The 122,143-nt window shown below is 41.5% G+C and overlaps 1 protein-coding gene across 4 annotated transcripts; it reads left to right on the top strand.

The window, feature by feature from the left end:
• Positions 1–14,132: 14,132 nt before the first annotated feature.
• On the top strand, positions 14,133–113,675 carry LOC126234477 (juvenile hormone esterase-like). 4 transcript variants are annotated; one of them, XM_049943168.1, is made up of 10 exons: positions 14,133–14,294; positions 33,643–33,789; positions 52,042–52,201; positions 54,521–54,706; positions 56,871–57,067; positions 58,058–58,226; positions 85,505–85,677; positions 91,881–92,031; positions 111,268–111,403; positions 113,398–113,675. In XM_049943168.1, exons 1-10 carry the CDS (start codon positions 14,148–14,150, stop codon positions 113,558–113,560), a joined length of 1,629 nt encoding a protein of 542 aa, XP_049799125.1. In that variant the 5' UTR covers positions 14,133–14,147; the 3' UTR covers positions 113,561–113,675. The 4 variants fall into 4 exon arrangements, with proteins under 4 accessions (XP_049799125.1, XP_049799124.1, XP_049799123.1 ...); XM_049943167.1 differs by lacking the exon at positions 14,133–14,294 and adding an exon at positions 18,346–18,502; XM_049943166.1 differs by lacking the exon at positions 14,133–14,294 and adding an exon at positions 22,540–22,699.
• The last annotated feature ends 8,468 nt before the right edge of the window (positions 113,676–122,143 follow it).

Raw genomic sequence — 122,143 nt, 5'->3', positions numbered from 1 at the left:
TGGAGAAGGCGTTGGGACCGTTGGAGGGTAGGAGCGAGGGCGAGGAACGAGGTGTCATCGGCATACTGCACGAGGTGTAATGGTGGGGGGGGGGGGGTTGGGGCATATCTGCCGAGTACAGGAGGTAGAGGTGAGGGGAGAGGACAGAGCCCTAGGGCACACCTGCAGAGGTAGAGGCTCTCTTTATTCATTATCTTATCAGTGAATTCTCCGCATCATTCTGTAGTAAGACACAGCAAACTCTTCGATTCTTTTTCTTTGTGGTTTTCCTTCGCTCCATGATTCACTTTCATATAACGTCGTGCTCCAATGTGCCGTCTCCACACCGTTGCGTCCTCATAGTAAGATCGACGTCTGAGACTAGTAGAATTCTTTTAGAAAATAACGTCCAATTACATAAGCTAGTCTGCTTTCTACGTCCTCCTTGCTTTGCCCGCCATCTGTTGTTTGTTTCAAAGATACTACAATTCCTTCATTTCGCGTAATTCGTAGTCACTAATTTTGATGTGAAGTTTATCGCTTATCCCATTTCAGCTAGTCATCATAGTTTTCATCTTCCTTTGTATCAGTCGCAGTCCAGATTTTGTGCCAGTAGACTGTTAAATGCAGTCAGTATTTCTTGCGTCCTTCCTCACTCGCACTGAGGATTGCAATGTCGTCTGCCAAGTATGTCCTCAATACTCCATCACAGTGAATTTCAACCCCAATTCTGAACCTATCCTTTATCTCCGTTATTGCTTCTTCATTGTACAAATAGAACAGTAGGACAGAAAGAGTGCTTCCCTGCGTTACAACCTTTTTCATCCGACCATATTACTTTTGATTTTACATCCTTCCTGGCTATTATTCATATTGCACCGTGCACACATTTCCCAAAAGCAAGCACCTACCTTTATTAAAAATTCGACAGTCGCCACCATTTCACATTGTCTAACATTTTCTCTAGGTAAACAGATCCTTTGAAAGTATCTCAATTCTTTTTAAAATTTGTTTCAGCTGTCCAGCGGAACGTCCCAACTGCCTCTGGATACCTAAAATCAATCTGGTAGTCGATTATAACAGATTTCAATTTTCTTTTGCAGTTCTTCACATATTATTAAATTCAGAAACATGTGTATGAGCTGTTAGGCTGATGTTCCAATAATTCTATTTTCGGCCCTTGCTATCGTCGGTATTGCGTGGATGATATTTTTCCAAAAGTCGTATGGTATGTCCCCAATTTCGTACGTTCTACACAATAATTGTAACCGTTGTGTGGTTTTCATTTTCCCTAGGGCTTTTAATATGTCTTCCCATCCCTGACTCTAAAATGAACTATTTCTTCTGTCACCTCCGCATACTTACTTCCGCTCGCAGAGGCCTTCAGTGTATTCTTTCTACCTAGATGCGATCTCATTAAAGTTATTCCTGCACTCTTAATGCTGACATCTTTCGTTCACACAAAGATAATTTCTAATGGAAATTAGAGTTTTTTAACAATATGTAGAGGCAATTTCTGTTTTAGAAACTCGATGCAAACGTTCTGTTTTAACACAGGGTTATCATACATAGCGTAACAAACTTAATGACAGTTGGTCATTTAAATGTAATTAAATGTAAATTAAAGAGAGGTTAGTTTAAGGATGAGAAGTTTCAGGACGAGACACAGACAGGTTCTTGCGAAGTTACAGTTTCGGGAACTACGGCGAGAGAAAGTTTGGTATTTCTTCTCATTGTTTGACGTTGGGGCAACGGTGCTTTTCATCGCTTAAATTTCCGCTATACTTGTGAACAAGGCCGGCAGGTTAACAACGCACCTTCCGGAATTTACGTCACAGCCTTTGTTCGCTTGATTGCAAGGAGCCCTGGTGGAGGTGCACAGTATCCAGCGCCCGGGCGACCTCCTAACAACCCCTCCTTTTGTCTCGGCCATAGATCAATGGGCCAACACTTGTACGGCCGTTTTGTTACGGCTTACATATGAAACTAACGGTTTGTGAATCTCCTTCATCACTAGCATAATTGCATCTGATATATTTTCCCCTGGATCAATATTTTCTATTTCTTGGATACTGGGAATTTCTGGTGCACCACTTTTATGATGATTTTTCATTCCATTCTTGACGCGAGTGAAAAATTAGTCGTAGAAAGAGAAAGAAGTACAAATGGTTCCTGAAAAATTAGTAAAATGTAGCATTTACATCCTTCAGATTGGTGGCAACACATCAGTATTAGAAGTTAAAAACGGAAAAGCGTTGCCAGTACTGATGCCCAGCTGAAGCTGCTGCTATTGTGTTACTAAATAAAAACAGTCCATTTTCGTAGGGTAAAGTGACAGTGTGAAAAACATTTTATACAGAAGTTCTTTTCTTTGTAGCTCCTATATTCGGACAATTGTAGGTTTCGTGACCTGAGGTTTAGTTCTTAAAGTATCACGTAAAATAGCAAGTAGCGTTATAAACTATTATACCAAGAGCAAACTGTTATTGAGTAAGGGCGAGGTTGAAAGTGAGTGTCATACTTTTCTCCAAACACGTAACTTTATTTCCAAAACTCCCATTAAACGAAAATAATATTCAACCCTACATTGAATCTAAAAATAATATAAATTCAAACCAGTGAAGTGGATACACCTCATGCATTTCGTGACCAATTACAAAACGCAACTACAATAGTAGATAGTAAGACAAGTTCAAGAAACAAATGTATCACTTCCCGATTATCCACTCATGGAAAAATACTGCTGTGGCATGCATGACATTAAGCTCACTAAGATTAAAAACAAGTTGTAAACACTTGTTGCCGGCCGAAATCGCCTTGCGGTTTTGGCGCTACAGTCTGGAGCCGCGTGACCGCTACAGTCGCAGGTTCGAATCCTCCCTCGGGCATGGATGTGTGTGATGTCCTTAGGTTAGTTAGGTTTAAGTAGTTCTAAGTTCTAGGGGACTGATGACCACAGCAGTTAAGTCCCATAGTGCTCAGAGCCATTTGAACCATTTTAAACACTTGTTGCTTTACATAAACACCCACATTTAAGATCACTGTCAATAAAATTTATAATGACTTGTTCTCAAACTGAACTCCGATATGGCTGCAGGCACCACAATCGCAAATTAAAGGCAACCAACCTCCCCATTGACTAGCCAAACCAACGGTTGTAAGATGACGAGAGGCTTTCTGGATAACGAACAAGGCATCTAACACTTCTGTGCACACAATGAGGAACACCAGGTTTCACAATCCCGGGCAGGCGATCAGATCATTAGCGCACTGAGTGACCCGATGGTAGGCACCGCCATTGAAGATCCTGCCCCAGCAAAAACGAACAGTGGAGCACTCGCTGCGGCGAGGACTCCACTAATGGTCGCTGCAGGCGTCAACTAATGGCGGCAGAGACCTACGTTCAGGAGGCGCCACAGTCGCGCTGCCCACGGGGCTACCAATAGTGGCGACAGAGGCGAGCTCGTGAGTTCAAATGCATCGGAACAATGGCAACTTTCGTGTCGCCACATAAACATTGTCTTCTATCAAGTAATGCTCGTGATAAATAGCGAGTGAGAGCTACGTTGTAGCGTGAATAAGTTAGTTAACACTTCAGTGCGCAGCCGGCCGGAGTGGCCGTGCGGTTCTACGCGCTGCAGTCTGGAGCCGAGCGACCGCTACGGTCGCAGGTTCGAATCCTGCCTCGGGCATGGATGTGTGTGATGTCCTTAGGTTAGTTAGGTTTAATTAGTTCTAAGTTCTAGGCGACTGATGACCTCAGAAGTGAAGTCGCATAGTGCTCAGAGCCATTTGAACCATTTGAACTTCAGTGAGTGCTAAGTTCTTATTTTAAGCGGAAATAATAAATACTTTTACGTTATAGTATACACCCAAAACGCTAACCTGTTGAAGTCATTTTTGCGACTAATAAATTGCGAAATTTGTGTAGCGAAAAGTATACTGAGTAATTTAATTCTATTTTTAAGAGGTTACTCTGTGTTGTAATGCGTGGGAAGTGTGGATGTTGCTGTAGAGTGGTGAGACAGAGAGCGGTATGTGTAGATTGTGGCCTGGAATTCCACTCAGGTGAGTGTAGTCGGGTACTGAATGGGGAACTCAGCAGTGCTGGCCTATGGAAATGTAAGCTCTGCAAAAGAGAAAACAGAATCGTTAAACAGGAATGAAAGTTTTGTGCCCTTCAGGCTGAATTATAATGCGATTGAAAGGGAAAAAAAGATCTTGGGAAGTGGGCAAAGGTAACAAATAATGGACAAAAGGGCAACAGCTCTGCAATTTCATCTAGATTTGAGCTTCCAGAATGTAATAACTCTGACTTACTATTCGAAGTGGAAGGGAAAGACCCTCATCTAGTTGTCGGTCACAGGAAGTGGCAACAGACTTCTAGCAAAGAAAATAAGTGTGGGTCAGTATCAAAAGACAATAGGAAAATAGTCTTACTAGCAGGTAGTATTTACGGATGGTGCAGGGCATATTAGAAACAGGGCACCAGGTTACAAGTAGTGTGAAGGCAGGTGCTAGCCTTACCCAGGTGACAACGACATGGGGATTCTGTGTAAAGATTCTGTGTATTGCATGGAATTATATGAGTCCATCATCACACAAACCATATGTAACATAAATTACAATTCGCTGCCTATACCTTAGTAATATTTCAGCGATTATATAGATACAATCAGAAAAACGCATTATAGAGGGTGCATAATCGGAATTTATCGCAGAATGTGTCGTGTTTTTATGCAGGCACTAGAAATAGGAGGGGGCTGACATCAGCTATTCGTACTTTAGCAGGATGAACACAAACATTATAAATATGTGGTATCATGACAAAACTGCCAGTTCTGCTATACAGGAGAAATGCTAGAGCATAGAGAGACGTATCACGGAAAAATTGGCAGGAAACCCTAGAAACCAATTCGATGAAATATAAGAAATCTCGATTAAATATAAGAAATCTATATTACGTGAAATTGGGCAATGTTAAAACTCATATGGTTGTACAATATAACGTGGAATAGGCTGATGTTATCATGGCTGCAATAAAGGCAGAGCTGCCAGGGATATTGTTACTCCTTGTAGATGAATATTACCTGATGTACTTAGATAAAACGAACGATTTTGCTGAGCCTTTCTAAGAGAACTGAGACGTACATGGAGACCACCAGGAAAACAGCAATGTGATTAAACAGCCACAATACAATCGCGACGCAGTGTTTAACATGATTGAGCAGCAATTATAAAGATATATAATAAATTTATTTGTTAGTCATGAATACAGGATCCAACAACATTATCGGTAACCTCTTTATTAGTTTTTAACGTGTCCTGATGTGGATCTAAGAGAAACTTTTACATCTTCCTTTGCTAAAGAATATTACATTACCAATCATGAAGCCACGTTTTATAACTACAGAATGGATGTTGTGTTCGACCCTCTATAAGACCGTATGAGTATTAAACGCCAATAAGCAGTACTGACAACGTGCACTGCTTTATTCTGTGCCTATCTCTTCCATGTGAAGTACGTTTGTAGTGCGTAATAGTGTTCTGCAGTTCGTATACTGTGGCAATAAGAATAGCCAAAAGCTAAGTTAACCATCCAGACAATCATGACAAAGAATTATATTCTGTCAGTATTTAGTTTTAATTTTTGTCTGTAAATTATGGTGACGTTTTTAATACAGACACCAATGAACATGATATATTATACATAAAACATTACATTAAAGCTGGAGAAATACATATTTCTAAATCTAGGACACTGTTCTCCACAATACCTTCCAATATAGATATTGGCGGATTAGGGTAGATTCTCACGTTGAAAGACCTAAGGTAAAGAAGAAATGTATGAAACAGACATAAACAAAACATTGTTAACGAGCTTCCAACCCTAAGTATAAGTAACTTGTAACGCATGTGAAAAAGAAAGCTGAAGATATAAGAGATCAAATTGAAATACCACTTGCAGCAACGGGGACTTATAAATAGTTATCGGAAAAGGAAGAATCTCTTGCTTATATTTTGTTATTGGAAAAAGAAGAACCTCTTGCACATGTGTAGGGAACGCTTACATATTACTTTAAACACAGTAGATAGATGTAACTGGATACAAGCGGGGTATAAAAATTTCTCCATTTATTGTAAATACTGACGGATAGTGGTATAACCTTTTTATAGACATCCATTCCTATTTGAATCAGCAAAAACAGGGTGGCGGACTGGACGTTGAGTGTCTTGCAACAGAAGAACCATTTATTGTGTTAAAAGTCTTAAAGTGAAATTTTTATATGCATGTGGAGTGGAAGAGCTACCAACACTCATCCAGTAATATGTGGAATGTCTTAGCAGAAGTGCAGTGAAGAAAGGGGTACTATACAGGAAAAAACTGAGTTTAAAAATATACTTGGTTTGTGGATGTGCAATTACTGATTGGAGAAGGTATTAGATGATTTGGATGTACATTGAAATTACAAGTTAAAAATTAAGTTATTGTTTCTAAAGCTGTGTTATGTGTGTAATTGTACATGAAAGAATTAATAAAAGTTTTGTAAATGGATATTTGTTTCTTATTTACTGCCCTGTCAAAAAAAATTCTTTAAAGGTGTACTGTCTACAATGATCCACAGTGTCCTTTCAATGGTTACAGTCCTGAGTTGTGGAACATAAGTTCTTAGAGTCTAGTACAACTCATTACTGACATGCTTGACTGTATCTTTTGGGTGCTCCCACCCCCTCTCCTATATTTTTTCACGACAAGAGGAATCTGAGGAGGAATGTATAGCTGCTGAAGATGTAGCAAGGCTTAGTTGATCATTGCTCTGGAGAACTACTTATCTCCCTTTCCCTATATTCTTACCATTAAAAATCTGTATCTGTCATATCTATCTTAAGTGCCAGATAAAAGAGATTAGGGGTACATTCAGAGTCATATAGATAATCAGTTTTCCTCGATCAGTGTGGAATAGGAAAGAAAGTCCATAACACCACTATACGATGTATCCCATGCACTGCACAGTTGCTTGCGGAATATGTGTTTAGATTTATGCGGATCGCAGATGATGCTGTTTACGATAGGAGGGGCACAATGTTAGTAAGCTGTAGCAATTTACAGGAGGACCTGCGAAGGACTGACGACTGGTGCCTGGCATGGGAGCGTAAATGAATGGAACAAAATGCATATAAAAAACCAAAGAGAACCAATACCGCTCTGTTACGTTACTGAAAACAAATCCTTAGAAACAGTAGTAATCATACAACACCTGGAAATAACCATCCAGGGAGTTGTCAATTGTAATGAGAATATAAAACGACAGCATATGCAATGGCGACAAGAAATCTTTACGAAATGTTATCCATCCGTGGAGGAGGCGGTTTAAAAAGACATGCTTGACTGACTTTTTTAATATTTCTCGTCAGCCTGTGGCTTACCATGTCAGACTAATAAAAGATGTAGGCAAGAATGAATAGCGATGTGTTTTGTCTAGAGTTCGTTCAATCGATGCAAGAAGTATAGCTAACTCCAGCTGTAGGCGGCACAAGAGAGGCGGTATATACCAAAATTCGGAGGGTGTATTTTGTGGGTAGCTGTCTATTTCCTCCAACGCGTGCCTCGTGAAACGAGCATGGCGACAAATAAAATGGTGTGCAAATGCTGTATGTATGATTTTTGGAATGAACAATACAATTGCCTAAGAATAACATAAGCGAACATGGTTCAGAGGAAATCTGTATTGTACGCTCTGTATTGTGATATAATCAGACATTGGGTGCAGTGGGGCTTTGGAATGAACTTGAGTAGGTCCTTATTAAAGAAATTTCTTGTAGGTTCCTGGAGGGTGCTCAGCAGGCTTTTTAGCGATTCTTTTTCTGCCCTATATTCGTAACGAGCAACGGAATAGTTAATGTCTGTACGTGTTCTAATCTCTGTTATATTATTCTCATGGTGCCATCTGATACTTATGATGGTGGCTGTAGAATTAACGCAAAATCTACTTAAAATGCCCATTCCCTAAAATTACCTCCAAGGTTTTGCCTGCACGTATACTGTACACACCACCTCATCCTCCTCTCCACCTCTGTATCCGTCTCTTCCGCCCTCTTTCCGTCCACCTCATTCTCCCACCTCCGTCTACTCCTTCCCATCTGTCTATCTCTTCTCTCTCTCTCTCTCTCTCTCTCTCTCTCTCTCTCTCTCTCTCTCTTACCCTCTCATGTCCTCCACTCCCTCTCTATTTCCTCCACACACTATTTTCCTTCTCCTCCCTCTGACCATATCCTCCTCCTCCTCCTCTCTCTTTTGATCTCTGCCCCCTCCCCTCTTCCTTCTGCACCTCCTGACCAATCCTCTATACTTTTCAGCAGCCTCCTGTATCTCTCACTTCGCTCCTCTTTCGGATCCCTCTTCCACCTTGCCCTCTACTCATCTGAACCTGTCCTCAGCAGTGCTAATCTGCCAACGTAGCCCCTACAATACAGTTTGATAAAGCAGGCTACACGTCATTTGTTTACCCCTGGCATACAAGCTGCAATGCAAAACAGATCAATGGAACAGGCCAATACTATTTCAACTCACCTGTCACGCAGGACATTCTCCATGTGTGGGCCAGGTAAATCATTTCTTGTAATCGACATGTAGGCTGTCCTGCAAACCAGGTTAATTTGGCAGTCAGATGCTATTCCCACACATGTCTGCAATACAGGGCAGCATGTATTCCAATGGCTGCGAAAACCACACTTTTCCCATTCGTCCCTCACATTGTAGCTAGGAGGTTATTAACCACACAGTGCCGATATTCATGACGTCTGCTGTTCATGTGCCAAATTTGGTTGAAACAAATTGAGCGGTTTGGGACGAGACCTTGTATAAACATACACATCTACCACCTGCCTTTCAAAGTAATAAAGGTGAAAGTTGCTTTATATCTCAAAGAAAATAGTTTTAACGGCACATTATTTAAAGTCACGTATACTGGAAAGGGCAGTACCATATAGCATAAAACTAAATGGAAACTGACGAGCAAAGAGCCGGTGCTTTCATTTTTGGTGTACATCTATTGCATCTTCTACATGTTTGGGCAGTAAAATTTAGTCTTTGGCTTGCCATTCCACATGAATGATGTATAGGGTAGTCACACTTTTCCTGTGTATATACGGATGTTGTTTAGGACAGTGATTACTAACTGAAAACGAGGGATATTGCACATTAGGCATGTTGAGAAAAGAATTACGAATGCCATTGATCGAAGCGAGAACGTCCCTGTTTACGTGTAGTGTGTTACTGTGATGTGATCATTACTCATTTAATATTGAGAATGTGAAAGGTAGTCCTGTGGACTAAAAAGCCAACTGATTGCCCCATTGCTACTGGGTGGATCGTGTGTTTGCATGCAGTAGCCTGCCGTGTTCCTGTCATTGGCCTAGCAATCGTCTAGCTGCGGTTACTGCAGAAGGATGAGATTCATGGTGACGGCAGCTAGCCGCAGTGCAGGGTGAATTTAGACCAAATATTGCTGACCATGGAACTAACTCACCCACACCTTTATGGTGATCTATAATAACGATGTCGTTATCGCTCCTGTACCATGCTAGTGGAGGTAGTACATGCGTGGGATATTGGTGCAATTTATTGATGTCTTGTGTATGTGTACATAATTGCCTATACAATAGCTTCTACTTGGATTTCCCACCGTTATTTACAGCTCTATTATAATGTAATAATATTGGACTCCTCTAAGGCAACCTAATATTGATGTATATAGTGCACATTTTTGACCTTGTAGTCATTGTAATATTATTTGAGAAGTATGTTGTTTACACAATTTTGTGTAAAAAATATATATCCTTGACTCTGATATTTCTTTGATATTGTACCAGAGGTATTTGTGCCTTTGACTTTCAAGTGAGGTAATGCCATTTGGCGCCATTTTTAAGCATCATTATAATACTTTGTTGTGACAGGCTGGAAAGAAGGGAAGGGAGATGCTGGACATGTAGCACAATTAAGCTAGCTCCACCATATTGCGATTTTTAAAATTTCCTACTGATTGTTAAATTTCCCACCATTTTCGTTTTTTTTTTAATTTCCTGCCGTTTTATAATCCTGCTTCCGCCCCTTTTTGAGTTTTAAATTTCCTGCCATTTTACGTTTATGGCAAGCGCTCTATTTTGAATTTCCCGCCAATTATTTTGAACTTTGAGCAACCCAACATCTGCGATTTTTAGTTTCTCGCCTAGAGCGATACTTCATGGCTGTGGCGCCAACTAGGTACAGAAACGGGAGCTGTGTGCTAAATATTTGGCATCTATACTACTCACCAAGTTTCAAAATTAATAAGTTTTTTCTAATTTTTCTATAAGTAATCCCAAAGTATGTTCATTCAAAATGAATGTAGGTACAAACAATAAAGCATAAACAGTTACCATGCTGTTAACAAGTAAAACGTGAATATACTATATTAAGTGCAATTGGTTAGTCTTCATATATACAGCTTGAACATCAATAAAACTGACAAACTGCAGGGACGGATTTCTGACTGGAAATGGAGGGGAAAAGGTCCTGTGAACATGTGTCTGGAAATGCATCGTGGCCACAGTAGATGGCGTTGTCTAATGACAGTTCCTGAGACAACGTGTCATGTGCTCCTTGTGTGTTGAAGACTGTGTGATTTACGCAGAGTGCTGTAAGCAGCAGAATGGTCCGGTATTCACGTAGAGAACAAGCTGGGTTGGTGTTTGTGTACAGCCAAGTAGATGGAAACATGATGTGGAAACAGATACCAACCACATCACACAACATTTCAAGCCCTCTTTGGGCCTTTGAGTGATCATCGATCCTTTCAGACAGACGAACGTGCAGGGAGGCATTGGACTGCGTATTTTGATGCAATGTACTGTTTTCTACAATTATCTCCTCACAGCTTGATAATATTCATGCGTCAATGTACCAACAAACGTTTCGTTTGTTACGAAAAAGTAAAAATAACACCACTGAAGACACTGATCCAGACAAAATAATATGTAGATTGGTTGCTTGCTTGTGATGAGTTATAATACGCTACCCAATATTTCAGATTATCGGTCTCATGATAAATACCGAGTGACCAAAAAGTCAGTATAAATTTGAAAACTTATTAAACCACGAAATAATGTAGATAGAAAGGCAAAAATTGACACACATGCTTGGAATGATATGGGGTTTTATTAGAAGCAAAAAACCACCCCATATTGCTAGACGCGTGAAAGATCTCTTGCGCGCGTCGTTTGGTGATGATCGTGTGCTCAGCCGCCACTTTCGTCATGCTTGGCCTCCCAGGTCCCTAGACCCCAGTCCGTGCGATTATTGGCTTTGGGGTTACCTGAAGTCTCAAGTGTATCGTGGTCGACCGACATCTCTAGGGATGCTGAAAGACAACATCCGACGCCAATGCCTCACCATAACTCCGGACAGCTTTACAGTGCTGTTCACAACATTATTCCTCGACTACAGCTACTGTTCAGGAATGATGGAGGACCTATTGAGCATTTCCTGTAAAGAACATCATATTTGCTTTGTCTTACTTTGTTATGCTAATTACTGCTATTCTGATCAGATGAAGCGACATCTGTCGGAATTTTTGAACTTTTGTTCAAAATGGTTCAAATGGTTCAAATGGCTCTGAGCACTATGGGACTTAACAGCTGTGGTCATCAGTCCCCTAGAACTTAGAACTACTTAAACCTAACTAACCTAAGGACACCACACACATCCATGCCCGAGGCAGGATTCGAACCTGCGACCGTAGCAGTCGCGCGGTTCAGGACTGCGCGCCTAGAACCGCGAGACCACCGCGGCCGGCTGAACTTTTTTTTTAATTTTTTATTTAATTTTATTTTTTTTTGTTCTAATAAACCCCCATGTCATTCCAAATTTCTACATTTCTATCTACATTATTCCGTGATTTATTCAGTTTTCAAATTTATACTGACTTTTTGATCACCCAGTACGTGCGTAATGAGGGAACAAATGTGTAAATTACGGGAAACGTGTTCTAACTTTTGCTGTCGAAGTTACGTTTCACTGGTCCCCAACAACCTGCAGGCTCTTCAAAAACGTATACCGATGACGTTATCCGCTTGTCTCGATCACACCTTTTGTAGGGTAAGGGAAGAGAGCTGCTATCAGAGTATAGATGAGTTTATGCCAAAATACAAAGGGAAATCTGCTCTCAGGTAACCTATTGAAGGAGGTATAAAAATTCGAGATCGTTGTGACGCTTTAACTGAATACACGTATAATGTCAATGTTTATGCGGATTAAACAACCAGGTAAACTGACGCCAGAACAAAAGGGAACTGACATATATTGAAACTATAAAATAGTGCATTGATAATGGCTAGGCATTAGCCGAAATCAGGATTTGCCAAATAAAAGCTACAAAAAAAGGACGCCTGATTGCTGCACTTTATAATTTATAAATTTATAAATTTGGTAAAAGGTTACCAGGGAAGACTCACTTGGGAAGGGAGTTTTCTTGACACTGTCAAATACAGTCAGAAAGGAAGAGGTCATACTTTTTATTGACAGCTGTTCCACAAGCGTCAATTTACTGAATATTATCAAATTAGCTTCAGTGAGCACTGCCCTCAGATATCAAAGTTCCGAAGAAATCTGGAAAGAGTGGGCTGCGAATTTATTGTGAACAGACAACAGACATTAGCAGCAAGATGGCAAGATAGTGAACCAGTAGTTGTTCCAAGCATTTGTCGAGAGCCTACATTAGGCAAAGGTAATCCCAAGCAAAATGATGAAACTAAGGCAAAAGTGTTATCCCCAAACCCGATCTGTTTCTATAGTAAGACTATGGGAGCTGTTGATTTTGGTTTGTATGACTCTGATCGATGCTTTAACAACTGGTGGGAGAAAGTACTCTACAAAGTGTCGACGGTGTCTGTTGTTAATGTGTGGGTACTGTTTAGATACGCAAATATTAAACATGAAGCATCGTAAAACATCAGGTAGCAAGTGCTTAAGCCTTACTCTAACGATTCACTTTTGGTGGCCACAGGCATGACAAAGGACATTCGTTAAGTAGCTTTACATTTGAGAACCATTTCACTCATACATTTTAATTCTGTCATAGATCGCTTACATGCTGAATTTTTAATATTATATATATGAATTTCATATAATAGACTAAAACCGTCAATCATACAAGTGACATTTAACCGCAACGATGGGCAAATGGTTTACGCTCTCACTATGGACAACATAAGTGTCGGAAAACGCTCTGAAAACATGCAAGAACCACCTGCGTGCTACCCTTATCATCCAGCAAAGTAAATTCCACTTGTCGAAAGGGTACATATTAATTGCAACGAAACAATATAAATCAGAAAACGAAGCAACTTTACTGAAGCCTAACTGTTAAAAAAAATAGCAAGTTAGTAAGTTAGGGGAACTCATTTCTCAAGACATCCCTACTCCGCAGGGCAGCAGCATTCAGGTGAATGCTTGTCATGATTATCCTCGTGAAAGAATGCAGCGGAGAGCTCACCTGATGGTCTTAAGAATTCCTTTACTTTTCGCATCGTATATTCCTCAGCGATTCTTTTCTGGGGGTACAAGCTCAGCGTCACAACTTAAGTTGACACCAAACTTCCAGTTCAGTCACTGTTACGTATCACGAATAGCATTAAGGACGCCTTTGGCTCTTTTGCATTCGTTCGAACTATCAGCCAGGCCTTAGAACCCTCACGCTCTTAGAGAAATTGATCAGCAACAGAAATTGCAGGGTGTATATCGATAAATAGTAACAGTTTGTTCTATTTTGAACAACTGACAATTGAACGACTTCATCAAATGACAGAAGTGTGCGTCGCTTCAAAACTTTTCGGATAATCTTGAACCATCATATGACCAAGACTCCACAGCTGCTACAAACAGTAGAGGCTGTAGGAGACAGGTGAAGCATCCGGGTCCACTATCTCACACAGCTGAAGATCCGGTTCAGATATTACTTTGATAAGGAGGAAAATGTACCTCTGAGATGTAAGCCGTGTGCAGTGATGCGTCACACGTTTGATATCAGAGTGCTTGGATTGGCTCCTGACACCTTGCTCTGCGCTTATCGTCGCTGGTATTAAAGCAGTGAGACGGCTACCCGTCACTCTGCGAGTCAGTGTGGCTCAACATGGAACGAATGTGCAGCACGGTGACCGTCAGCATCCCCCAGGGTGCGCTCAGAGGCCGCAGGCTCAAGACAGCCTCCGGCAGAACCTACTGCAGCTTCCAGGGTATCCCTTATGCCAAGCCACCAGTCGGGCCGCTCAGGTTCAAGGTCAGTCGAAACACTTCCCATAATCAAAGTTGTGTCTTACAAGGAAACACTGAATTGAGCTTGAGGTTGATATTGGGGTCATTCAAGACAAATGGAAACGCACAGCGCAAAAAGTAGGGAAAAATGTGGCACTGCTGACTGAGAGAACCCAAGCGGTAAGTAAAACAGTCGCACAAAGGCTCAACATCCTTGAGAACTGTGAGGCTCACGTCTGAAGTACGAGCAAGTAGGTGACCATGATAACTGCGTGTGTAGTCAGTAGTCTTGATCGGTAGTCGCACCCAACTTACACACCCGATGGATGGATCACAACAGAGTGCGTTATACTCTCAGTCCCTGAAACATTAATTTAAGATAAGGGCGTAAAATCGCTTTTGAGGAACTTCAGACCACCATGTCTTCCTCCCTAAGCAAATATTCTTCTATTGCGAGGAATACCGCCGAGTAGGGCAACCACAAATATTCAGGTAGCAAAACGATAGTGTGATGAAGGAATTGAAAGTAGCCGTGCTCAACAAACCAACTCAGTCATCTATTACGTCGTTCGAAACTAAAAGGCCGGCCGGAGTGGCCGAGCGGCTCTAGGCGCTTCAGTCTGGAACCGGGTGACCCCTACGGTCGCAGGTTCGAATCCTGCCTCGGGCATGGATGTGTGTGATGTCCTTAGGTTAGTTAGGTTTAAGTCGTTCTAAGTTCTAGGGGACTGATGACCTCAGCTGTTAAGTCCCATAGTGCTCAGAACCATCTGAACCATTTGAAACTAAAAGGCTCTTCCTTTGTTTTCGAAAATAGGTTAACAGTTAGTTACGACATTTATATTTTACGACCGATATTGGTGAGCTTGTTTACGATTAAGTAAACGTATTGATTGGTGGCAGAGCACTGCTAGCTTGAAGGGGGAAACCAGATTGCGCTTTTATTGGCCCGCTAGATGGCGCTGCCATAGGTCAAACGGATATCAACTGCGTTTTTTTAAAATAGGAACCCCCATTTTTATTGCATATTCGTATAGTACGTAGAGAATATAAGAATGTTTTAGTTGGACCACTTTTTTCGCTTTGTGATAGATGGCGCTGTAATAGTCACAAACGTATAAGTACGTGGTATCTCGTAACATTCCGCCAGTGCGGACGGTATTTGCTTCGTGATACATTACCCGTGTTAAAATGGACCGTTTACCAATTGCGGAAAATGTCCATATCGTGTTGATGTATGACTATTGTGATCAAAATTGCCAGCGGGCCTGTGCAATGTATGCTGCTCGGTATCCTGGCCGACAGCATCCACATGTCCGGACCGTTCGTTGGATAGTTACGTTATTTAAGGGAAACGGAGGTGTTCAGCCACATGGGAAACGTGGCTGCTACAAATGATGATGCCCAAGTAGGTGTTTTAGCTGCTGTCGCGGCTAATCCTCGCATCAGTAGCAGACAAATTGCGCGAGCATTGGGAATCTCAAAAACGTCGGTGTTGAGAATGCTACATCAACATCGATTGCACCCGTACCGTATTTCTATGCACCAGGAATTGCAGGAATTGCATGGCTCTGAGCACTATGGGACTTAACAGCTGTGGTCATCAGTCCCCTAGAACTTAGAACTACTTAAACCTAACTAACCTAAGGACACCACACACATCCATGCCCGAGGCAGGATTCGAACCTGCGACCGTAGCAGTCGCGCGGTTCAGGACTGCGCGCCTAGAACCGCGAGACCACCGCGGCCGGCTGAACTTTTTTTTATTTTTTATTTAATTTAATTTTTTTTTTTTGTTCTAATAAAACCCCATGTCATTCCAAATTTCTACATTTCTATCTACATTATTCCGTGATTTATTCAGTTTTCAAATTTATACTGACTTTTTGATCACCCAGTACGTGCGTAATGAGGGAACAAATGTGTAAATTACGGGAAACGTGTTCTAACTTTTGCTGTCGAAGTTATGTTTCACTGGTCCCCAACAACCTGCAGGCTCTTCAAAAACATATACCGATGACGTTATCCGCTTGTCTCGATCACACCTTTTGTAGGGGAAGGGAAGAGAGCTGCTATCAGAGTATAGATGAGTTTATGCCAAACTACAAAGGGAAATCTGCTCTCAGGTAACCTATTGAAGGAGGTATAAAAATTCGAGATCGTTGTGACGCTTTAACTGAATACACGTATAATGTCAATGTTTATGCGGATTGAACAACCAGGTAAACTGACGCCAGAACAAAAGGGAACTGACATATATTGAAACTATAAAATAGTGCATTGATAATGGCTAGGCATTAGCCGAAATCTGGATTTGCCAAATAAAAGCTACAAAAAAAGGACGCCTGATTGCTGCACTTTATAATTTATAAATTTATAAATTTGGTAAAAGGTTACCAGGGAAGACTCACTTGGGAAGGGAGTTTTCTTGACACTGTCAAATACAGTCAGAAAGGAAGAGGTCATACTTTTTATTGACAGCTGTTCCACAAGCGTCAATTTACTGAATATTATCAAATTAGCTTCAGTGATCACTGCCCTCAGATATCAAAGTTCCGAAGAAAACTGGAAAGAGTGGGCTGCGAATTTATTGTGAACAGACAACAGACATTAGCAGCAAGATGGCAAGATAGTGAACCAGTAGTTGTTCCAAGCATTTGTCGAGAGCCTACATTAGGCAAAGGTAATCCCAAGCAAAATGATGAAACTAAGGCAAAAGTGTTATCCCCAAACCCGATCTGTTTCTATAGTAAGACTATGGGAGCTGTTGATTTTGGTTTGTATGACTCTGATCGATACTTTAACAACTGGTGGGAGAAAGTACTCTACAAAGTGTCGACGGTGTCTGTTGTTATGTGTAGGTACTGTTTAGATACGCAAATATTAGACATGAAGCATCGTAAAACATCAGGTAGCAAGTGCTTAAGCCTTACTCTAACGATTCACCTTTGGTGGCCACAGGCATGACAAAGGACATTCGTTAAGTAGCTTTACATTTGAGAACCGTTTCACTCATACATTTCAATTCTGTCATAGATCGCTTACATGCTGAATTTTTAATATTATATATATGAATTTCATATAATAGACTAAAACCGTCAATCATACAAGTGACATTTAACCGCAACGATGGGCAAATGGTTTACGCTCTCACTATGGACAACATAAGTGTCGGAAAACGCTCTGAAAACATGCAAGAACCACCTGCGTACTACCCTTATCATCCAGCAAAGTAAATTCCACTTGTTGAAAGGGTACATATTAATTGCAACGAAACAATATAAATCAGAAAACGAAGCAACTTTACTGAAGCCTAACTGTTAAAAAAAATAGCAAGTTAGTAAGTTAGGGGAACTCATTTCTCAAGACATCCCTACTCCGCAGGGCAGCAGCATTCAGGTGAATGCTTGTCATGATTATCCTCGTGAAAGAATGCAGCGGAGAGCTCACCTGATGGTCTTAAGAATTCCTTTACTTTTCGCATCGTATATTCCTCAGCGATTCTTTTCTGGGGGTACAAGCTCAGCGTCACAACTTAAGTTGACACCAAACTTCCAGTTCAGTCACTGTTACGTATCACGAATAGCATTAAGGACGCCTTTGGCTCTTTTGCATTCGTTCGAACTATCAGCCAGGCCTAAGAACCCTCACGCTCTTAGAGAAATTGATCAGCAACAGAAATTGCAGGGTGTATATCGATAAATAGTAACAGTTTGTTCTATTTTGAACAACTGACAATTGAACGACTTCATCAAATGACAGAAGTGTGCGTCGCTTCAAAACTTTTCGGATAATCTTGAACCATCATATGACCAAGACTCCACAGCTGCTACAAACAGTAGAGGCTGTAGGAGACAGGTGAAGCATCCGGGTCCACTATCTCACACAGCTGAAGATCCGGTTCAGATATTACTTTGATAAGGAGGAAAATGTACCTCTGAGATGTAAGCCGTGTGCAGGGATGCGTCACACGTTTGATATCAGAGTGCTTGGATTGGCTCCTGACACCTTGCTCTGCGCTTATCGTCGCTGGTATTAAAGCAGTGAGACGGCTACCCGTCACTCTGCGAGTCAGTGTGGCTCAACATGGAACGAATGGGCAGCACGGTGACCGTCAGCATCCCCCAGGGTGCGCTCAGAGGCCGCAGGCTCAAGACAGCCTCCGGCAGAACCTACTGCAGCTTCCAGGGTATCCCTTATGCCAAGCCACCAGTCGGGCCGCTCAGGTTCAAGGTCAGTCGAAACACTTCCTATAATCAAAGTTGTGTCTTACAAGGAAACACTGAATTGAGCTTGAGGTTGATATTGGGGTCATTCAAGACAAATGGAAACGCACAGCGCAAAAAGTAGGGAAAAATGTGGCACTGCTGACTGAGAGAACCCAAGCGGTAAGTAAAACAGTCGCACAAAGGCTCAACATCCTTGAGAACTGTGAGGCTCACGTCTGAAGTACGAGCAAGTAGGTGACCATGATAACTGCGTGTGTAGTCAGTAGTCTTGATCGGTAGTCGCACCCAACTTACACACCCGATGGATGGATCACAACAGAGTGCGTTATACTCTCAGTCCCTGAAACATTAATTTAAGATAAGGGCGTAAAATCGCTTTTGAGGAACTTCAGACCACCATGTCTTCCTCCCTAAGCAAATATTCTTCTATTGCGAGGAATACCGCCGAGTAGGGCAACCACAAATATTCAGGTAGCAAAACGATAGTGTGATGAAGGAATTGAAAGTAGCCGTGCTCAACAAACCAACTCAGTCATCTATTACGTCGTTCGAAACTAAAAGGCCGGCCGGAGTGGCCGAGCGGTTCTAGGCGCTTCAGTCTGGAACCGCGTGACCCCTACGGTCGCAGGTTCGAATCCCGCCTCGGGCATGGATGTGTGTGATGTCCTTAGGTTAGTTAGGTTTAAGTCGTTCTAAGTTCTAGGGGACTGATGACCTCAGCTGTTAAGTCCCATAGTGCTCAGAACCATCTGAACCATTTGAAACTAAAAGGCTCTTCCTTTGTTTTCGAAAATAGGTTAACAGTTAGTTACGACATTTATATTTTACGACCGATATTGGTGAGCTTGTTTGCGATTAAGTAAACGTATTGATTGGTGGCAGAGCACTGCTAGCTTGAAGGGGGAAACCAGATTGCGCTTTTATTGGCCCGCTAGATGGCGCTGCCATAGGTCAAACGGATATCAACTGCGTTTTTTTTAAATAGGAACCCCCATTTTTATTGCATATTCGTATAGTACGTAGAGAATATAAGAATGTTTTAGTTGGACCACTTTTTTCGCTTTGTGATAGATGGCGCTGTAATAGTCACAAACGTATAAGTACGTGGTATCTCGTAACATTCCGCCAGTGCGGACGGTATTTGCTTTCGTGATACATTACCCGTGTTAAAATGGACCGTTTACCAATTGCGGAAAATGTCCATATCGTGTTGATGTATGACTATTGTGATCAAAATTGCCAACGGGCCTGTGCAATGTATGCTGCTCGGTATCCTGGCCGACAGCATCCACATGTCCGGACCGTTCGTTGGATAGTTACGTTATTTAAGGGAAACGGAGGTGTTCAGCCACATGGGAAACGTGGCTGCTACAAATGATGATGCCCAAGTAGGTGTTTTAGCTGCTGTCGCGGCTAATCCTCGCATCAGTAGCAGACAAATTGCGCGAGCATTGGGAATCTCAAAAACGTCGGTGTTGAGAATGCTACATCAACATCGATTGCACCCGTACCGTATTTCTATGCACCAGGAATTGCAGGAATTGCATGGCTCTGAGCACTATGGGACTTAACAGCTGTGGTCATCAGTCCCCTAGAACTTAGAACTACTTAAACCTAACTAACCTAAGGACACCACACACATCCATGCCCGAGGCAGGATTCGAACCTGCGACCGTAGCAGTCGCGCGGTTCAGGACTGCGCGCCTAGAACCGCGAGACCACCGCGGCCGGCTGAACTTTTTTTTATTTTTTATTTTTTTTTTGTTCTAATAAAACCCCATGTCATTCCAAATTTCTACCTTTCTATCTACATTATTCCGTGATTTATTCAGTTTTCAAATTTATACTGACTTTTTGATCACCCAGTACGTGCGTAATGAGGGAACAAATGTGTAAATTACGGGAAACGTGTTCTAACTTTTGCTGTCGAAGTTATGTTTCACTGGTCCCCAATAACCTGCAGGCTCTTCAAAAACATATACCGATGACGTTATCCGCTTGTCTCGATCACACCTTTTGTAGGGGAAGGGAAGAGAGCTGCTATCAGAGTATAGATGAGTTTATGCCAAACTACAAAGGGAAATCTGCTCTCAGGTAACCTATTGAAGGAGGTATAAAAATTCGAGATCGTTGTGACGCTTTAACTGAATACACGTATAATGTCAATGTTTATGCGGATTGAACAACCAGGTAAACTGACGCCAGAACAAAAGGGAACTGACATATATTGAAACTATAAAATAGTGCATTGATAATGGCTAGGCATTAGCCGAAATCTGGATTTGCCAAATAAAAGCTACAAAAAAAGGACGCCTGATTGCTGCACTTTATAATTTATAAATTTATAAATTTGGTAAAAGGTTACCAGGGAAGACTCACTTGGGAAGGGAGTTTTCTTGACACTGTCAAATACAGTCAGAAAGGAAGAGGTCATACTTTTTATTGACAGCTGTTCCACAAGCGTCAATTTACTGAATATTATCAAATTAGCTTCAGTGAGCACTGCCCTCAGATATCAAAGTTCCGAAGAAAACTTGAAAAAGTGGGCTGCGAATTTATTGTGAACAGACAACAGACATTAGCAGCAAGATGGCAAGATAGTGAACCAGTAGTTGTTCCAAGCATTTGTCGAGAGCCTACATTAGGCAAAGGTAATCCCAAGCAAAATGATGAAACTAAGGCAAAAGTGTTATCCCCAAACCCGATCTGTTTCTATAGTAAGACTATGGGAGCTGTTGATTTTGGTTTGTATGACTCTGATCGATACTTTAACAACTGGTGGGAGAAAGTACTCTACAAAGTGTCGACGGTGTCTGTTGTTATGTGTAGGTACTGTTTAGATACGCAAATATTAGACATGAAGCATCGTAAAACATCAGGTAGCAAGTGCTTAAGCCTTACTCTAACGATTCACTTTTGGTGGCCACAGGCATGACAAAGGACATTCGTTAAGTAGCTTTACATTTGAGAACCATTTCACTCATACATTTTAATTCTGTCATAGATCGCTTACATGCTGAATTTTTAATATTATATATATGAATTTCATATAATAGACTAAAACCGTCAATCATACAAGTGACATTTAACCGCAACGATGGGCAAATGGTTTACGCTCTCACTATGGACAACATAAGTGTCGGAAAACGCTCTGAAAACATGCAAGAACCACCTGCGTGCTACCCTTATCATCCAGCAAAGTAAATTCCACTTGTTGAAAGGGTACATATTAATTGCAACGAAACAATATAAATCAGAAAACGAAGCAACTTTACTGAAGCCTAACTGTTAAAAAAAATAGCAAGTTAGTAAGTTAGGGGAACTCATTTCTCAAGACATCCCTACTCCGCAGGGCAGCAGCATTCAGGTGAATGCTTGTCATGATTATCCTCGTGAAAGAATGCAGCGGAGAGCTCACCTGATGGTCTTAAGAATTCCTTTACTTTTCGCATCGTATATTCCTCAGCGATTCTTTTCTGGAGGTACAAGCTCAGCGTCACAACTTAAGTTGACACCAAACTTCCAGTTCAGTCACTGTTACGTATCACGAATAGCATTAAGGACGCCTTTGGCTCTTTTGCATTCGTTCGAACTATCAGCCAGGCCTTAGAACCCTCACGCTCTTAGAGAAATTGATCAGCAACAGAAATTGCAGGGTGTATATCGATAAATAGTAACAGTTTGTTCTATTTTGAACAACTGACAATTGAACGACTTCATCAAATGACAGAAGTGTGCGTCGCTTCAAAACTTTTCGGATAATCTTGAACCATCATATGACCAAGACTCCACAGCTGCTACAAACAGTAGAGGCTGTAGGAGACAGGTGAAGCATCCGGGTCCACTATCTCACACAGCTGAAGATCCGGTTCAGATATTACTTTGATAAGGAGGAAAATGTACCTCTGAGATGTAAGCCGTGTGCAGGGATGCGTCACACGTTTGATATCAGAGTGCTTGGATTGGCTCCTGACACCTTGCTCTGCGCTTATCGTCGCTGGTATTAAAGCAGTGAGACGGCTACCCGTCACTCTGCGAGTCAGTGTGGCTCAACATGGAACGAATGGGCAGCGCGGTGACCGTCAGCATCCCCCAGGGTGCGCTCAGAGGCCGCAGGCTCAAGACAGCCTCCGGCAGAACCTACTGCAGCTTCCAGGGTATCCCTTATGCCAAGCCACCAGTCGGGCCGCTCAGGTTCAAGGTCAGTCGAAACACTTCCTATAATCAAAGTTGTGTCTTACAAGGAAACACTGAATTGAGCTTGAGGTTGATATTGGGGTCATTCAAGACAAATGGAAACGCACAGCGCAAAAAGTAGGGAAAAATGTGGCACTGCTGACTGAGAGAACCCAAGCGGTAAGTAAAACAGTCGCACAAAGGCTCAACATCCTTGAGAACTGTGAGGCTCACGTCTGAAGTACGAGCAAGTAGGTGACCATGATAACTGCGTGTGTAGTCAGTAGTCTTGATCGGTAGTCGCACCCAACTTACACACCCGATGGACGGATCACAACAGAGTGCGTTATACTCTCAGTCCCTGAAACATTAATTTAAGATAAGGGCGTAAAATCGCTTTTGAGGAACTTCAGACCACCATGTCTTCCTCCCTAAGCAAATATTCTTCTATTGCGAGGAATACCGCCGAGTAGGGCAACCACAAATATTCAGGTAGCAAAACGATAGTGTGATGAAGGAATTGAAAGTAGCCGTGCTCAACAAACCAACTCAGTCATCTATTACGTCGTTCGAAACTAAAAGGCCGGCCGGAGTGGCCGAGCGGTTCTAGGCGCTTCAGTCTGGAACCGCGTGACCCCTACGGTCGCAGGTTCGAATCCTGCCTCGGGCATGGATGTGTGTGATGTCCTTAGGTTAGTTAGGTTTAAGTCGTTCTAAGTTCTAGGGGACTGATGACCTCAGCTGTTAAGTCCCATAGTGCTCAGAACCATCTGAACCATTTGAAACTAAAAAGCTCTTCCTTTGTTTTCGAAAATAGGTTAACAGTTAGTTACGACACTTATATGTTACGACCGATATTGGTGAGCTTGTTTACGATTAAGTAAACGTATTGATTGGTGGCAGAGCACTGCTAGCTTGAAGGGGGAAACCAGATTGCGCTTTTATTGGCCCGCTAGATGGCGCTGCCATAGGTCAAACGGATATCAACTGCGTTTTTTTAAAATAGGAACCCCCATTTTTATTGCATATTCGTATAGTACGTAGAGAATATAAGAATGTTTTAGTTGGACCACTTTTTTCGCTTTGTGATAGATGGCGCTGTAATAGTCACAAACGTATAAGTACGTGGTATCTCGTAACATTCCGCCAGTGCGGACGGTATTTGCTTCGTGATACATTACCCGTGTTAAAATGGACCGTTTACCAATTGCGGAAAATGTCCATATCGTGTTGATGTATGACTATTGTGATCAAAATTGCCAACGGGCCTGTGCAATGTATGCTGCTCGGTATCCTGGCCGACAGCATCCACATGTCCGGACCGTTCGTTGGATAGTTACGTTATTTAAGGGAAACGGAGGTGTTCAGCCACATGGGAAACGTGGCTGCTACAAATGATGATGCCCAAGTAGGTGTTTTAGCTGCTGTCGCGGCTAATCCTCGCATCAGTAGCAGACAAATTGCGCGAGCATTGGGAATCTCAAAAACGTCGGTGTTGAGAATGCTACATCAACATCGATTGCACCCGTACCGTATTTCTATGCACCAGGAATTGCATGGTGACGACTTTGAACGTCGTGTACAGTTCTGCCACTGGGCACAAGAGAAATTACGGGACGATGACAGATTTTTTGCACGCGTTGCATCTAGCGACGAAGAGTCATTCACCAACAGCGGTAACGTAAACCGGCATAATATTCACTATTGGGCAACGGAAAATCCACGATGGCTGCGACAAGTGGAATATCAGTGACTGTGGCGGGTTAATGTATGGTGCGGCATTATGGGAGAAAGGGTAATTGGCCCCCATTTTATCGATGGCAATCTAAAAGGTGCAATGTATGCTGATTTCCTACGTAATGTTCTACCTATGTTACTACAAGATGTTTCACGGCATGACAGAATGGCGATGTACTTGCAACATGATGGATGTCCGGCATATAGCTCGCGTGCGGTTGAAGCGGTATTGAATAGCATGACAGGTGGATTGGTCGTCGAAGCACCATACCATGGCCCGCACGTTCACCGGATCTGACGTCCCGGGATTTCTTTCTGTGGGGAAAGCTGAAGGATATTTGCTATCGTGATCCGCCGACAACGCCTAACAACATGCGTCAGCGCATTGTCAATGCATGTGCAAACATTACGGAAGGCGAACTACTCGCTGTTGAGAGGAATGTCGTTACGTTTATTGCCAAATGCAACTGGACCAGCTCGTCCGATTCATCAACTGGGGACGACACGATTGAGATGCGTCCGCACGTTAATGGCGAAGTTGGTGGAGCACCATCACGCAGCAGCCACATAACCCTTCGAATCATCAATGGCATTTCTTCCAGCGGGAGAGGCATAGTCAGCCGCTGGAAATGCCGATAGTTCTCTGCCTGTTAGGTGACGTGGAAGAAAGGTAGTCCCAAAATACGGTCATCAATTATCTCGGCCCACAGTTTCCGACCACACCGATGATGATGATGATGCGCTGTCACTATGCCACGGGGGTTCTGCATATTATCCCATAGATGACTGTTATGAATGTTGAAGGTACCACTTTGGTAGAGGTGGCCTGATCTGCGACTTGGATGGATGACACAAATCGCGGAATCGTGGTTTCCTGGTGAACATACCAGTTACAAAACTAATTTTGATATGGGAAGTCTGTCGCTAGTAACTCTGCATATCCTGTAAGTGATAAGGGTAGTAACAATTGTAGTGGAGAACTGTCCACACGGTCGTCTGGATTACGCTGTGTTGGCGGACGAACTTCCTGGTACTGACTTAGCTGCCGCCTTTCACTGTGTTAATCACATTTTTACCAAGTCTGGTGTACGAACATTTCAGATACGTCCTTCATGATTTCCTGCTTTCTGAAACGACCCTGTCTTAGACGAACGGTGAAACACTACTGCAAATATTGAATGCTGTGGTGGTTGGCGTGAATAGGTCTCCTGATACAACCTTGCTGCCAGGCGCCAGTTTCCATTTGCCTTTCCGTAAGTAAACACCGCGTCGGCAAGCACTCGATTCGAATACGGAACCACTGTGTACAACGCGGTATCACATCCACTACAAGGTGAGTCAGCAAGAGAAGTGAACCGGACACAACATTACAAGTTACTATGCGAGGAGAGGGCACTAGGGCGTGACGCATGCAAAAAGTGTCACTCTCTAGAAGGAAACCATGTGTACTGTAACTGTGCCTGCGTGGTACAGCGCGTGTTACACCGCAGATTCTGTAACAAAGTATGATTGAATAATTGACCTATAGCATGGAAACCAGTCGTTTCCGGACATAAGTTCGTTATACCTTTTTTGTTCCGTATCCACTCATCGATCAGTCCCTAGAGTTTGTAAACCGTAAAAAAAAAAAATCGCCCTGTATAAATACGCGCCGCCACATGTCCGACGCCTTACAGGAGCCACCTAGGAAGTTGAGACCGAACTTCACAAATAACACACGGAATGGAGCATTAAATAAGGAATCCAAATTAAGCGTAGAGAAAGAACCGATATCAATAAAGTCTTATAAGGATGCAGATGTGAACCCCTATCAATCGGAAAAATACCGAACTAAACATTAAAATACTGCTACATGAAGTGGCAGTTATAGCTATGGTCACACGCATCTGATAAACCAAATAGGAAGCGCACCAGACGTATCCGTTCAAAGATCCAGAAAGGATATTGTGGAGCCGGCATACATTTTGAACGTAGCAACGGTCCGGCACCTGGCTGCTGGTCCGGTCAGTCGTTGAAGCACGCAACACGCTCCTTCCCTCAGTACGCCTCCCAATTCATCCAAAGGTTTCCAGCCGGCCACAACCGAGGTAATAATGGTTGGCAATACAGGAACTTGCCTGGGTGTCTCATACTGATATTGTTGGTACACTCAGAGCCGGTGACTGTTAACTACCAAAATTATACCTGCCATCAAATGATGGCGCAATACCCGCCCTCGCCGTCAGGTTTCTGCTCGGCCGCCTCACCACGAGCGAACCGTTTCACTTTGCCGGGCATCCGATTTCCGCACTTACCACATCCTCCCATGCCAAAGACGCTCTACTAGAGACTGTGTTTACATATTACCATCAGGAAACAAATACTGATGGGGTAAGAATCAGCAACCAGCAATTTAGGTGGAGGTGATAACGCGGAGAGAGGAGGGGGCAAGAAAACAAGGATAGACAGATTGAGCAAAGCGACTGACTCTGTCCGTGGACAGAGAGGGAAGGACGGTATGGTCACAGATATGAGGTAGGAGGAGATGGACACAGTCAGGGGAATGGGAAAATGGACACAGAAATGGAAGCAGAGGAGATGGACAGAGAGCGGTTCGAGTAGGAAATGGACATAGAAACGAAAGTGGAGGAGATGAACAGAGACAAGGAGAAGGAGGAGACTCAGAGAAGCTGGAGGAGGAGATGGGTAGACTGGGAGGAGCAAATAAACGAGAAGAGAAAGCGGAGATGGACTGAAAAATTGTAGGAGAGAACAGGGGTAGGAGGAGATGGACAGAGTGAAGTGGGAGGTGGAGATAAAGGGAGTGAAAAGGATGTAGAGGGGCAGGAGGAGATAGACGTGGGACGGATGAGACGGACAGACTAGGCAAGGAGCAGATGCACAGAAAGATTGAGGAGGAGCAGATGGGCAGAGAGATTGGGGAGGAGCAGAGGGACAGTGAAGGATGAAGCACGAGGTGGACAGAAAAGGCAGAGAAGGAGATAGACAGATAGGAAGGCGAAAGAATGGACAAATAGAGGGGGCAAGGAGGAGATGGGCTAATAGAATTGCAATGAATAAACACTCAGACAATGCCGGGGACTCAGCCAGTCTATGTGTAAAATGAAGTTCTTAGAGGTTGTGTAGTGAGGTGTCCTTATTCTACTCTCTTTGCGTTTCCCCACTCAGTATAACTATTATATGCTATCCTGTTATCTTTGTTTTTGCCCACTGAATGTAATTACGCATGTAATCTGTAGTAACTCATTTGACTTACAAGGAGACGACAAGGCACTCTCAGAAATTCGAGAGAAAATCGAATTTAAAATTTTGAAGTTTTCAGAGTGCATTTAGTACCTGAGAGTAAGGTCAATTTTGCGACTTACAGTATGGCTCTGTGGTGGACTGATCGTCACCTAAGTGGAACGACTGGATTCGATTTCCCGCCGATGAAAATTTGTAAACATAGTTGAATCGTAAAATGCATAATGACGAAAAATAGCAGTAGCGCTCGAGACTGGTAGTTGCCGGTAAGTATCTGGTTTCGGTCATTACTTCCTTTCGTTCCATTTTTTGTTTTGTTTTGTTGAGTTAACTTTAAGTATAAAATTCGTCAAATATATGGTAATTAACACGTATCTGATTGTCATGAAGCTTCCTGTTGAAAAAGAATCGTTCTTATTTCGTGACATAAAAGTCATTCGGAAACTTCGGTGTCGATCTTCTCTATTACTTTTTAGACAAGGATTTCTGGTCAGGTGAGTGTAGGGTAATATCAACAGGAGCAGAAAACTGTGTAACAGTAGTAGGATTCTTTAGGGATAGGAAGGTGGAGCAGAGGGTGTGTTACTGAGAACAGTTCAGTGACAGGGTCGTTCTTATCAGAATCGACAACACACCAATACCGGCAACGATAGTTCAGGTATACATGCCGAGGTCGCAAGCTGAATATGAAGAGATAGAGAAAGCGTATGAGGATATTCAAAGGGTAATGAAGTATGTAAAGGGGGATGAAAATCTAATAGTCATGGGGGACTGGACTGCAGTTGTAGGGGAACGAGTAGAAGAAAAGGTTACAAGATAATAGGGGTTTAGGGCAAGGAATGAGAGAAGAGAAAGATTAACTGAGTTCTGTAACAAGTTTCAGTTAGTAATAGAGAATACTCTGCTCAAGAATTACAAGAGGAGGAGATATGCTTAGAAAAGGCCAGGTGATACGGGAAGATTTCGGTTAGATTACATCATGGTCAGACAGAGATTCCTAAATCAGATACTGGATTGTAAGGCTCAGATCACAATATAGTAGTGATGAATAGCAGGCTGAAGTTGAAGACATTAGTCAGGAAGAATCAATACGCAAAGAAGTGGGATACGGAAGTACTAAGGAATGACGAGATACGTTTGAAGTTCTCTAAGGCTATAAATACAGCAATAAGGAATAACGCAGTAGGCACTACAGTTGAAGAGGAATGGTCATCTCTAAAAAGGGCCATCACAGAACTAGGGAAGGAAATCGTAGATACAAAGAAGACAACTGCGAAGAAATCAGGGGTAACAGAAGAAATACTTCAATTGATCAATGAAAAGAGGAAGTACAAAAATGTTCCGGGAAACTTAGGAATACAGAAACACAAGTGCTGAGTAATGAAATAAATAGGATGTGCAGGGAGGCTAAGACGACATGGCTGCAGGAAAAATGTGAATATATCGAAAAAGAAATGACTCTCGGAAGGACAAGCTCAGCATGCAGGAAAGTCAAAACAACCTTTGGTGACATTAAAGGCAAGGGTGGTAATATTAAGAGTGCAACGAGAATTCCACTGTTAAATATAGAGGAGAGAGCGGATAGATGAAAAGAATACATTGAAAGCCCCTATGAGGGGGAAGATATATCTGATGTGATGGAAAACGAAACAAGAGTGGATTTAGAAGAGATAGGGGATCCAATGTTAGAATAAGAGCTTTGGAGGAATTAAGGTCAAATAAGGCAGAGGAGATAAATAACATTCCATCAGAATGTTGTAAATCATTGGGGGAAGTGGCAACAACACGATTTTTCACATTGGTGTGTAGAATGTATGAGTCTGGTGACATACCATCCGACTTTCAGAAAAGCATCATCCACACAATTCGGAAGACGGCAAGAGCTGACAAGTGCAAGAATTATCGCGCATCCAAGTTGCTTACAAGATTAATATACAAAAGAATGGAAAAGAAATTTGAGGGTGCGCTATATGACGTTTAATTTGGCTTTAGGAAAGGTAAAGGCACGAGAGAGGCAATTCTGACTTTGCAGTTAATAATGGAAGCAAGACTAAAGAAAACACAATACACGTTCTTAGGATCTGTCGACCAGGAAAGGGCACCGACAATATAATATGGTGCAAGATGTTCGAAATTATGTGAAAAGTAGGGGTAATCTATAAGGAGAGACGGGTCATATACAATATGTACAACAGCCAGGATGGATTAATAAGAGTGAACGACCAACAACGAATGGTCGTATTACAAAGGGTGTAAGACAAGGATATAGTCTTTCGCCCCTACTGTTGAATCTGTACATCGAGGAAGCAATGATGGAAATAAAAGAAAGGTTCAGGATTGGAATTAAAATTCGAGGTGAAAGGGTATCAGGGATACGATTCGCTGATGACGTTACTATCCTGAGTGAAAATGAAGAAGAATTACATGATCTGCTGAACGGAATGGACAGTCTAATGACTACACAGTATGGACTGAGAGTAAATTGAAGGAAGACGAAGGTAATGAGAAGTAGTAGAAATAAGAACAGCGAGAAACTTGACGTCAGGGTTGATGGTCACGAAGTCAATGAAGTTAAGGAATTCTGCTACCTAGGCAGTAAAATAACCATTGACGGACGGAGAAAGGAGGACATCAACAGGAGACTAACTATGGCAAAAATGGCATTCCTCGCCAAGAGAGGTATACTAATATCAAATATCGGCCTGAATTCAAAGAACAAATTTCTGAGAATGTACTTCTGGCTTACAGCATTGTATGGTAGTGAAACATGGACTGTGGGAAAACTGGAACAGAAGAAAATAGAAGCATTTGAGATGTGGTCCTACAGACGAATCTTGAAAATTAGGTAGCCTGATAGGTTCTGCGCAGAATCGGGTGGAAAGAACTATGTGGAAGACACTGATAAGGACTGATAGGACATCTGTTAAGACATGAGGGAATGACTTCCATGGTACTAGAGGGAGCGGTAGAGGACAAAAACTGCAGAAGAAGACAAAGATGGGAATACATCCAGCAAATAACTGAGGACGTAGGTTGCAAGTGTTACTCGGAGATGAAGAGGCTTTCACAGAGAAAATTTCTTGGCGGGCAGCATCAAACCAGTGAGAAGGCTGATGACCAAAAGGAAACAAAGAAAAAAAATAGCGCCAAAAGGTACTGGCCCAGCGACAAGAGGCAGTTGAAGAAAGGGCCTAACACAGAGTAGTGTGTCAATCAGCCAGCAGTTACGATGCCCTATCGTGGTGCTGATTACAACATGGCCCAGAGACCACATTGGATGACAACATAAGGGGAAAAAGCAACGAGTGTAGCTCAGGAGTTTAGTAAGTTCAGAGCCTTGTTTCATATGGATGGGGGAGTGTTCAGAACAGCAGGCTTGCTCCCAAAATGAGAGGAGGTGGTGGACCACCGTGAACTGCAGCGGCAGATGACCACTTCTTTGAGTGCAATTGCTACTACATTTAACAGAACTGTAAGGCATACAATTTCGCACTTCACAGTTGCATGGCGACAGCATGAGGGTGGTCTGATTGTTCGACGACCAGTACGCCTACGTTGTGCTTTGTCGACACCAACATATAGGAGACACTCTTTGCCATGGTGCCAAGACCATAAGATCTGGACCAATGAGGATTTGGGTTGTGTGCTCTTCTCGGATAAGAGCAGATTCATTCTGAGTAGTGGTTTTTGAGATACGCACATATGGAGACAAATAAGAATACCTAATGCACTCAAGAGCACTGCCGAACATGATCGTTTTAGTGGTCCTGTTGTTATCATGTGAGTGCTTGGGCGTACTGACCTCTACATCTTAAAAAATGGCACGCTCGCAAGTCAACGTTCTTATGATACCATACTCCTTCCATAAGTGCGGTTTTTTAGGAGGGGCATTTGTACCTGATTTTATTTTTATGGATGACAAAGCACGATTGCATCAGTGAAGGACGAGGAGCTGACGAGACGACGAGAGGACAGTCACCGAATGGACTGGCCTGTCCATCGTTCCGAGTCGAATCTCATCGAGAACGTGTCGGACACGTTGGAGGGACGTATTTCAGCACGAACACATGCGCTAACTACCATCCATCAGTCGCTAACCACGCTAGTAGAGGAATGGGACGCCGTACGACAACAACTCCTGACCCACCTTGTGGCCAGCGTGGAGTCAGTCAGCAGAGCATGCATTGCTGTCCCTGGTGATCGCATACCCTGCTAAGAACCATGTCCGGCCTATTTCCGTGTCCAAATGACCATGATAAATCGCGGTGATTTCACTGTAATTTTTATTTTTGGATGAAAGTATCATTTCTGTGAGTCTCACTGTGTGTTTCTTTCAGTTGCCGTCCCTACCGGTCTCTGATAGTTCCTTCTATGTAAGGAACAAGTTCCGTAGAGTTATGTTGCTTGGCAATGACTCATTTAGTGAAAGATACTTTCCTCCTTAAATTTTGCACACCAATGTAGTATTGTCGCCGAATAGTTCGGTATTCGCTTCATAAACATTTTCTTTGCGTAGAGAGTGCCCAGGAAGTATCGACTTGAAGAGAAAGCCACTTCCAAAAGTGAAGACTCTTTCGAGTCTCAGAGTCAACAACGTGAATGTAACTGTTCTCCTGTCTCATTTGAGTTGTGCAAAATTTGCATAACAAAACACTGTGACTTGGTAACTTATTGTATTTGCAAGCAATTATAAAAAAACCATGGTAACAGTGATAAATGTTCTCAGTTATTGCAATAGTCGATAGGTATGTGAGCCATATATAGAAACACAGACCGTGAGGGATACCTTAAGGTTTAAGATTGCACTTTACAGAAAATGGATTTATTTTATAAAATTACACTCTGACAAAATTTTTTATTGAAAATAACAGTACACCGCATTAACTTCTAATATAAGACGTTTGTCCATCATTGTGATCACTGCGATAAATATTCACTCGAAAATATGAAATAACTGGCATTGATAAAATTCAATAAACATCAACTCACAAAATAATGGAATTGTACCAAAGAGCAAAGAATAATTTTCTGTGATTTTTTAAAAGTTTCTTATAGAAGTTATTAAAAATGAATGCCACATTAATCTATAATGAATAAACAAATATGCACCTCTAGAGCATATAATACTCGGTTTCCGCGTCAAGTATATTTTCAGATGTCATTTTAGAGGTTTCTTTAAAACTATAGATCAGCTGCGGGTTTCCGCTTGCCTTGTGGATTTTAGGTTAGATGTTCACAATCCGTCGCAAGAGTCCAGTATTAGTCGACCATAATAGCGGGGGCCGTCATCCCTACTCACCTCTTCTTCACAACTGCTATACTGTATCCTGCTTGAATCGCTCGCCACTTTCATCGGAAAGTACTCCGCAGTATTCAGAGAAGAAGTCCAGGTGGGTATACTGGAACTGTATTTCTAAAGATGTGTTACAGTCACGCTTCTCATAACATGGCAACGGAACACCGAAAGGCTGCTTAAAATTTGTTGCTCTTTCATGAAATGCTCGTACTGTGCCTACACGATCGAGACTATCATAAGAAAATTGATTCCTTTTGGTAAATATATTTGCTACAGAGTTAACTATTACCTTATAAACATAGATAAATAATCTTATGCCTATTTAACTGTCGCATCTGTTAATTTCCCCTTTTTTGAAAAGTGACTAGTAACTTAACATTTCTAGATTTAAGAAACATTAATGATTTGATAACGTAAGCTATAAATTTGTAGTACTATTTATTTCAGTAACGATTTTTCGTTTCAAAGTAGTTCCTTATTGATTACATTCACTCCTAGTGCTTTCATTTCTTCTGTTTAGTTAACTTTTTTCGAATTCTTCTACTCATAACTTGCCAAAGTGCGTGCCTGATATGGCTCCTTTTCTGATGGTTATCTCTCATTATCGTACCATAGATCACTATAATGGTGAATTCTCGTCCTTTGCAACTTTTTGATTTCTGTTTACATATTTTATTATTGCTTTCTTTCAGTCACCGGAACCACCAGAACCATGGAGCGGCATACGAAACGCAACAAAGGAAGGCAACATAGCCCCGCAGATAGACTTCCTTATGAGAAGCAAGACGGAATATGAAGGAGACGAAGACTGTCTGTACCTTAACGTTTACACTTCAAAGGTTGGTATTGGTTCAAATGGCTCTGAGCACTATGGGACTTAACTTCTGAGGTCATAGTCCCCTAGAACTCAGAACTACTTAAACCTAACTAATCTAAGGACATCACATCCATCCATGTCCGAGGCAGGATTCGAACCTGCGACCGTAGCGGTCGCGCGGTTCCAGACTGTAGCGCCTAGAACCGCTCAGCCACTCTGGCCGGCCAAAGGTTGGTATTAACTGCAGTAAACAACTCTGCGTGACCACTTTTGGTATGGAGATTTGCTTGCTATGTCCTTATCCGCTTGGTCTATATTTTATCGATTTTACATCTGACTTTATTTATCCTCCTCCTGGCTGACCCTATCCCTCCAGTCTCTTTCTTTCCCTACTACTGTGTATCGCAATTGATTCTGCAGCAGCTTTCACCCACTGTGAACTGTTTCCGAAATTTGTGATTGGAGTAACAATTAATTTAAAATATCTTGTTTCGCAACTTACATTCAATCAATCTCTCCCTATCGTTACGAAGTATTGAAAACATGTAAATCTATCTGTCTCTCTCTTCCTTATGCATCTACTTCATTGTTCCGTAAAGGACGCGATGTTTCTATGACTCGATTTGCATCTTCCCTGTATCCACACATTCCGTATTACTCATCAACAATGTTTAAAGTCGTCGAGACTTTGTTAAGGCTTATTATTCGTTTCTTTCACCGATGTGAGGTTCTGTGAAATCATCGATGAATGACAGCGTCATTAATTCACCAGCAATCGATATGAACATCATTTTCTCAGAAGCTTACTGCAATTCGTTCCTTTGCAAAATAAATTTAGTGCATATTATTTTATTATAGCTAAGTTCACAGAAAGACAGTTCTCAGAATTCCTTTGCTGTAGATGCATTTCGAGTGGAATTCTGTGAGACCCTCAATAATATACACTGTAATGCACCCACTTGTAGCTAATAACTTTAAACGACGTTTCTCTCCACTAATTACAAACCACCGTAGCTTTCCTTTGACATTTAATACTAGGATGACGAAGCAGTCGAACAAATTAATCTGTGTTGAGTATCATGGCTATGATTGTAACTATAAATACAAATAGTATACAAACCTTTTTTTCTCTCTAAAGCATCTTAATACTGTCGCGCTTGACCTAATGATGTTTGAGTCTTGATGATTACAGATGTACAAGTAATTTCAAGAGTGCACCGTTGAAGTATGTTGTGAGTCCATCTGTATGTTAATTCAAAATTGTTGAGGCTTTCGTGGCCACTTGTTGACAAACTGCCTATTGGCTTCTGTCTCGGGTTCTTCGGCCGACGTTCATCTAATGATTTTTCTGACGTTTCGCCAGCACGAGTGGCTGGCATTGTCAAAGCTTCACCCTCCATTGCCGGTGGTGAACTGGAGCCGAGCTCGCGGGCGCAGGCTATATGTACCTGGCGCGCCAACGTCCGAGGGCTTCTCCGCGGTCATTTCCGGTGCGGTTCTCCTCTTGCTACCTGCGACGGTCGTTCGCTGCAGTACGGGAAGCCAGGATCCGTTGACCTTAAGGCTTTCCTCTTTCTTGTTCAAACTGTTCGCGTGTTTTTGTATTTCTACAGCTTCTCTGAACAAGCGCGTGTGATAGTGCTTCTCTACAGCCAGAACTTCCGTGTCGGCGAATTTTATTACATGATCGGTCTCATTCAGTGCGTGCTCTGCCACGGCAGATTTCTCCACCTGCCCCAACCTGCAATGTTTCTGATCAGAAAGCTCTTCCATGCATGTCTCACCACGAGCTATTTCACGTGGAATGACGATTTCTACGAACAGCTGGAAGGCGTCGCCATGGGTAGTCCTCTCGGTCCAGTGGTGGCCAACTTCTTCATGGAACAATTCGAAGCACAGGCACTGGACTCGGCGACTTGCAAACCTAAGGTGTGGTACAGGTACGTCTATGATACTTTCGTGGTGTGGAGCCATGGTGAAGAACAGCTCAGTGACTTCCTAAGACACTTGAACAACCTCCATGCCAACATAACATTTACCATGGAAGTAGAAAAGGACAAGAAACTGCCATTTCTAGATGTTCTGGTCACAAGGGACGGCGAAGATCTGGGACACAGCGTGTATCGAAAACCGACTCACACGGACCGATACCTGCACAAACTGTCAAACCACCACCCGAGCCAGAAAAGAGGCATGATTAGTACGCTCGTAACGAGAGCAGGACGAATATGTGAGCCGGAACACCTCAAACGAGAAATGCAAAACCTGGAAACTGTCCTGAGGAGCAATGGTTACTCCACAAATTATATTAGAAGTGTAACAGAGCCCAAACCTCGGCGAAGTAAGGAAACGGAAAAAGAATTGTCGGGTACGGCCTTTCTGCCATACATTCCCAGAGTGACGGACAGAATCGGCCGTATATTGCGCAAACATGGCGTAAAGACGATTTTCAAACCGACAAGGAAGATCAAAGAGTGTCTTAGATCGGCGAAGGAGAAAAGAGACCCACTTGCAATGTCGGGAATATACCGCATACCATGCACATGCGGAAAAGTTTATGTCGGAATGACTGGACGATCCATTAACACCAGGATCAAAGAGCATAAGCGACATTGCAGGTTGGGGCAGGTGGAGAAATCTGCCGTGGCAGAGCACGCACTGAATGAGACCGATCATGTAATAAAATTCGCCGACACGGAAGTTCTGGCTGTAGAGAAGCACTATCACACGCGCTTGTTCAGAGAAGCTGTAGAAATACAAAAACACGCGAACAGTTTGAACAAGAAAGAGGAAAGCCTTAAGGTCAACGGATCCTGGCTTCCCGTACTGCAGCGAACGACCGTCGCAGGTAGCAAGAGGAGAACCGCACCGGAAATGACCGCAGAGAAGCCCTCGGACGTTGGCGCGCCGCGAGCTCGGCTCCAGTTCACCACCGGCAATGGAGGGTGAAGCTTTGACAATGCCAGCCACTCGTGCTGGCGAAACGTCAGAAAAATCATTAGATGAACGTCGGCCGAAGAACCCGAGACAGAAGCCAATAGGCAGTTTGTATGTTAATTGCCCCACACAACCCTGTCGCAGAAGCAACGAGAAAAACATGCCAAATTTAAAAGAATGCTAAGTCCCCAAGACTGACAGCGTTTTACGCAAGTTCGAAATTCAGCTAGAACTTCACTGTGAGATTCCTTTAGCAGTGTCCACAACGAAACTCTGTCTCGAAAACTGTCAGAAAGTCGATAGAGATTCTGATCGTATGGAAAGTACACCAGCGGCAAGACACAATCCATACCTTCACTCAGAGATAGGTACCACTCAGTGATGCACAGTTGATTTTGGTTCTTATTATTTTATATTTTATTTTTTTATGATTTTGGCTTTTTTAGTTAAGATGCCTATAACGGTTTTCCGTAATTGGCTGGCTCTGAGCACTATGGGACTTAACATATATGGTCATCAGTCCCCTAGAATTTAGAACTACTTAAACCTAAGAACATTACACAACACCCAGTCATCACGAGGCAGAGAAAATCCCTGACCCCGCCGTGAATCGAACCCGGAAACCCGGGCGCGGATTCCATAATTCCTTCGCCAAAGAAGACGAACTAAATATTCAATATTTCTGATGAAAAGGTACTGTCGCCGTGAGTAACTTAGATGTAGATATGGTCACTATAGTGAATCAGTTTAAATCACTCTATAAAGGTAATATTTCCGGTTCAGTTTGTATGACAGTCAGGTTCCTTGCGCAGTATGCTGAGACAATAGCTCCCTATTCGCAATCATATACCACCGGTGAGTCGTCGATAGATCCGCACCTAAAGACTGCAAAGTACCACACCTGACATCAGTACCAAAGAACGGGAATTACAGGCCGGTATCCCTAACGTCGATTGCAGTCGGATTTTCAAACATATTCCAAATATTACGAATTACCTCGAAGAAAACGATTTATTGACAAATAGCCAACACCGATTCAGGAAATATCGTTCTTGTGAAACATAACTAGCTTTTAGCACTCGATCTTCACAGGTAGCCCATGAGTCGACGACAATCCGGCTCCTCAAAGTGAACTATGTTCATTTTGCAGCATCCGTGACTCCTCCATAGCTTCTGATGACGGAGCGAGACAGTGCAGATGTATGCGCTATGGTCGGAAAAGCCAAAGGCCATTTTCCTGCTACCATCGTCATTGCCACTAGATCAAGAGAGACATAAATGCGAGCGAAGCGACTCGCAGAGTGACTCGTGATGCATGTGTATTCTGGACGGTCGCCATGCACCCTTTCCCAAGTGTCTAAAAGACGTAGTTCTTGCAATAACAGGAGTTCGGGACGTGTGGTGTGATTGGAGTTCTGATCTTTCTGGTGAAGCACCCTACTTAGGTCTCCACTAAGGATGCTGTTGTCATAGCGTCGCAGGAAGAGAGGCGTGAAATCCTGGGAATAGCAGCGGAACTGGTGGTGGCTCTTGTCCGTGCCAGAGCGGGCATAGATGTTTACAATCCATATACTTTCTGTGATTATCGCCAAACCTCCGGCCGGCGATAAATACGTCAAGTCGTTAATCTCTATGCCTTCTCGCACCAGTATGGCCTTACTGCTACCGCCATCATCGGCAGGAAAAATGTGCCAAGCATAACCGTAGAAGTCCGGAAGGTGTACAAAAGAACTTCTTGCATAACTGCAATGTCCACATCTGACAAATGTGGCATGTGATGCATCAATTTAAACTTCACTCTTGAACCTTGAACTCAATCTGGAAGACCTGTGGCGGGTCTGCAGGCGTACGGACACTCATTGCAATAAACGTATGTGATGGTTCGATATTTTCTGCAGTGTACATGCCGATGTCTTTCTCCACTTCAACAGAGATTTATTCCAGAATGAGATTGTCACTCTGCAGCGGAGTGTGCGCTCATATGAAACTTACTGGCAGATTAAAATTCTGTGCCGGACCGAGACTCGAACTCGGGACCTTTTCTAAGCCATGTCTCCGCAACATACTTTCTTTCAGGTGTGGTAGTTCTGAAAGGTTCGCAGGAGAGCTTCTGTAAAGTTTGGAAGGTAGGAGACGAGGTACTGGCAGAAGTAAAGCTGTGAGGACGGGGTGTGAGTCGCGCTTGGGTAGCTCAGTTGGTAGAGCACTTGACCGCGAAAGACAAAGGTCCCGAGTTCGAGTCTCGGTCCGGCACACAGTTTCATTCTGCCAGGAAGTTTCAGAAATTTATTAATCAAAGGCCGCCGAGGCGTTGAGCGCCAGCAGAACTTCAGTCGGAGGATCTTCGTCATCATGGTCTGTGGGTGGTTTCAGCTGCTAGCATCCTCGAGAGGGTCGACGTCGGTGTTGGTGCTGGAGTGGCAGGGGAGCGTTGTTACCACAGCGAACATCAGACTGAGCCACTTTTGACAAGGGCGCATCAGTGTCTGGTCCAGTGTCTGGGAATAGGGTGCATATTCCTACGGCTTCTATTATCGTCTAGCTCAAGTGGGACATCATCTGCCCGGGAGTGTGTCGCGCGGTCATCAATCTGTGTCCTCCGTCTCCTCTTGCGCTTCGTCGGCGATCGTTGTTTACATGAGTGCGCTTCCGCGTCAGACGATGGCAAAGCGTCCCGATGGTCTGGCACGAACGCTGCCTTAGGCATTATCATGGTGTCAACGTATATGTCTCCATCGGCATTTCGTCGTCCGTCGACAAAGCTGTGGAGGCAGAAGGGGTCTGTAATGGGCGTGGGAGACTCTTCTTTCCTCTGTAGTGCATACGTTAACTGCAGAGCGTTGCTAGGGACCATCAGAGGCAGCAATGTGGCGACATCGTTCCTGCTCGCTGCCACATATGTCATAGGTAGGGATGTCAACAAAGGTGAGAGATCGAGACTGCAGGTGGAAGTTGTGCTACCCTCTTCTGTGGACATTCGGAGCGCACATCTTTACTGCATCCCGAGCACGTCGTCGGCTGTCCGTAGTAAATGATGACGGCTCTGCATCCTCCAATGTGTAAATAAGACGGTGCGTGTTTATTTAAAGTTATGCGGGCCTGACGCATGTCCTTTACGATGAATTACGTGCTGAACTGAGCCCATTTCACAGCACCATGTTCATGCTGTGGTCCATACAGGCGAAGTGCACACACCATCTCTTCCGCTGGCAGTTCAAAAGCGAGTTCGGAAAATCTATGTCCTGTTTCCAAGCCACCCTCGTTACTATATGAGTGGTAGAAATTGAGCCCGTTATTAGTCTCTAGTATCCTGTCGCAGATTGCGTCGTTGAGTAGCTTGACATACACAACACTGTTGACTATGGAAGAGTGCGTGTCAATCGGTTCGTTACTAGGGAAACTTTGTCTCTGAGAAAACGTTCTACTTCCAGAGCTTTTGATCGAGCAAATGCACTGTAGAAACCGAATTTCAGTGTCGGTTTTCTGTAAGAATTGGTCATTCTGATCAACGACGGCACTAGCACGCGAGAAAATGCCGAAGCAAGTAGACAAACACAGAGCGCGTGCTCCCCGGCAGGGACGTCAGCTCTAACTCTGATGTGACATCATCCCTTCTGCACGATCAGTGCTACGTTGCTCACAACACTAGGTCACTGTACTACTATGAAAATGCGTGTTGTCCAAGTGTAGAGTTTGAGGGATTTTTAAGCAGCGAATGTAACCACGCTATGCCCGAGTAATCTAGCACAATGACTGGCTATTCGTCGACTCTTAATCGATCCCCGCTGTTATAATTTTTTTCATTTTTTTAACACTAGAACGACGTAGGTTCTGACATTCCTAAAACGGTGGAAAGGGGTCATTTTGACCCCACATAAAATATTTTCATATTTGACTTAAACAAGTAAATTTTTTAGTGTTTGTTAATCCATACTTTATTTCAAGTAATCATAACATTTATTTACAGTTATAAATAATAATTACTAATTTATTTTAACAACAATGTATCATACTAATTTTTTGTTGCTACTGCTAACAAGTTTCTTAACTATAGAATTTAATTTATTAACTATTCATAAACCTTCTAGACACATTTAGTATCTTGTTGTTGTTGCGGTCTTCAGTCCTGAGACTGGTTTGATGCAGCTCTCCATGCTACTCTATCCTGTACATGCTTCTTCATCTCCCAGTACTTACTGCAACCTACATCCTTCTGAATCTGCTTAGTGTATTCATCTCTTGGTCTCCCTATACGATTTTTACCTTCCACGCTGCCCTCCAATGCTAAATTTGTCATCCCTTGATTCCTCAGAACATGTCCTACCAACCGGTCCCTTCTTCTTGTCAAGTTGTGCTACAAACTCCTCTTCTTCCTTAGTCTATTCAATACCTCCTCATTAGTTATGTGATCTACCCAACAAATCTTCAGCATTCTTCTGTAGCACCACATTTCGAAATCTTGTATTCTCTTCTTGTCCAAAATATTTATCGTCCATGTTTCACTTCCATACATGGCTACACTCCATACAAATACTCTCAGAAACGACTTCCGGACACTTAAACCTATACTCGATGTTAACAAATTCCTCTTCTTCATAAACGCGTTCCTTGCCATTGCCAATCTACATTTTATATCCTCTCTACTTCGACCATCATCAGTTATTTTGCTTCCCAAATAGCAAAACACCTTTACTACTTTAAGTGTCTCATTTCATAATCTAATTCCCTCAGCATCACCCGACTTCATTCCACTACATTCCATTATCCTCGTTTTGCTTTTGTTGATGTTTATCTTATATCTTCCTTTCAAGACACTGTCCATTCCGTTCAACTGCTCTTCCACGTCCTTTGCTGTCTCTGACAGAATTATAATGTCATCGGCGAACCTCAAAGTTTATCAAGCATCAAAGAATACAGGTTGTTCACAGCTGTCACCGTATCTTCGGTTTCTACTACAGGTACAATGCAAGCCCAGGAGGATGTTCCCGTAGCATGATACCGATCCCACCAGCCTGTGTCCGTGGTGCGCTGCAAATTTCGAGCCGCGGTTCACCTCGATGACGGCGTTTGTGGAGAAGACTATCTACTTAGTGTAGGAGAAATGTGATTCTCCTCAACACCAGACACGTTAAAATTGATCGACTGTCGAATCCCGGTGATCTCATGCCCATTATAATCGTAACTGGCGATGTCTTTGGGTCAACATGTAAACATATAGGGGTGGTCTGCTGCGGAGCTCCACGTTCAACAATGTACGAACGGTGTTCTCTGAAACACTTATGCGTGCACCAGCATTGTGCTCTTTCGGCAGAGATGCCACAGATCAACCTCAAACTTTTTATTTCTTCTCCATGGATACCTACTCCGAATTTTTCTTTTGTTTCCTTTACTGCTTGCTCAATATATAGATTGAATAACAATGGGGAGAGGCTACAACCCTGTCTCACTCCCTTCCCAACCACTGCTTCCCTTTCATGCCCCATGACTCTTATAACTGCCATCTGGTTTCTGTACAATTGTAAATAGCCTTTCGCTCCTTGTATTTTACCCCTGCCACCTTTAGAATTTGAAAGAGAGTGTTCCAGTCAACATTGTCAAAAGCTTTCTCTAAGTCTACAAATGCTAGAAACGTAGGTTTGTCTTTCCTTAATCTTTCTTCTAAGATAAGGCGTAAGGTCAGTATTGCCTTACGTGTTCCAGCATTTCGACGGAATCCAAACTGATCTTCCCCGAGGTCCGCTTCTACCAGTTTTTCCATTCGTCTGTAAAGAATTCGTGTCAGTATTTTTCTGCCGTGACTTATTAAACTGATAATTCCGTCATTTTCACATCTGTCAATACCTGCTTTCTTTGGGATTTGAATTATTACATTATTTTTGAAGTCTGATGGTATTACGCCTGTCTCATACATCTTGCTCACCAGTTGGTAGAGTTTTGTCAGGGCTGGCTCCCCCAAGACTATCAGTGGTTCTAATGGAATGTTGTCTACTCCCTGGGCCTTGTTTCGACTTTAGGTCTTTCAGTGCTCTGTCAAACTCATCAATCGGTATCATATCTCCCATTTCATCTTCATCTGCACCCTCTTCCATTTCCATAATATTGCCCTCAAGAACATCGCCCTTGTATAGATCCTCTATAACTCCTTCCACGTTTCTGCTTTCCCTTCTTTGCTTAGAACTGTGTTTCCATCGGAGCTCTTTAGATTAATGCAAGTGGTTCTCTTTTCTCCAAAAGTCTCTTTAATTTTCCTGTTGGCAATCTGTCTTACCCCTAGTGATATATGCCTCTACATCCTTACATTTGTCCTCTAGCCGTCCCTGCTTAGCCATTTTGCACTTCCTGTCGATCACATTTTTGTGACGTTTGTATTCCTTTTTGCCTGTTGCATTCACTGCATTTTTGCATTTTCTCCTTTCATCAATTAGATTCAATATTTCGTCTGTTAGCCAAGGATTTCTATTAGCCCTCACCTATTTACCTACTTGATCCTCTGCTGCTTTCACTATTTCATCTCTCAAAGTTAGCCATTCTTCTTGTTCTCTATTTCTTTCCCCCATTCTTGTCAGTCGTTCCCTAATGCTCTCCCTGAAACTCTCTACAACCTCTGGTTTTGTCAGTTTATCCAGGTCCTATCTCCTCAAATTCCCACTTTTTTGCAGTTTCTTCAGTTTTAATCTACAGTTTATCACCAATTGATTGTGGTCAGGGTCCACATCTGCCCCTGGAAATGTCTTACAATTTAAAACCTGGTTCCTAAATCTCTGTTTTACCATTATATAATCTATCTGAAACCTGTCAGTATCTCCAGGCTTCTTCCATGTATACAACCTTCTTTTATGATTCTTGAACCAAGTGTTAGCTATGATTAAGGAATGCTCTATGCAAAATTCAACCAGGCGGCTTCCTCTTTTATTCCTTAGCCCCATTCCATATTCACCTACTACGTTTCCTTCTCTTCCTTTTCCTACTATCGAATTACAGTCACCCATGATTCTTAAATTTTCGTCTCCCTTCACAATCTATCTCATCATATATTTCATCAATCTCTTCATCATCTGCGGAGCTAGCTGGCTTATAAACTTGTACTACTGTTGTAGGCGTGGACTTAGTATCTATCTTGTGCGCAATAATGCGTTCACTATGATATTTGTAGTATCTTACCCGCATTACTATTTTTTATTCATTATTAAACTAACTCGTACATTACCGCTATTTAATTTTATATTTATACCCCTGTATTCACCTGACCATAAGTCTTGTTCCTCCTGCCACCGGACTTCACTAATTCCCACTGTATCTAACTTTAACCTATTTCCCTTTTAAAATTTTCTAACCTACCTGGCCGATTAAGGGATCTGACATTACACGCTCCGATCGGTAGAATGCCCGTTTTCTTTCTCCTGATAACGACGTCCTCCGGAGTAGTCCCCGCCCGGATATCCGAATGGGGGACTACTTTACCTCCGGAATATTTTACCCAAGAGGACGCCATCATCATTTAACCATACAGTAAAGCTGCATGCCCTCGGGAAAAATTACGGCTGTTGTTTCCCCTTGCTTTCAGCCGTTCGCAGTACCAGCACAGCAAGGCCTTTCTGGTTAACGTTACAAGGCCAGATCAGTCAATCATCCAGACTGTTGCCCCTGCAACTACTGAAAAGGCTGCTGCCCCTCTTCAGGAACTACACATTTGTCTGGCCTCTCAACAGATACCCCTCCGTTGTGGTTGCACCTACGGTACGGCCATCTGTATCGCTGAGGCACGCAAGCCTCCCCACCAACGGGAAGGTCCATGGTTCATGGGAGGGACATTTAGTATATTTAGTCCATTTTACTCTCAAATGTGATTTACAGACACTTCTGTATTCATTTTCATTCAAGTCGGTTGACGCTTCTAGATGCACTTAGCACATGTGATTTCTGTTGTACGTGCACATTTTCCGCACACGGCTTTGTGGCACTTTACACAGTTTTCGCTGGTCTTGTTGCCTTTGCAGAGGCTGTTTTGGTACATCCTCCGCTTTGTAGGTGATTTCAGTCCCATATCCTCTTCCTCTGCCTTATGTTCTTGCTCTTTCGTTCCCTTGAGTTCCTTTGCCAGTTGAAGTATGAACTTCTTCCTTTCCATTTTCTTGTTCGTTACCACGCTATAGGTGATCCATGCATTTATTGCCGCCATGTCCAGTATGTTCTAGAATACATGCATTGACCATCTTCTACATGCAACCTTCGTAGGATAATAACATATCATTTGATCAACCATGCCGACCCTGGGCTTTCACGGCGGATCTTGTTCATTGTACCAACAAATGTTTTCTTTTCTTTGAGTTTTTTAGCAACTTGAAAAGACGTAAAGAAGTTCTCTGTGGTCACATTTCTTCCTTGATTTACAAATGGCTCCATGAGACGCAGAACGACATACTCTCCAAGTGGTTGTTTCTGTCAATGTTGTCCTCTTTGCCGAGGTATGGGAAAGCATTACGTTTATACTTTGTCGTTCCTCAACAGCCAACCAGAATTTGAGACCAAAATTGTATGGTTTGTTGGAGATGAGTTGAGTAAAGCTGTATCTTGCTTTGTTTGGTAACAGTTGCTCGTCAATGGTTATATTTTCACCAGGCGACGAAGCGCGAATACTATTTTCAAGAACTTTCCCCAAATTTCAAATACAAGAGCGAATTTGTTGGCTGCCAGGCGCTCATCCCGTGTTGTTTTTTCATCAAAATGGATAAATCTGAGGAGCTCCTGAAATCTGTCCCTTTGCATAATGACCTTAATAAAAGTAGGCCCGCTAGAGTGCGACCAGAGATCATCCTGAGACATACATTTTGTGCACAATACACCCCGAACATACATTACGGCTATCAGTTTCTCCAGTTCCTCAAGTGACACAGTCCAGTCATTGTTTCTTAGTACTTTTCGAGCATTTGATTCTGTGTATGTCTTCATCAGAAATAAGACGGAAGGCACTGATGACAGAGCTGTCTACTCGTTGGCAAGCATTAGTAGTGGGGCCTCCTCTCTCCTTGAGAACATTCCCAACTGACCGCCTTCAAGAAGATGAATAATTTCCAATCTCCCGCACGGTTCCATCCCCTGCAATCATCTTTGTAGACGCTAACAACTGTACCTGCTGTGGTGAAAGAGGTGATGACTGACATATATCGGCATCTGAATCCTCTTCCACTAATCGCCCGAAGTTCAGAATGTCTTCATCTTCACTTGTGACAGGTACATAATCATCATATTCATCAGTGAAGTCAGTTCCGATTCAACTTCGGAATTCTGTAAGAGATGTAACACTTCTTCATCTGAAAGTCCACTACTGACCATACATGTTCGAAAACGTGTTTCACGGACAAAGAGTGCCTGAGTGACACAATATAAGCTGTGGCAGACTGCAATGTACGCGTGCCAAGTCGCAACATTGAGCAGCAACTGTTCTGCATTACTGCTCACTGTTGCCATTGTATTGTTGGATAATTTGCATATATTCAAAAGATAAATCCCAGTGGGGTGAAATTGACCCCTTCCGCCGTTCTAGGTATAAAATTCAAATGGTTCAAATGGCTCTGAGCACTATGGGACATAACATCTGAGGTCATCAGTCCCACAGAACTTAGAACTACTTAAACCTAACTAACCTAAGAACATCACACACATCCATGCCCGAGGCAGGATTCGAACCTGCGACCGTAGCGGTCGCACGGTTCCAGACTAAAACGACTGGAATCGCTAGGCCATACCGGCCAACGAAGAAAATTAAAACATTTTGTAAATACTAAATCATATTCAAAAAGACGAGAAAAAATTAGAAAGTCATATAATTTCAGTAATAAAGGAAATGTATTGGATATGACACTGAACGAGAAAAGTATGTCAGGGGAAATTTTGACCCCTTCCGCCATTCTAGTGTTTTTATTTATTTTTATTATTATTTACACGTCAAGTTCCGTAGGACCAAATTGGGGAGCAAATCTCCAAGGTCATGGAACGTGTCACCACATGAAATTACAATACAAAAGTAAACCACAGGCCACTAAAAGTGCTACACTAAGAAGAAATGCAGAAGATAAACGGGTATTCATTGGCCAAACATAATATACTAGAACTGGCACGTGATTACATCTTCACGCAATTTGGGTGCGTAGATCCTGAGAAATCAGTACCCAGAACAACCACCTCTGGCCGTAATAACGGCGTTGATACGCCTGGGCATTGAGTCAAACAGAGCTTGGATGGCGTGTACAGGTACAGCTGCCCATGCAGCTTCAACACGATATCACAGTTCATGAAGAGGAGTGACTGGCGTATTGTGACGAGCCAGTTGCTCGGCCACCATTGACCAGACGTTTTCACTTGGTGAGAGATCTGGAGAATGTGCTGGCCAGGGCAGCAGTGGAACATTTTCTGTACCCAGAAAGGCTCGTACAGAACCTGCAACATGAGGTCGTGCATTATCCTGCTGAAATGTACGGTTTCGCAGGGATCGAATGAAGGGTAGAGCCACAGGTGGTAACACATCTGAAATGTAACGTCCACTGTTCAAAGAGCCGTCAATGCGAGCAAGAGATGACCGAGACGTGTAACCAATACCACCCCATACCATCACGCAGGGTGATAAGCCAGTATGGCGATGACGAATACACGCTTCCAATTTGCGTTCACCGCGATGTCGCAAAAACGGATGCGACCATCGTGATGCTGTAAACAGAACTAGGATTCATCCGAAAAAATGCCTTTTCGTGCACCCAGGTTCGTCGTTGAGTACACCATCGCAGGCGCTCCTGTCTGTGATGCAGCGTCAAGGGTAACCGCAGCCATTGCCTCCGAGCTGATAGTCCATGCTACTGCAAATGCCGTCGAACTGTTCGTGCAGATGGTTGTTGTGTTTCAAACGTCCCCATCTGTTGACTCAGGGATCGAGACGTGGCTGCACGATCCGTTACAGCCATGCGGATAAGATGCCTGTCATCCCGACTGCTAGTGATACGAGGCCGTTGGGATCCAGCACGACGTTCCCTATTACTCTCCTGAAACCACCGATTCCATATTCTGCTAACAGTCATTGGATCTCGACCAACGCGAGCAGCAATGTCGCGATACGATAAACCGCAATAGCGATAGGCTACAATCCGACCATTATCAATGTCGGAAACGTGATGGTACGCATTTCTCCTCCTTACATGAGGCATCACACCAACGTTTCACTAGGCAACGCCGGTCAACTGCTGTCTGTGTATGAGAAATCGGTTGGAAACTTTCCTCTTGTCAGGACGTTGTAAGTGTTGCCACCGGCGCCTACCTTGTGTGAATGTTCAGAAATGCTAATCATTTGCATATCACAGCATCTTCTTCCTGTTGGTTAGATTTCGCGTCTGTAGCACATCATCTTCGTGGTGTATCAATTTAAATCGCCAGTAGTGTAATAACAGATAAAAATAAATGTTCGTGAACCTGAAAAATGTCAGCCCATAAGTTTAAGTAAACGCTATCAGCAGTACAATAAGAATCAGCTTAATTTTTCATGGAACTCCTCGACAGAATAGGAGTGACCCATGAGGAAACTCTTCAGTTTCGATTTGAATGCGCGTGGATTACTGCTAAGATTTTTGAATTCGAGTGGCAGCTTATTGAAAATGGATGCAGCAGTATACTGCACACCCTTTTGTACAAGAGGTAAGGAAGTCCGATCCAAATGGAGGTTTGATTTCTGCAGAGTATTAACCGAGTGAAAGCTGCTTATTCTTGGAAATAAACTAATATTGGTAACAAGAAACGACAATAAGGAATATACATATTGAGAGGCCAATGTCAAAATACCCAGACTCGTGAAGGTCGACAAGAGGTTCGTGAACTCACACCACTTGTTGCCCTTACCGTCAGTTTCTGAGCCAAAAATATCCTTGTAGATTAGGAATAGTTACCCCAAGAAATAATTCCATACGACACAAGCGAATTAAAATAAGCAAAGTAGACTAATTTTCGTGTCGAAGTATCACTCACTTTTGATACAGTTCGAATAGTAAAAATGGTGTATTAAGTCTTTGAACAAGATCCTGAACGTGGGCTTTCCACGACAGCTTACTATCTACTAGAACACCTAGAAATTTGAACTGTTCAGTTTCACTAATCATATGCCCGTTCTGTAAAATTAAGAAGTCAGGTTTTGCTGAAATGTGTGTTAGAAACTGTAAAAACTGAGTCTTACTGTGATTTAACGTTAGATTTTTTCTACAACTGAGGTCATGTACTGAACTATTCGAAACAGAGCCAACGTTGCACACAACATCCTTTACTACCAAGGTAGTGTCATCAGCAAACATAAATATTTTAGAGTTACCTGTAATGCTAGAGGGCATATCATTTATATAAATAAGGAACAGGAGCGGCCCCAATACTGATCCCTGGGGCACCCCCCCACTTGACAGTACCCCACTCAGATCCCACATCACAGCCGTTATCAACATTGTGAATAATGACCTTTTGCTGCCTGTTGCTAAAGTAAGAGGTGGACCAATTGTGAGCTACTCCCTGTATTCCATAATGGTCCAACTTCTGGAGCAGTATTCTGTGATCAACACAATCAAATGCCTTAGTTAAATAAAAAAAAAATACGACAAGCGTTCGAAACTTTTTGTTTAGCCTATCCAGTACCTCACAGAGAAAAGGGAATATAGCATTTTCAGTTGTTAAACGACTTCTCAAGCCGAACTGTACATTTGATAGCATATCGTATGATATAAAATGATCAATTATCCTTACATACACAGCCTTTTCAATAACTTTTGCAAACACTGATGGCATAGAAATAGTTCTAAAACTATCTACATTATCCCTTTCTCCCTTTTTATAAAGCGGCTTTACTACTGAGTAGTTTAACGGCTCAGAAAACTGACCATTCCTAAAATATGGCTAAATACAGGGCTAACATGTGCAGCACAGTACTTTAATATTCTTCTAGACACTCCATCATAACCATGAGAGTCCTTAGTCTTCAGTGATTTAATAATTGACTCAATCTCCCTCTTGTCTGTAGCGTATTTCAGACATCAATCTCGGAAAGGCATTTGCCAAGAAAGTTATATGATTTCCTGTAGAAACTAAATTTTTATTTAATTCACCAGCAATCCTCAGAAAATGACTGTTAAATACTGTACACATATCTGATTTATCAGTAACAGAAATACTTTTACTGCGAACTGACTTTATATCGTCGACCTTGGGCTGCTGACCCGACACTTCCTTTACAACTGACCATATGATTTTAATTTTATCCTGTGAATTAACTATTCTATTTGCATATCACATACTCTTTGCCTTCCTAATAACATTTTTAAGCATCTTAATATACTGTTCGTAATGGGCTACTGTAGCTCGATTGTGACTACTTCTAACATTTTGATATAATTACCGCTTTGTTCTACATTATATCCTTATCCCACTAGTCAACCACCTGGGCTTCCCATTACTGCTAGTACCCCGTTTAGAATGTTCTAATGGAAAGCAACTCTCAAAGAGCATGAGAAATGTTTTATGGAAAGCATTGTATTTATCATCTGTGTTATCGGCACTATAAACTTCCTGCCACTCTTGTACCTTGAAAAGTTTTAAAAAACTCTCTGTTGCTGTTGGATTAACTTTCCTACATAGTTTGTAATTAAATATGACTTTGGTTTGAAGCCTTTTAGTGTTAAAATTTGTGCGTCATGGTCTTAAAGGTCATTCACGCTTTTGCTAACAGAATGGCCATCTGGTAATGAAGAACGAATAAAAATATTGTCTATGGCAGTGCTACTGTTCCTCTGCACCCTAGTTGGAAAAAACACAGTTTTCATCAGATCAGATGAATTTAGATCAGCCAACATCCTTTTCCTTGCACAATGATATCCAAAATTAATACTGAAGTCACCACATATAATTAGTTTCTGGTACTTCCTACAAAGTGAGTGTTAAAGTATTGATTATAAAAATTAAATACATACGTAAAACTAATGACTCAATTTATTTACGATTACTACCGTTGTAGTCAAAAGGGCCCAACCCACCACGTTGTAGCACGTTGATAAAATTTTTCACGAGCTGCCACTGCTTCTTTGTAAGGCGCTCGGCCGATACCCTTCCCCACTCACCTCCACCTCAGCTTGTACTGGGGTCTCTAAATAACCTCGTTGTCAGTGGAACGTTGTAGTCTAAATCTTCCTTCCTTCATGCAGGGAGTGAAAGATAATATTATACTAATTACTGCTCGTGCAGACACATTTCAGAAATCATTTTTTCAACTGGCCCATATTGTAATGGACCCTCAAGATACCCTAATACATGTTACAGTACAGTGCAGATAAACATATAAAAGAATCGGATCAGTGGTATAGCTACAAAACATTGCATTTCTGCTTCCCACAACAGTCCTCCATCTGTGGTTAAGGTGATGGAGAGGTATTCAGGAAAAGCGGCCCTCAAACCATCTTCGTCATTATCTGCCATTTCCCCCAGTGGCCTAGTGAGCTTCGTGCCAATGTTCGTGCCAATATTACGTGGTGTCATTCAAAGGACTGGCTTCATCAACAAGATGACCAGCAATCCCTTTTCGCTGATTACACTAACTCCGCTGTTGCCCCACCAGCCCCTAATGACTTCGATACTAACAAGATGTTAAATTCCCAATTATTTTACGTTAAGTCTTTACAACAAACATAGTACTTTGCGTGAATGGTTTTAAACCTGTGAAGCGATATTTATCAAGTAATATTTTTAGTTCCATTTCTTTCTGATCATGTACATCAGTTCCATACAAGGTGCGAATAATTTGTCGCAGAAATCTATGAAGGTTTCTACGAGGAACTGTTTTAGAAAGTCTTCAGGTTGTCCACTATCTTTTACCTTTTTCTTGTAAAAACGAACCTGTTATTAGAGGTACTTGTAAGGTAATTAGAGAGGATTTGTGATGTTATTCAGTCAATCAGATTTATGAAATTATGGGTAGAAGCTGTATATATACAAATTATCAACAGCAAGCTCGTTTTTGAGGGAGTCACATGACATTGGTCCACACTTTCTCATTACTTTCTATAGTCTGTTGTAATTAGTGATAAAATAATAATGACACGAAATCCTGTGCACCAACAGAAAACTAATTTAGTAAATAAAAATTAATGCCTATTTCAAGCAACACAGAACAGGTTCCACTGTCTATAAGCATAAAGTTTTGAAAGAATGAAGTTATTTAACACGTAAATGCAAACTACCAATGTTCAATTGAAAATGTAATCATATTTTTCTTGCTTATCAAACACTGCTTGTTTTTCAGTAACCATGTCCTTCATTTACGTTTCAGCTTCCAACAGGAGATAATGCACAACTCATCCCCGTTATGGTGTGGATCCATGGAGGAGCATTTTTGTTAGGTTCTGGGAATACAGAGCTGTATGGGCCGGATTATCTCATGGAACATGATGTTCTGTTAGTGACGTTCAACTATCGTCTTGGAGTGCTTGGTACGTTTATGTGTTAGTCATAACACACTTTGTTTTGCTTTTTGGGTTATGTGTGTTTATCAGGAAATGAGTAAATGCGATTTACATTTTACCAGACGCCTTCCGACTTAATTTATTGAATTCTCACCTTTGTCCTCAACGACGTAGAGTTTACTCTTATTACAGCACTTCTAACTTGCATATTGTACCATAGTACCTATAAGCTACAAGTGATTTCCATTTCGGCATTTTGTTGCTCAGCACATATGTTTCATTACTTCCTCTAAGTGTTGCTGTGGTTTTACATTTGCGGTGTTCTTTTTTTTTTTTTTTTTTTTTTTTTTGTGGGAATATTATTCTCCCTAAATCACTGAGAATTCGTGTCGGCACAGTACATGAACTGCTCACGCACCTTTGTACCATGTATTATGTTTGTTTGGTGTAGTGTTGTATTTACGGGATGCCTATGGTAAAGGATTATATTTGTTTGCGAGTGCGCGCGCTTTTGTGTTTGTGTTTGTGTGTGTGTGTGTGTGTGTGTATTTGTGTATGTGTGTGTGTCTGCGAGTATGCGTAGTATGTATTTAATTTTGTTTAGTTAGGTTTTATACTGAGATCTTATTTATGTGCAAGTTATCAATTATTAGTTGCTGGGCTTCTACTATAACTTTTCGTAAATATTTCTCTACCATCAGGATTAGACATTTACTGTACTTCTTTATTCTCATAATTTTGATATCTTCCCCTACGTCTTTGAGAGATCGCTATGTCGTAAACTTCTTGTAAATGTGAAACGATTAATGTTACACTTCCCACATCTGATATGATTTTTGTACCTCGATTTAAAATTCATACAGATAAAGACAATTAAGTTTTCTGTCTTGAGTGTTTAGTTGTTGGCGTCTGCATGCAGAGAATTTGTTTCCTTAGAATTTCTGACGCACTGTATGATTAATTTATGTATGTATTTTATCGTGTACCAAATCGTTTCCTTTCCTGTTTAGTAGTCAATCTGTTTGTATGTGTTGTCTTTATGTGTTGTCTGCTGCTTTGCGTATTTTCCCGTATTGGATCTGTGAAGGTTTTGTTCTCTTTTTAGTTTGGATTTTGTAATTTAGCTGGTCTAATATCTGTGTTCATATATATTGTTAAATGCTGTTTGTTTTATTGTTTGCCGCTCCTTCCCATACTTCTCTCGTTATGTAGAATTATAGTTTATACAAGTTTCTCAGTACAGCTTACTTTTGGTTGTGGGGATAATCAGAATGAATCTTAGTAATTTATCTACATCTGTAGATTCCCTTATTAACTTGAAATAAGTATGAAGGATTTCCTTTCGTTATTGTTAGATCGAGAAAGTATTTCTTTCTTCTTTTCTAATGGTAATTTTATATTTATATTTACGTTGTTGAATTCTGTATGAAATTTTTGCCCTTCTTGTGATCCAACTTGTGCACAAGTCATGTTCCCATATCTGTAACAGTATACGAATTACTCTTTTCTTTGTGTGTTGATTTTTTCAAAGAATTGATTTTGTTAGTGGTTTGTGCAGATATTGGTTAATGTTCCTGATGACAGTGAAACCATTCTGCATTTTGATTTATTCTACCATGTCTCCTGTGTTTTTAACTCCCAAATCCTTGACTGTTCTGACAAGACACATAATATAAAGACATTATACATGCGGAAACGCTGCCCGAAACAAACACAAGAAAACGACGGGAAGATGCATGTAGAGAATGTTTGCTCTAATGAGAATTTTTGGAGGAGTAGACAGAAGAATAGCTCACCAGCAGATCACTTGGCAAAAATGTAAACAAACACCAGCACGTAAAAAAAAAGGAAAAAAATATTACTAGCAATCGAAAATCTAAAAGAAACACATACGGTCTCATGCGCAATTGCCGTTAGGCATATTTGCAAAACACATTATTCTAAGGCGTCATTTGCACACTAGCACGTGACCTCTCAAAATAACATTTCTTGCAAATATGCCTAACGGCATCTGCACATGAGATTGTACGTTTTTCTTGTATTGCTCACTTATATGAGATTTCCGACGCATATTTTACCTGATGATGATTACTCGAAACGCTTCATAAATGAAGTTTTTAGCGATCAAGATTTTCCAAGGAATTACTACATACCAAGTCTGTATAGTCGCATACGTTACAAATGGATGACTACATCAGTCAGATGGAAGACAATCGGCTAGTCATTGACAAGAAAAACAATTGATGGAGAGTCTCATGTTCGACGGTTTTGTAATTCGCATAATATGCTGAGAAGTATCTTCATTACAGAAGGGCTGGAACAATCACATACTTTTCTCTCGCGCAGGATTTCTATCCACGGAAGACGAGTTGGTCCCCGGAAACGCAGGTCTCAAAGACATGGTGATGGCTCTGAAGTGGGTAAAGAGCAACATCGCCAGGTTTGGCGGTGACCCGGGCAACGTCACCATATTTGGCGAGAGCGCGGGTTCCATGTCCTGTCATATACTCTCCATATCTTCTGCGGCCAAAGGTAAGTTTCCTTCAGACGTTGGGTAGTATGTTTACCTGCATACTTTCAGATGCTGCATGTCACGGAAAAGCAACTTTTATCGAACTGCGATGTGAAAAGGTAGCAAGCGTTACGAATAAAATAGATGCTTCTTCAGTAGGTGACCGGTTTCGGGTTAATACCCACCAACCAAAGCTTGCAAACTGAAATGTAAGCATTAAATAATGTCCATACTCTTCTGCCCAGTCCGAAGAGGACATCAGTCGGAGGTTATCATTTATTAAAGAAATGTGTGATATTCATCGCAGAGGCAAAACATAAACTTATTCATCTTGTTGTGCCCTGATTACACGTTCGGTAGCAATTATAATAACCTAGCAAAGAAACATTAAAAGGTAATTAACAAAACAGTGTTGCCAGAAGAAAGTATTACACAAACATATGCCGTAAATAACGTAATATCAACAAAGAACAAAATAATTCAAAATCTCATAGGTCCTTTTTAAGCTTAGCCGTTCGTTTCGATTCTGTGTAAATAATGTACAGGGTGTTTATAAATTAGTTACACGAAAGTAACCTTTAATTGTTAACAGGATAAATAACTTACAAAAAAGGTTTAATACAGCGCTGACTGCAATATATCTTTTTATTCTCGCCTAACACTATTGGTTCCAGATGTTTCAGATAGATGGCATGTGCGAATGAATTACTACAATGTTCGTCATGGTGACGTATAATGGTGCAGAGTGTGCGCAGTGTTATTTATTATTCCATGAAACCAAATCCACTACTACAGTTCAGAGAAAATTCAGGAGTAAATATCGCAAGCCACCATCTCAAACAAAAATTGTTATTAATAGGTAAACTGTGGCTGTGTATCACATAGTACGCCGGGTCAGGGTCGCCCAGCAGTCTCTGACGCAACAAATGATCAAATTCAGTAGTCTTACATTCGTAGCCCCTGTAAATGAACCAGACGTGCCAGCTTAGAACTGAATAAGCATAAGCCTAATGTTATAGCGTGGAGGGTATTACGGAAACGCCTGCCATTCAAACCCTACAAATTGGAATTGTTGCAAGCCTTAAGAGAAAACAACAAAGGAAAACTAGTAGGTTTTTGCGTAGAAATGTTTAACAAAATCCAAGCTGAAGATGATTTTCTTAATAAAACTGTTCAGTGAGGAAACCACCTATGGTAAAGTGAATATTCATTATGTTGGGATATGGGGTGAGCAGATACTACGTCACGTCATTGGACATATACGGTACTCCCCTAAGGTAAGTGTCTTTTTGCGCTGTAAGCTGTAGCAAGATAAACGGTCCTTTGTTTTTTCCGAGTCAATATTAACTGGCGTATGGTACCTGGTTGTGCTTGAACATTATGTGATTCCTCAGTTTCAAAAGGAAAACGTCACAGAATTCATTTTCCATCAATGTGGTGCCACCTCCTTACGATCATGAAGTAATTTATGAATATCCTGTACTATTGCTGAATCCTTTTAACTGTAGACGAAAAAGTGCATCAAAATATCATCTGTATAGCAGGCGAAGGACAGCTATGTAAACCTAAATATCTGCTATTAAGAAATATTTGTTGCTAAAATAGTATGAATGTAATGATCACAATACTGCAACTCCATGTACTACCATACAAATTGCTCCTCTTAGTCAAGAGAAAATGAAATCAAGCGACAGACAAGGTGAAGCTTCACTGAGACACGTAGGCATGAAAACGAAGACAGTTATTTTACGTTGCTGCCGAAATTTGACTATAACAATTTTTTGTTTATAGTTATGCGATCCAGATTTCGGCCTTAGGCCATTTTCAAGTACAAAAACTTATTTTGTATGTCAAAAGATATCATATTGGTACGAAATACAAGACCTTGTCGAAAAACCTTGTTTGGCCTATATGACCACATATACTTTTTCGACAATGACATATTTCATTCCAATCTGATTTCTTTTGACAAGCAGATACGATTTTCTACTTGAAAATAGCCTAAAGTCGAAATCTGTAGCGTATAACAATAAAATATAAATTTCACTGACAGATGGTTGCTACATCATACAAAAAATTTAAAATGACTATGGCTGCAGCCAAATTAAAAAGAAGATAGTTGTGTCTGCTCATGGCAGAATCCTTTCTCTAAACACATTCTTTTGTAAATGCATTCACCTGCAGGTTTATTCCAACGTGTAATTTGTCAAAGTGGAATCCCAATCAAAGGTCTGATGGGTAGTGGTGGTAAAGAACAAGCATTCGGCTTAGCCAGAGCCCTGGGTTTCACCGGGAACACCACGGAGGAACTGGTCGCCTTTTTGATGGAACAACCGGCAAGAAAACTCGTCGAACATGCGCCTGAGGCAGTTACGAAGGAGGTAAAGACTTACAATCCACAAATAAACAGTATAAATATTTAAAGCAAACATACACACTGTATGGCTCCTCAAAGTCGTCATGCGCATTTTTTCTGGTATTTTTCGGCAGCTATTTGCAATTTCGCTTTTGCAATGTGTAGCTGGAGACAGACCAAGCGAATACTGCTCATCATATCTTTCACGTGATGCCAAGTATTTACGGAAAGCGTCGGTTTGTTTTTGTTTAAAAGCGAACTTTGGCTTTTATGACGAAGTTCACTTTGGTTCATAACAAGGACTTTGCGTAGATGAGCGCTAACTGTGCACAAATACTGTAGTTACCGTTATTTATTCTGCTGTCAGTTGCAGTTAGCTGGGAACAAAGACACACAAATTCGGGTTCCCAGTGTGATTTTCCTCCCTGGCATGGAAAATATGAGCATGGAATATACGAGAAAATTCAGGCAGGAAATAAATACCCTGCCGAACTTGACAAGGCAAGACAACCAAAATTATATAGGACGCGAATTGATTGAGGCCTTTCTCCGACATAAACGAAATGGTCTTTAAAGCTGAATTTTACGTGTATCACAAAGACCAGGCCAGAAATTAGTCTACTGGGGTATTCGTGTTATGTAAGTGTATTAATAAGAACAATAAAACTCTAATAATAACAAGAACTCCAGGCGGGACAACACCGTCACGGCCCGCGATAACTGCTTCCGCCTTGCAGTGGTGCTGCTCGGTAGCTGCTGGTGTACTGTCCCGGGTAATACATATTACTAAACTGAATAGTTTGATACTGCTCTATCCAAGGGGCACGTAAAATTCCACTAAAAATCAATTTGTTTGTAACGGGAAATAAACCGACACTTTCGGTTGACATTGAGCGTGGCTTATCTGCCGAAACACCAGAGAAAATGTACCCGACAACTCTTTGGAGGAGCAACCTATATGGAGAAATAACTGATGTCGTACACATGCCGCTAACAATAATTCAGTCTTATTTAGCGACTGGAGATACCGGCAATGGCGCCATTCATACCATCGATCGAGCCTCCTGGGGTGCCAGACAGCGTGCTTACCCAAGACCCTTACGATATACTAAGCAGTGGAAAATTTACTCCAGTGCCGAGGATTGTAGGCGTCACCTCTCGTGAAGGACTGATTTTTACACAAGGTTTGTACTCTCACCAAGACGGTAATTTCGTAAAGTATCTGTAATTATAATACAATAAATTGGTGCAAAAAACGTTTACTCTCTGCAAATCTAATAAATTGAATGTCATTAATGAGGGACAGGAACTCATGCTTCCACTCGCAGGTAAAAAAGAGAGTAGCTGTATAGCAAATATGGTAGAACCATTCTTGGAAATTTGTGTAAATGTATAAATTTATCATGCAGTTTCTCCAGGTAGACTTAATCCTGTAAGTGACACAATGTTCTATCCAGCGTAATAAAGTAAAAACGTGTCAATGTGTATTCTTTGGAAAGACACTCCTGGAAATGGAAAAAAGAACACATTGACACCGGTGTGTCAGACCCACCATACTTGCTCCGGACACTGCGAGAGGGCTGTACAAGCAATGATCACACGCACGGCACAGCGGACACACCAGGAACCGCGGTGTTGGCCGCCGAATGGCGCTAGCTGCGCAGCATTTGTGCACCGCCGCCGTCAGTGTCAGCCAGTTTGCCGTGGCATACGGAGCTTCATCGCAGTCTTTAACACTGGTAGCGTACCGCGACAGCGTGGACGTGAACCGTATGTGCAGTTGACGGACTTTGAGCGAGGGCGTATAGTGGGCATGCGGGAGGCCGGGTGGACGTACCGCCGAATTGCTCAACACGTGGGGCGTGAGGTCTCCACAGTACATCGATGTTGTCGCCAGTGGTCGGCGGAAGGTGCACGTGCCCGTCGACCTGGGACCGGACCGCAGCGACGCACGGATGCACGCCAAGACCGTAGGATCCTACGCAGTGCCGTAGGGGACCGCACCGCCACTTCCCAGCAAATTAGGGACACTGTTGCTCCTGGGGTATCGGCGAGGACCATTCGCAACCGTCTCCATGAAGCTGGGCTACGGTCCCGCACACCGTTAGGCCGTCTTCCGCTCACGCCCCAACATCGTGCAGCCCACCTCCAGTGGTGTCGCGACAGGCGTGAATGGAGGGACGAATGGAGACGTGTCGTCTTCAGCGATGAGAGTCGCTTCTGCCTTGGTGCCAATGATGGTCGTATGCGTGTTTGGCGCCGTGCAGGTGAGCGCCACAATCAGGACTGCATACGACCGAGGCACACAGGGCCAACACCCGGCATCATGGTGTGGGGAGCGATCTCCTACACTGGCCGTACACCACTGGTGATCGTCGAGGGGACACTGAATAGTGCACGGTACATCCAAACCGTCATCGAACCCTTCGTTCTACCATTCCTAGACCGGCAAGGGAACTTGCTGTTCCAACAGGACAATGCACGTCCGCATGTATCCCGTGCCACCCAACGTGCTCTAGAAGGTGTAAGTCAACTACCCTGGCCAGCAAGATCTCCGGATCTGTCCCCCAGTGAGCATGTTTGGGACTGGATGAAGCGTCGTCTCACGCGGTCTGCACGTCCAGGACGAACGCTGGTCCAACTGAGGCGCCAGGTGGAAATGGCATGGCAAGCCGTTCCACAGGACTACATCCAGCATCTCTACGATCGTCTCCATGGGAGAATAGCAGCCTGCATTGCTGCGAAAGGTGGATATACACTGTACTAGTGCCGACATTGTGCATGCTCTGTTGCCTGTGTCTATGTGCCTGTGGTTCTGTCAGTGTGATCATGTGATGTATCTGACCCCAGGAATGTGTCAATAAAGTTTCCCCTTCCTGGGACAATGAATTCACGGTGTTCTTATTTCAATTTCCAGGAGTGTAGGAATCAATAATATTACTCAAATTATTATTTATTTCGAAACCTACCATGAGTTGGTGTGTGGTGTGGTAAATATTCATACCAACGAAGAAGGAGCACAAAACACGTGTTCAAAACGCTTAAAATTTTCAGTTCATTAGGAATGTGTACTTCTATTAGTAAATGTCCTCAGAAGGAAGACGGTTCCCAAAGGCCTAGAGTTCACAATCACTTATAAACCACACATGTAAATTCACATTTGCAGCCACTACAGTACCAGAGACAGTTTCACGACATTTATGAAATCGTCCTTCAAGCACATGCGAACATTCTTCTCTAACTGCTGTATCTGTACTTGAAGATTGACCAACTGGTACACTTGAAACTGTGTTACCCAAACCATTGTCAGTCAGTCAGTCTGTGACAGTCAGTGAGTCATCTTTGAGACTGTAGAAGTAGTAGCCACACTAATTGCATCAGAGTCTCCTCCAAATTGTGAATCATCTCCATGCTCTTCTGTAAACTCTACCCAGCAGTTCACTACACGACTAGCCAGAACTTTATCTGTCATGGAACTGTGAAATTCCATAAAATAATTATTGTAGATCTAAAATAAATATTCCAAGACATCAATAAGCACCTCCACAAAGTATTTCTTCTAGATCTAAATCAGCATTCACAGATATCAATACGGTCCTTCTGAGTATAAACACCAACTACAAATAAGCCAAAATTATATGGTTACTACACTTAAGTCTGTACATAAAATGTTTTCGTGATGTTGCACATTTTCAGAAATCATCCTACATGTGCACTGTCAGCGGAAATAATTATATTATCTCAACAGCCAACATTTTCGAAATAATTTGCCTAACAATATTATCTTCAATGTTCATTCTTCATTACAAGCAGCAATGCATATCATATAATGAATAGAACTGGATGTAACTGGAGTTGATTTCATGACAATCCATTTGTTTACTTGTATGGCGTTGAATGAAAGTATCTCTAAATGTGCTTACAAACGGCTCCATGTAGATATTATACTTTATCCATTTAGTGACCAAATTATTTCCAGAAGTTGTAGACTTTTTATGAAGACTTTATTGTGCTAAGAAACCATACACCAAATCATAGTTTACATCTTGAATGTGAAAGTGTGACTACAGGTATAAGAAAATTAGTGCGAACTATTGTTCGCACCGAACTCTGGAGTAACTTGACATGGTAATTTAAAAAAACTGTATATCCTTTACTTTTAGTGCAAAAAACATATTAAACAATACATTAATATTTGTATTACTTCATATTGTCCTTTGAGTTCACTATGGAACTTCGAGAAGCATGGTGCTACACACAAAGGTACATGACAGTTGCTACACATTAATTTTGTTCTGTTTTCTTTGTTCTTGGTGCTACATTTGCGGCATATTCTGTTTGTTTTACCTTTTGTAGGCAAATGAGTTTAACTTTATCCAGACGAACTTCATCTGGTATTCCAGACACGCCTATTTTTGGTGTCTGAAAATGAACGGGGCTTCTCTTCGCTTACGACTTGAGAAGCCAGAGATGAGCTGCTCTGTCAAGTGTAATCTAAATGTTAGCTGGTCTGCTTCTGTCTTCTGTAGCTTCCACATTATGTAGGAATTGACAACTGCCATATCTACAAGAAAGAGAAACAGTCCGTGCCACCACTTCCATGAACGACGACCTACAGCATACCATTCACACAGCTGATCAAATCTACCCACTCATCCCATTATTTTATTGTACTCTGCCACAGTCCATGGGCAGAATACTCCACTTCTGCTTCCGTCTTTGTTTCTTCTCAAACCAGTTGTAGTGTGTTTGGGATTGTGATAATCTGATAGTATACAAACAGGTTTACTATCCTGTCGCTTCACTGCTGCAACACGAGACCTGACAGCAAATTCGAATTCTCCCCTGCAAAGTCTAGAGTTTTTTTTTTTTTTTTTTTTTTTTTTTTTTTTTTTTTTTTTTTGCAGCATATCAGGCAAATCTTTCCTATTTTAAAGAAAAGTTCCAGTGGCATAAAGTCCATGAGACTGTAACTCTTCCGTTATTCATACTGTTGTAAAATAATTGTCAAATGACATCAGACTTTTGCTGTCAGCCATTACTTTTTGTTAGAGTAAGCGCAATTTCTTCCCTCAAAGTACATTCAGACGTATCATTTGTATCTATCTTTCCAGAGTAGATGTCTAAATTTATGATTAACCCAGTACTAGCATCAGCCAGCCACCACACTTTATTTCCATGCCTCACTGGTTTCATTGGCGTATATTGTTTGAATGTTGACCGTCCTTTGAAGGTCACCATACATTCGCCAACTGCTAAAACAGAGGATGGTTTGTACACTTTACAAAGCCTATTTGATATTGCACTGTCTTGCAGGTCGAATTTTGTGTAACTTGTCATACCCTGGTTCTCCTTTTTTCACATGTGCTGTGTTCATTGCTGTCCAGGTTCTCACCAATTTTTATCGATGTTTTATCATGACTAATGACACAGCCGTTACTCCAAGAATATGATCACTGCTCCAATAATTTCCAAGTTGTGGAAGATGATGAACACCCTTCAAAATAAGCATTCCCAAAACAGCTTTTAGCTCAGTAACAGTAATGTCCTGCAAGTTGGAAGTTACTTTAGTTGTTTTCTTCCCTGATTTCACGACACACCTTTCCTGCCTTGCATATAAGTTCTTCTGATTGCAAATGTGAAGCAACAGATCTTCTGTAAATATTGAGTCGAAATATTTTATTTCATTACCAGGCTTTAAGAAATTTGCAAAATTTTCTGCACTTTTTTCTAATTTCAGTGGAAGATTTTCAAACTAAGAAATATTCTCATTCCATGTTTTATCACTAGAAGATCAAAGCAAATTGAAAACCGATTTAGAAAAGACATCTCAATGGTGCGAAAATTGGCAGTTGACCCTAAATAACGAAAAGTGCGAGGTCGTACACATGAGCGCTAATAGGAGTTCGTTAAACTTCGGTTATACGATAAATCAGTCAAACCTAGTGGCCGCATATTCAACTAAATACCTAGGAAATACTGTTACGAACAAGTTAAATTGCAAAGAATACATAGAAAAGGTTGTAGGGAAGGCTAACCAAAGACTGCGTTTTATTGGCAGTACACTTAGAAAATGTAACACATCTACTAAGGAGACTGCCTACACTACGCTTGTCTGTCCTATTTTAGAATACTGCTGCGCGGTGAGGAATCCTTACCAGACAGAACTGACGGAATAGTCAGTTCAAAGAAGGGCAGCACCTAAATCATACTTGTGATGCTCGAGCTGGAGCTAATGCATCTCGTATTATTTGCAGTGGCACTTATAACTAAATCATACATACAGAAATGCAGATTAAACCCACTAGACTGTACTTTAGGAATTTCAGCTTCCATCGAAAGAAGCGGTAGCCAGCGCCCCTGCGTCCCCCCCACCCCCCTCGGCCACTCAGTCCTATCCAGCAAAAGAAACTCATAGGCTGACCGAAAGTAGTATTCTACTTGTCGCCTGGCCAATGCAGGTTTGGCAGCATAGGTAGCTATATGACCATTGAGTTATTTCCTGATGTGGTTCACAATTGTCCTGCTGAATTTACTCGACATTTTCACTGATCTCCATTAAATATTCTGAATCATGCTTTCTTAAATGATGAGATAGATATAGCAAATTTATCTTTTTGAGTCCACCAAACTGTTCACAACAGAAACTTTAGCTGGTTTTGCCTTTTAAGTAGCGAGTTATCCACGTTTTGCACATTGGGATGGCAAGAGAGTCATGTCTACTACAGTCGTCCACTACCTTCATAATAAAGAGGAAACAATGCGTTATTTCTCGGATCTAATCTCTCATTTTTTTCGTCTTCTGTAAAGAAACTCTAGCAGACAGTTCGACAATCAGGGAAGAAATCTTAAAAAAAAACTACTCTCTCGTTAATTATGTCGTTACCTTATATCTGTACCCATAGGTCTGAAAGTGAATTGCACACATGGTTAAAGCCTGATTCATTCAACTCCATTGACTTAACTGTGCCACTGAGTGATTTGTTAACTGAATGTCATTGTGTATCTGCGCAAATGCTACATTTCCACGTTTCTGTGGTAGTCCAGCACCGCTACTTGAGTATGACTGCGGACAAAATATGTTGCGTATTCGTAACGATTGCGGACAATTTGTTTTATTAAAGAAGACTTCTTTCGTCACTTTATCATGAAGAGTTTTAATGCATTTCTGTTAGCTCAGTGGGTACTAATTTGGGCTTTGTCCTTAATTTACTCAATAAAACAAACAAGAGAAAAATTACTAAGCAGCAAAATAGTCTCCCACATGATGTAAAAGTATCTGAGAGTACTCCGATAGTTTTTCTGCTTCACGTCTGAAGACAACGCGTTAGTAGCAGTTCGTCTTGTAGAGTGTTATGCTATATAACAGACGTAAAGCTATACAGTTCGGAATAACGAAAAGGTGCGGTGAACTCGCGATTTCTGTCACTGTACTATTCCCACAGTTACAGAAGACTGCTGAAGATCAAATGGGTGGTCCACATAACTAATGAGGAGGTACTGAATGAAACTGGCGAGAAAAGAAATTTATTGCACTACCTGACTTGAAGGGATTGGTTAGTAAGACACATTCTGAGACATCAACGGATTACAAATTTGGTATTGGAGGAAGTGTGGGGGTAAAAACTGAAGAGGGAGGCCAACAGATGAATACAGTAAGCAGATTCAGAATGATGTAAGTTTAAAAAGTTATTCAGAGACGAAGAGGCTTGCACAGGAGAGAGCAGCATGGAGAGCTGCATCAAACCAGTCTTCAGACTGAAGATAATATCATCAAGAACAACTATTTCGACCTATCCGCTCTAATGGAGGAATTCTCATTGGACTCTCAATGATACCAACCTTACTTTTACTTTCACAGAAAATTATTTTGGCTTATTTATATGTTGAATCAGTTTATCATTTTATTTTCTTTATCTGTATCAGTCAATCACTTTATTTTCTGTATCTCCACATCTTTCCCGCAGTCATTTCATCTTGGCTGCCTGCCTTTACTGATTTCGTTGTCAAGGGATTTATATTGGTGTGTACCCATCTTTCCCTCAACCTCTTTATATTTCCTTCTTTCATCGATCAACTAAAGTATTTTTCTGTTACCCAAGGTTTCTTTGCAGTTACCTTCCTTGTCTAACATCTGTGATTGCCCTTTTCAGAGATGTCCTCTTCAATTAAACTGCCTGCCGTGGTTTTCCTGATCAAAGTGTCCACCTCCTTAGTAAATTTAAAATGCGTCTCATCATACCTCAGTACTTCCGTATCGCACTTCCCTCCTCACTGATTCTTTGGAAGGACTCTTACACTTCAGTCTGCTCTTCATCATCACTAAATTGTGATATACGTCTATATCTGCACCTGTATATGCGTTACAATCGAATCTCTGACTTAGGATTATTTGTCTGACTATGATGCAATCCAGTTGGACGTTTCCTGTGTCATCGGGTGATTTCCAAATCTACCTTCTCCTCCTGTGATTCTTAAAGAGATTATTCGCTGTTAACTATCAGAATTTATTGAAGAACACAACTGGTCCTTCTCCTATCTCATTTTTATTACCGAGCCCATGTTCTGTAACATTTTCTTCTAGTTCTTTCACTTCCATCGTGATCGAATCTTCCCATGACTATCATATTATTATTTCCGTTTACAGACTGAGCTACCTGTTCAGTATACCCACATACTTTCTTTATCTCTTCATCCCCTGCTTGCGACATTGGCCTGTATATTTGAAATGTCGTTGGCAGCGTTGGTGTACGGTCGAATCTAATAACAACAGTTCTATCACTGAACTGTACTCAGTAGCACGCAATCTGCCCTAGTTCATAACAAAACCTACTCCCGTTGTATCATTCTATATCGTCTAACTAGACATCGTTATCTTCATTCCATCTCATTTCACTGACTCCACTGTACCTAAACTAAGCTTTTGTATTTACCCTATCAGACTTTGAAAATTATTAACTCTGACTCGATCCTTCATTCATATGGTTGAAATGGCTCTGAGCACTATGGGACTTAACATCAGAGGTCGTCAGTCCCCTAGAACTTAGAATTACTTAAACCTAACTAACCTAAGGACATCACACACAGCCATGCCCGAGACAGGATTCGAACCTGCAACCGTAGAAGCAGCGCGGTTCCGGACTGAAGCGCCTAGAACCACTCGGCCACTATGCAGGAAAATAAATCAACAGTGTTACCCAAGAAACACTACAAAAATCGAACTGCGCACTACCCAAAAAACTGAAACACCGAGATTATATGGCAACACTATGAAACACACACCGTTCACTCTCCCATTAAAAATCTGAATTACAAAGAAAATGCTTAGAATCTGAGCAGTGGGAACGGAAATTGAGAAACAAACTAACCAACTTGATATAAAAAGAATCTTACCAGAAAAATTACAGCATAATCAGCAGCAGCCGCACTGTATGAAGAAATAGCGCCAGCTAAAGTAAGCTAAAGTAAAACTAATATTTTGGTAGAAACACTGAGATGACTTTCTCATGCTAAAAAACAGAGTCTTACTTGAAATGAAAATACTAATACGTTCATTATAACTAAAACGTTGTTTTTAAACTCTTGTTTCAGAAGAACACGAAGGTCAAAGGAAATCAAAACCTTTACTTTCTTTACTAGGCAATGCTTTTACGATTATGCAAACTGCAATGACCTAAAGTGAGGTGAGGAGGTGGACTGTTCTGTTGCAGGAATCGCTCAAATTATCAGTACACACCTGCTAAAAATTATTATTGCCTTATAAACATATCCATAATGCAAATCCACTCTGTTCCATAAATTCTGCGTCTGTAACGCTTCCATCAGATTAATAATTCTTAACAATTTTCTTCATAAAAATCCTCCTCCAATTTGCGCTACGCTAAAAGTTCTGCCAGCTACTCCAACACTCGACTACTCGCCACTCTACAACTGAGCCAAGGGTACAGAAGTTCGGAGGTAACTACAGTCGCTGCTACAAGGCGGATATTCCACAGATGTCTCACGCGACTGCTTTGCCGTCGAGAAATGAAATTTCCACTTATTCTGAAACTATCTGAAAACGAATGTCTAGTCTACCTAGTCATGGTGAGGAAAAATTCCCGCATTCGAACTTCGCAGCGCAATTCCTCGCGTGCTGGCAACACAAAAATGTCTGTCATAAAATTTTGCCTTGCGCATATTTATGGCAATAAATGGATGGTTGGTTGGTTGGTTGTTGGGGAAGGAGACCAGACAGCGTGGTCATCGGTCTCATCGGATTAGGGAAGGATGGGGAAGGAAGTCGGCCGTGCCCTTTCAGAGGAACCATCCCGGCATTTGCCTGGAGTGATTTAGGGAAATCACGGAAAACCTAAATCAGGATGGCCGGACGCGGGATTGAGGCAATAAATGGATGTTAAATATTGGCAATCTGTCAACACTGTAATCACATTTACAGTAGCAGTCTCTGTCAGTATCTAGCAGAAGTGCTGTGCCGTAGTACACTGGCAGCGTTTTGTGTTAGCAAGCAGGAGGTCGTGGGTTCGATTCTGGGCCAAGGTTAATTTCTCTTTATTTGCGGAAAGTAGTCTGCGTGGTACGGCATCTGGCGTCTTAATCGTCATGCAGCTATTAAAGTGGGTCTTCTGCTGTATCCTGACATAGGTGGTTACCGTACATGTGATTGCAGTGTTGCAAGATTGCCAATCTGCAACGTCCATTTACTGCCCGAAAATAGCGCAGAAAGAAATTTTGTGACAGACATGTTTGTATTGCTAGTATGTGAGTAATCGCGCTGAGTCCGAGTGCGCAGATTTTTCTTCGACCTATGGATGTCCATCTTTCGGCTTTCTAACCTTTCTAACAATTTTATACTGAAATTCCATCGCCAGACTCGTGGAACCTCGTATTGTCACTGGTTATTTCATCTTTTCCTCACAGCCACCTGCCCCTAGGTAGTTCTGTTCAAAATGTTCAAATGTGTGTGAATTCCTGAGGGACCAAACTGCTGAGGTCAGTAGTTCTGTCCCAGAAAACCTACTTACTGGTAGCACATTTTGTTCCTTGTTCCACATTTTCATCACAACTGTTTCTCCTTTCATGTCACCGGAAGCTGGAATCCAAATGGCACTGCACTCATACACAAGTGAAAATTTCGTCGAAGCTTTTGACTCCAGTTTTTCAGTTACTGTGAAATATTTCCTTCTACATTTTGCTTTTCTGGTTAGAAAAGTTTTCTTTTCCAATTTGAAACTATGTTATAAGCAGAATCTAAAATTTCTTTCTGGATGGTACTTTTCTGTAATTAGTGCTATACTGTCTTAGCGATGGTTCCAATGAAAGCATTCATAACAAAGCATATAATATTAGAATTATTATTATTTACTCATGAAGTTAATAGCTACTGGTGACGCTAAATAAGCTAATCTCTTCCAGCGAATGAGACTTTCACTTTGCAGTTTACTCAAACCAGAAAAATGAAAATAGCTATGACAGCTGCGGAAGAGGAGGGCCATAGAAATAATTGCCCTTGCGTTATATTTATGATACTCGACGCATCTGGATGTTATTTCCAGCTACGCCTTAGACCTAAATCATATTTATGATGCTTCAGTTGTAGTCGATGCATCTGGATATTGTAGTTGCAGTGCTACATGCTTACAGCAATGCAAATTAAATTCAATGGACTATATTTTACTATAGTGAATAAAATAAACAAAAGAGAAATTAAAAAAAAAAACTGTATAATCTCCCACAAGATCTACAAGTGTCTGACGATGCTCGCACAGTTTTTCTACTTCACGTCTATAGACAGTATGTTGGTAGCAATTTGTCTGATTCAGTGTTATATTATATAAAAGACGTAAAGCTCGTAGTTCGGCTTTCCCACTGCTACAGAAGAATGCAGAAGATTAAATGTGTAGATCACATAACAAATGAGGAAGTACTGAATAGAACTGGGGAGTAAAGAAATTTGTTCCATAAGCTGACTAGAAGAATGGAACGGCTGGTGGGACTCATTCTGAGACATCAAGGGATCCCCAGTTTAGTACTGGAGGGAAGTGTCTGGATAAAATCCGTAGAGGGAGAGCCAGAAATGAGTACAGCATGTAGATTCAGAAGGGTGTAAGTTGCAGTAGTTATTTGGAGATGAAGAGGCTTGCACAGGAGAGAGTAGCTTGGAGAGCTGCATCCACAACAACAGCAACTACGTCTGTTCTCACCTCTCCATTCTCTCCTCTGCGTTTAAAGGCGGAATTGTCATTGCACTCTTAAGGTTACCACCCTCACTTTTAATTTCACTGAAGATTATTTGTCTTGTCTGTATGCTGAATCAGTCCTCCTGATTATTATTTCTTTTTGTGTTTCTTAACATCTTTCCTGCAGCCATTTCATCTTGGCCGTGTTAGATGAGCATTTGATTATCACCCATAGAGAGTGGGATGAAGCGTCAAAACGACAGTAGATTTGTTAAATTCTCTACTGTGACCTTCAGCCGTAGCGCATCGGGCACAGTATGGCGGAGGCGTCCGTCTGCCTCTCATGCTAAACAGTAGACGTCTGGCACTGCTGACAGCACAAAGAGCGGGGCGTTACTCGAATGCCACTGCCAGTGACGACTACGGCTGCGAGCGAGATGACAGCGTGGCAGCGCAGCTGACAATACCGCGTTGTGGCCGAGGCATCCATCTAGCGATCCGGCCGCTCTCCACTCCTGTCGCGGCTCTCTCGTGACTCAGGAAAGGTTGCCCTGTCCAGTGGTCAAACAACAGAGCCTGTAGTGAATTCCAGGAGGTCACTCCGGGTGGCAAGTTTTATGGTGTAGTCTGTGACACTGAGTTGAGATTATTTTATTACCGAAATCGGTGACTACTTATGTTCGTTTAGGGCCTAAGGCAGGTGCTCTCAACACTTTCGTGGTGACAAGTGAGGAAAGGCTTGCGTCCTCCCAGTAGCGTATTGCAGCATCTCGCTTTGGCTCTGGCATACGTTATGGCCCAATATGGTAGCCGCATTTACCGCTTGTTTCATTCTCAAGGACGCTAGAGATTAAGGGTGTAAACAGAATCTCTGTATATGAGGCACTGAGGATCAAGCAGCTAAATGTTATGGAAGGAAAGGCAAGCTCAGCTTAGGGAGCTGACGAAGTGCCAGAGGAAAGTTACAGTGTCAGACCTTGCGCTTCCCGACAAACAGCATGCCGGAGTCGTGCCACGCCGAGCCGATGTAACGGCATGGCACAGACACTCCAGCAGTACCAGAACCCCCCCCCCCCCGCCCCCACCGAACATCCCCCCCCCCCCACTCGACCGCAAGCCGCGCAACCAAGTAGGAAACAGTGCCGCGAAGGAATCGCCTAAGATTGGAAGTTCAATTAGTTGCATTAAATGACAATTTTTCAAACACAAACTAAATCATGTTACTCTCCACTAAATTACAATTTGAGTATCCATTAAATTTATGTATTAAACAATTTTCTTCAGTAAAAGCACTAAAAGGGACAAACTAAATTTCACAATTTGCAACACCAATTAAAGAAATTGAAAATAGTTACAATTACTTGCCCTGAGGGCTAGAGAGAAATGTCAAATTGCACGACAAAAATTTGTTTTGCGTGTTCAGGTATGAACGTAAGCCCCGAGACGGATGCAGTCACGTAAACCAAACAAGATCTCACCACAGAATCAGACAGGACAATGACGAGAAGCAAACCAATTTCTCCGCATTAACGGCCTCAATAAGGACTGGCCAGACCACACATCTGAAAAATAAACTAAAACCAATAAATATTAAAACATGAACATACTTTAAATGGATAACCAGAATTAAGCACAAATGAGCAGAAACTCGTATGATACTATCACAGCAGGAGCGAATAATATTACACAACAGCGACGTGGCCCGAAACCTTTAGCTCTGTACAATAACCTTAAACACACTCTGAGTTAACTATAAAGGGCGCTGATCACGACTTGCTAAGGAACTTTTACTAATCATTTGGTTAGATTTAATAGAGAAACGATTAGTGATGGAAAACATTAAGATTATGTTGAAACAAACACGCTCACATTAGTATTAATAAAATGCAAGAGGAAGGCAGAGGCGGTCTGCCCCAAAACAACTCTCGGCGTACTGGACTCGCATTCGGGAGGACGACAGTTCAATCCCGCGTCCGGCCATCCTGATTTAGGTTTTCCGTGATTTCCCTAAGTCGCTCCAGGCAAATGCCGGGATGGTTCCTTTCAAAGGGCACGGCCGACTTCCTTCCCTAATCCGATGAGACCGATGACCTCGCTGTCTGGTCTCCTTCCCCAAAACAACCCAACCCAACTCTCGGCGTCAACCAAATTCACGAGGAAACTGTAGACTCTCGCAGGACGTGCAAGGCGTCCAAGTTAAAGCAGCGTAAACGGCCATGAATGCGGTGGGCTCATCCACTTAGCCCATGAATGGAATGCACCAGAAAAATGCCTTTCCAAATAGAGAACTTTCAAGGTTCCCCACAGATCAATCTTCCACCGTCATGGTTCCCACGTATAAGGTAACACACTATTTCAAAACGTGCTTGCATCATGTCGTACGGCTGGCTCTTCCTCTCCCTCTCCTCAGAGAGACCGCTCTTGTCCTCGATTCAATGATCACAGAAAAATTCGCAACGGCGCGCATTCGCACCGCGCCACCTCGCGGCGCACCATGGCCGATGACCGTGAAGTCAGGCCAGAACGCTACGAAGCAGATATGGATACGAGCCAGCATGGCCCAGGTTTCCTCACTCAAACCAGAAGACCCCTCATCCTATTTTCTAAGCTAGTAGAGGGGGGTGGGGGGGAGATCATACTTGACCTGGCTAACGTCGATCCTGGAGGTCCTACCGGTAGCGGGGTTACGAACAAACAGGTTAACTGGACTCATTACCCTCTGTCCTGTAAATCAAGGTGCGAGTTTCTTTCCCTACTTTCGCTTGAAAGGGTTGCCTCTCTCAATTGTAACACCTCCTCTGTCGTCGATGAGCTAACTACATTTTCCTTCTGGCCCTATTCCAGTTCGTCTAATGATATCTGGAGTGATATTGTCTGGCAAAACATGCTTAATTTTCAATAAATTTGCTAAAGGAAAATTAAGAGGACAGGCAAAAAGAAGGCCAATGGACACAGCCGAGGAAGCCTCATCCTGAGATGAATTTAAATCAAAATTAATCCAAGGAAGAGAGCTGTCCCAATTCGTCTGAGACTTGGCGGGGTAAATAATAAGGGCGGTCTTCAGTTTCCTTTTCACCCTTTCGGCGAAGGAGAATTGCAGGGGGTGGTGACGATATAATTAATGGTCTTGCCAAAACAGAGGCGCTTAAACTCCCTAGACATGAAGGCGGGGGCGTTATCACTGACCAGAGCTTTAGGTGACCCGAACAGCGGGAAGGTCCTAGGCAGATGGTGAATGATAACGGAAGCGAGAACTACCCTACTAGGGACAAGCCAGACGAATCGGGAGAAGGCGTCAACGACAACCAGAATGTCAAGATTCCCATCATTAGTACAGGGAAGAGGACCCGACTAACCGACGAACGGTTTGTCCGTAGGATGCTGCTCCCGCTCGATTGCAAAAGCCCATTGTGTAAGTTATGATTCAGGTTACCCATGTTTCACAACTCCATCTGGCCAACTAACCGACGGATATCCTTACACAGTGACGGCCACGTCACACGCCGCTGCACCATAGCAACCGTTGCTGCACATGCTTAGACACATGCTAGTGGTCGCCCGACATAGTCGGTCTCGTTTTTTTATGCACAGATACACACTCATTTTACAGCAATAGGTGTCGCTATTTCTACTCGCTCCGTGACATTGGCGGAATTGCATCGTAATACTGAGGTTCTTGTTGGTAGTCAGCCTACCCCAAAATAAATGTGTGTGTTTCAGTCCCAATTCTCTCACTGGGATAAAAGTCTTAATGAAATGACCTCCCAGAAAAGAATCATGAAAGTAATGGAACACCGAAGGAACGAGTTCTATGGGGAAGCACCACCCATCTACTAGGCCTTCTAGGCCTCGCCAAAACCCAACCCGAGGCTTGGTTATATATCTATAGACCGAACTTTCTGTGCTCGAGATAGAATCTAAACTTCTAGAGGGTGAACAGGACTCCAAGGCGTCACACTCATAGACAGATTATTCGAGTTCGGCAGCTGATCAGCTGATAACCTCCTGGAAGCGCCTGTTCATCGGTTACTTGGGCCCCCTTCTCTGTACCAATGAGGGGAATCGTTACATACTGGTTGTGGTTGACGCCTTCTCCCGATTCGTCTGGCTTGTCCCTAGTGGGGTAGTTGTCGCTTCCGTTGCCGTTCACCATACAGTCCCTCTGCAAGACTGCAGCCGTGACACCAGCGTTAAAAGCGTCGACAAAACCGGGAGTGACTAGCACAAGAGTATTACTCATGGCAAAGCCTCGAAAGCAGCTGTTGGCTCTGCCCCTCGACGGAGGTCTCCCCTTTTTTGCAGAGGCTGTAAAAATGAGCTGCAATATGGGAAAAGGTGGGAATAAACGTCGTGCAAAAAATGGCCATGCCGATGGACCTGACCACCCCCTTTTTATTCCTTGGGATAAGAAATTTCCTTAAGTCGGACCTACGTTCTTGGTCGATCCTAATTCCATCACTCGACCCAGCTGCCCCAAGAAGGAACCTGCTGCCTAGCCAAGGTAATTTTTGACGGCTTAACTGTCAATCCGGCCCCTCGAAGCCTGAATAATACCTGTTCAAGGTGCCACAACTGTTCATCAAAGTAATAGCTATACACTACAACATCGTACAGGTAGTTATAGACACAACTTAATTTTAGATTGCCCAGGACATGATCTAAAAGTCAGGAGAGCACGACAGCACCGGTAGACAAACCTAAAGGCGCTCGATTCAACTCGCAGAGGATCCAACCTGTTCAAAATGCAGTAAAATGCTTGGGATTTTCAGTCAAAGGTGTCTGATAACGGGCTTGATTATGGTCAAACATGTAAAATAACGAACCTTGGAAAACCAACTGAAACAATTGTGGAGGTGAGGGAGCGTCACAGATTCCAGAATGGCCTTTTGCTTAAGTGCTCTATAATCGATCACGAATCGGCAATGCTTGCTTGCTGGTTGGGCACTAAAAAGATCAGAGAAGCGTAGGGTGCAATTGACGGTCTGATGAGCCTATCCCGAAGCATGCCACTAATCTTCTGCCGCAGTATTCTCATCTTCGGAGGAGACATACAGGAATATCATCAACCATACGCATTTTGTATTTGATTAGGTCCGTTACCTCAGTTTGTTAGTAAGAACATTAGGGAATTGCTTTAAAATGGCCAACAACCGCTTGGGGTCATTTCCACGAAGACGAGCAATCTTGGTAAGCCGTATTTCAAGAGAATTAATGTTGTTAGTGGTCCGGCAAGAGTAGAAGGCTCTCTTCTCTGAAGGGCAAAACTAATATCGAGCACCAAGGCTATTAGCTGAATAAAGTCGCAACCAAGAAGCAGGGTAACAAAGAAGTTTTTAACCGCAATTAGCTTAATAGACCAGGAAAAATCTAAAATAGAAAATCTCCTTCGCACCTCCCCCACCAGAGACACCACCTGCTCATTCGCATCCCGACATCACCGCAAAGAATGTCGCAAGGGAAGAATCTTCCACAAATTCCTAAATTCCAAATATCAACTGCAATCCAGCAACGAAACAGAGCTTCCCGAATCCAAAATGCCGCTGATAGGTTCCTGGTTAGATCGGGAAGTTCAGTACCTAAGAGAAATGTTTCTACCAGCCACAATAAGTGCGCAGTGTGCGGGGACCCTGCCCGAAAATTGCTTATTCCGCCTTCGGTGGCGTCAGCTGTAAGTCCTTGGGCCACGCATACTCGTACAATCGCGCGCCAGGTGTACACGAGGGCCACACCGAAAAGAACCGTGACGGATTGGAGAGTTGGAAGGTAACTCGCGTGGATTGTCAGTTCGGAGATGACCAAGGGTTTGGACCACTTTCCTTGGTCACGATATTCATCGGCGGATCCAATGAGTTGGAGTCCAACTCATTCAACTCGATAAAGGTAGTACGTTAGTAGGTTTTTGAGTGAAAACAACACGTGAGCGATCTTCCGGCCTCATTCCCCCCAAGCTGATACATGGTCGTGAATTAAACAATGACCCGAAAACAGAATAAATTTGCTTTGCTTCACGTCTATATTCACAAATTTTTATGTCATCAGACTACCGGTTTTGGTCTATAATGACCGTCTTCAGATCAGTTTCATACACAAATGTCCTAATATATTGGAGCCATAGTGGCATCGTCAAATAGTAAACACAAAATAAGCTCCAGCATCGTCAAATATATATCAATAATAGCATAGGAATTTTCAGCTTAACACGAAACAGGAGCATACGGTTAATCAATTAATAACGTTTGTGACGGAGTCATGTCAATGGATGTACCTTGGCTTTAGATGAGGAAGTGGGTGGTACAGAGTCTGATGCTCCTGCTGTGAGTTGGTCAGATCAGGTTCAGAGCACGTTCATAGATATCCAGCGTTTTAAAAGATTCGTTCCTGACGTGCTTGCTAAGTTGGCTGTCCCGATCATACATTTGACTCACGGTGTTTAGGAGCTGTCTATTCATCAGTTATTCCGGGCTGTGAAAGTGTTGCGTGTGATCGTGCGCTTTGAACCTTATAGCGATGCTGTGCAAAGTTCATACTATATTACCCTTTGTTCGTCGTATCCTTTCCTCCAAGGGTTCTTGGGTAGCTTTTTCTGGAATTCTGCAAGAACGGGGCGTCTTAGGTGAGTTGAGAGTCCATACAGTACAACAGAATGTATCGCCACGTTTTCATAATTAGCTCGAGCGTGCGCATTATTGATGGATTCAAGCAGCCACAGAAACGCTGGTGGAATGTACTGAGCATGTTCGTACCGTGGTATCTACCTTGCACATAAAAGTCACGGAGCAGGATGACGTTTTAAACTTCCTTTGCTTTGCCTAAAATTATCAATACGGTTATCCCAGTGAAAGAGTTGGGACTGAAACACGCACATTTATTTTGTGGTAGGCTAACACGGACCTAAATATTACGATGCATTTCCGCCAATGCCACGCAGCATGTAGAAATAGCGACACCTACTGCTGAAAAATCTGGCTGTATCTGTGCATAAAAAAAAACGACACAGACTGATGTCGGGCGACCACTAGAATGTGTCTAAGCATGTGCGGCAACTGTTATAGACTGTAATATGTGTAAATAAATTGTACACTTAACAACCAACCTCTTTATGAGCAGACGCCGAATACTACATACGTTTCTAGCCAAAAACTTCCTTCTGAAAATTCAGTTGTTCAATCCGTTTACTATAACAATATAAGGTGACTCGCTGAACGGTGCAGCTGCATACAGAACACGACATGTGGCTGCTGGCTGTCGGTGCGCCCTCCGTAGCTCTCAAGCTGATGGCACGAAGGCTCGCAAGCACTAGCTGTTCCTAAATGTTTGCCACATATCACACCCTTCAGTGTATGACCCAAAAAACCGTGTCGAACGTGAACTGATACCCAGCTCTAATGTATTCGAAAATGAATTTTCAGAAGGAAGTTTTTGGCTAGAAACGTATGTAGTATTCGGCGTCTGCACACTGCATGGAGGAAGACTATGGTCCCGGGGAGACTGGGGTTGGCAGCAGATGTCTGTGGGGTGAAGTCAGAGCCTGCAGATGTCTGGACGAGACTGTCATCTCGGACAGGAGTTCACGACCGCCGGTGCACGTAGGAGTGTACTGGGGCTGGTGGCCAACTACAGTTACCATTTGTACTTATAAAATATGACAAACTGGCCGTGACGCCAGGTGGTGAAAAATGTTTTTAATAAACCCACCGTTCCTTCTGGTTGCAGTACATCTCGGCGTCATTTAAATGCTGTAAAAACAAACAGTCCTGAATATTTAAAAAATAGACCATTTGACCTGCAGCGTGTTTTTAATGTCATGGTAATTAAATACTGGTACAGATATGCCTGATGGTGCTAAAAAGTGCCTAAATAGTAATGTAAATAGACCATGCAAATATACAGGCGTCAAATAAACTATCTCACTTGGATTTTTTTTAACTGCCACTGTTATAGATTGGATTATGTCCACTGAGACGTCACAGTAGGAGCCATCTTGCCAGACTTATAAGGCAGTTTACAGAGGTAACCATCTTGGGCGCATATCATGATGACTCCATCTTAAATTTGTCAACGATGCAGGCTGCGCTCACCGCCTTCAGTCACAATAGTTCTTGTATTTTTATTTTTTATTCATTTTATTTTATTTTTTTCAGTTCACAACGCATTCGAGCCATGGGGGCTCATCTTCAGGTGGTATGACAATCTACAGTAACTGTTTTTTACCAAATTTAGGTTAAAGTCTATTCGTGGTAAGATCACATTGGTATAGTAATAAGTGTAACATGGTGAACATAAATTTAAAACACTACGAATAACCGAAAGTGTCTTTTTCCGCAGTGGACGCAGGTTTTCGGAGTACAGTATGAGTAGACATATTTATGTTCGTATATACGCTTTACGTTATGTAGCACATTTGTGAACAGAAGCAAAAGCGTTTCGAATGTGAAAATTTTGCTTTTCTGCAAATATAGAGGTGTTTTTATTTCAAATAAGATACAAAGCTCTTATACTATTAATTACTAGCTGTCAAGCCTGGCATTGCCCGGATATTAATTTTGCCTATGTCTATCAAAAACTAAAATAAAATGAAGATTTCCAGAATTCTGGAAACATCCCCCAGGCTGTGGCTAAGCCATGTCTCCGCAATATCCTTTCTTTCAGGAGTGCTAGTTCTGCAAGGTTCGCAGGAGAGGTTCTGTAAAGTTTGGAAGGTAGGAGACGAGATACTGGCAGAAGTAAAGCTGTGAGACCGGGCATGAGTCGTGCTCCGGTGGCTCAGTTGGTACAGCACTTGCCCGCGAAAGGCAAAGGTCCCGAGTTCGAGTCTCGGTCGGGCACACAGTTTTAATCTGCCAGGAAGTTTCGAAATGAACATTGTTTGTAGTGTGACATCTAAACAATTCCATTTCCATGTACTCATAAAAACGCCTTTGAAATTATGGGACGTTCGTGCGAAGAAATACGCATAATGTACAAACGTACAAGTATAATTTCTAAATTCAGAAACACAGTACACTAACATAGAATTCTCTGTAATGTCTATTTTAACTCATATCTTGATTATAAACAATGTTGTCACATGTACAGGCAGCTGGGCGCTACTGCTTTGAGTGCCAACAACGCGATTTTGTAAAAGTCTCTATGGGAACGCCTCTTCATTGCTCTATATACTGATATTTTCTTCATCTACAGCCGTTTCCGTTTCGCAGTTGAAAGCTGGCGAAGGCTTTGACAGTTCTCAGAGATTTCCTTTATCTGCCACTACTGTAGGAATGTCTTAGTAGTAAGGAATAAATATATTAAAACTTCATGTACTTGTATGATTCATTCATTTTTTCAAGCATCTCAGTGTTTATGACATCATATCTCTTGATCTGTGCGTCGTAAAAGGATATATTTGAATAGGTACATTCAGAGGCATACGTATATACTGTCTACAGATATGCATATGCGGATACCGTCTACGAATTCTATGGGGTTGGTAGCACAGAAGTAATAAATTTAAAAGTCGTGCAAGATGTGGCAGATTTTCACTCATCTTACTGTTTATAACGTCATGTCTCCTGAACTTTGATAATTAGGTGTTTCTTACCCCCACAGCAATTGTTGCCTGACAGTAACGGATATGTGTACCAAGTGTGTATGGAAACATAGATATAATATGTACAACAAATATCTGTATGTATGTCAAATGTGACTGTGTATTATCAAATCGTTGTACTGTTAAATAGTTTTTATTTAGGAAAAATAGACAAACATCTGCAGTTATTTATGTAAGAACTTTAATTTTTTAAGAAAACGCCCATTCTTCTGTGTCTGTAAAATCTTCATTTCCCAAGATGGTGATTATTTTTTTTAAATCAGTTGGTAGATTGCCCTGTTCTTAGATAAAGCCTCATTTTACAGTTAATCTAAGAATAGCTCCGCCTAACAGTCTGTTAAGTAACAAATCCAGTATCCATTTTCCTGACTACCTGCTTGTTGCGTCTGTTTTCTCATAAAGGCATGTATATATCTCCTCTGTTTCCTACGAGTCAAAGTGGTTTTGGGAGTGTGCCATTTATTATTTGATGAAATTTAGTCCCAATTATTAAAATATTCCCTGCTGTCTAAAACAATGGTTTCGATAATAAATTCATCTGACCACACGTAACAACCCGGAATAATTTAAGGGGCTCCGGAAAGGCTCAAAATCATGAAAAGTTCAATTTTTACTTTTTTGCGTTTTCTGAAACTGCAGACTATTACCTTTTAATAGATATATAACTTATTCAATTCCGAAGACTACAACTATTTTTAAATTTTTTTTGAAATGTGTTCTACATGGGCGTGACCCACTGTGGCGCTGTTAAACTGCTGTCAAATGGTGTTATTATTAACGTCCGTGTTCATCAGGTACATTTTAGTGATGTGAGATAAAGTATGTGTTGTGGCTAACCTGTGATGGTTCAATATATATCGCTGGTGTGATTGTCGATTGTTTCATGTTTATTTACTCTGTCGTTATCTCGAAAATATTCGTAATTAATTCTGTTTCTAGAGTCTCTGTTTTGTTGAAGTATAATAATGAGTAAAAGTAAAGTTATTAGAAATCCTCTGAAGGCTTTTAAGAAAAGGAGAAATGTTGGAAAGCCAAAGGTATTTAGAAATATGGTAATGAAGATAGGTTCTAACATGGTACGAGCGATGCTTGCTTTAGACAAGGAACGCCTTCGGGCTGCAGACAGGGCTGTAAACAGTCTAGAAATACAAGCAAGAGTAAACAGGAGGAGGAACAAGAGGAAGCTGGGGGAGGAGTTTGCAGAGGATGAAGATAATCCATCCTATGGACCTGGAATGCACTAGAAAGTTAATCCAATCTTTGTAGCTCGATTCCCAAAACTTTTATTTTCTCATACTAATTACATGTTTTCTAAGGATCTTCGAAACATATTTGTTTCAAACTTTCAGTAAATGTTACACAGTACCTTCTGCATAATTTAACACAGCCTTTTTCAAAAAAACTGTATATTTTTGAATATATAAATAAAAAATTGCAAAAAAATGTTGTGAATTTTCATTACAATTGAAAAAAAAATCATCTTTAATAACTGAACTAAAATTTTGTAAAATCCCTGTGTTAAGTTGTAGCCCATATTCCAATAAATAATCTGTAAAAAGTTCAGCTTCCTACCTCAAATACTTTGTGAGGAAAGATGTAATTTATAAGCGTTATTTTAACACTGCAAGTATAGGGCGTTCCGGAGCCCCTTAACAAGTGTGACAATTCCAGCCCTGAAAGTTTACGTTTTACAATCAGGAAATTGCTCCAATCTCATTATGAGTTTCATTTCGGCCTTTGCAATATCATTTTATATTTGCTTTGTGCTGGAAGAATGTTTCATGGGCAATCGTGCTATTTATCTTAGTGGATTCTATTAAAGTGTAACGGTGGTAAGTGACGCACTGGTGAAACACTCAACTAGCATTCAGAAGGGCAGAGGTTCAATACCAATTCCGGCCACTCCGATTTAGCTTTGCAGTGATTTTCCGTACATCATTTAGAGCACGCTCAGGGGTGGCTCGTTTGAAGAGGACACGGCCTGCTTCTTCCTTATTCGTCCCAAACAGAGCCTGTGTTCCTTCTGTAATGCCCTTGTCGTTGATTTGATGTTAAACCTTAAACTTATGTACTTTGATTTTAGTAACGTATCACCCCTTACATTTCTTGTACCATTAAGCAACTCCACCAGTCACGACTCGTTCTTTAGGTCAGACCACCATTCGCACTAAAATATCCCATTACCTTTTCGTAGTGGATATTGTTTTAGTTAATCAGCTTCTTTTGCTCGTTTAGGGAAGGCGGTTATTGGTGAAACTACCGGTTTTCGGCAATAATTTAACATGCCTGTTGATACCACTGAAGATAACCGGTTTGTAGGATAACTGATTTTCCATTTCTCATTGCTGTTAGTTTTAGCAATCAACATGACTTCACACAAAGATCGAAAGAGTCTAATGAAGGTGACAGAGTAAGTGATCACGATCGACATGAGGTTGAATCTATCTAGGAAACTCGTCTGCTTGTCTCCAGCAAAGACTGCGACGAACGGCGCGGCAATAGCTAAGTCGGAAGGTCACAAGTTGATCATCACTTCTCTGCATCGTCACTATTGGGTGGTATCAGTTTATCAGACTATAGCAATATTCCAATTAGAGCGTCGGTTATTAGCCCACCGTCATTCCACGTCGGTAATGTTATTGAAATGTTAATCAAATTTTCCTTGTTTTCCGAGGAACGCTGTCGATACTTCCTCCTTATCTGATGTCCCAAATTTGTTCTGCTTCTCTCATTGTAAACTTCTTAAAGCAAATGGATCATTTTACTTCATTCCAATTCTCCTTCTTCTTCTTTTACTTGTGCCTTGTCCCGCAGTTTTCGCAGGGTCGAATTTGGCATGGTTAGTTTAAGCCGGATGCCTTTCTGCCGCCAACCCATACTCCCTGGGAGGGAAGCAGTATACCCCAGCTGTATGCGTCTAGTGAAACCATGAAAGAGTGCGGATGAGTTTAAAATGTCTGAGTGGTGTAACTGAGGCGGTATGTGAGGACCAGCCCAGTATTCACGCAGTTGGATGTGGAAAACTGCCTAAAAACCGCATCCAGGCCGGCCGGCGCTCTAGGCCACGTCATTAATCCGCCAGGCGGATTCGATCCGGGGCCAGCGCGCCTACACAAGTCCAGGAAGCAACGCATAGCACTCTCGGCTGACCTGGCAGGTATTTTACTTCATTCCAGCGATCTTACTAAAATACTTCCAAACTGGGGGATTCGGTTGCTATGCACGTTCATTCCACGTGAGTGAAATTCTTGGTATGTCAATCAAATTCTCCTAGTCTTACGAGGAATATTTTGAATGTTTACTCATTACATCATGTCGCAAGTTTGTTAAGCCTTCTCCTATTTTTAATCCCTTGAAGCATATGGAGCACTTTATTTCATTGCTGTTGCACTTTCTAAAACACTTTCAAAATGGATGGTTTGGTTATTATCCCACGTTTATTAAATGTCAGTAAAATTATGGGTCTGATAACCAAATTTTCTTCTCCTCCAATTAAAATTGTGGATGTTTTCTTCTTATTTGATGTCGCACGTTTGTTGCACCTTCTATCATTTTTAAATTCTTAAAGCAAATGGAGCGCTTTACTTCACTGCTACTCCTCTTACTAAAATATTTACAAAGTAGTATGTTCGGTTATTATCCCATGTTTATTGTACGTCACAAAAATTATTGGTATGTTAATCAAGTTTTTCTTGTCCTCTGAGGAGCGTTGGGGATGGTTTCTCCTTATCTGATGTGGCTGGTTTGTTTTGCCTTCCCCCATTTTTTATCTTTCAAAGCAAATGGAGCATTTTACTTCACTGCTACTACACTTAGTAAAATACTTCCAAACAATGGTGTATGTTTATAATCCAACGTTTATTCCACGTAAATAAAATTATTGATACGTTAATCAAAATTTTCTTGCCTTACAGGGTAAGTTGTGGATGTTTTCTCATAACAAGGTGTCGCAAATTTGTTGTACCTTCTCCCATTTTAACCTTTTAAAGCAAATGCAACATTTTACTGTAATATAAGTAGTAAATTATATACATTAAAATATATGTGTATAGTAAAATACTTCCAAACTATATGGTTCTCTTATTACCCCACGTTTATTCCATGTCAGTAAAATTATTCGTATGATTATCATATTTTCCTTGTCTTCCTAGGAACGCTGTGGATGTTTTCTTCACATGTGATGTCGGAAAATTTATGTGCCTTCGCCCATTTTTAATCTCTTAAGGCCTATGCAGCATTATACTTCACTGCTACTGCACCTAGTAAATGAGTTCCAAACTCGGGATGCTACCATTGTGCAATACAATCGGTGTCCGTCAACAACAGCGAGAGACTATCGTATAGACCAAGTGGCATGTCTTACAAAAAATGGTTGGCTCTGAGCACTATGGGACTTAACATCTATGGTCATCAGCCCCCAGAACTTAGAACTACTTAAACCTAACTAACCTAAGGACAGCACACAACACCCAGCCATCACGAGGCAGAGAAAATCCCTGACCCCGCCGGGAATCGAACCCTGGAACCCGGGCGTGGGAAGCGAGAACGCTACCGCACGACCACGAGATGCGGGCGGCATGTCTTACAGACTGCACGTACGAGCGTAACGTCTAATAGGCCATGGTATACATCGACAGCTATGTTTGTGCCTCTGGAGTGCTGTACCGATTTTTATGCCATGTATTTGTCACTGTGTTCTAACTGTAGGCGTTTTTAATAAAATAGTGCTGACTGATATTCGGAATTTCAATAATAATCCAATATTTCAAAGTAGAGGAAATTTAACGAATCACCATCATGGTTTTGTAAAAAAGTTTTATTTAAAAAGCAAAAATTTTAGCTCAGCGGCTGTGGCAGATTTAGATGCCGATTTTGTAACCAGTTACTAGTAAATAATGAAACAGATATTCTATAATAGAGAGCAAACAAATAGCGAAAAATTCGGGTTATCTCTTTACCGGTCGGTTTTCGAATTCCCCGTAATGTGACTACATTGCACATAGACTTCATTGATTTCCGTTGAATGTATTTTCTTTATTTCTTAAAACAGACTTGACGTTCTGTCTGAACTTAATTCATTGTTAGTAATACTCTTTCTAATATTCAGTTTTACAACTGAATTTGTTCCCAGTTCTGTTCCTGTGTAATATCACAACGGCATGATTTTAATTGTATTCAGTCTTCGGTTTTTCGCTGCTCCTCTGATAACCTCACGTGTCACACATAATGTTACATAATTCTTGTTTCAGTTCCTCTAGCATACCTTCGTAGCTTGAACTCGAAATCCCATCCCTGATATTCCCATTTGGGATTCCCACTGCCTCCCTCCCAGCCTGTTGGAATGTTTGGCTGAGTAGACGAAGTCTTAAGAGCCCGCCTCCTCTCGGGAGCTGAGAATGAAAGATTTAAAAATGAAAACCACGCTGACTGCGAGTAGCCCATCCATATTTCTATGTAGGGCGTCGACTGTTCAACGGGATCACAGAGATCGGTTGCCGTAATCGTCACTGCTTCTTAATAGTCATTTACCTTTTCTAATACTTATTTCGTATTTTTCTAAAACTGAAATCAGTTCACCTAGCTTGATTACCGCGTATTTTGTCAACTTTAAGTTCTCTTTTGCTTCCAGCTTTCGTACCCATTACAATAAGCAGACAGGAGACACAAAACGGCATTGTCGATTCTGTCTCTTTAAGATGAGACACATATTTGTCTTTTGTCTATTTACTGCGAATATTTCCTCGTTTTACCACATGATATGGCGACAGTACGAAACTGAAAGTGATACAGCCAGAAAGTCATTATTTTATTGCTTAAATGTCGAATAATACACACCTAGACTGATCCTTCTGCAAACATAGCGTGGAGACACCCGATCACTTTTCTTGCAAATTTGAGTCTGGCTAGTAAAACTATTCATTTTCGTTCAAAGGATACACTGATTGCCGTGAAGTCCCATAGTGCTAAGAGCCATTTGAACCGTTTGATACACTGATTCAGGAGGATACACTAACGCAAATTGAAATAGGCAGGGCAGACCTTTCCACTTGCGTAACCACTGTATAGGAAGATTCTCAAGATTCCGCAGGCGGCGCTTTGAACAGGCTTCCAGCAACACTGAAAAATATGAGTGATAAACTGTTCGAATCAACGTTAAAAGGCTTTCTTGAGACACAGGCAATCTGTATAGCAATTCGGTTTCTTTCACTGGAATGACTTACTTACTTTCTTAGGCAATCCATAACTTATTTTCATTTACAATCTTTTTTTTTATTTTAACACTCAGTACACAATATTAGTTAAGCTTTTGACGGCCTGTTGACATAGCACACTGGAACTCAAAATAAATAACTTCCTTGTTCTAGGCTACAGCAAGATATGTCCGCCAAAACTATCTGTTTGATGGCAGCCAGATTTTTGATTGCCTGTGCCTGCCGGTCAGCCTGTTTACATTTTCAAAACTCAACTTGAAACTATGAGGAACAAAGCTACCCACATCGTAAATTCTAAGCTAGTGCACAACGTAGTAAATACGTTATCACTAAAAGCCAGAAACAGAACTGTGGAGTAATTCAGGCTACTTAGTCTTAGAAGTTATTAATAAAAACTTCAAATATCATACTCCACATCATATGTTGTAACACTGTCCTTAATCCTGGATGCTGAGTGGTGCAGTAATGTCCCTCCTTTACAGTACTCAACGTGGACAAAGCAGCCCTGCGAGAGCTCAACTTGAACTTTCAGAGAGCTCTACCCGCCACTATTCCTGTCAAAAAGGAGGAGCGCATCGCCGTTGCTCGAGACGTCAAGCGCTTCTATTTTGATAACCAGCCGCTAGACGAATCTACAATTGATCTTTACGCTGACGTAAGTTGTTATCTTAATGTATGACCAAATGTATAAAAGTATCGTTATATTATAAGGCGCTCAGAACAATAAGGACCTAAACCACATCATCATCGATTGTGATGCTTCTGACAACTGTTGATCTCATACTGAGTTCGGTTTATCTGTGCTGTGGGCCCATATTGTACATATGAACATTCACTAAATTTTCTTTCACTGGTTCCCCTGATATTCGCTGAAATGTGGGCACGACAGTTGTGAGCTTCAGGCCCTTATCGTCCTCAGCACCTCATATGTAATATACAAAATAATAACGAAGTGTGTAGAAAATATTTTCTAGACACCTGCCACAAAATCAATGGAACAATTAAATAAGTAAGAATTTCACACCACTCAGTCACATCTCACAATTGTTAAAGAATTTTCTCAGTCAGTGCATTATTATTAAAAATAATCTATTTTTTATTTAGTATTCTGAGGCATTTCTTACAGAAATCGTATTTTAACAGAAATTTAAAACTACCAGTAAAAGGTAAGCTATGTAAGCCTCTTGACTCTCATCCAGTTTAAAACCAAAATTGTCGTTCTGGTGACCACTATATACTAATATTTATTATTCTATAAAGAGTTGCTATGTTTATACGTCTATCACTGCATTATTCGTGCCATGTTACGAAAGGGTAAGACATGTGCTACGTACTATGTATTTCTTGCAGAATGAAGATACAAAATTATGTGCCGCTATTACGGAAACTTACCACACTATTTTATACAAATCGCCTCATTTGGAAATTATTCAACACTTCAACACTGTAGTTGATCCACTACTGGTCTTACAATATGTAGACAGCCTTTCTCCACAATGAAATGACTATGGTCCAATGTGCAACTATGTGTGAACGTAAAGAAAGTAAATGATACTTTTAGTAAAATAAAAGATTTTTTCTCAGTAAAATGACTGTCATCTCATTTATAAAAACCGCAGTTCACGTGGTATGTACAAGACAGAGCGAAATTTGGACAACAATAGTAGTAGTTGGGTGGTAGACAACATGAAGAAAATGAATGTTCAAAGGTCCTCCATGTACATGCTGATGAGAACGTGAGCTGGAAATCATAGATTTCTGGTTTATAATGTCGGCTGATTTTGGTTTATGTGTGACTGAGGTCGGATAGTTTACTTTGGATAACGCCGTTCATTATAGTCGAAATGAATAAAGTCCTACGACAAATATACATTACTCTTAAAGATGTTCATAGCTTAGAACACCGATAAGGATTTGGAGATACTCATAGCTCTTGTCATCAACTCTTTAAATACATAACCTTAGTTTTAGCGTAAAGTATAATATCTGTGTAATGCATTTGTCTTCTTATTACGTTCGACGGTATTGAGAACATGAAATAAAAGCACAGCTGTAACACCCATAACTGTAGCACTAGGAAGAAAACAATGAACAATATTAATTACCAGAGGCTTCATCTGGCTACAGTACAAAATTACTGATCAAATGAGTAGTTGGCGAGGAGCCTTAAGAAGAAATTAAACAGTCAAATTTGATACTTCTTACTTGACAACTACTTCGACAATGCAGATGAACTGTTGTATAGATAATGTGTATGAAATATCTTTTGATAATAACATGTAAAACACTATTCTGTCAGAATGTTTTGTTGTTGTTGTGGTCTTCAGTCCAAAGACTGGATTGATGCAGCTTCCCACGCTACTCTATCATGTACCAGCCTCTTCATCTCTGAGTAAGTACTGCAACCTATATCCTTCTGAGTCTGTTAACTGTATTCATCTCTTGGTCTCGCTCTATGATTTTTACCCCCCCCCCCTCTCACACACCACCCCAACACACACATCCCTCCAGTACTAAATTGGTGATCTCTTGATGCCTCACAATGGTTCAAAAATGGCTCTGAGCACTAAGGGACTTAACGTCTGAGGTCATCAATCCCCTAGAACCTAGAACTACTTAAACCTAACTAACCTAGAGACATCACACACATCCATGCCCGAGGCAGGATTCGAACATGCGACCGTAGCGATCGCGCACTTCCAGACTGTAGCACCTAGAACAGCTCGGCCACTCCGGCCGGCCCTCATTATGTGTCCAGCCAATCGATTCCTTGCTTTAGTCAGGCTGTTCCAGAAATTTCTCTTCTCCCCAGTTCTTTTCAGTACCTCCACATTACTTACGAGATCTACCCATGTAATCTCCAGCATTCTTCTGCAACGCCATACTTCAAAAGCTTGTATTCTGTTCTCGTCTAAACTATTTATCATCTATGTTTCACTTCCATACATAGCTACAATCCATACTCGATGTTAACAAATTTCTCTTCAGAAACTCTTTCCTTGCCATCGCTGGTCTACATTTTATATCCTCTCTACATCCAACATCATCAGTTATTTTGCTGCCCAAATAGCAAAACTCATTTAGTACTTTAAGCGTCTCCTTTCCTAATCTAATTCCCTTGCCATCACCTGATTTAATTATGCTAGTTTAGCTTTTGTTGATGTTCATCTTACATCCTGCTTTCAAGACAATGTCCATTCAGTTCAGCTGCTGTTTCAATTCTTTGCTGTCTCTGACAGATTACAATGTTCTCGGCAAACCTCAAGGTTTTTATTCTTCTCCTTGGATTTAAATTGCTACTTCCAATTTTTCTTTTGTTTCCTTTCGTACTTGCTCGGTATTGAGATTGAACCACATCGGGGATAGGCCACAACCGTGTCTCATTCCCTTCCAAATACCTGGTTCTCTTTCGTGCACCTCTACTCTTATAACTGCCATCTGGTTTCTGTACGAATTGTAAATAGCCTTTCACTCCCTGTATTTTACCCATCCACCTTCAGAATTTGAAAAAGAGTATTCCAATTAACATTGTCAAACCCCTCCTCCAAGCCTACTAATGCTATAAACGTAGTTTTGCCCTTGCTTAACCTATCTTTTAAGATAACTCATAGGGTTACAATTGCCGCGCGTGTTCCTACATTTCTAGGGAATACAAATTGATCTTCCTCGAGGTCGCCTCTTGCCAGATTTTTCATTCGTCTGTAAAGGATTCGTGTAAGTGTTTTGCAGCCGTAATTCATTAAACTGATAGTTTGGTTATTATCACATCTGTCAATAGCTGCTTCCTTTGGAATTGGAATTATTATATTCTACTTCATGTCTGAGGGAATTTCATCTGTCTCATATATCTTCCTCACCGAATGGATGGGTATTATCATGGCAGGCTCTCTTAAGTCTATCAGTAGTTCTAAGGAAATGTTGTCTACTCCCAGGAGCTTCTTTTGACAGATCTTTCAGTGCTTTGACAAATTCTTCACGCAATATCATATCTCCTATCTCATCCTCATCTACGTCCTGCTCCATTCCCATAATATTGACCTCAAGAACATCACCCTTGTGTAGACCCTCTATATAGTCCTTGCACCTTTCTACTTCCCCTTCTTTGCTTAGGACTGGTTTTCCATCTCAGCTCTTGATATTCATACATGTTGTTTTTTTTTCTCCAAAGGTCTTCTTAATCTACTTGTAGGCGGCATCTGTCATGCCCCTAGTGATACATGCTTCTACATCCTTACATTTTTCCTCTAGCCATTCCTGCTTAGCCATTTTGCACTTCCCCTCGATCTCATTTTTGAGACGTTCCTTTTCCTTTTCGACTGCTTCATGTACTGTATTTTTATATTATCTCCTTCCATCAATTAAAATCAATATGTCTTGTATTACCTAAGGATTTGTACCAGCCCTCGTCCTTTTAGCTACTTGATTCAATGTTGGCTTCACTTTCTCATCTCTCAAAGCTATCCACTCGAATTCTACTGTATTCCTTTCCCCTTTCTTGTCAATGCTCCTTTTGAAAGTCTCCAAATCCTATGGTTCTTTCAGTTTATCCAGGTCCCATATCCTTAAATTTCTGCCCTATTGCAGTTTCTTCAGTTTTAATGTACAGTTGACAACCAATAAATTGTGGTCAGAGTTCACGTCTGCCCCAGGAAAAGTCGTACAATTTAAAACCTGGTTCCTAAATCTCTGTTTTACCATTACATAATCTGTATAAAATCTTTTGATGCCTCCAGGCCTCTACCACTTATACAACCTTCTTTCATGAGTCTTAAACCAAGTGTGAGCAATGATTAAGTTATGCTCTGTGGAAAATTCTACCAGACAGTTTCCTCTTTCATTCCTTACCCCCAGTCCATATTCAACTACTACTTTTCCTTGTCTTCCTTTTCCCACTATCGAATTCCAGCACCCCATGACTATTCAATTTTCGGTTAAATATCTCAATAATTACTTTAATTTCATCATAGATTTTTACAATCTCTTCGTTATCTGCGGACCTAGTTGGCATATAAGGTTGGACTACTGAGGCAGGCGTGGCCTTCGTGTCTACCTTGGCTAAAATGATGCGTTCACTATGCTGTTCGTTGTAGTTTATCCGCGTTCCTAAATTTTTATTCGTTATTAAACCTACTCCCGCATTACCCATATTTGACTTTTTATTTGCAACCCTATTCATCTGACCAGAAGTCTTTTTCCCCATGCCATCGAACTTCACTAATTTACATTATATCAAACTTTAAACTATCCATTTCCATTTTTAAATCTAACCTACCTGCCTGATTAAGGGATCTGACATTCCACTCTCCAATCTGTAGAACGCTAGTTATGTTCCTGATAGTGACATCCTACTGACTAGTCCCCGCCCGGAGATCCAAATGAGGGTCTATTTTACCTCCGGAATATTTTACTCAAGAGGATTCCATCATCATTTAACCATACAGTAAAGCAGCATGTCCTCAGTAAAAATTACGACTGTGGTTTCCCCTTGATCTGAGACGTTCACAGTAACAGCACAGCAAGGCAGTTTTTGTTTATGTTACAACGCCAGAGCGGCCAATCATCCAGAATGTTGCCCCTGCAACAATTGAAATGGTTGCTGCGTCTCTTCAGGAATCACACATTTCTCTGGTCTCTCAATAGACACCCCTCCATTGTGGTTACGGTATGGCTATCCATATCGCTGGGACATAAAAGCCTCCCTACCAACAGCAAAGTCCATGGTTCACAGGGGTAGGGGCAACATGTTTAACACAACAAAATAAAAACGATATACTTTTTCTTTTACTGTGTATTTCATCTTAATGTGTTTACGATCATGCTTCCTTAAACTGTCATGTGGACTCCCCGTTTACATATAACAAAAGCGAGTCATTTAAGTGAATTGGCAGCTCTTTACTTTATGCAAAATTATTCTTTTCATCTTCACTAGAACATACTTTCAAGATAGACGTACTTGTGAAGTCTATTAATTCGCTTCTGCATATTAAAGTGCCACCTACAACATAAGGAGAAAAATGTGGATCACCATCTGACGATCAAGCATTGGACAAAACAAACTGATGTTACATAACTGTTGAAGTCTAACCCGATGGCAGAAGATTTAGAAAGCGCAACATATCTCCCAAGGAGAGTGCCTACACTACGCTTGTCCGATTTTGGAGTAATGACGCGAGGTAAGGGATCCTTACTCGGTAGGACTGACAAAGACCTCCGACAAGTTCACAGAAGGCAGCTCGTTTTGTATTATTTCGAAATAGTGGAGAGGTTATGACGAATATGTTATACGAGTTGGGGAGGCAATCATTAAGAAAAAAGGCTTTTTTCGTTTGGCATCAGATTTCCACGAGATTGCAATCGCCAACTTTTTTCTGCGAATGAGAAAATGTTTTGTTGACGCTCCTCTATTTAACATATAAAAAAAGTACTCATTATAATAAAATAAGAGAAATCAGAGATCGCACGAAAGAAAATCAGGCTATATTTTTCCAATGTACTATTCGATACTGGAACTCTTGAGAAATAGTCTCAAAGTGCTTTTGTGAGCCTACTGGCAAACATTTAACTGTAAATTGCTGTGTAGTCATTGAGATGTAGATGTACATTATGTATAAAATGATTGTTAGACTATATATGTGATGTATTCATTAACTTTAACATTAATCATGTGTACACGTCTTGTAAACTCACGAGTTGCACGTCATTTCCAAGATCATTTAAATGATCTATGTAACTTCTAAGTAACTAACTTCCTGCAATTCGAAAACAGTGTTACTCTTAATATATTTCAGTTTCATTCAGAATTTGGAAGATATTAACATAAAATTGAGTAAAACATTGCAATGTTATTTTTATTAACAGCTGCATGCAGACCTTGTCACCATATACCCCTCGGTGGTAACGACTAGGATTCTCTCTTCCATGCCTGCGGCTCAGCCGACCTACTTCTATCACTTCGACGTCACTACAAAACTTAATGTTTTTAAGAAAATGTATGGAGAGCAGTTTTCTGGTAAGTAGCCGTCACTTCCCCTTAATTATTAATTTATTGTGACGTTTCTGACAAAGGCAAGGATGGAACCACTTAACATTCCACTGACAGTTATATCAAAAGGCTTATTTTGAATTTGTAATACGTAACGCCTTCCTGAGAATATTAAATTTCCTTCTCCATCAGAAAATGGCGTACTGTAGTTGTGATGAAATTATGGGCCAGGTTACATGTTAAGAAAGAGGTAGGCAGAGAGTAGTAGCAGTAGTAGCTTTATTCATCTGTAGATTTCTTTTTACAAAGATATAGGACATGTCAAAGTATTTACAAGTTTAGACCAATTTAAAATAAGCTAATTCGGGTATATATTTACAGACCTTTAGTTAGGCATAATCATTAGATTTAATTCTGGTATACAATACTTTTTTCAAAAGTAACTTATTAAATAAAGTAATGCCACACCGTTCACTCATACCTCACTATCAGTCGCTGAACACACTATACACACATTGTTTCATAACACTTCACCCAATACACACACACATACACACACACACACACACACACACACACACACACACACACAAACACACACACTCACACACAAAGACTGGTGATCTCTGGGCCACTTTCTGTACTGCAACTTCCCATTTGCTAACCTGAAAAACTGAGTCAGCATCCCTTCATAATGAGTGAGTTGTCAGGCTCAGGAAGAGGAAGAGGTGTTAATCTTATGCTATGCATAGCTTGGGGGTAAGATTTCTAGAAAGGAAAAAAGAAGGAAAAAACATAAGTGAAGGTGTTATATGGAATGTTGTATGTTTTACAGATCATTATTATTGTTATTTATTTCTACAACACTGTTAATCAAACCCCTACTCTGTTTTATCTAAGTAGTCCTTCAATGTATAAAGTGTACTGCATAACAGTACTTTAAAGCTGCCTTTTTAAATAAGTGTATTTTTGCTATTTCTTTAATCTCTTTTGATAATTAATTGTACAGTTTTATTCCCTGGTAGAAAATGCTGTTTTGAGTTTTATGTTTATTTTTTCTTGGCAAATGTAATTTGAGTCTATCCTTATTGCATGGATATGGACAGAACTGTTTGTGCAGTAATTACCAATGTTACTTTTGATGTGTATAACTGACCGGTAAATGTATTCACATGGAGCGGTTAAAATACCCTGTGTTATAAACAGATCTTTACAATGAGCTCGACTAGTATTTTGGTTGTTATTCTTATGGCTCTTTTGTGGAGTTTGAAAATTGTGTTTCCATTTTGTGCGTTTGTTCCCCAAAAAGGAATGCCATAGCTAAGAAGTGAGTGTACTTATGAATAATATGTAACTAAAAGACACTGCATGTTACACGTTGATGATAGAATTCTAAGGGCATAACATGCTGATGACATTCAGTTTGAAAGTACCATTGTGTGTTCACACAACTTCAACTGAGAATCAATATTCATTCCTAGAAATTTTGCATTTGTTACACGGTCTATAGAGGTACCATCTACATTTAATTTAACAATGTTATTATCCTCTTTAAACTGAAATTCATTGCTTTAGGTTTTTTATGTTCAATGTCACGTTTTTGCTTACTGACCAATCATAAACTTCCTTGACAGTTCCGTTTGCTTTCTTGGCAAGGAGTTCTCTTGTTTTCTCAATGACTGTAATACTGCTGTCATCAGTAAACAGAATTTTTTCACCCTGAGTAACACTACTAGGAAAGTCATTGATGTATATCATGAATAGTATTGGTCCTAATATGGTACCTTGCAGAACCTCTATATTAATGTCTTTTGGTTCTGATAAGTGTTTCACTAAATGTTTAGATCTATTTGAAGTATGTGGTACCTCTACTCTTTGTACTCTATGTGCTAGGTGTGATCGAAACCAATCATTAGCTACCACTCCTATTCCTAATTCTTCTAATTTATTTAATAGAATCTTATGGTCGACTGTATAAAACGCCTTAGAAAAATCCAAAAATATGCCTGTGGCACACTCATCTTTATCAAGAGTATTAAGTACAACGTTTGTGAATTGTACTATGGCTGACTCAGTATTTTTGCCCCTTCAGAAACCAGACTGTAATTCGCTTCAAGGATTGTATTTATTCAGGTAATTCATTAATCTGTCTTTCATAATAGCTTCTATAATTTTTGAGGATCCTGACAGCAGGGAAAAGGGCCAGTAATTTTCTATGTTTTCTGCATTACCTTTCTTAAGCAAAGGTACAACTCTTGCCTGTCTTAACTGCTCTGGAAATGTCCCTGATGTGAAGGATTCATTTATTATATTTGTTAAGGGCCCTTGTATAATCCCTATGCATTGTTTCAGTACACACATTGGTACTTCATCTAAGCCTACTGACTTTATTTTTTAGTTTTTGAATAGTTTTATTGGCTTCAGTCTCAGTGGTTGGAAGTAACAGCATTGTATTTAGTGCAACATTATTTACAGGTGTTTTATTTGTTTTGGGGAATTTTTGCTGTACCTTCTCTGCGACACTTGAATAATTATCGTTTAAATAATTTGCTAAATTTTGCGGATCATTTATCACCTTATCCCCCTCCCTTACCAGTATGTTATACTGTGATTGTTTGCTTCTCCCCGTTTCCTTTTATAACATCCCAGACTGCTTTGCTTTCATTCTCTGCATTATATATTATTTTGTCATTAAATGACTTTTTTGCATCAATCAGCACCTTCCTATAGATATTTTTGTATCAATGATAGAAATTTAAGAATTCTGGATCATTGTGAATCATTTTCATGGAACTCAGATGTTCAAGTGTTTGGGAGGACTTCTTAATATCTGCTGTTTTTGTGAGATGTTGATACACAGATACATACTTTCGGAAATGGTTTTCAAAGTTCAGTTTAGACAATGTGGAGAATTTAGAGAATTTCATATTCACATTGGTTTCCTTATATACTTTACCCAGCTTTGTGTTTCTAGTTCTTTTGAAAAATCTTTTATTTTGATTTATGATCAAAGTCGTTTGGAGGCTTGTAGCTTAGGGAATGTTTACTGTTGTTATTTGACAGAGATGGTCTGATAGTCTGAGATATTTTACTGCTACATCACCTTTTGCCCTGTCCATATTTGTGGCCACATGCTCAATTACTGAGGCAGTCATTGTAGTAACCCTTGTCGCACTATTGACCAATAGGGACATGCCAAAACTCTGGAGGAATTTTATGAAGGTGCTGCTGGATTTACTTGTGGTATTAGTGTTGATGTTATTGTACCCACACGGAATTATGTTGACCTTTGTACTTGAGACTTTATCTAGAAGTTCTGTTAATTTATTGAAAAAAGTGTCCTCACTACCACTGGGAGATCTATACACACAGAAAATGATTAATTGCTTTCTGACATCAAGCCCTGTTAACTCAATAGCTGATATTTCAAAGTGTTTGTCTTCACTTACTGTACTGAGACCATGTCTTGATTTGAACTGTGTTTCTTTTCTGATATAAATGCGTGATCCTCCACCCCTTGGAGTAGTTCTGTAGTAAGAGTTTGCCCTTTCATGCAGTAATAACATTACATGGTGGATTTCTGTGTCTCTACACCAGTGCTCAGTAACACAAACTACAGCGCAGTCCAAACATTGGAGCTCAACTTCTAACAGTTGTATTTTATTTTTTAATGATTGCATATTGCATGAGGATTGTTAAGTCTGTGAAATTCCCCATGTTACTCTTTCCAATGGTTTTTTTTTTTTTTGTGACATCTGGTATGTGTGGTATTTGAAGTGTTAAAATCTGGCTTGTGAGTGATTGTTTCAGTATTTTTTAAACTGCTAGAGATACTCTCTAGGTGGGGGAACCTGTTGTCGGGATTTATCCTACAAAAGACTTACTTTTCTCACCTATGACAACAGGTATTTGACATGTGTGACCCGAGATTCACCCCCTGTACTTTCATGAATCAGCTGTACCAATCTTCCCTTCCCTGTCCCGTTTAGGTGAAGGCCATGCCTAGTGAAACCCCATGTGTTGATAGTCCCGACAGGCACCAGAGAAACATGAGCAAAGTTGCTGTCCTCAGAGCCATCCCTAATCCCACATTGATTCGCCCCACAGCTACATCAAGGTGTGGTCGACCAAGACGCCGGAACAGCTCAACAAAGTTTACGTCGGTGCCATGAGTCAGGGAAGCTATCTTGTCCAAGTGACCACCTATGTCATATGCCCCATCCCTGTCCAAACGGTTTCCCGCCCCACCCACTATCACTACATGGTCCTCTTTTGGAAAGGCCTTACATAAAACAAAGACAAGGAAAGAACCACTTAACATTTCACTAATAGTGATATCGTGAAAGTTTATTTTGAATTTCTAATATGTAACACCTTCCCAAGTATATATAGTTTTTCTTCTCCATCAGAAAATGGCGTCTTGTAGTTGTGATGAAATTATATGCCAGATTAAACGTTAAGAAAGAGGTAGGCAGAACGTAAGCTTAAGAGACTGGAGAAACTGTTGCAAAAATCCAATTTTAGTAATATAAATTTCATAGCAAACGATCAGTTTACTCCAGATTTACAGTTGCTGTTGTGGTATTAAGTCCGCAGCCAGTTTAATACAAATCTCCACACAAGTCTATCCCGTGCAAACCTGTCATCTTCGGATAAATGCTCCAATCTACATTCACTTGTCCCTGCTTTCTCTAGTGAACCTAGGACATTCTCTACAATTGATACCTCCCACACGTCCCTCCATAACTAAACTGACGATCCCATCATTCCTCAGCAATTTTTACCTCCCACCCGTCCCTCCATAACTAAACTGACCATCCCATCATGCTTCAGCACACGTCATATCAACAGCTTCCTGCTTTTGGTCAAGTTGTGCCACAAATGCTTCCACATTTCAAATCAATACACCCTCGTATTTTCTCTATTTACCCATTTAATTTGAACACTCTTGTATAGCATCACATTTCAAGAGCTTCTACTGTCTTCTTGTCTGAAGTGCTTGTTGTCCACATTTTACACTCCTGGAAATGGAAAAAAGAACACATTGACACCGGTGTGTCAGACCCACCATACTTGCTCCGGACACTGGGAGAGGGCTGTACAAGCAATGATCACACGCACGGCACAGCGGACACACCAGGAACCGCGGTGTTGGCCGTCGAATGGCGCTAGCTGCGCAACATTTGTGCACCGCCGCCGTCAGTGTCAGCCAGTTTGCTGTGGCATACGGAGCTCCATCGCAGTCTTTAACACTGGTAGCATGCCGCGACAGCGTGGACGTGAACCGTATGTGCAGTTGACGGACTTTGAGCGAGGGCGTATAGTGGGCATGCGGGAGGCCGGGTGGACGTACCGCCGAATTGCTCAACACGTGGGGCGTGAGGTCTCCACAGTACATCGATGTTGTCGCCAGTGGTCGGCGGAAGGTGCACGTGCCCGTCGACCTGGGACCGGACCGCAGCGACGCACGGATGCACGCCAAGACCGTAGGATCCTACGCAGTGCCGTAGGGGACCGCACCGCCACTTCCCAGCAAATTAGGGACACTGTTGCTCCTGGGGTATCGGCGAGGACCATTCGCAACCGTCTCCAGAAGCTGGGCTACGGTCCCGCACACCGTTAGGCCGTCTTCCGCTCACGCCCCAACATCGTGCAGCCCGCCTCCAGTGGTGTCGCGACAGGCGTGAATGGAGGGACGAATGGAGACGTGTCATCTTCAGCGATGAGAGTCGCTTCTGCCTTGGTGCCAATGATGGTCGTATGCGTGTTTGGCGCCGTGCAGGTGAGCGCCACAATCAGGGCTCCATACGACCGAGGCACACAGGGCCAACACCCGGCATCATGGTGTGGGGAGCGATCTCCTACACTGACCGTACACCACTGGTGATCGTCGAGGGGACACTGAATAGTGCACGGTACATCCAAACCGTCATCGAACCCATCGTTCTACCATTCCTAGACCGGCAAGGGAACTTGCTGTTCCAACAGGACAATGCACGTCCGCATGTATCCCGTGCCACCCAACGTGCTCTAGAAGGTGTAAGTCAACTACCCTGGCCAGCAAGATCTCCGGATCTGTCCCCCATTGAGCATGTTTGGGACTGGATGAAGCGTCGTCTCACGCGGTCTGCACGTCCAGCACGAACGCTGGTCCAACTGAGGCGCCAGGTGGAAATGGCATGGCAAGCCGTTCCACAGGACTACATCCAGCATCTCTACGATCGTCTCCATGGGAGAATAGCAGCCTGCATTGCTGCGAAAGGTGGATATACACTGTACTAGTGCCGACATTGTGCATGCTCTGTTGCCTGTGTCTATGTGCCTGTGGTTCTGTCAGTGTGATCATGTGATGTATCTGACCCCAGGAATGTGTCAATAAAGTTTCCCCTTCCTGGGACAATGAATTCACGGTGTTCTTATTTCAATTTCCAGGAGTGTATTTCCGTAAAAGACTATGCTTCAGACAAATACACTCAGAAAAGATTTCCTATGGCTTAAATTTGTATTAAGAGTTGCAAGTCTTTTTTATTCACAAACACATTTCTTGATACAGTCAGTCTTCATTTCTTTTTTTCCTCTACTTTGCCTGTCATCAGTTATTTTGATGCCCAATAAGCAAAACTCATGTACTATTTTTAGAGTCTCATTTCCTAGTCTAATTCATTCATTGTAACAAGATTTAATTCGACTAAATTGCATTATCATTGTTTTAATTTTCTTGGTGTTTATCTTATAGTCATAAATTTCTGACTTCTTCAAGGCAGGGACTATCTGTAGTATTGTGAACACCGAATAAATTTTCAACTGCCGAAATCGCTAAAATCATCTATTCATACAGATGACCGGTTTCGGCAATTCTCTGTTGCTATCTTAGGATCTATATTGACATCATTACACGATATCCTCCTTCTGTACAATGGATGTCGATGTTGTTATAGCTCAAGACCCCATTTCAGAGTAGCACTTGCAATCCACGTCCTCAAATGGTTTAAATGGCTCTGAGCACTGTGGGACTTAACATCTGAGGTATTCAGTCCCCTAAAATGTAGAACTACTTAAAACTAACTAACCTAAGGGCATCACACACATCCAAGCCCGAGGCAAGATTCGAACATGCGATCGTAGCGGTCGCGCGATTCCAGACTGAAAAGCCTAGAACCGCTCGGCCACACCGGCCGGCTCCACGTCCTCAGTTATTCGCTGAATGCATTCTAATTTCTGTTTCGCCCTACAATTTTAATCATCTACAGCTATCTTTAATACCACTGCAGGTATTTCCTGATGTCTTAAGCGATTCCATACCATCCTGTCCCTTCTTCTTGTCAGTGTTTTCTATATATTCATTTCCTCGTCGATTTTACGGAGAACCTCCTCATTACTTACCTTATCGACCCACCTAATTTTCAACATTCTTCTTTAGAACCACATCTCAAATGCTACTTTGTACTTATGTTTTTCTTTCTTACTTCAGTGATTGCCCTTTTTAGAGATGTCCATCCCTCTTCAGCTGAACTGCCTACTGAAATATTCCTTGTATCCGTATATATAGCCTCAGAGAGCTTCATGCGGATCTCTACTTTACTTAGTATTTCAGTATCCCACTTCTCTGCGCATTTACGCTTCCTAAATGGTCTCTTAAATTAAGCCTACTCTTTATCACTACTAAATTGTGATGTGAATCTGTATAAGCTCTAGGGTACGTCTTAAAATCCAGTACCTGAATTCGGAGTCTCTGCATGTCCAAGATGTAATCCAACTGAAATCCCCTGTATCTCCTGGCCCCGAGTATACTTCCTGTCCTTGTGATGCTTGAACGGAGTATTCGCTACGACTAGCTAAATGTTATTGCAGAACTCAATTAGACTTTTTCCTCTCTCATTCCTAGTACCAACCACATATTCTGCCGTACCCCTTTCTTCCGCTTCTGCCCCTACAACGGTATTGCATTGTATGTTATTGCAGAACTCAGATTATCTCCTCTCTCATTCCTAGTACCAACCCCTATTCTGCCGTACCCCTTTCTTCCGCTACTACCCCTACAACGGTATTGCAGTACTTTCTCTACCTCTTCATCTTCCGTCTGCGACATCGGTATGTATAACTCAGCTCTCGTTGTCGGTGTTGGTTTGCTGTCGATTAACTGAAATGCTCGCAGGAACTCACCCTGTTCTGCGTTCCTATTCGTTATGAATCGTTCTGCCATATCTGCTGCTGTTGATTTTACCCTTTACTCATCTGACTTGAAGTCCTTCTCTTCATTTCACTTCACGGAGGCCCACTATATCATGATTGCGTCTTAGAATTTTCATTTCCAGATATTCTGGTTTACCTACCATGTTCAATCTTCCGACATTCTGCGCACCGTCTCGTAGAACATTTTCCTTTCGTTGGTTATTCAGCCTTGTTCACTTCCTCCTTGGCAGTCTCCTCCCGGAAATCCGAATGGGGGAATATTCCGGAATATTTTGCCAACGGAGAGATCATCATGACACTTTTTCAGTTACAGACCACACAATCTGTGGATACACATTGTGTGCCTTCAATGCAGTGGTTTCCATTGTCTTCTGCATCGTCAATCCGTTGATCATTGTTGATTTTTCCTTATTTAAGGATAGTTTCCGATCCCAAGGGCAAGAGACTGTCCTGAACCTCTGCCTGACTGTTGACTGAATGAGTGTGACTCCTTTTGCCGGAATCGTTTAGCCGCCATTGCTGATGATTTTTGTTCACAATTCAAGCGGTGGCGGGCTTCGAAACTGGGACTGAGGGCAGAGAACAGACAACAGAAAAACTAATGCTATAAACCCTTGTTTGCCTCCTTTTGACCTATCCTCTAAATTACGACTTACGTTCAGTATTGTTCCACCTTTCCTTACATTTGTCAGGAACCCAAATAAATCGTTCCCGAAGTCATCTTATACTAGTTTTCTTTCATTTTTCTGTAAATACACACCAAGACAAAAAAAAATGCACCACGAAGCAATTATCCAAATAGAACGCAAATCGAGAGCTGTGACGTACGTGCACAGAGAAACAAATGACTAAAGTTTCAAAAGAATTTTAAGATTTATTCAAGAGCTTCACAGTTTCAGAAAGTCAATAATGCATTTGTCCTTCTCGCCTCCTTTGGCCCTAGTGCAAGCGATTATCGGCTTGGCATTGATTGATAGAATTGTCAGATGTTCTGCTAGGGGATATCATGCTAAATTCGGCCCAATTGAGGCATTATATTGTCAAAATACCGAGCTGGTTTCAGTACCCTGCCCACAATGCTCCAAAAGTTCTCGACTGGGGACACATACGGTGACCTTGATGCCCAAGGTACGATTTGGCAAGCACGAAGACAAGCGGTAGAAACTCTTGCTCTGTGAGAGCGGACATTATTTTTCAGAAATGTAAGCCCAGAATGACTTGCCACGAAGATCAACAAAACGGGCGTAGAATATTGTCGACGTACCGTTGTGGTGTAAGGGTGCGGCGGATGACAACCGAAGGGATCTTGCCATGATACGAAATGACACCTCTGGTTGTCGGGCGTATGGATAGTTACAGTTCGTTTGGTTCCCACCACCGTCCGGGGCCTCTCCAGATACGGCTTCGCTGGTTATCGGGGCTTAGTCCGAAGCGGGACTCATCACTGAAGATAATTCTACTCCATTCAATGCGATTCCAGTCCCTAATGGCCAGCGAAAACGTGCCTGGGGCCACCCCGAACAGTAGTGGGGTACCAAACAGGGTGTCACCCGCCGTACGGTCCGGCAAACAGAGGTGAGTGTCGGGAACGCCATTTCATTTCGCCCCAAGACGCTTTGGTTGTCCTCCGCGGTACCCTTACAGCACAGCGATACGTTGACTATATTGTACGCCTCATTTGGTTGCCCTTCATAGCAAGCCATCCTAGGCTTCCATTTCAGCAAGATAATACCCACACGCCGGCCGGAGTGGCCGAGCGGTTCTAGGCGCTACAATCTGGAACCGCGCGACCGCTACGGTCGCAGGTTCCAATCCTGCCTCTGGCATGGATGCGTGTGGTGTCCTTAGGTTAGTTAGGTTTAAGTAGTTCTCAGTTCCAGGGGACTGATGACCGCAGCAGTTAAGTCCCATAGTGCTCAGAGCCATTTGAACCAATACCCACCCACACACTTTGAAAGTTTCTACTACTTTTCTTCGTGCTTGCTCGAACCTACCTTGGGCAGCAAAGTTGCAGGATGTCTCACCAGCTGATAACGTTTGAATACTTATGGGCAGAGCCCTACGACCAGCTCGGTATTTCGACGATCTAGTGCGCCAACTGGGCAGAATTTCGCACGATGTCCCTTAGCAGGGCATCCGACAACTCTGTCAATCAATGCTAAGCCGAATAACAGAGGTGGATCATCTCGTTACTGACTTGCTCATTTTGTGTGGTTCTTTCTGTTCATTTTTATAGAGTAAAAATCCGCTTCGTTTGCTAGCAGTTTTCTTAATATACTCCATGACCGGTTTCGAAGCCTAAAGATACGTCTTTAGATGCCATCATGCGTAGGCCTAGCAAAAATAGCGCTCCCTTGGACAGCACTTGAAGGTTTAAGCTTCGAAACCGGCCATGGAAAAAAATTAAGAAAGCTGAGGCTGACTTTTGTTCTATAAATATATTCCTCAATTGCGGATGTCCACCTGATGGAATGTCTTGTTCTCTTTCTCATCAATAAATTATCCAGTTTTTCTGAAGCAGTAAGCAAGTGTTTGTCTTGATGTGTACGTTCAATCTACCGATTTCCAGTCTATTCTAATAATTCTTTCATGTTTGCTTTCAGACGTATTAAATTCGGTACGGAATACGATGTTTAGGACTGGAGAGACACTGTATGGAGTCCCAGACGTTACATATAAACAGGCCTCTATATCATCCTTTTAGACAGCAGAGCAGCGTGCGATTCGTCCGCCCACAAACTGAACCAACAGAAAATTGCCTAACACTGCAACCGAACACTGGCCAGAAAAACTGACGTCGTTTTTCGCTTAGTTCAGCGTTTGTATTTAGTATTTAGCTTTAAAATTGTGACCATTCTACTGAGTCTAGTAATGGTTAATAATCTGGTTGACCATGTCAACGTAACGAAATACATGGTTAATCTTTAGGTAGTTGACTTTTTTTATGGAGCTCTTTGCAATGCGCGAAGTCGATAAAGAGGCTCGATGAGTAATTTCGTAATTTCGTCACACTACAAAGCGCATTTCACTGAATTATTGCTTCACTGTCTACGTGGCAAATTTATCCTCACCACAGCAATGAATGGTTTGAAGACTGTATAATCTTGCTGTACAACAGTCCACCGCTGAAAGATACTAATTATATGAAGATTTTTCGGTCGCCAGTTGCGAAGGAGCAGTTTAATACGTCAGAATCTATTTTACTATTATTGAAATACAGTTATCTTGTTAACTATTTTGAAACTTCTACTTTCAATCAAGTTAGCTGCAAAATTGTAAAAGAAATCTCAAAAGCAATGTCAATGCGACAATTAATTTCAGTAATATAAAAATACATTTACAGCTGCCTTTGCAGGAATGTTAATATTACTTGAAGTTACGATTATATTTAATTATCGTGCTATTTGGAAAGTAATATGATCTTTACAGAAAATTATAAAAAAGAGTAAAACAAAAAAAGAAAAGATATATGATTTTCGGAGAATGAATTTAAGTAATAATTTTAAGTAACTTCACCTATTCCACAGTGGCGAATGAAGTATGGACTGTAATGCTCACTACAGATCTACCCACTTATAATTAGTAAAAGTTCTCGCCTTGTGTGTAGTAGCTGTTGTGGTGCCGTAGCTGACGTTTGCACAATGATAGCTGGCTAGGCTCTTCACATGTCCTTCTAAATGGAATTAATTTAGTACGACTACATTGCTTGCGGGAGCCATTGTTCTTGATGTAGTGTTGGTTCAAAATTCCACGGTAGATTAATATTGGATAATCTTGCTTTCCTAAATACAAAATTTCCAGAGGAAACTTTGCAACGTAAATGCCGCTGCCACCCGAATTTTCGGTCGAATTTACACAGTTTTAGCAGTCACAAAAATAATAACATCGCCGTACATGACACGGTTACGTCTGCACACAAGGCTACCCTGCCTCTGACTGTCATCTTGTTTATTTCCGCGCCATTCGGTGCCAAGGTGACCCACACAAAACGGTTTGAAAACCTATTTGAATCACCACATTCCTTATTAGCTTACTAAAAGGTTTAAGATATTTGTACGTCACCTCATTAGCTTAATCAAGCACTTACAACATTTCTAAGTAAGCGCTGAATATTACAGTCATTGTAACTATTATAAATGTCCGTTATTATGTTCTTAGTATCTTTAACAAACAATCATTCAGTCCTTTTAATAGGAATTTCAAAAACACTTCGGAATGTTGGTAAAATATATATCTCAAGTACTTATTTCTATTGTTACAGTTTAAGCGAATAATTTCAATACATTTATCGTCGAATTTAAGCGATTACGTTCAAACAGCCTCGAAATAGATAACTTTCTCAACAACTGATTTTTCTAAAATATGCTCTACATTTGATAGTGAAATTAATAGTGAATGACATTTACGAAATGTCTTTTTCTGGCTGTTCACACGTGATGTGTGTCAAATATACATAGGAGAAACGAAATGGCTAACAAATACAGAAATAATAGTGTGTCAGTTGCGTACTGAGTTTATAACTGATCTGCTACCTTGAGTTGTTAGACTAAGCCCTGACGTACGAAGCTATGCCCTGTTACGCTGATGTTTATAACCCTGTAATCAATTTGTGAACGTAAGTAAAAGAATTAGTCACAACAGCACTGACAGAAAATCGACTTAAGTGAGATCTTGTGTAAGTAAACGTCTAACGATGTGTAATCACGCTTAAAAAGGGTTTAAGAATTGTTGTGCGGAAATGTGCTTACCTTAGGACGATTTCCCTTGAATGTAATCATATTAATCTGAAACTGATCTAGCACAGAAAACACGTCAATAAAACCATGAATAACGACGTAGCAGAACAATAAAATCTGCACGTACTGTTGCTAAAACTAAAAACCTAATTACCATACTCTGCACAAATATTGCAAAAATGGTTCTAATGGCTCTGAGCACTATGGGACTTAACTTCTGAGGGCATCAGTCCCCTAGAACTTAGAACTACTTAAACCTAACTAACCTAAGGACATCACACACATCCATGCCCGAGGCAGGATTCGAACCTGCGACCGTAGCTGTCGCGCGGTTCCAAACTGTAGCGCCTTGAACCGGCTGGCTCACAAATATTGCATGAAAACATCAATGTACATGCTATAAAAATTTGCTACTGCAAATTTCCGTCCTGGTGTCATCAAAGAACTTTTATTAAGTACACAGAGCGCAATATTTATTACTAATTCATGGGAGAATCTGTATATGACAAAATTAATTAATTTTATCTGTGGCTTTGATGGTCACTGAATTGACAATGGTGGATATTGGCAACAAGTATAAGGAGACCATAAATGAGTAACCACAAAGCTAAACTGATACTCTGTATTTAGTTCAAAATAATCAAATGTTACATGAACAACACTTGGGGCTTACAATACCCGTGAACATGAATCGATTTTCAGTCAGTCACAGAAATGCAAGTGTCCTCTGCACCCACTGAAAACTAAAAACCAACAGGTCTCGGAAGACCCTAACGGTGCTGACCGGTCGCCGTGTCGTCCTCAGACTATAGGCGTCACTGGACGCGGATATGGAAGGGCATGTGGCCAGCATCCCGTCCTCCCAGCTTTTGTCAGTTTCCGTGATCGGAGCCGCTACTTCTCAATTAAGTAGCTCCTTAATTTCCCCCACAAGGGCTGCGTGCAGCACGCTTGTCAACAGCGGTCGACTGACTTGACGGTCACCCATCCAAATGGTAGCCAAGCCCGACAGCGCTTAACTACAGTGATCTGACCGCGGACCGGTGTTACCACTGCGGCAAAGCCATTGTCAGTATTGCATTGAATAACCATAAATAAAGGAGAGAATAACGAAACTGAGAGCATAAAACACTGGATTAAATGACTACAACACAGTCCTCTAATCATCTTCCCCAATTTGCGAAATGTTATCGGTCTGTGAGCCTGTGTAATACCGCGTTACTAATTATTAGACCACGCTCGCAAATCGTCACTAATTCAACATGGGAAAAGATGGGAATTTATGTGTGCAAATACCAAACTCTCCGTACTGAAATGTCTTACATGATGCAAATTAATACCTGTTACGGTCCCACCAAATATCCAATTGCAAAGATCACCTTCGATCAACTTACACAATTCCGAAATTAAACTGAGTCGGTCGCGTGACCTAAGTCAACCGCCTGACGCCTGTAGTCGAGCGGAACTTTGTCGAAGTTGAAAACACTCAAACTGCAATAGCGACCTATCGATACCGATTACAGGAACTATTTGCGAAATGTATGCAAAGATTATGTCACATACCCAAGAAAAATCCTTCGAGTGAAATGAAAGTGTTGTTTAACACACAACTTTCAAATTTTGTGACTAAATAGCTCACCAAGTAACGAAAATCCCAAAGACTTACTGAGTTCAACTACGCAGCTGTCAGCAGGTACAGCTTAATGAAGAGGATGGACAAGGAATACAAGATACACAAAGAATTCCATTTGTCATGAAGTAGTGTGTAATGATGTGGAATTAAAAATCTCACAATTGTAACTGAGTAATATTTATAGATTCACGGAAATATCTAGCTCTCGAAAGATGTCACGAATATTGAAGACCTTTATCAGAACGGCACTTAACCTTATTCGTGATCGTTGACGCATTACTTGCGAAAGTGCTTATTCGTGATATTTCTCTCATTATTTGTGAAAATGGTGTTTGTTGGATGTGTACAATTGTGATGTCCAACGATGATGTAATTTTTACGCTGTTCTGAAGTGCAGGTTAACTTCTGAAGGGGAGAATAATCGAATATTTGCAGCTGGACTGAATGCTGGACAGTCGCTGCATGTGTTACAAAGTGTACCATCGAGACAGAGACGCGGGCTTCTAGCCACTGACCGTGTTCAAGGCTCACCTGCGCCAGATCGACCGAAACTGGCTGACGACAAGGCATGATCGACAAATGACGCTGCTGCACCTGATACCATATTGCACGTAGACTACGTGCTTCAGGGCAACTGTCCCTTGGTGGCAGCTATTGTCTTGGTCAGACGACCTGTAGTTGTTATACAGCTCAGACATTGTCTGCCCCCTGTAGCTGAGTAGTCAATGCGACAGAATGTCAATCCTAAGGGCCCGGGTTCGATTCCCGGCTGGATGGAGATTCGCTCGGCTCAGGGTATGGGTGCTGTGTTGTCATCATCATCATTTCATCCCTATCGATGCTCAAGTCGCCGAAGTGGCGTCAAATCGAAAGACTTGCACCCGGCGAACGGTCTAACCGACGGAAGGCCCTAGTCACACGACATTTACATTTAGTTCAAACATTCCAAGGTTTGACGCATTTAATGAGAGGAGACGAGCACAATTCGGCTTATAGGCTAATTTACAGCGCTTGTAGCCTGAGTGAACATGAAATGTACCACAGTACGTGTGCAACCAAGGAAGGAGAGTTCAATGGCAGTACAGATTGCGTAATGAATGGTATGGATATTCGTCGCACACACGGAAAACATTCCAAATCACTATGAAGAAGCTATATGTGATTACAAGGTGTACCGAGGATTCGTATCCACGATAGGCCGCGGTTTCTTCCTGCTCTTATATGCAAAGATGGTGCACAATAAATATATTTTCCGTATGTTTAATCATCTCGTTCGTATTTCACACGTAGTTTACCAGACAGTGAGTACTACATAGCGGCAGCTAGGAGAAACAATTACTTAATTATCTGAGACCCGTATGAAAATTTTTCAGTTATATTTATTTACACAGTTGGTATTGACAATTTTTATTTTTGCAGGAACAACAATCATTGTAAATTGTTTGTATGATGCTGACGCCATTTGACTGTAATAAGATGAGCCATTTTACGGCCTTAGGCCTTTTTCTAGCACAAAAACTTATTTATACACGAAAAGACATCAGAATGGATTGATATACAAGTGCCTGTCGACGAATCGTATCTGGTCGTGTTTTGTCAGCTACTGTTCGGACAGAATAATGTGGCGCATACCTATTAAGTGTTCTAGTAGTTTCATATAACGACTGTACTATGGAGTCCAGAAATGAAGTTTTGTAATATATTTAGGCGTTTTAAAGATGTTCTCACTTTTAATTATGACAGATCTGGCCTTTATGGCTAGATGTGCGTTCAAAGACTTGTATTTGATACCAGTCTGATACTTTTGACATTTAAACAAAGTTTTTGTACTTGAAAATGGCCTAAGGCCGAAATCTGGATCGTATTACAACACAAAAAATGGCAGCAGTATCATTGAAAGAAAGAAAACATTTGGTATTGTGCTGTGTTTCACTAATCTTAGCGGTGGCCGAGTGGTTCTAGGCATTTGAGTCCGGAACCGCGCGACTGCTACGGTCGCAGGTTCGAATCCTGCCTCGGGCATGGATGTGTGTGTGTCCTTAGGTCAGGTTTAAGTAGTTCTAAGTTCTAGGGGACTGATGACCTAAGATGTTAAGCCCGTTAGTGCTCAGAGCCACTAATCTTAGTAACAACTGCAACGTCCACTGAGACTGGCTTGAGCGAATCCTACCTCATATACAGCGTGATTCAAAAAGAATACCACAACTTTAGGAATTTAAAACTCTGCAACGACAAAAGGCAGAGCTAAGCACTATCTGTCGGCGAATTAAGGGAGCTATAAAGTTTCATTTAGTTGTACATTTGTTCGCTTGAGGCGCTGTTGACTAGGCGTCAGCGTCAGTTGATGCTAAGATGGCGACCGCTCAATAGAAAGCTTTTTGTGTTATTGAGTACGGCAGAAAATCGACGACAGTTGTTCAGCGTGCATTTCGAACGAAGTATGGTGTTAAACCTCCTGATAGGTGGTGAACGTTTTCTGTGCCATTTCAGCCAATAAAGTTTTTGGTCCCTTTTTCTTCGAAGGTGCTACTGTAACTGGACTACAGTATCTGGAGATGTTAGAGAATTGGCTGTTCCCTCAGCTCGAACAAGAAGCACAACAATTCATATTTCAGCAGGATGGAGCGCCACCACATTGGCACTTATCTGTCCGTAACTACCTGAACGTCAACTACCCGAGGCGATGGATCGGCCGCCAGGCAGCCCGTGACAGAGCACTTCATCACTGGCCTCCAAGAAGCCCTGATCTTACCCCCTGCGATTTTTTCTTATGGGGGTATGTTAAGGATATGGTGTTTCGGCCACCTCTCCCAGCCACCATTGATGATTTGAAACGAGAAATAACAGCAGCTATCCAAACTGTTACGCCTGATATGCTACAGAGAGTGTGGAACGAGTTGGAGTATCGGGTTGATATTGCTCGAGTGTCTGGAGGGGGCCATATTGAACATCTCTGAGCTTGTTTTTGAGTAAAAAAAACCCTTTTTAAATACTCTTTGTAATGATGTATAACAGAAGGTTATATTATGTTTCTTTCATTAAATACACATTTTTAAAGTTGTGGTACTCTTTTTGAATAACCCTGTATTATACAGAGCAGTGTACCTGAATAAGACGTTAAGAGCGTTGTTCAGCATTGCAGGGAGCTCTAGAGCCGCTTGATTATCTGGAAAGAAGTGCCAGTATGCTTCGTCGACGTCATAGCTCGTTTGTAAGTAAGCTATTGAAATAGAACGGAGAACAAAGCTCAGTCTCGGGGAAACGAGTTTCTCGTACCATAAAATTTCAAACTTACTGGACATGCAGCTATAGTGTGCACCTGTGGAACCAATTAATACAAACTGGTGTTACATAGCGACGTGATGATTATGAATTGATCACACACAATGGGATGACCACCAGACAGCCATATGGTAGTAGCAGACCGTATCGTATCGTATATGATGTCGGCTAGGTGCTGGAGAGTAGTATACTGGATCTGTTATTCTACACTGTTCGACATCGTTTGCTGCGAGCTGCAGGCAAATCTTCACTCCAGCTTCCTTCTTTCGCAAACGAGAAACGTCTGAACTATGACGGCATACCGAGAGTACAAATGTCGAAAAGTGACAAGAGCATGCCCATGCCTGTCACACACTTATTTGATGAAATATGTGGAGCACCCGACTTCCAACAACAGTAGTGTATTAATGTCATCGTGCAGAGCTCTGACGGTAGCAATCACGAATCAAATATTGTTTAGTATCACCTCAGACATATGCCATGTATGATGGTTTGAAGCACGACTGAACACAAGTTGCCATATTGACTCCTATTTATAAAAAACTACGCCTACATGAGAGCGATGTCAGAATCCAAGGTACTTTCCTCTATATCTCATGTTTCAGCACAATTACCAGCCACATGTGGCCACATGCGGTGAGGAACATCAAGCCTTTTTTCGAAGATTGACGAGTAATACTGATTTTGGGATCTGCCTGTTCGCCTGTCATGGCACCCATTAAAATTTTTTGGTACGAGGTTGGTCTTCCAGCAGCTAGTATTTAAACATATGGCGCAAGCTTTCATAGAAACATTTCTTAATTTTCTTTCTGTCCCTCGTAGAATAAGAGAATCTCAGAGTGAGAACCTTAACATCTTCTGAAATGTGATGTGCTCAATCTTAGGTCTAAAGTTCATTTTAGTCAGACATATCTAAGTTTTGAAATTTTCAACCTATCGCTGTGTAAATATTACAAACGTAACTTCTAGACTAGTTAGAGTGGTTTGAAGTGAAGCAAGGACATAGTAGATGGGACTCAGACACTTCTTCGGGAGACAGGGTAGTACAGGGATTATACATTAAATAGCGTGGAATATCTTACAGTAGGACCTAATATTAAAACAATATTAGTGAAGCAAATATAAAGCCACGTGGAGGATTTGATAGAACTCAACCGAGCAAATTAACAGTCGACGGAATATGTCACAGAAATATCTACCACTAGAAAGGTACCACGAATATTGCAGACTTTTATCAGATATCATATAATCACAGACGAATTCTCTGATTCATCTTGCGGTAGATCTTACTAAAGTAAGCATCTCGATACTCTATGAACCGCCGAAAGAGAGGGAAGTGTATGGGCTGAAAAGTCACAGTTGCATCACATTTGATGTAAATTAGGTAATATTTTGTTTGATTTTCGCTTATTTTTACAGGTGTCAGTCACTGTGATGATTTACCTTACTTGTTTTCCGAAGATAAAACGAAGGACATTCCGAAGGGACCAGAAACCGAAGAAGGCAAAGCCATAGCGCGTATGACCCGGCTTTGGACCAACTTCGCCAAGACTGGGTAAGCTTTATTCTTGTTTTTCAGCCATATCTTTCCAAATTTGCAGTGACAGAAATCTCTGATATGTGTCAGACATTATTAGAAAGGTATTTCAAGGTCAATCGGCAGATACAATGAGTTGTCACACCATTAATTTAACCTTCCATACAGGTCCTTCTCCATCTCTTGTTAGTTAAATATTTTGTCTTTATTAAGGTTATAACAAAGGAACTGAATTTCTAGTATTACTGCTGTTCCATTCCTTCGTAATTGAGAATGGAAGCCTTATTACTGTTCTTTATCTGACTGATTTCTAACAGCGTATCCGCAGATTTCTATTCCGCGAAATTCGCGTGATGATAAGAGTCGCTTAAGGTCGTATTTATATGCAGTTCATAAAAAAGAGTTATGGAGAAGCAATGGTGATAAATCTACCAGCTTATGTTGTAGCGTAGTTAGTGAGAGCTATTTTAAGGAAACGTTCATAAATTAGACCGTTTGAAAAATATTCAGAAACAGTGCATGAAGTGCAATTCCGAGAGATGGCTTCTTGTAGACATAACAGAACGTACGAATACGAACAACAGCAAAAGTAGAACAATAACCGAATTAATCCTTTCTACATTTCAACATGCAGAAAACCAAGTGATTACCACTGTTATTCATGAGTCTGCCTAATATTATAAGAACGTATCAGGAAGTATTCTACAGACAGAAAACGGATTACAAGTTCAACTTCATTTGAAACATCCTGTGACACTTCACCTAGGTATAACAAACTATTGTTCAGGATCAAACAGTAAAAACAAAATTCACCCCACATATAACTGTTTGATGTCATTTTATCTTTTGCCAATTTAATGAACGTAGCTCACTTTCGCTTCACGACATAAAAACTAAATGCATTTAAACGTTTGTAGGTATCGCTCAAAATACGGAAGGTACATGTAGGACGTTTCTAATTTTCCGAATTCCATCGAATTTCATGACTCAGTTATCAATCAGTTATTGGTCTGTTTAGTTTTTAGTGTTTACTCATACTTTAATCAAATAGAAGCAGTTTCTATCTGTGCCTAATGCATGAAACTAAAACAAATTTAACGCACTGTAATAGACGAAGACAGAAGTTTTATTTTCGTTGACATGATTCTCTCTACCTTCTCTCGTGGTTTACCTAGATATCTGTGAACTTGCATAGCGTAGAGATTTTTCTGTTTGTTTTTCGTAAGAACGAGTATTATCAGAAATGTTTCGAAGTATAATATATCAATCCTGTCTCGTCACCCGTTGTTTATTAAGCAAAGGATGTGAAACTGTGTCGTGTGGTAACTCTTGGCATATACCTCACAAATTTTTTCTGCGAAAGTTCACTTCAAGCAAAATAATCATCATATTACAATCAAGGACTTTTGAATGCTATTAAGGAACAATTTACTTTCATTCATACGACCCACAGTTGTATTCAAAACTCGATAACGAAAGGTACTAGTGATGACGGCGTGGCAAAGTACGTTTCCCCTGAATATTTTTCATGATATTGAAATCAAAATACTTGTGCCCTACATTGTACATGGATTTTTGCATTTGAAAGATTTCAAAGGGCTGGTTGCGTTGAAGCAAAAGCCTTGAAAACCACATGTTAGTTCATATTTATGAAAGGAGTGATAATATTTTTCAAGATATGTTCGGCTTTCCACTATTTTGTCGCCCGTGGAGTAGGAGCAGAGTAAAAATTCTTCCTTGTTTTTAATTTTTAATTTTTCTTACTTTTTTTCTTGAATACAGTTTCAGTCGTAACAGTAATATAATTGGGAATTTTGCTCAAGAATTGAGTTCATAAGTGCATGTTATTTTACTACACAATATTCGAACAAGCAGTGTACAAATACAATGAGCTCGGATACTATGTACGCCAATCCTATAAATGATCAACAATTAAAACAGTGTTCTCTTTATTCGTTTCACGCTTTCGAGTAGTAGCTGCCAAAGTTTTAATGTTTTCATTTTTTCAACAGGAATCCAACACCAGATCCAGCGGACCCTATGTTGTCAGTGACGTGGTTGCCTTTCAAGAAGGACGAGGAATATTACCTAGACATCACCAATGACGGGTTGAGTTCTAAGAAGGATTTGATGAAGGATCGAGTGGATTTCTGGGACAGGATCTTCAGGATGTAGAGGAACTCCAGAGTGTTGAACAGACTGTAAACACACTGAATGACTCCAGACATGACAACGTCTTTCTAAATGTTGTTTACAATCATCGTTCATGCCTCTCTTTTATTAAACTAGTGCATTGAAAACAAAAATCATCAAACGGATGGCCTTGCTGCTTAAAGTATCCTATTTAGAACTAATTTAAAGCAGGCCGGAGTGGCCGTGCGGTTCTGGGCGCTAGTCTGGAACCGCGTGACCGCTACGGTCGCAGGCTCGAATCCTGCCTCGGGCATGGATGTGTGTGATGTCCTTAGGTTAGTTAGGTTCAAGTAGTTTTAAGTTCTGGGGGACTGATGACCTCAGATGTTGAGTCCCATAGTGCTCAGAGCCATGTGAACTAATTTAAAATTGTTAGAGGTCGTTCACTTTGTAGGCATACCTACAGTTTAAGTAGTGAACATTTACACTTTAGATCTCGTTCCATTGACAACCCATAGGTAATATGATTGGATATGATAGTTTGTCGGCAATTGAATTGCATGCAGCATTGCACCAGAAACCACAGCTTTCGTGATAGAGTTTGCCAGACTCTTGAAGATATATCTATTTTAAAACCGGTTAAATATCTAAGTAAAACTGACCGGATGCCCCTGTGTAATTTGAGATCTGACCACTAGATACCAAGGGAGGTGGACGCAACCAGTATAAAAGAAGGCACGGAGTAACATCAGTAGAGCACCCGTAACGGGAAAATGGGTCGGTGAAGAGAGTTCAGTGTCTTTGAACCTGGTCATTAGATGTTGCCTGAGTTACATATCCATCAGGGTTAGTACACCCCTTCTAAAACAAACAGCCCAAGTAGATTGTTGATGTGACTGTGAAGTGGAAATGCAAAGGAACAACCACGCTGTATCACCCAGGAAGACATAGTGTACTGATGGACAGGAACGGTCGAACACTGCACAGCGATTTGTTAAAAAATCTGCGGAAAAGATAACTCATGCTACGAGCAGTCAGTAGTATATCAGGGTGGATTCTAGGATAACGATCATATCATAAGGTCACTGACGTGATAGTCCATCCACATCTCGAGGGAAATTGTGTGTGGTAGATTCAATATCAGGATGTAACCGGATATCTGCCTGCAAGGCAGAACCACTATACTGGTTCTGGTTCAGTCAACGATCTAAGAAAAGAACACCCTCTGGTCGTTTATCCAGCCCTTCCTTTCCTCTATGTCAATAGGATGACTTATATCGCCCCACCCCGCTCTTTATTTTAATTACTATTCCAATTTTGTGAATTTCAGCCTTTGTGTTCTGTGCATCGTTGTGAAAGGATGAACATCGACAGAGTTCTCCTACTTGAAATAACTCATATGTTACCATAATTTATTATGTAAAACACTTTGACATTACAGGGTGTGAGTGTGATATGGCAGAATTACTGTAATCTAATGATGTCATGACATATTCTGCAATGTGTTAGGGAATATTAAGAAATTTTATGACATAAGACATTTTGGCGTTACACTGTGTGAAGTGGGTGCAGTTGAATTATTATAATTTAATGCCGTCAAGACCTTTTCTGTACCCTCTCCCACATATGAGAAGCTACTATAACCATAGACCATTCTGGATTAATATATTGTAATTTTATCCATGTTCCCCTAGCATTAAACCAATTCTCTCGTCTCAGTTCTATGATACATCGAAATATTTTATTTAAATTATCAATAACCATATTGCATTATTTTAACAAAATCACCATTATCCAGCATTAAACGATTTCCAAAATGCTTTGTTTAACAACAGATACACTTACACGAAGTCCCTTCAACAAGCATGTCACTGTACAGCCCCACTCCTCCAACGCTGTTTACTGTCCGTTTGACTTATCTCGACTTCCTCTCAGTATTCCAAACATACACACGTTAATGTAAGACTGAACAGTCAGTACAGTTTTATCTTTCAATAATGTCTGTATCCCCATTAAACAATTTGAAAAGTGGCATAGCACCTTCGCATCAGAATAATTCGCTTCTGGGTGAGAAAGCCACGCCACAGTAAGTAAACTCAAATTATATTTTAAGCCCTATTCACAATTAAATGACAAAATCCAATGAGAATTTATTTTAATGAATAAATTTACGCATAAGTAATAATAAAATTACTTAAATCTTTATTGTAAATCATTTACCAAAGGATATTTTGAACAAGAATGTGTAGATATTTGTCATCATTAGTGAAGAAATTACTTGAATCTTGAAAGTAGCATTTACAGAAGTAGGTTTTGAACGAGACTCTATAGATACGTGACTCGGTGACATGAATAACGGGAGACCCAGTCGCCATAACAGAATCACCCCACAGGTTCGGACAGAGAGACAGTTACAATCAACCTCCAGAAATAACTAATAATTATAATCACATTTCACATACAAACAGTGCTCCAATAACATTTGCCCCCTCCCCCCCCGTTTTTTTAGAAGCAAAACTAAAACACCATAAATAATGGTGTTGGTAGGTATTGAAAATATTAAAGAAAAGTTTCACATACTGGATTTGGTTGATATAAAAGGCCATCAATAACTTAACCCTTGAAATATTCTGTCTCTTTAAGAAAATTCAAATATGCTTCTAGGAAGCCTCCTGTTTTTCAACAGCACTGATAATGAGGAATGTATTACAAATAATTAAAAACAGTTAACTTAAGAGCAAATATCTGCTTGAGGCTATTCATTTTTTTTAATAAAACATTCATAACGGCCACGCTCAGCTCTGCAGTAAAATTTATATTTGCTTGGTTAATCCTAATGATGTTAAAAGAAAAATTGCCATATAACATCTCTTCAGCAGCAACTGCCGTTAATCAGTATGAGAAGCTACATTATACTTAGCACTGACTCGAAAGCGCTTTGCTTTCCACAAATGTTTACCTGCTCCTATTAAGTACAATAAAACCTGAATATAAACACTAAAGAGACTGGCCAAGCAGTTTGGCCTGGATTGACGTTCAAAGGTTAGTTATGAAATATCAGACACACAAATATTGTTGTGCATATGGCTTATGTTGCATTCACCTAAATGATAGTTTCCATCAGAACACACAAGAGTAAAGTCTTTCAGCATTTAAATGGTAATGTTTTCTATATCAAAATAGAGCGACCTTTTACTGCAGATCTTGTCGTATATCTACACTGAAGTGCCAGATTACACAAACAACAAAAGTACTGCCGCGTGATATGTTATCTTGACAACAGGCAGGTGAATAAATACATCATCGTTCGTGATTAAGTGCACGAGATTCAGAGCCAGACGTCCCACCGACCAGGGCCGCACGGTACATCCCAGTAACCATGCAGGTGACCCAGTCAACGATCCTGGGTGGCCAACCGATCAAAATTCACGCCCGCAGCCACGCCAAAACTCGCCCTTATGGCAGCGTTTACACTTCACATTGATGCTCAATTCCCGGCGGCTCATCGAAAAGTCCCTGTACTACTCCTCACGGCGGTTCGGACACGCGCTGTCCACACTTGCGCCTCCGCGCGCGCTGTCTAGCACTGCTAACGAAGCTCACGAAGCCCGTCGAGAAACGAGGTCGATAGGAGCGCACGTAGAGCACAGTTAGCATAGTGTATAGTTGTAACAAACGCACTGATATCCACATCAAACAAGTAGCACCAAGCAACAAAGAATCTCTTTCCAGGAGAAACTAGTGCCTGCATTGTTAATATCTTAAATACAATGCTGTCTAGTCAAGTTAACCTTAGAGGAGTACGACACTAATGGATTACAAAACATGTGAGGAGAGAATCACGTCTCAGGGTCTCACTGATCCAACACGTGTCTCCAGATTAGTAGCTCAGGGCCCACTGCCTTAACTCTCGCAGCTGTTAGACACTGGTCACTGTGTTGCTACAGGTTTAGGTTGGGGAGGGTACCGCAAAAAGAGGTTGCTGCCGCCAGACATACACTATGTGGTCAAAAGTGTCCGGACATCCCCAAGAACATACGTTTTTCATATTGCATTGTGCTGCCATCTACTGCCAGGTAATCCACATCAGCGAACTCATTAGTCATTAGATATCGTGAGAGAGCAGAATGGGCCAGGTCATTGGGTGTCACTTGTATCATACGTCTGTACGCGAGATTTCCACAGTCGTGAACATCCCTAGGTCCACTGTTTCTGATGTGATAGTGAATTGGAAACGTGAAGGGATATGCACAGCATGAAAGCGTACAGGTCGACATCGTCTGTTGACTGACAGAAAAAAATGGCTCTGAGCACTATGGGTCATCAGTCCCCTAGAACTTAGAACTACTTAAACCTAACTAACCTAAGGACGTCACACACATCCATGCCCGAGGCAGGATTCGAACCTGCGACCGTAGCGATCACGCGGTTCCAGACTGAAGCTCCTTTAACCGCACGGCCACACCGCTGTTATCGATGTGATAGTGAAGTGGAAACATGAAGGGACACGTGCAGCACAAAATCGTACTGGCCGACCACGCCCGTTGACTGACAGAGACCGCCGACAGTTGAAGAGGGTCATAATGTGTAACAGGCAGACATCTATCCAGACCATCACACAGTAATTCCAAACTACGTCAGAATCCACTGCAAGTACTATGACAGTTAGGAGGGAAGTGAGAAAACTTGGATTTCCTGGTCGAGCGGCTATTCATGAGCCACACATCACGCCTGTAAACGCCAAACGACGCCCCGCCTGGTGTAAGGAGCGCAAACACTGGACGACTGAACAGTGGAAAAACGATGTGTGGAGTGACGAATCACGGTATACAATGTGGCGATCCGATGGCAGAGTGTGGGTATGGCGACTGCCCGGTGAATGGCGTCTGCCACCGTGTGTGGAGGCTGTGGTGTTATGGTGTGGAGGCGGCTTACACCCCTTGTTGTTTTGTGTGGCAATATCACAGTACAGGCCTACATTGATGTTTTAAGCAGTGCTTTTTAACAGTGCTTCCCACTGTTGAAGAGCAATTAGAGGATGGCGATTACATCTTTCAACACGATTGAGCACTTGTTTATGGCTCTGAGCACTATGGGACTCAACATCTTAGGTCATAAGTCCCCTAGAATTTAGAACTACTTAAACCTAACTAACCTAAGGACATCACACATATCCATGCCCGAGGCAGGATTCGAACCTGCGACCGTATCAGTCCCGCGATTCCGGACTGCAGCGCCAGAACCGCACGGCCACCGCGGCCGGCAAGCACTTGTTTATAATGCACGGCCTTTGACGGAGTGGTTACACGACAATAATATCCCTGTAATAGACTTGCCTGCACGGAGTGCTAACCTGAATCCTATAAAAGGCGTTTGGGATGTTTTGGAACGCTGACTTCGTGACAGACCTCACCGACCGACATCGATACCTCTCCTCAGTGCAGCACTCCGTGAATGGGCTACCATTCCTCAAGAAACCTTCGAGTATCTGATAGAAAGTATGCCTGTGAGAGTGGAAGTTATCAAGGCTAAGGGTGGGCCAACACTATAGTGAATTCCAGTATTACCGATGGAGGGCGCCACGAACTTGTAAGTCATTATCAACCAGGCGTCCGTATACATTTGATCATTTAGTGTATCATTACAGTTTGTGATTGAGGAATCACAGTCTCCTGGTGGCAGAGAGAGAAGGAGAGAATCTGCAGCCGACATACTTTAACTCGTACATTATGTGTCTTGGATGCCGATAATTATCGACCAATGCCTATACAACTGACAGATGAGGATAATTAAGGTAGGGAATAGTTGCTCTCTCCGCTGCGTCTTAAACCGTCGGCCTGACGAGTTCATCTTGCTGCTGAACGCTGGGAAACTATGCGACTTGTGCATGCGATCGCGGAGCACTGTTTTACGAAATCTATGGCGTAAAATACCTTCGTTAGATTATTAACACGCACATTTCCTATGTTGTCCTTGTGTTGTTGTGTCTCTAGTATACGTAAGTAAAAACTTCAGTATCTATGACCATGTTATAAGGCAGAAGGAAAGGTCCTACGTCCAGCCAGGCATAACATCAGCTTTCTAAAAATCCATCTGCGATGCAGATTTTCAATAGTCTTCCATAAAAGATAAAAATTATTTTATCTTTCCCATTTTTTAGTGAAACGCTAAGGTCGCTCTTATTTGAACGTTGTTCCATTTGAGCTACAGAATCTTTAGGTCATGTGAAATACAACATTAAATAAGAACGTCCAGGATATCAATATCATATCGCAAATAGTGCAGATTCCGCAGTAGATTTAAAGCTATTCGAACACAACCGCGCGCATACACACACACACACACACACACACACACACACACACACACACACACACACACTCCTGAGGGAGATCAGACTTGTATTTACATAACGAATTTTCGGGCAGGTCCTCTACCATCTCTCTCTTTCTCTTTTCTTCTTTTTCTCTTTAGACCTCTTCCACCTCAGGCGTTGGCCCCCAACACTCATTTTTTTTGGTCATCAGTCTACTGACTGGTTTGATGCGGCCCGCCACGAATTCCTTTCCTGTGCTAACCTCTTCATCTCAGAGTAGCACTTGCAACGTACGTCCTCAATTATTTGCTTGACGTATTCCAATCACTGTCTTCCTCTACAGTTTTTGCCCTCTACAGCTCCCTCTAGTACCATGGAAGTCATTCCCTCATGTCTTAGCAGATGTCCTATCATCCTGTCCCTTCTCCTTAACAGTGTTTTCCACATATTCCTTTCCTCTCCGATTCTGCGTAGAACCTCCTCATTCCTTACCTTATCAGTCCACCTAATTTTCAACATTCGTCTATAGCACCACATCTCAAAAATGCTTCGATTCTCTTCTGTTCCTGTTTTCCCACAGTCCATGTTACACTACCATGTACTCCAGACGTACATCCTCAGAAATTTCTTCCTCAAATTAAGGCCGGTATTTGATATTAGTAGACTTCTCTTGGCCGGAAATGCCTTTTTTGCCATAGCGAGTCTGCTTTTGATGTCCTCCTTGCTCCGTCTGTCATTGGTTATTTTACTGCCTAGGTATCAGAATTCCTTAACTTCATTGACTTCGTGACCATCAATCCTGATGTTAAGTTTCTCGCTGTTCTCATTTCTACTACTTCTCATTACCTTACTCTTTCTCCGATTTACTCTCAAACCATACTGTGTACTCATTAGACTGTTCATTCCGTTCAGCAGATCATTTAATTCTTCTTCACTTTCACTCAGGATAGCAATGTCATCAGCGAATCGTATCATTGATATCCTTTCACCTTGTATTTTAATTCCACTCCAGAACCTTTCTTTTATTTCCATCATTGCTTCCTCGATGTACAGACTGAAGAGTAGGGGCGAAAGGTTACAGCCTTGTCTTACACCCTTCTTAATACGAGCACTTCGTTCTTGATCGTCCACTCTTATTATTCCCTCTTGGTTGTTGTACATATTGTATATGACCCGTCTCTCCCTATAGCTTACCCCTACTTTTTTCAGAATCTCGAACAGCTTGCACCATTTTATATTGTCGAACGCTTTTTCCAGGTCGACAAATCCTATGAAAGTGTCCTGATTTTTCTTTAGCCTTGCTTCCATTATTAGCCGTAACGTCAGAATTGCCTCTCTCGTCCCTTTACTTTTCCTAAAGCCAAACTGATCGTCACCTAGCGCATTCTCAATTTTCTTTTCCATTCTTCTGTATATTATTCTTGTAAGCAGCTTCGATGCATGAGCTGTTAAGCTGATTGTGCGATAATTCTCGCACTTGTCAGCTCTCGCCGTCTTCGGAATTGTGTGGATGATGCTTTTCCGAAAGTCAGATGGTATGTCGCCAGACTCATACATTCTACACACCAACGTGAATAGTCGTTTTGTTGCCACTTCCCCCAATGATTTTAGAAATTCTGATGGAATGTTATCTATCCCTTCTGCCTTATTTGACCGTAAGTCCTCCAAAGCTCTTTTAAATTCCGATTCTAATACTGGATCCCCTATCTCTTCTAAAACGACTCCTGTTTCTTCTTCTATCACATCAGACAAATCTTCAACCTCATAGAGGCTTTCAATGTATTCTTTCCACCTACCTGCTCTCTCCTCTGGATTTAACCGTGGAATTCCCGTTGCACTCTTAATGTTACCACCGTTGCTTTTAATGTCACCAAAGGTTGTTTTGACTTTCCTGTATGCTGAGTCTGTCCTTCCGACAATCATATCTTTTTCGATGTCTTCACATTTTTCCTGCAGCCATTTCGTCTTAACTTCCGTGCACTTTCTATTTATTTCACTCCTCAGCGACTTGTATTTCTGTATTCCTGATTTTCCCGGAACATGTTTGTACTTCCTCCTTTCATCAATCAACTGAAGTATTTCTTCTGTTACCCATGGTTTCTTCGCAGCTACCTTCTTTGTACCTATGTTTTCCTTCCCAACTTCTGTGATGGCCCTTTTTAGAGATGTCCATTCCTCTTCAACGGTACTGCCTACTGCGCTATTCCTTATTGCTGTATCTATAGCGTTAGAGAACTTCAAACGTATCTCCCAAAATCTGTCTAACCAACATACAAAAGCAGTATCTAATGTCACCGCCACTTCCATCC

Source organism: Schistocerca nitens, chromosome 2 (genome assembly GCF_023898315.1).
Source record: "Schistocerca nitens isolate TAMUIC-IGC-003100 chromosome 2, iqSchNite1.1, whole genome shotgun sequence".
Lineage (NCBI taxonomy): Eukaryota > Metazoa > Arthropoda > Insecta > Orthoptera > Acrididae > Schistocerca > Schistocerca nitens.
This window is presented reverse-complemented; position numbering and strand designations above follow the sequence as displayed.

What these genes read in the sequence shown, in the direction of transcription:
- LOC126234477 (XM_049943168.1), top strand. Translation starts at nt 14,148, where the DNA reads ATGGAACGAATGTGCAGCACGGTGACCGTCAGCATCCCCCAGGGTGCG. An exon ending in CATATCTTCTGCGGCCAAAG is followed by an intron (nt 54,707 to 56,870) that starts GTAAGTTTCCTT and finishes ATTCACCTGCAG; the next exon opens with GTTTATTCCAACGTGTAATT. An exon ending in GTATGGAGAGCAGTTTTCTG is followed by an intron (nt 92,032 to 111,267) that starts GTAAGTAGCCGT and finishes TTATTTTTACAG; the next exon opens with GTGTCAGTCACTGTGATGAT.